General features: G+C 36.0%; 4 protein-coding genes across 6 annotated transcripts; 1 reads left to right on the top strand and 3 right to left on the bottom strand.

Annotated features, from left to right (window-relative positions):
• Positions 1–44,805: 44,805 nt before the first annotated feature.
• Positions 44,806–46,385, bottom strand: LOC142334573 (elongation factor 1-alpha-like). The gene has a single exon (XM_075382704.1). The coding sequence runs from the start codon at positions 46,321–46,323 to the stop codon at positions 44,917–44,919; it is 1,407 nt and encodes a 468-aa protein (XP_075238819.1). The 5' UTR covers positions 46,324–46,385; the 3' UTR covers positions 44,806–44,916.
• Positions 46,386–46,677: 292 nt separating this feature from the next.
• Positions 46,678–50,830, bottom strand: LOC142334574 (serine/arginine-rich splicing factor 2-like). 2 transcript variants are annotated; one of them, XM_075382705.1, is made up of 4 exons: positions 50,531–50,829; positions 48,378–48,557; positions 47,691–47,838; positions 46,678–46,811 (listed from the first exon to the last, which is right to left on the bottom strand). In XM_075382705.1, exons 1-3 carry the CDS (start codon positions 50,728–50,730, stop codon positions 47,700–47,702), a joined length of 519 nt encoding a protein of 172 aa, XP_075238820.1. In that variant the 5' UTR covers positions 50,731–50,829; the 3' UTR covers positions 46,678–46,811; positions 47,691–47,699. The 2 variants fall into 2 exon arrangements, 1 of the variants encoding a protein (XP_075238820.1); XR_012758836.1 differs by having other exon boundaries at positions 46,727–46,811; positions 47,513–47,838; positions 50,531–50,830.
• Positions 50,831–51,169: 339 nt separating this feature from the next.
• Positions 51,170–110,940, top strand: LOC142334571 (uncharacterized). 2 transcript variants are annotated; one of them, XM_075382703.1, is made up of 15 exons: positions 51,170–51,619; positions 67,069–67,092; positions 67,283–67,400; positions 69,364–69,512; positions 69,662–70,114; positions 70,578–70,748; positions 71,000–71,124; positions 73,959–74,037; positions 74,601–74,887; positions 76,291–76,536; positions 78,804–79,072; positions 92,743–92,883; positions 102,931–103,034; positions 103,225–103,427; positions 110,427–110,940. In XM_075382703.1, the coding sequence occupies exons 2-15, from the start codon at positions 67,075–67,077 to the stop codon at positions 110,605–110,607; spliced, it is 2,544 nt and encodes an 847-aa protein (XP_075238818.1). In that variant the 5' UTR covers positions 51,170–51,619; positions 67,069–67,074; the 3' UTR covers positions 110,608–110,940. The 2 variants fall into 2 exon arrangements, with proteins under 2 accessions (XP_075238818.1, XP_075238817.1); XM_075382702.1 differs by having other exon boundaries at positions 110,424–110,940.
• A 614-nt stretch (positions 110,941–111,554) lies between these two features.
• On the bottom strand, positions 111,555–115,274 carry LOC142334952 (uncharacterized). The gene is made up of 4 exons (XM_075383281.1): positions 115,176–115,274; positions 114,317–114,575; positions 113,532–113,924; positions 111,555–112,885 (listed from the first exon to the last, which is right to left on the bottom strand). Exons 2-4 carry the CDS (start codon positions 114,507–114,509, stop codon positions 111,555–111,557), a joined length of 1,917 nt encoding a protein of 638 aa, XP_075239396.1. The 5' UTR covers positions 114,510–114,575; positions 115,176–115,274.
• Positions 115,275–144,179: the final 28,905 nt, after the last annotated feature.

Raw genomic sequence — 144,179 nt, 5'->3', positions numbered from 1 at the left:
ACGTTTCAATTTAGGTTCACCACTGGCTGCCTTTTCCTTTTGAAGGGAATGACCGTTGATTATGGCAAAGGGGAGCCAGGCATCGGCATATTTTACCCTCCAATAAAAAAGACCTCAGAACAGATGAAGTTTTCGCAAATGAAGAGTCATAACTGTCTTGTAATTAATTCGGCTTAAAAAATCATGATAAGTCCAGTTTTAGTTTTTTAATGGTTTAACACTGATAGGAGAATGCTGAATTTATTTAAATAAAAGATACGTTTACATTTTTTGCTTATGATTCGAGAACAATTAAATACTAAGTTATTATTGATACTTAAGCTTTCAAAAACATTACATAGATCAAGACTAGCGCTCCAGCTTTACCTGTAAAAACTTAATTTTTGAAAAGGGTACTTCACTGACACCACGGTTTATCAAACATTTGTTGTAATTTTCCAGAAATTAAAAGTTGCCTTTTCGTTGACATGCAACTGCACTAGATAAAACTGCTATTGCGTTAGAAAAATTCTGCTAGTAGCCAGCTTCTATAATCTGAATCTAAGACCAAAACAAAGGACCATATTTGAGACGAGAAAAAGGCTCTTGTTTTTTATTTTTTGTTGATAATTCCAGACGCATCAAACGTTTCAATTTAGGTTCACCACTGGCTGCCTTTTCCTTTTGAAGGGAATGACCGTTGATTATGGCAAAGGGGAGCCAGGCATCGGCATATTTTACCCTCCAAGAAAAAAACCTCAGAACAGATGAAGTTTTCGCAAATGAGGAGTCATAATTGTCTTGTAATTAATTCGGCTGAAAAAATGATGATAAGTCCAGTTTTGGTTTTTTAATGGTTTTACACTGATAGGAGAATGCTGAATTTATTTAAATAAAAGATACGTTTACATTTTTTGCTTATGATTCGAGAACAAATAAATACTAAGTTATTATTGTTACTTAAATTTTCAAAAACACTACACAGATCAAGACTAGCGCTCCAGCTTTACCTGTAAAAACTAATTTTTTGAAAAGGGTACTTCACTGACTCCACGTTTCATCAAACAGTTGTTGTAATTTTCCAGACATTTTACCCATCAATGAAAAATTAACCTCAGAACAGATAAGGTTTTCGCAAATGAGGAGTCATATATTTCTGGTAAATATTTCCAGTAAAAAATTTATGATAAACTCTTACTTTGGGAATTACTGGTTTCACACTTACAACAGAATGCCCAAATGATTCTACATGTGTCAATCCAAACCATAAAATGACAATTTAACGAAATGACAGAATTTTTCAGCTTTTTGAGTTTTAAAATCTTAATATTAGTATATGCTTGAGCGATGCATCTGATCTTGCTTTGAATAGGCGTTCCATTCCAGGCAAAATCTATGCAAAATATGTCAAGGTTATGAGTCCAACTAATAAAACCAATTAGAAAAACGTTTGCTTTTGTTTTCACGACCTATGATGGGTCGCCTTACTTTCGAAGGGTAGCAATTAACTTAACACATAGATCTCATGAAAACTCATAACAGAAAACTTTGTAACATCAGAGTACCATTAGTAAAGAGACGCAAAAAAAAATTTTTTACAACACTTCTGTTCTCAAATGACATTTGGTGGACTTTTACTAAATTTGCTTATAGTGCACTCAAAATTGATTGAACAGTGAAGTCAAAACATAGTAGAACCCAATAGCGAGCGTTCTTTGAGGTACATTAAGGTATTTTTTGGTTAGAAAAAACCTACAATATTTCAAATACAAGAGTTTGCATATCTGGGGCAAAAGCAAAAAAGTAATTCGAGTTTAACTGCTGTTTGAAACAAATTTTCAACAGATTGTTGATTTTTCATGATTGTTATATACATGAACAGTAATTTAATTACGAGGAAAAAAAGATAATTTGATTTATAATTTGATTTTTCGAAACTATTTCTTTTGGTTTTAGGTTACAAAATCGCTATTTTAAAAATCTAGTTTGCAGTGAAAATCTGTTTTCTAGTACAAACTAATCGAAAAGGAACGAGCGCTTTTGTTCCGATGTTTTATCAACATGAAAGATATATGATGCAATGATTTTCGTCTTCGGTTCAATTTTTTCGTATCGTAAGTGGAAAAAATAAAGGTGTCAAATTGTTGTTCTCGGCTAATAGTTATGTACTTAAAAATTTATAGAAAAAACTGTCGTTTTAGAAATTTGAAATAATAATTTAGTGCAATTTCAAAGGATCCATGCGAAAGAAAAAAAGTCTGTTAGGGAGGGTGGAAACGAAAGAAAATTTGTAAATTAGTAGTCAATCGTCACTTAAAATGCGATTTTGATTGCCATCAGTAACGTTTCACAGTCTCCAGGCTAAAAGCCATTTTTATTTCTTTCTGTTTTCTACTGATTAAACAGCCATGTCTAAACTAATGATTTTTGATAAATAATTTTAGCAGAAACAGACGAATTCAGGGTACTTTGAAAAAACCCGACAGGGTACTTCAACAAATTTTGAAAAGATAAATGCTGAAAAAAATGGTTTCATTAAGTTAGGTTACACTTATCTTTCTCCAATACATAAAAAACTAGTCCTTTAACTGCCAAGTCAGCGTCATTTAGTACCACCTACAAGCTACCTCTGACTTTGTTGACATCAGCTGTTGAGATTCGTTGCATCACAGCCATTAGAGTCATCAAAGACAAGGATATATCTATATCTTACCTCAACTCCTTGCTGCATTCAGCAATTCAAGCTATGCCGTTGTTGCTCAGCTGATTCTATCTGCAGCAATATATTCCATCATAACTTGCACACCACACTTCGATCCAGCTATGAAGCTTCAATCCTACATGCCTTATCCTAACCAGTATCTATTCAGTTACCATTTTGTTGGGCTGCAAGTGCAGTCAATAAACAAACCGGCAAACGTAAAAAAAACCCTCGAATGATAAGGGCTGAATTTCAATTCAGGGACTGTAGCTTTACTGTTTTACGAAAAGCGCAAAACAATTGACCAAAAATTTTTTTTATTTTAAATATACGTTTACAGTAATTGCTTCTGATTCGAGAACAATTATATAATAAGTTATAATCGTTACTTGAACTTTCAAAAATACTACAAAGATCAAAACTAGCACTCCAGCTTTAAATAATTAATTTTTGAAAAGCGTACTTCAGACTCCACAGTTTATCAAACATTTGTTGTAATTTTCCAGAAATTAAAAGTTGCCTTTTCGTTGACATGCAACTGCACTAGATAAAACTGCTATTGCGTTAGAAAAGTTCTGCTCGTAGTCAGCTTCTATAATCTGAACCTAGGACCAAAACAACACAGGACCATATTTGAGAGGAAAAAAGGCTGTTGATTTATTATTTTTTGTTTATAGTTCCAGACGCTTCAAACGTTTCAATTTAGTTTCACCATTGGCTCAATTTTGCAGGGTATGACCGTTGATCATGGCACAGAGGAGTCAGGCATTGGTATATTTTACCCTCCGAAACCTCAGAACAGAAACCTTTGTAACATCAGAGTACAATTAGTAAAGAGACGGAAAAAATTAATTTTTCCAACACTTCTGTTCTCAAATGCTGCTTGGTCGACTACTCAGCTAATTTGCATATGGTGCACTCACAATTGATCGAGCAGTGAAATCAAAAACATTGCAGAACAGAATAGTTTCTGTTCATTGAAGTACATTAAGGTATTTTTTGGTTAGATAAAACTAACTCAACTTCAAATGCAAAAGTGTGGAAATATGTACAAAAAGCTGTCGTTTTAAATTTTTGAAGTAATAATTTTGTGATTTTTCAAAGGGACCATTCGAAATGAAGCAAATCAATTGACGGAAGATGGAAAGGAAAAAAATTGTAAACTAGTAGTCAATCTTCACTTAAAATGCTGTTATGATTGTCATATGTAAGATTTCACAGTCTCAAGGCTAAAAATAATTTTTAGTTCTTTCTGTTTTCTGCAGATTAGAAACATATGTCCGAGTAAACGTTTTCTGTACCGAAAACTTTATCAAAAACGGACGAGTTCAGGGTACTTTGAAACATCTCAAAGGGCCATTCAACCAACTTTGAAAAAGTAAATGTTAAAACAGTTGTTTCATAGTGAGCACAAATTTTAACCCAACTTAAACCCAACTCCTTGCGCAACTCCTTGCTGCCTTTGGCAATTCGAGCTATGCCATCGTTGCTGAGCTAATTGCATTTGACGAAATATATTCTATCATAGTGTGCACACTACGATCCAGTTATGTAGCTTCAACCCTACGTGCCTTGTCCTAACCAGTATCTATTCAGTTACCAATTTGTCCAGCTGCAACAGCAGTCAAAAACAAACCAACAAACATCAGAAAATGCCCTCGAATGACGGGCGTAGCTTTACTGCTTTACGAAAAGTGCAAAGTTGAGCGAATTTTTTTGAATAAAAGATATGTTTACATTATTTGCTCTGATTCGAGAACAATTAAATACTAAGTTTCTATTGTTAATTAAACTTTCAAAAACACTACATAGATCAAGACTAGCGCTCCAGCTTTACCTGTAAAAACTTAATTTTTGAAAAGAGTACTTCACTGACTCCACGTTTCATCAAACAGTTGTTGTAATTTTCCAGACATTTTACGCACCAATGAAAAATTAACCTCAGAACAGATAAGGTTTTCGCAAATGAGGAGTCATATATTTCTGGTAAATATTTCCAGTAAAAAAGTTATGATAAACTTTTACTTTGGGAATTACTGGTTTCACACTTACAACAGAATGCCCAAATGATTCTACATGTGTCAATCCAAACCATAAAATTAAAAAATTTAATCCTTTACGAAACAACAAAACTTTTCAGCTTTTTTGAGTTTTAAAATTTCAATTTTTGTGTATGCTTGAGCGATGCATCTGATTTTGCTTTGAATAGGCGTTCCATTCCAGGCAAAATCTATGCAAAATATGTCAAGGTTATGAGTCCAACTAATAAAACCAATTAGAAAAACGTTTGCTTTGGTTTTCACGACCTATGATGGGTCGCCTTACTTTCGAAGGGTAGCAATTAACTTAACACATAGATCTCATGAAAACTCATAACAGAAAACCTTGTAACATCAGAGTACCATTAGTAAAGAGACGCAAAAAAAAAATTTTTTTACAACACTTCTGTTCTCAAATGATATTTGGTGGACTTTTACTAAATTTGCTTATAGTGCACTCAAAATTGATTGAGCAGTGAAGTCAAAACATAGTAGAACCCAATAGTGAGCGTTCTTTGTGGTGCATTATGATATTTTTCGGTTAAAAAAACTTACAATATTTCAAATACATGAGTTTGCAAATATGGGGCAAAAGAAAGTGATTCGAATTTAACTGCTGTTTTGAAACAATTTTTCAACAGTAAGATACGTTTACAGTAATTGCTTCTGATTCGAGAACAATTAAATAATAAGTTATAATTGTTACTTAAACTTTCAAAGATACTACATAGATCAAAACTAGCACTCCAGCTTTAAATAATTAATTTTTGAAAAGCGTACTTCAGACTCCACGATTTATCAAACATTTGTTGTAATTTTCCAGAAATTAAAAGTTGCCTTTTCCTTGACATGCAACTGCACTAGATAAAATTGCTATTGCGTTAGAAAAATTCTGCTCGTAGTCAGCTTCTATAATCTAAACCTAGGACCAAAACAACACAGGACCATATTTGAGAGGAAAAAAGGCTGTTGATTTATTATTTTTTTGTTTATTGTTCCAGATGCTTCAAACGTTTCAATTTAGTTTCAACATTGGCTCCCTTTTGCAGGGTATGACCGGTGATCATGGCACAGAGGAGTCAGGCATCGGTATATTTTACCATCCAACAAAATAAAAACCTCAGAACAGAAACCTTCGTAACATCAATTAGTAAAGAGACGGAAAAAATAGTTTTTCCAACATTTCTGTTCTCAAATGCTGCTTGGTCGACTACTCAGCTAACTTGCTTACTGTGCACTCAAAATTGACGAGTTCAGTTATCAAAAACGGACGAGTTCAGGGTACTTTGAAACCTCTCAAAGGGCCATTCAACCAACTTTGAAAAAGTAAATGTTAAAACAGTTGTTTCATAGTGAGCACAAATTTTAACCCAACTTAAACCCAACTCCTTGCGCAACTCCTTGCTGCCTTTGGCAATTCGAGCTATGCCATCGTTGCTGAGCTAATTGCATTTGACGAAATATATTCTATCATAGTGTGCACACTACGATCCAGTTATGTAGCTTCAACCCTACGTGCCTTGTCCTAACCAGTATCTATTCAGTTAACAATTTGTCCAGCTGCAACAGCAGTCAAAAACAAACCAACAAACATCAGAAAATGCCCTCGAATGACGGGCGTAGCTTTACTGCTTTACGAAAAGTGCAAAGTTGAGCGAATTTTTTTTGAATAAAAGATATGTTTACATTATTTGCTCTGATTCGAGAACAATTAAATACTAAGTTTCTATTGTTAATTAAACTTTCAAAAACACTACACAGATCAAGACTAGCGCTCCAGCTTTACCTGTGAAAACTAATTTTTTGAAAAGGGTACTTCACTGACTCCACGTTTCATCAAACAGTTGTTGTAATTTTCCAGACATTTTACGCACCAATGAAAAATTAACCTCAGAACAGATAAGGTTTTCGCAAATGAGGAGTCATATATTTCTGGTAAATATTTCCAGTAAAAAATTTATGATAAACTTTTACTTTGGGAATTACTGGTTTCACACTTACAACAGAATGCCCAAATGATTCTACATGTGTCAATCCAAACCATAAAATTAAAAAATTTAATCCTTTACGAAACAACAAAACTTTTCAGTTTTTTTGAGTTTTAAAATTTCAATGTTTGTGTATGCTTGAGCGATGCATCTGATTTCGCTTTGAATAGGCGTTCCATTCCAGGCAAAATCTATGCAAAATATGTCAAGGTTATGAGTCCAACTAATAAAACCAATTAGAAAAACGTTTGCTTTTGTTTTCACGACCTATGATGGGTCGCCTTACTTTTGAAGGGTAGCAATTAATTTAACACATAGATCTCATGAAAACTCATAACAGAAAACCTTGTAACATCAGAGTACCATTAGTAAAGAGACGCAAAAAAAATTTTTTTACAACACTTCTGTTCTCAAATGATATTTGGTGGACTTTTACTAAATTTGCTTATAGTGCACTCAAAATTGATTGAGCAGTGAAGTCAAAACATAGTAGAACCCAATAGTGAGCGTTCTTTGTGGTGCATTATGATATTTTTCGGTTAAAAAAACTTACAATATTTCAAATACATGAGTTTGCAAATATGGGGCAAAAGAAAGTGATTCGAATTTAACTGCTGTTTTGAAACAATTTTTCAACAGTAAGATACGTTTACAGTAATTGCTTCTGATTCGAGAACAATTAAATAATAAGTTATAATTGTTACTTAAACTTTCAAAGATACTACATAGATCAAAACTAGCACTCCAGCTTTAAATAAATAATTTTTGAAAAGCGTACTTCAGACTCCACGGTTTATCAAACATTTGTTGTAATTTTCCAGAAATTAAAAGTTGCCTTTTGCTTGACATGCAACTGCACTAGATAAAATTGCTATTGCGTTAGAAAAATTCTGCTCGTAGTCAGCTTCTATAATCTGAACCTAGGACCAAAACAACACAGGACCATATTTGAGAGGAAAAAAGGCTGTTGATTTATTATTTTTTTGTTTATTGTTCCAGATGCTTCAAACGTTTCAATTTAGTTTCAACATTGGCTCCCTTTTGCAGGGTATGACCGTTGATCATGGCACAGAGGAGTCAGGCATCGGTATATTTTACCATCCAACAAAATAAAAACCTCAGAACAGAAACCTTCGTAACATCAATTAGTAAAGAGACGGAAAAAATAGTTTTTCCAACATTTCTGTTCTCAAATGCTGCTTGGTCGACTACTCAGCTAACTTGCTTACAGTGCACTCAAAATTGACGAGTTCAGTTATCAAAAACGGACGAGTTCAGGGTACTTTGAAACCTCTCAAAGAGCCATTCAACCAACTTTGAAAAAGTAAATGTTAAAACAGTTGTTTCATAGTGAGCACAAATTTTAACCCAACTTAAACCCAACTCCTTGCGCGACTCCTTGCTGCCTTTGGTAATTCGAGCTATGCCATCGTTGCTGAGCTACTTGCATTTGCAGAAATATATTCTATCATAGTGTGCACACTACGATCCAGTTATGTAGCTTCAATCCTACGTGCCTTGTCCTAACCAGTATCTATTCAGTTACCGATTTCTTGAGCTGCAAGTGTAGTCAATAAACAAAACAAAAAACGTCAGAAAAATGCCCTCGAAAGACAAGCGGCGTATTCCAATTCAGGGGCTGTAGCTTTGTCGTTTTACCAAAAATGCAAAGTTGAGCGAATTTTTTTAAAATAAAAGATACTTTTACAATAATTGCTTCTGATTCGAGCAGAATTGAATACAAATATAAACCTAGATTTCTGATTTGATTTTTTGAAACTATTTTTTTTTGGTTTTAAGTTACAAAATCGCTATTTTAAAAATCTAGAATGCAGTGAAAATCTGTTTTCTAGTACAAACTAATCGAAAAGGAACAAGCGCTCTTGTTCCAATGTTTTATCGACATGAAAGATATTTGATGAAATGATTTTCCTTTTCGGTTCAATTTTTTTGTCTCATAAGTAGAAAAAAAAGGTGTCAATTTGTTGTTCTCGGGTAATAGTTATGTACTTATAAATTTATAGAAAACGCTGTCGTTTTAGAACTTTGAAATAATAATTTAGTGCTATTTCAAAGGATCCATGCGAAAGAAAAAAAGTCTGTTGGCGAGGGTGGAAAGGAAAGAAAATTCGTAAATTAGTAGTCAATCGTCTATTAACAAGCGGTTTTGGTTGACATCAGTAATATTTCACAGTCTCAAGGCTAAAAATCATTTTTCTTTCTGTTTTCTGCGGATTAAAAACATATGTCGTAACTAATGATTTTTGATGAAAATTTTTCAGCAAAAAAAGACAATTTCAGAGTACTTTGAAAAAACCCGAAACGGTAATTCAACCAACTTTAAAAAATTAAAAGCTAAAAAAAAATTTTAATGTATAGCAGTAGTTTAAAAAACGGTTTCATTAAGTTAAATTACATTTATCATTCTCGGATATGTAAAAAAGTAGACTTTTAACTGCGAAGTCAGCATCATTTAGTACCGCTTACAGGCTACCTTTTACCTTGTTGACATCAGCTTTTGAGACTCGTTGCCGCACAGTCATTAGAGTCATCAAAGACGAGGAGATATCTGGATCTTACCTTCAACTCCTTGCAGCCTTCGACAATTCCAGCTATGCCAACGTTGCTCTGCTAATTGCATCTGCAGCAATTTATCCCATCATAACTTGCACACTATGATCCAGCTATGCAGCTTCAATCTTACATGCCTTATACTAACCACTATCTATTCAGTTACCAATTTGTCGAGCTGCAAGTGCAGTCAATAACAAAACCGACAAACTTCAGAAAAAGCCCTCGAACGACAAGCGGCGCACTTCAATCCAGGGGCTGTAGCTTAAATGTTTACGAAAAGCGCAAAACGACTGAGCGAAAGTTTTTTTTTTAAAAAAGTTGGTTCACAATAATTGCTTATGATTCATGAACAATTAAATACTATGTTATTACTGTTCCTTAAACTGTCAAAAACACTAAATAGATCAAAACTAGCACTCCAGCTTTACCTGTAAAAACTTAATTTTTGAAAAGCGTACTTCACTGACTCCACGGTTTATCAAACACTTGTTGTAATTTTCCAAAAATAAAAGTTGCCTTTTCGTTGATATGCAACTGCACTAGATAAAACTGCTATTGCGTTAGAACAATTCTGCTAGTAGTCAGCTTCTATAATCTGAACCTAAGGCCAAAACCAAGGACCATATTTAAGATGAAAAAAAAGCTCTTGATTTGTTATTATTTTTTGATAAATCCAGACGCATCAAACGTTTCAATTTAGGTTCACCACTGGCTGCCTTTTCCTTTTGAAGGGAATGACCGTTGATTATGGCTTTGGGGAGCCTGGCATCGGTATATTTTACCCTCCAATAAAACAAACCTCAGAACAGATGAAATTTTCGCAAATGAGTAGTCATAATTTTCTTGTAATTAATTCGGCTGAAAAAAAATCATGGTAATTTTAGTTTTGGTTTTTTAATGACTTTACACTGATAGGAGAATGCCAAATTGAGTCTTCATGTGTCAATCGAAACCATAAAAATGAAAAATTCAACCTTTAACGAAATAAAAAATTTTTCAGCTTCTGAGTTTGAAAGTTTTAATTTAAGTGTACGCTTGATCAATGCTTCTGATCTTACTTTGATCAATTCTAGGCCAAACTCATGGGAAACCTTGTAGTCAGCCTCTAAGATCTGAACTTGAGACGAAAACAACAAAGCACCATATTTTAGAGAAAAAGAAAAGGCTGTCTTCCTATTCTTTTTTGTTGATAGTTCCAGACGCATCAAACGTTTCGAATGAGTTCCACCAATGGCTACCTGTTGAAATGAATGAATGTTGCATCGTGGCAGTAGGGAGCCAGGCATTAGTATATTTTACCCTCCCATGAATAATTAATCTCAGAGGAGATAGAGTTTTCGCAAATGAGAAGGTATAATTTTCTTGTAAATAGTTCCGCTAAAAAATCATGATAAGCCCAGTTTGGGATTTACGGTTTTTACACTGACAACAGAATGCCAAATTGGTTCTACATGTGCCAGTCCAAACCATAAAAATGAAAAATTTACTCTTTAACGAAACAACAAAATTTTTCAGCTTTTTTGATTTTTTAAATTTTAATTCTCGTGTATGCTTGAGCGATGCATCTGATCTCGCTTTAAATAGGCATTCCATTCCAGGCAAAATCTATGAAAAATCTGTCAAGGTTTTGAGTCCAACTGGTGAAACCTACTAGAGAAATATTTGCCTCCGTTTTATGACCAAAGACGGATCGCCCTACTTTTGAAGGGTAGCAATTAACTTAACACATAGATCTCATGAAAACTCATAACAGAAAAACTTTATAACATCAAAGTGCGAATAGTGAAGAGACGGGAAAAAACAATTTTTTCAACACTTCTGTTCTCAAATGCTGCTTGGTCGACTACTAAGCAAATTTGCTTATAGTGCACTCAAAATTGATTGAGCATTGAAGTCAAAACATTGCAGAACAGACTAGCTTGCGTTCATTGAAGTACATTAAGGTATTTTTTGGTTAGAGAAAACTAACTCAACTTCAAATGCAAAAGTGTGGAAATATGTACAAAAAGCCGTCGTTTTAGAATTATGAAGTGATGAATTAGTGCTACTTCAATGGAACCATTGGAAATGAAAAAAGTCAGTTGAGGGAAGGAGAAAAGGAAAAAAAATTGTAAACTAGTAGTCAATCTGCACTTAAAATGCAGTTTTGATTGCCATCATTAAGATTTTACAGTCTCAAGGCTAAAAATCATTTTTATTTCTTTCTCTTTTCTGCTTATTACAAAGATATGTCTGAACTAATGATTTTTTTCAATGAAAATTTTTAGCGAAAACAGATTTTTTCAGGGTACTTCAAAACCCGAAAGGGAATTTCAACCAACCTTGCAAAATCAAAAAAACTAGAAAAAATTGTTTAATGGATAACAGTAATTTAAAAAACGGATTAACTTAGACACTTATTTTTCTCGAATATGTAAAAACAACTAGTTTTTAATTGCGAAGTCAGCATCATTTAGTACCACTTACAAGCTACCTCTGACTTTGTTGACATCAGCTGTTGATACTCGTTGCCTCACAGCCATTAGAAGCATCAAAGACAAGGAGATATCTGGATCTTACCTCCAACTCCTTGCTGCCTTCGGCAATTCGAGCTATGCCATCGTTGCTCAGCTAATTAATATTGCAGAATTTTATTCCATCATAACTTTCACACTATGATCCAGCTTTGAAGCTTCAATCCTACATGCCTTGTCCTAACCAGTATCTATTTAGTTACCGATTTCTTGAGCTGCAAGTGCAGTCAATAAACAAACCAAAAAACGTCAGAAAAATTCCCTCGAAAGACAAGCGGCGTATTCCAATTGAGGGGCTGTAGCTTTATCGTTTTACCAAAAATGCAAAGTTGAGCAAATTTTTTTAAAATAAAAGATACCTTTACAATAATTGCTTCTGATTCGAGAAGAATTGAATACAAATATAAACCTAGATTTCTGATTTGGTTTTTTGAAACTATTTCTTTTGGTTTTAGGTTACAATATTGCTATTTTAAAAATCTATGTTGCAGTGAAAATCTGTTTTCTAGTACAAGCTAATCGAAAAGGAATGAGCGCTTTTGTTCCGATGTTTTGTCAACATGAAGGATATATAATGAAATGATTTTCCTCTTCGGTTCAATTTTTTTGTCTCGTAAGTCGAAAAAATAAAGGTGTCGAATTGTTGTTCTCGGCTAATAGTTATGTAGTTATAAATTTATAGAAAAAGCTAACGTTTTAGAACTTTGAAATGATAATTTAGTGCAATTTCAAAGGATCCATGCGAATGAAAAAATGTCTGTTAGGGAGGGTGGAAAGGAAAGAAAATTTGTAAATTAGTAGTCAATCGTCACTTAAAATGCGATTTTGATTGCCATCAGTAACGTTTCACAGTCTCCAGTTTAAAAGCCTTTTTTATTTCTTTCTGTTTTCTACTGATTAAACAGCCATGTCTGAACTAATGATTTTTGATAAATAATTTTAGCAGAAACAGACGATTTCAGGGTACTTTGAAGAAACCCGACAGGGTACTTCAACCAATTTTGAAAAGATAAATGCTGAAAAAAATGGTTTCTTTAAGTTAGGTTACACTTATCTTTCTCCAATACATAAAAAACTAGTCCTTTAACTGCCAAGTCAGCATCATTTAGTACCACTTACAAGCTACCTCTGACTTTGTTGACATCAGCTGCCGAGATTCGTTGCCTCAGAGCCATTAGAGTCATCAAAGACAAGGAGATCTCTGAATCTTACCTCCAACTCCTTACTGCATTCAGCAATTCCAGCTATGCCATTGTAGCTCAGCTAATTGCATCTGCAGCATTATATTCCATGATAACTTGCACACTTCGATCCGGCTATGAAGCTTCAATCCTACATGCCTTATCCTAACCAGTATGTATTCAGTTACCATTTTGTCGAGCTGCAAGTGCAGTCAATAAACAAACCAACAAACGTCAGAAAAAAAGCCCCCGAATGACAAGGGTTGCATTTCAGTTCAGGGGCTGTAGCTTTACTGTTTTACGAAAAGCGCAAAACAGTTGACCAAAAATTTTTTTATTTAAAAGATACGTTCACAGTAATTGCTCCTGATTCGTGAACAATTAATTACTAAGTAATAATTGTTACTTAAGCTTTCAAAAACACTAGATAGATCAAAACCAGCACTCCAGCTTTATTTGTAAAAAATTAATTTTTGAAAAGTGCACTTCACTGACACCACGGTTTATCAAACATTTGTTGTAATTTTTCTGAAATTAAAAGTTGCCTTTTCGTTGACATGCAACTGCACTAGGTAAAACTGCTATTGCGTTAGAAAAGTTCTGCTCGTAGTCAGCTTCTATAATCTGAACCTAGGACCAAAACAACAAAGGACCTTATTTGAGATGAAAAGAAAAGGCTGTTGATTTACTAATTTTTGTTGATAGTCCCAGACGCTTCAAACGTTTCAAATGAGTTTCAGCAGTGGCTACCTGTTGAAAAGAATGGCTGTTGTATCATGACAAAAGGGAGCCAGGCATCAGTATATTTTACCCTCCAATGAATAATTAACCTCAGAGGAAAAAAAAGTTTTCGCAAATGAGGAGTTATAATTTTCTTGTAAATAATTCCGCTAAAAAAATCATGATAAGCCTAGTTTGGGATTTACTGTTTTAAACTGACAACAGAATGCCGAAAAGATTCTACATGTGTCAATCCAAACCAAAAAAATCAAAGATTTACTCCTTAACGAAACAAAACTTTTCAGCTTTTTTGAGTTTTAAAATTTTAATTTTCGTGTATGCATCAGCGGTGCATCTGATCTCGCTTTGAATAAGCGTTCCATTCCAGACGAAATCTATGGAAAATATGTCAAGGTTTTGAGTTGAAACCTTTGTAGCATCAGAGTACAATTAGTAAAGAGACGGAAATTTTTTTTTCAACACTTCTGTTCTCAAATGTTGCTTGGTCGAGTACTAAGCAAATTTGTTTGTAGTGCACTCAAAATTGATTGAGCAGTGAAGTCAGAAAATAGCAGAACACACTAGCTTGCGTTCATTGAGTACATTAAGGTATTTTTTGGTTAGATAGAACTAACTAAACTTCAAATGCAAAAGTGTGCAAATATGTACAAAAAGCTGTCGTTTTAGAACTTTGAAAAAATAATTTAGTGCTATTTGAAAGCAACCATTCGAAATGAAAAAAGTCAGTTAGGGGAAGGTGGAAAGGAAAAAAACATTGTAAAACAAGTGAAAAAACTATTGGTCAATCTTCACTTAAAGTGCGGTTTTGGTTGCCATCAGTAATATTTTACCGTCTCAAGGCTAAAAATCATTTTAATTTCTTTCTGTTTTCTGCTGATTGAAAACATAGGTCTGAGCTAATGATTTTTTCAATAAAAAATTTGAGCGAAAACAGACGATTTCAGGGTACTTTGAAAAATCCGAAAGGGTAATTCAACCAACTTTGAAAAGTTAAAAGCTAGAAAAAATTGTTCAATGGATAGCAGTAATTTAAACCGCGGAGATTAAAATACGGTTTCATGAAATTAGACTACACTTATCTTTTTCGAATAGGTAAAAAATCAGTCTTTTAATTGCGAAGTCAGCATCATATAGTACCAATAACAAAATGCCCCTGACCTTGTTGACATCAGCTGTTGAGACTCGTTGCGTCACATCCATTAGAGTCATCAAAGACGAGGAGATATCTGGATCTTACCTCCAACTCCTTGCTGCTGTCGGCAATTCGAGCTATGCCATCGTTGCTCAACTGATTGCATCTGCAGCAATATATTCCATCTTAACTTGAACACTTTGACCCAGCTATGCAGCTTCAATCCAAGATGCCTTATCCTAACCAGTATCTATTCAGGATACTGGTGAAACCTACTAGAAAAATTTTTGCCTCCGTTTTATGACCAAAGACGGATCGCCCTACTTTTGAAGGGTAGCAATTAACTTAACACATAGATCTCATGAAAACTCATAACAGAAAAACTTTATAACATCAAAGTGCGAATAGTGAAGAGACGGGAAAAAACAATTTTTTCAACACTTCTGTTCTCAAATGCTGCTTGGTCGACTACTAAGCAAATTTGCTTATAGTGCACTCAAAATTGATTGAGCATTGAAGTCAAAACATTGCAGAACAGACTAGCTTGCGTTCATTGAAGTACATTAAGGTATTTTTTGGTTAGAGAAAACTAACTCAACTTCAAATGCAAAAGTGTGGAAATATGTACAAAAAGCCGTCGTTTTAGAATTATGAAGTGATGAATTAGTGCTACTTCAATGGAACCATTGGAAATGAAAAAAGTCAGTTGAGGGAAGGAGAAAAGGAAGAAAAATTGTAAACTAGTAGTCAATCTGCACTTAAAATGCAGTTTTGATTGCCATCATTAAGATTTTACAGTCTCAAGGCTAAAAATCATTTTTATTTCTTTCTCTTTTCTGCTTATTACAAAGATATGTCTGAACTAATGATTTTTTCAATGAAAATTTTTAGCGAAAACAGACTTTTTCAGGGTACTTCAAAACCCGAAAGGGAATTTCAACCAACCTTGCAAAATCAAAAAAACTAGAAAAAATTGTTTAATGGATAACAGTAATTTAAAAAACGGATTAACTTAGACACTTATTTTTTTCGAATATGTAAAAACAACTAGTTTTTAATTGCGAAGTCAGCATAATTTAGTACCACTTACAAGCTACCTCTGACTTTGTTGACATCAGCTGTTGAGACTCGTTGTCTCACAGCCATTAGAAGCATCAAAGACAAGGAGATATCTGGATCTTACCTCCAACTCCTTGCTGCCTTCGGCAATTCGAGCGATGCCATCGTTGCTCAGCTAATTAATTTTGCAGAATTTTATTCCATCATAACTTTCACACTATGATCCAGCTTTGAAGCTTCAATCGTACATGCCTTGTCCTAACCAGTATCTATTTAGTTACCGATTTCTTGAGCTGCAAGTGCAGTCAATAAACAAACCAAAAAACGTCAGAAAAATTCCCTCGAAAGACAAGCGGCGTATTCCAATTGAGGGGCTGTAGCTTTATCGTTTTACCAAAAATGCAAAGTTGAGCAAATTTTTTTAAAATAAAAGATACCTTTACAATAATTGCTTCTGATTCGAGAAGAATTGAATACAAATATAAACCTAGATTTCTGATTTGATTTTTTGAAACTATTTCTTTTGGTTTTAGGTTACAATATTGCTATTTTAAAAATCTATGTTGCAGTGAAAATCTGTTTTCTAGTACAAGCTAATCGAAAAGGAATGAGCGCTTTTGTTCCGATGTTTTGTCAACATGAAGGATATATAATGAAATGATTTTCCTCTTCGGTTCAATTTTTTTGTCTCGTAAGTCGAAAAAATAAAGGTGTCGAATTGTTGTTCTCGGCTAATAGTTATGTAGTTATAAATTTATAGAAAAAGCTAACGTTTTAAAACTTTGAAATGATAATTTAGTGCAATTTCAAAGGATCCATGCGAATGAAAAAATGTCTGTTAGGGAGGGTGGAAAGGAAAGAAAATTTGTAAATTAGTAGTCAATCGTCACTTAAAATGCGATTTTGATTGCCATCAGTAACGTTTCACAGTCTCCAGGCTAAAAGCCTTTTTTATTTCTTTCTGTTTTCTACTGATTAAACAGCCATGTCTGAACTAATGATTTTTGATAAATAATTTTAGCAGAAACAGACGATTTCAGGGTACTTTGAAAAAACCCGACAGGGTACTTCAACCAATTTTGAAAAGATAAATGCTGAAAAAAATGGTTTCTTTAAGTTAGGTTACACTTATCTTTCTCCAATACATAAAAAACTAGTCCTTTAACTGCCAAGTCAGCATCAGTTAGTACCACTTACAAGCTACCTCTGACTTTGTTGACATCAGCTGCTGAGATTCGTTGCCTCAGAGCCATTAGAGTCATCAAAGACAAGGAGATCTCTGAATCTTACCTCCAACTCCTTACTGCATTCAGCAATTCCAGCTATGCCATTGTTGCTCAGCTAATTGCATCTGCAGCATTATATTCCATGATAACTTGCACACTTCGATCCGGCTATGAAGCTTCAATCCTACATGCCTTATCCTAACCAGTATGTATTCAGTTACCATTTTGTCGAGCTGTAAGTGCAGTCAATAAACAAACCGACAAACGTCAGAAAAAAAAGCCCCCGAATGACAAGGGTCGCATTTCAGTTCAGGGGCTGTAGATTTACTGTTTTACGAAAAGCGCAAAACAGTTGACCAAAAATTTTTTTATTTAAAAGATACGTTCACAGTAATTGCTCCTGATTCGTGAACAATTAATTACTGAGTAATAATTGTTACTTAAGCTTTCAAAAACACTAGATAGATCAAAACCAGCACTCCAGCTTTATTTGTAAAAAATTAATTTTTGAAAAGTGCACTTCACTGACACCACGGTTTATCAAACATTTGTTGTAATTTTTCTGAAATTAAAAGTTGCCTTTTCGTTGACATGCAACTGCACTAGATAAAACTGAAATTGCGTTAGAAAAATGCTGCTAGAAGTCAGCTTCTATAATCTGAACCTAAGACCAAAACAACAAAGGACCTTATTTGAGATGAAAAGAAAAGGCTGTTGATTTACTAATTTTTGTTGATAGTCCCAGACGCTTCAAACGTTTCAAATGAGTTTCAGCAGTGGCTACCTGTTGAAAAGAATGGCTGTTGTATCATGACAAAAGGGAGCCAGGCATCAGTATATTTTACCCTCCAATGAATAATTAACCTCAGAGGAAAAAAAAGTTTTCGCAAATGAGGAGTTATAATTTTCTTGTAAATAATTCCGCTAAAAAAATCATGATAAGCCTAGTTTGGGATTTACTGTTTTAAACTGACAACAGAATGCCGAAAAGATTCTACATGTGTCAATCCAAACCAAAAAAATCAAAGATTTACTCCTTAACGAAACAAAACTTTTCAGCTTTTTTGAGTTTTAAAATTTTAATTTTCGTGTATGCATCAGCGGTGCATCTGATCTCGCTTTGAATAAGCGTTCCATTCCAGACGAAATCTATGGAAAATATGTCAAGGTTTTGAGTTGAAACCTTTGTAGCATCAGAGTACAATTAGTAAAGAGACGGAAATTTTTTTTTCAACACTTCTGTTCTCAAATGTTGCTTGGTCGAGTACTAAGCAAATTTGCTTGTAGTGCACTCAAAATTGATTGAGCAGTGAAGTCAGAAAATAGAACACACTAGCTTGCGTTCATTGAGTACATTAAGGTATTTTTTGGTTAGATAGAACTAACTAAACTTCAAATGCAAAAGTGTGCAAATATGTACAAAAAGCTGTCGTTTTAGAACTTTGAAAAAATAATTTAGTGCTATTTGAAAGCAACCATTCGAAATGAAAAAAGTCAGTTAGGGGAAGGTGGAAAGGAAAAAAACATTGTAAAACAAGTGAAAAAACTATTGGTCAATCTTCACTTAAAGTGCGGTTTTGGTTGCCATCAGTAATATTTTACCGTCTCAAGGCTAAAAATCATTTTAATTTCTTTCTGTTTTCTGCTGATTGAAAACATAGGTCTGAACTAATGATTTTTTCAATAAAAAATTTGAGCGAAAACAGACGATTTCAGGGTACTTTGAAAAATCCGAAAGGGTAATTCAACCAACTTTGAAAAGTTAAAAGCTAGAAAAAATTGTTCAATGGATAGCAGTAATTTAAACCGCGGAGATTAAAATACGGTTTCATGAAATTAGACTACACTTATCTTTTTCGAATAGGTAAAAAATCAGTCTTTTAATTGCGAAGTCAGCATCATATAGTACCAATAACAAAATGCCCCTGACCTTGTTGACATCAGCTGTTGAGACTCGTTGCGTCACATCCATTAGAGTCATCAAAGACGAGGAGATATCTGGATCTTACCTCCAACTCCTTGCTGCTGTCGGCAATTCGAGCTATGCCATCGTTGCTCAACTGATTGCATCTGCAGCAATATATTCCATCTTAACTTGAACACTTTGACCCAGCTATGCAGCTTCAATCCAAGATGCCTTATCCTAACCAGTATCTTTTCAGATACCAATTTGACGATCTGCAAGTGCGGTCAATAAACAAACCGACAAACGTCAGAAAAAATGCCCTCTAATGCTAATGACAAGGGGGCTGTAGCTTCAATTCAGGTGCTGTAGCTTTACTGTTTTAAGAAAAACGCAAAACGGTTGACCAGAATCTATTTTTATTTAAAAGATACGTGTACAATAATTGCTTCTGATTCGAGAACAATTAAATACTAAGTTATAATTGTTAATTAAACTTTCAAAAAAACTACATAGATCAAAACAAGCACTCCAGCTTTAAAAAGTTAATTTTTGAAAAACGTACTTCACTGATTCCAAGGTTTATCAAACACTTGTTGTAATTTTTCTGAAATTAAAAGTTGCCTTTTCGTTGACATGCAACTGCACTAGATAAAACTGAAATTGCGTTAGAAAAATTCTGCTAGAAGTCAGCTTCTATAATCTGAACCTAAAACCAAAACAACAAAGGATTTGAGATGAAAAGAAAAGGCTGTTGATTTATTAATTTTTGTTGATAGTCCCAGACGCTTCAAACGTTTCAAATGAGTTTCAGCAGTGGCTACCTGTTGAAAAGAATGACTGTTGTATCATGACAAAAGGGAGCCAGGCATCAGTATATTTTACCCTCCAATGAATACATAGATCAAGACTAGCGCTCCAGCTTTACCTGTAAAAACTTAATTTTTGAAAAGTGTACTTCACTGACACAACGGTTTATCAAATATTTGTTGTGATTTTCCAGAAATTAAGAGTTGCCTTTTCGTTGACATGCAATTGCACTAGATAAAACTGCTATTGCGTTAGAACAATTCTACTAGTAGTCAGCTTCTATAATCTGAACCTAAGACCAAAAGCAAGGACCATATTTAAGACGAAAAAAAAGCTCTTGATTTTTTATTTTTGTTGATAATTCCAGACGCATCAAACGTTTCAATTTAGGTTCACCACTGGCTGCCTTTTCCTTTTGAAGGGAATGACCGTTTATTATGGCAAAGGGGAGTCAGGCATCGGTATAATATACCCTTTAAAAATTAAAACCTCAGGACAGATGAAGTTTTCGCAAATGAGCAGTCCCTATTTTCTTGTAATTAATTCGGCTGAAAAAATTGTGGTACGTCCTGTTTTGGTTTTTTACTGGCTTTACATTGATAGAAGAAGGCTGAATTGATTCTTCATGTGTCCATCGAAACATAAAAATGAAAAATTTAATCTTTAACGAAATAACAAAATTTTTCAGCTTCTGAGTTTGAAAATTTTAGTTTAAATGTACGCTTGATCAATGCATCTGGTCTTGCTTTGAAAAGCCGCTCCATTCTAGGCTAAACCCATGGGAAACCTTGTAGTCAGCTTCTAAAATCTGAAATTGTGACGAAAACAACAAAGCACCATCCATATTTGAGAGAAAAAGGAACGGCTGTTTTCCTATTCTTTTTTTGTTGATAGTTCCAGACGCATCAAACGTTTAAATGAGTTTCACCAATGGCCAGCTGTTGAAACGAATGACTGTTGCATCATGGCACAAGGGAGCCAGGCATTAGTATATTTTACCCTCCCATGAATAATTAATCTCAGAAGAGAAAGTTTTCGCAAATGAGGAGGTATAATTTTCTTGTAAATAGTTCCGCTAAAAAAATCATGATAAGCCCAGTTTGGGATTTTCTGTTTTTACACTCACAACAGAATGCCGAAATGATTTTACATGTCCCAATCCAAACCATAAAAATGAAAAATTTACTCTTTAACGAAACAACAAAACTTTTCAGCTTTTTTGAGTTTTAGAATTTTAATTTTCGTGTATGCTTGAGCGATGCATCTGATCTCGCTTTAAATAGGCATTCCATTCCAGGCAAAATAAAAAAACCTTTTTTTTATTAGAGATTAATTTTTTTGAAACTGTTTTTTTGGGTTGTAGGTTACCATATCGCTATTTTAAAGTTCTAGGTTGCAGTGAAAGTCTGTTCTATAGTACAAACTAATCGAAACGGAAAGACCACTCTGGTTCCGATTTTCTTTGTCGACTTGAGAGATATAAGATGAAATGATTCTTTTCTTCGGTTCAATTTTTTCGTATCGTAAGTGGAAAATATAAGGTATCATTTTTTTGTTCTCGGCAAATAATTGTGATCTATAAATTTATGTAAAAAGCTGTCGCTTTAGAACTTTGAAATAATCATTTAGTGCTATTTCAAGGGAACTATTAGAAATGAAAACCGTCCGTTGGGGAGGTGGAAACGAAAAAATAATTTTAAAATAGTAGTCAATCTTCACTTAAAATGCAATCTTTACAGTCTCAAGAACAAAAATCATTTTTATTTTTTTTTTCATGCTGATTAAAAACATACGTCCGAACTAATGATTTTTGTATTGAAAATTTTTGCAAAAACAGAGGATTTAAGGGCACTTCAAAAAATTGCAAATATTACTTCAATCAATTTTGAGAAGATGAATGCTGAAACAATCGTTTCATTGATAGCCGTAGCAGTAATTTAATCCGCCGAGAATAAAAAGAGTTTAATTGAAAGTAGACTGACTGCACTTATCTTTCTCGAATGAGTCGAAAGATTATTCTTACGAATGCGAAGTCAGTATCATTGATTTCCACTTACAAGATTCTTTCCTAATCTCCGTTTCTGTGAATTTGATTCGTTGGCCAAAATTGAGAGATATCCTGTTTTTAAATTTTACAAACTAAGATAGTACTAAAACTATTTGATCTCATTTCAGTAGTTCCAAAATTCAGCATTTCTCCATTTGTCCCTCTCACTTTGTAGACTTCAGTTTTTCGTTGCCACACAGCCAATGGAGTCAACGAAGACGAGACATCTTGATCTTACCTCTAACTCTTTGCTGCCTTAGGCAATTGAAGCCATGCCATCGTCGCTCATCTAATTGCACTTGCGGAACTATATTCCATTATCACTTCCGCACTCCTGACAAGCTTCACAGCAATGCATGAGTTCAGCTTCAACCCTACGTGCCTTATCGTAACCAGTATCAATTCAGTTACCAATTTGTTGAGCCGCAAGTGCAGTCAACAAACAAACAGACGAACGTCGGAAAAAATGCTATCAAATGACAGGCAGCGCAATTAAATTCAGGGGCTGTAGCTTAGAAAAAGTTTTTCTTTGCCGGTGCAAAAACATCAGCGGAAGGAAGGGTTCCAATGCCGACGTCCTGAGTCCGGTTCCGTCATCTCCACAGAGATATTAACCTCCCGGCTATCAAGGCCTTATCATCGGGTGTAACAATTGGTTCTGTTTGAACAACAAATATTTCAAATGTTTTTCGGAGTGAATGCGATTGAATCCACTCAAAAATCAAGAAGTCTGTGAAAAAGTAACCTGAGAAGTCTAGATAATTGCAAGCAAAAAGATTTAATGAAAACAACTTTACAAAATTTTCTTCCCATTCAACAGCAATTGAACACTTGTCTATAAAACATTTAAAATACTGTATATAGATCAAAATTGGCACTCCAATTTTATCTGTAGAATCCGAAAGTTTCTAAAGGGTAGATCACTCACTCCACGGTTTAGCAAACAGTTGTTATATTTTTCAAGACATTGCGAGATAGTTTTTCGTTGAAATGCAATCGCACAAGATAAAACTGATCGCCCTACTTTTCAAGGGTCGCATTTAACTTAACGCATGAATCTCATAAAAACTCATAACGGAGAATTTTGTAACATCAGAGTAGGAGTTGTAAAAAGACGAAGAAGATCTTTTAAACACTTCCGTTCTCAAATGATGCTTGGTCGACATTTAAGCAAATTTGATTATAGTGCACCTAAAATTGGTTGAGCAGTGAAGTCAAAACATAGCAGAACCCACTAAAGTGCGTTCATTCAGGTACATTAAGGTATTTTTTGGTTACATAAAACTTAAAATAATTCAAATACATGAGTTTGCAAACATGGGGCAGATGCAAGAAAAGTAATTCGAATTTAACTGCGGTTTTCTAAGAATCTTTCAACCGGAATTTGATTTTATATGTTTGTTATAAACATGAACAGTAATTTATTTACGAGGAAAATAAATAAAATTAATTTTAAAATGATTTAGTTTTTTGAAACTATTTCTTTTGGCTTTAGGTTACAATATCGTTTTTTTAAAATTCTTAATTTTAGCGAAAATCTGTTCTCTAGTACAAATAAATCGAAAAGGAACGAGCGCTCTTGTTCCGATGTTTTATCGGCAGGACGGATATATGATGAAATGATTTTCCTCTTCGGTTCAATTTTTTTGTCTCGTAAGTGGAAAAAATAGAGGTGTCAATTTGTTGTTCTCGGCTAATAGTTATGTACTTATAAATTTGTTTAGAAAGCTGTCGTTTTAGAAATTTGAAATGAGAATTTAGTGCTATTTCAAAGGAACCATTCGAAATGAAAAGTCTGTTGGGGAGGGTGGAAACGAAATAAAGTGTTAAAACCAGTAGTCAATCTTCACTTAAAAAGCATTTTTTCATTGCCATAAGTAAGATTTTAAAGTCTCAAGGCCGCAAATTCTTTGTATTTCTTTTTCTCCTGCTAATTGAAATTATATGTCCGAACTATGATGATTTTTTGTATCGTAAATTCTAGCAAAAAAAGAGGATTTAAGAGCACTTCAAAAAATTGCAAAGATTACTTCAATCAACTTTGAAAAGGTAATGCTGGAGCAATCGTTTCTTGGATAGCCGTAGCAGTAATTTAATCCGCGAAGATTAAAAAACTTTTAATGTTGAAACAATGAAACTAGACTACGATTATCTTTTTCGAAGGTGTCGAAAAATTAGTCTTTTGATTGCGAAGTCAGCATGAATGATTTCCAACTACAAGTTTATTTCTGAGACTCCATTTCTGAGAATTTGATTGGTTGGGCAAAATTGAGAGCCATCCTGCTTTTTAATTTTACAAACTAGGTTAGAAGCAGAACTATTTGAACTAATTTATGTAGTCACAGCTGTTGAGATTCGTTGCCTCACAGCCAATCGAGTCAACAAAGACAATGAAATATCTTGATCTTACCTCCAACCCTTTGCTGCCTTTGGCAATTCCAGCTATGCCATCGTTGCTCAGCTAATTGCATCTGCAGCAATATATTCCATCACAACTTGCACACTTTGATCCAGATATGCAGATTCAATCTTACATGCCTTATCCTAACCAGTATCTATTCAGTTACCAATTTGTCGAGCCGCAAGTGCGGTCAACAAACAAACAGACGAACGTCGGAAAAATGCTATCAAATGACAGGCGGCGCAATTAAATTCAGAGGCTGTAGCTTAGAAGTTTATCTTTACCGGTGCACAAATATCAGCGGGAGGAAGGCTTCGAATCCCGACATCCTGAGTCCGGTTTTGTCACCTCCACGGAGGTATTAACATCCCGGCTATCAAGGCCTTACCATCGGGTAACAATTAGTTATGTTGGAACAAAATATATTTCAAGTATTATTCGGAGTGAGTGCGAGTGAATCCACTCTAAAATCAAGAAGTGTGCGAAAAAGTAATTTGAGAAGTCTAGATAATTGCAAGCAAACGGACCCCATAAAAAAGACACGTTTAGAAGAATTGCTTCCCATTCGAGAGCAATTAAACACTTGTTTATTAAAAATTGAACCCACTGTGTATAGATCAAAACTAGTGTGATATCCAAGGATATCATTCTTTGTTATTTATTTGATGCAGTAAATTTTATACGGTGCCTTTAAATTAGTTCGATTCATTTGCCCTTGATCATTCACTTCATATTTGTTCATTTAGTATCTTATGATCTGTTCAATACTTCCTTCCTTGTTCTTGGTTTCCCGCTTCGTGATCAGACATGTCTGATCACGCATTCAAGATTTGATTACAATTGAACAATTCTCTTTGTAATTCCCGCTCCGCAAGTAAGCGTAAAGTATTCAAGTCAAGATCTCGCTCCGCGAATCGTCGTTTAACTAAAGTTAAGCGCACCCGCATCGCGAACAGCTACTCTATTTAAAAAGAGTACGACATGGCGCAGTCAGCAACTAAACGTACACCTCTCGGAATAGACGCCTTCTGGGATAAATCTACACCCGACCCTCATCTTCTCTGGGAGAAACGGAGAGTGCAATATAAATTGGCACTGTTGGCGAAAGAAACCATCATTCTTGATACACCACTCGGACCTACACCCGAGATGGTGGAACTTCCACTCGAACCAATTTACGAAGAAACTATAGTTGGCGCTTCGGCACAATCGGAGAGAGAGAGAGAGAGAAATGCCCGCAATGCACAACAGAATATGAATTGGTAAAACAAATGCCAACGGCTGATTGAAGTCGGTATAATGTGTGGCGACAAACCGTGGCCACTGGCGGATCGCAAAACCGTGTCTCTACACTATCAAAGCATCGGAGTAGAAGGAAGTCGCATTCTCAACTGCAAAAGCCGCACATCATGATCGATACGCTCACTACCGTAGACTTCTGGAAGATTGTGGAAGAGACATTCTTCCGCCCACACAACATAACTTTCGACCGTCATGTTTTCTTGATTACAAAACAGCTACGGGGAGAAACAGTAGAACACTTCTATGGTAAACTAAATGAACTGGCAGAGATCTGCGACTTCGAAATAAGGAAGAGACCTTGATACGCGATGTCTTCATTACTAACCTGTTGGACTCTGAAATTCAAAAGTAACTGCACAAACTAACAGTTGAGCCTCGTCAGGCATTAGAACTAGGTATTAACATGGAACTTGGTATGCGAAATCAGCATCAAATTCAGCAGCATAACAAGATTGTCATCATTGCTAACGTCAACGCAGTACAATTCTCTAAAAGCTCTCGAACCCCGAATTGGCAAAATTCGAACAATGGTCCAAGACAAAACAACCACTCCAGACTACTGTTCAAACTTTGGAGGAATTCGGCTTCCGAATCATCGTGGTAAATGTATCGCAAAAGGTAAAACTTGCAACAATTGTGGACTCCTAAACCATTTTGCGAAAGTCTGCAGAAAACAAAAGAGAGTTAAACCACAAAACTCTAAGAAAAATATGGTGGGCGTCGTGGAAGAGAAACCGCATCCCGAGGATTCGGTGAATTTCTTACAACCAGCTAAGCTCTATGAATCGGGCTATAGTAGGGGTGTGTATGTATAGACGAAAAAAACGCTATACCTAATGCCGTGCGAGCGGCATTAATTGAGGACATACATTCAAGCCATCCGGGCACATGGGGTATGATATGCATGGCCACGCATTGCTGGTGGCCATAAATGCACCTCTCGGAATAGACGCCTTCTGGGATAAATCTACACCCGACCCTCATCTTCTCTGGGAGAAACGGAGAGTGCAATATAAATTGGCACTGTTGGCGAAAGAAACCATCATTCTTGATACACCACTCGGACCTACACCCGAGATGGTGGAACTTCCACTCGAACCAATTTACGAAGAAACTATAGTTGGCGCTTCGGCACAATCGGAGAGAGAGAGAGAGAAATGCCCGCAATGCACAACAGAATATGAATTGGTAAAACAAATGCCAACGGCTGATTGAAGTCGGTATAATGTGTGGCGACAAACCGTGGCCACTGGGGGATCGCAAAACCGTGTCTCTACACTATCAAAGCATCGGAGTAGAAGGAAGTCGCATTCTCAACTGCAGGAACCCGCACATCATGATCGATATCCTCACGACCGTAGACTTCTGAAAGATTGTGGAAGAGGCATTCTTCCGTCCACGCAACATAACTTTCGACCGTCATGATTTCTTGATTACGAAACAGCTTTGGGGAGAAACAGTAGAGCACTTCTATGGTAAACTAAATGAACTGGCAGAGATCTGCGACTTCGAAATAAGGAAGAGACCTTGATACGCGATGTCTTCATTACTAACCTGTTGGACTCTGAAATTCAAAAGTAACTGCACAAACTAACAGTTGAGCCTCGTCAGGCATTAGAACTAGGTATTAACATGGAACTTGGTATGCGAAATCAGCATCAAATTCAGCAGCATAACAAGATTGTCATCATTGCTAACGTCAACGCAGTACAATTCTCTAAAAGCTCTCGAACCCCGAATTGGCAAAATTCGAACAATGGTCCAAGACAAAACAACCACTCCAGACTACTGTTCAAACTTTGGAGGAATTCGGCTTCCGAATCATCGTGGTAAATGTATCGCAAAAGGTAAAACTTGCAACAATTGTGGACTCCTAAACCATTTTGCGAAAGTCTGCAGAAAACAAAAGAGAGTTAAACCACAAAACTCTAAGAAAAATATGGTGGGCGTCGTGGAAGAGAAACCGCATCCCGAGGATTCGGTGAATTTCTTACAACCAGCTAAGCTCTATGAATCGGGCTATAGTAGGGGTGTGTATGTATAGACGAAAAAAACGCTATACCTAATGCCGTGCGAGCGGCATTAATTGAGGACATACATTCAAGCCATCCGGGCACATGGGGTATGATATGCATGGCCACGCATTGCTGGTGGCCATAAATGCACCTCTCGGAATAGACGCCTTCTGGGATAAACCTACACCCGACCCTCATCTTCGCTGGGGGAAATGGAGAGTGCAATATAAATTGGCACTGTTGGCGAAAGAAAACATCATTCTTGATACACTACTCGGACCCGAAACCGAGATGGTGGAACTTCCGCTCGAACCAATTTATCAAGAAACTATAGTTGGCGTTTCGGCACAATCGGAGAGAGAGAGAGAGAAATGCCCGCAATGCACAACAGAATATGAATTGGTAAAACAAATGCCAACGGCTGATTGAAGTCGGTATAATGTGTGGCGACAAACCGTGGCCACTGGAGGATCGCAAAACCGTGTCTCTACACTATCTAAGCATCGGAGTAGAAGGAAGTCGCATTCTCAACTGCAGGAACCCGCACATCATGATCGATATCCTCACGACCGTAGACTTCTGAAAGATTGTGGAAGAGGCATTCTTCCGTCCACGCAACATAACTTTCGACCGTCATGATTTCTTGATTACGAAACAGCTTTGGGGAGAAACAGTAGAGCACTTCTATGGTAAACTAAATGAACTGGCAGAGAACTGCGACTTCGAAATAAGGAAGAGACCTTGATACGCGATGTCTTCATTACTAACCTGTTGGACTCTGAAATTAAAAAAGAACTGCTCAAACAAACAGTTGAGCCGCGTCAGGCATTAGAACTAGCAATTATCATGGAACTTAGGATGCGAAATCAGCATCAAATTCAGCAGCATAACGAGATTGTCATCATTGCTAACGTCAACGCAGTACAATTCTCTAGTAGCTCTCGAACCCCGAATTGGCAGAATTTGAACAATGCTCCAAGACAAAACAACCACTCCACACTACTGTTCAAACTGCGGAGGAATTTGGCTTCCGAATCATCGTGATAAAGGTATCGCAAAAGGTAAAACTTGCAATAATTGTGGACTCCTAAACCATTTTGCGAAAGTCTGCAGAAAACAAAAGAGAGTTAAACCACAAAACTCTAAGAAAAATATGGTGAGCGTCGTGGAAGAGAAACCGCATCCCGAGGATTCGGTGAATTTCTTAAAACCAGCTAAGCTCTACGAATCGGGCTATAGTAGGGGTGTGTATGTATAGACGAAAAAAACTCTATACCTAATGCCGTGCGAGCGGCATTAATTGAGGACATACATTCAAGCCATCCGGGCACATGGGGTATGATATGCATGGCCACGCATTGCTGGTGGCCATAAATGCACCTCTCGGAGTAGACGCCTTCTGGGATAAACCTACACCCCACCCTCATCTTCGCTGGGGGAAATGGAGAGTGCAATATAAATTGGCACTGTTGGCGAAAGAAAACATCATTCTTGATAAACTACTCGGACCCGAAGCCGAGATGGTGGAACTTCCACTCGAACCAATTTATCAAGAAACTATAGTTGGCGTTTCGGCACAATCGGAGAGAGAGAGAGAGAGAGAGAGAGAGAGAGAAATGTCCGCAATGCACAACAGAATATGAATTGGTAAAACAAATGCCAACGGCTGATTCAAGTCGGTATAATGTGTGGCGACAAACCGTGGCCACTGGCGGATCGCAAAACCGTGTCTCTACACTATCTAAGCATCGGAGTAGAAGGAAGTCGCATTCTCAACTGCAGGAACCCGCACATCATGATCGATATCCTCACTACCGTAGACTTCTGAAAGATTGTGGAAGAGGCATTCTTCCGTCCACGCAACATAACTTTCGACCGTCTTGATTTCTTGATTACGAAACAGCTTCGGGGAGAAACAGTAGAGCACTTCTATGGTAAACTAAATGAACTGGCAGAGAACTGCGACTTCGAAATAAGGAAGAGACCTTGATACGCGATGTCTTCATTACTAACCTGTTGGACTCTGAAATTAAAAAGGAACTGCTCAAACAAACAGTTGAGCCGCGTCAGGCATTAGAACTAGCAATTAACATGGAACTTGGGATGCGAAATCAGCATCAAATTCAGCAGCATAACGAGATTGTCATCATTGCTAACGTCAACGCAGTACAATTCTCTAGTAGCTCTCGAACCCCGAATTGGCAGAATTTGAACAATGCTCCAAGACAAAACAACCGCTCCACACTACTGTTCAGACTGCGGAGGAATTTGGCTTCCGAATCATCGTGATAAAGGTATCGCAAAAGGTAAAACTTGCAACAATTGTGAACTCCTAAACCATTTTGCGAAAGTCTGCAGAAAACAAAAGAGAGTTAAACCACAAAACTCTAAGAAAAAGATGGTGAGCGTCGTGGAAGAAAAACCGCATCCCGAGGATTCGGTGAATTTCTTACAACCAGCTAAGCTCTGCGAATCGGGCTATAGTAGGGGTGTGTATGTGTAGACGAAAAAATCGCTATACCTAATGTCGTGCGAGCGGCATTAATTGAGGACATACATTGAAGCCATCCGGGCACATGGGGTATGATATGCATGGCCACGCATTGCTGGTGGCCATAAATGCACCTCTCGGAATAGACGCCTTCTGGGATAAACCTACACCCGACCCTCATCTTCGCTGGGGGAAATGGAGAGTGCAATAGAAATCGGCACTGTTGGCGAAAGAAAACATCATTCTTGATACACTACTCGGACCCGAAGCCGAGATGGTGGAACTTCCACTCAAACCAATTTATCAAGAAACTATAGTTGGCGTTTCGGCACAATCGGAGAGAGAGAGAGAGAAATGCCCGCAATGCACAACAGAACATGAATTGGTAAAACAAATGCCAACGGCTGATTGAAGTGGGTATAATGTGTGGCGACAAACCGTGGCCACTGGCGGATCGCAAAACCGTGTCTCTACACTATCTAAGCATCGGAGTAGAAGGAAGTCGCATTCTCAACTGCAGGAACCCGCACATCATGATCGATATCCTCACTACCGTAGACTTCTGGAAGATTGTGGAAGAGACATTCTTCCGCCCACACAACATAACTTTCGACCGTCATGTTTTCTTGATTACAAAACAGCTACGGGGAGAAACAGTAGAACACTTCTATGGTAAACTAAATGAACTGGCAGAGATCTGCGACTTCGAAATAAGGAAGAGACCTTGATACGCGATGTCTTCATTACTAACCTGTTGGACTCTGAAATTCAAAAGGAACTGCTCAAACAAACAGTTGAGCCGCGTCAGGCATTAGAACTAGCAATTAACATGGAACTTGGGATGCGAAATCAGCATCAAATTCAGCAGCATAACGAAATTGTCATCATTGCTAACGTCAACGCAGTACAATTCTCTAGTAGCTCTCGAACCCCGAATTGGCAGAATTTGAACAATGCTCCAAGACAAAACAACTGCTCAACACTACTGTTCAAACTGCGGAGGAATTTGGCTTCCGAATCATCGTGATAAAGGTATCGCAAAAGGTAAAACTTGCAACAATTGTGGACTCTTAAACCATTTTGCGAAAGTCTGTAGAAAACAAAAGAGAGTTAAACCACAAAACTCTAAGAAAAAGATGGTGAGCGTCGCGGAAGAAAAACCGCATCCCGAGGATTCGGTGAATTTCTTACAACCAGCTAAGCTCTGCGAATCGGGCTATAGTAGGGGTGTATATGTGTAGACGAAAAAATCGCTATACCTAATGTCTTGCGAGCGGCATTAATTGAGGACATACATTCAAGCCATCCGGGCACATGGGGTATGATATGCATGGCCACGCATTGCTGGTGGCCATACATGCACCTCTCGGAATAGACACCTTCTGGGATAAACTACACCCGACCCTCCTCTTCGCTGGGAGAAATGGAGAGTGCAATATAAATTGGCACTGTTGGCGAAAGAAAACATCATTCTTGATACACTACTCGGACCCAAACCCGAGATGGTGGAACTTCCACTCGAACCAATTTACGAAGAAACTAAAGTTGGCGCTTCCACACAATCGGAGAGAGAGAGAAATGCCCGCAATGCACATCAGAAGATGAATTGGTAAAACAAATGCCAACGGCTGATTGAAGTCGGTATAACGTGTGGCGACAAACCGTGACCACTGGCGGATCGCAAAACCGTGTCTCTCCATTATCTAAGCATCGGGGTAGAAGAAAGTCGCATTCTCAACTGCAAGAACCCGCACATCATGATCGATACCCTCACTACCGTAGACTTCTGGAAGATTTTGGAAGAGGCATTCTTCCGTCCACGCAACACAACTTTTGACCGTCATATTTTCTTGATTACAAAACAGCTTTGGGGAGAAAGAGTAGAACACTTCTATGGTAAACTAAATGAACTGGCAGAGAACTGCGACTTCGAAATAAGGAAGAGACCTTGATACGCGATGTCTTCATTACAAACCTGTTGGACTCTGAAATTCAAAAGAAACTGCTCAATTAAACAGTTGAGCCGCGTCAGGCATTAGAACTAGCAATTAACATGGAACTTGGGATGCGAAATCAACATCAAATTCAGCAGCATAACAAGATTGTCATCATTGCTAACGTCAACGCAGTACAATTCTCTACAGATCTCGAACCCCGAATTGGCAAAATTCGAACAATGCTCCAAGACAAAACAACCGCTCCACACTACTGTTCATACTGTTGAGGAATTTGGCTTCCGAATCATCGTGATAAATGTATCGCAAAAGGTAAAACTTGCAATAATTGTGGACTCCTAAACCATTTTGCGAAAGTCTGCAGAAAACAAAAGAGAGTTAAACCACAAAACTCTAAGAAAAAGATGGTGAGCGTCGTGGAAGAAAAACCGCATCCCGACGGATCGGTGAATTTCTTACAACCAGCTAAGCTCTGCGAGTCGAGCTATAGTAGGGGTGTGTATGTGCAGACGAAAAAATCGCTATGCCTAATGTCTTGCGAGCGGCATTAATTGAAGACATACATTCAAGCCATCCGGGCACATGGGGTATGATATGCATGGCCACGCATTGCTGGTGGCCATACATGCACCTCGAGCTCATCGTAAAATCTACAGAATGCAAACCCTGCATTGTGATTGGTAAGAACCTTAAATCTGTTATTCCCTACATTCACCGTTGTAGCTGACAGACTAAAATCCCCAATTGGCCGTGACTTGTTTGATCAACTAGGACTAGCAGTGACTCAATCCTCAATCTACATCTCAAAAAGGTAATCGTGTCAACAACATTTCTTCTCCAGAATTCAAAGAACAAATCGCAAAAACTTCCTGAACTGATATCGCGCATCGGATTATCAAAAAACCATTTGGTAAAATCTAAGTTTCACAAAGGCTTTCAACCTAGACATCAAAAAGGTAGATGTATTCCCATTAACTTACAAAAGTCAATAACGAAGTTAAGAAATTGTTAGACGAACAACATATCGTAAAACTCTCAAGTTGTCCTTCTAAAAATTTTATATCACCAGTAGTGGTCACCATAAAGCAAGATCAAACGATAAAGCTTGCATTTGATTCAAAGTACTAAACAAAGCCATTCACAAGAATAAATATCAGATGCCGAATATTGATACGCTTATCGAATCCACTTCTCAACAAATTAGTGCCCCTGCGTCGCAAAACACAACATACATTACTACACCAGAAGTGAAGTATGCATATAGTCAATTAAATTTGGATACCAACACGGCAAATCATTGTAACTTTAGCATTATTAGTGGTGATATGAACGGCACTTAAAGATTTCAAACAGGATTTTACGGGCTAACAAATATGCCAGCAGAATTTCAAAAAGCAATGAAATATACCTTAATCGGCCTAAAAAATAAGTATTGCTTTTAGACGACATTTTGATCGTGAGCAAGGGATCTCTGGAAGAACATAAAAGTTATGTCATGAATTGTCTTAAACGATTAGATGATGAAAACCTTAGGATAAATCTGCCTAAATGTCACTTTGGAAAGTTAGATATTGATTGGCTAGGATAACCTATTTCTCAATCGGGTATCTCGCCACTTGAAAGTAAAACAGCTGCGATTTTAGCACTTGAAGCTCCGAAAACTCTGAAGAAACTCCGTTCTTTTCTGGGGTCGGTTCATTACATTGGAAAAATTATTCCAAACCTTGCTCAAATTAGTCATCTCCTCCCCCTTTACTGAAAAAGACATCAAAATTCATTTGGACAGAGGAACATGAGAACTGTTTTCATGAAATAAAAAATCAGCATCGCGAACGCAACCACAAATAGTCACTATAACCCGCAACTCAAAACACGCGTAGTGTGATGCGTCACGTTCCGGTCTCGGAGCAGCATTTGAACAGCTAAGAGTTGATGGGTGGAAGCCAATAGCATTTGCGTCTCGTTTTTTAAATTCTTGCGAAGAACGCTATAGCGTAAACAAACTTGAGCTACTGGGAGTAGTTTGGCCGATTGAATATTTTAAAAATTTTCTGTACCGAAAAAAATTTACAGTTATTACGGATTATCTATCATAAAAGAAAATCGATCGAAAAAATCACACAACAGTAGATTAACTCGCTGGATCGTTAACGCCCATTTCAATTTGATATTGAACATCTTCCTGGGGCGAAAATGGGATTAGTTGACTACATTTCTAGACACCCGTTTTAAAAAGCTAAAAAAGTCTCCACTTACGACGAGGAATTTATTGTAGCAAATTTAAAGTTAATTTCTGCATCTATTAATTCATTGGAATTAAATAATACAAAACCTGCACCTCATTTATACCAATTATTAAAAGCATACAACCCTGCATCGCAAATCGCACCTAAAATTGAGGCCAACAATAGGGCGATAAACTTAATTATCACACATGCAGCACGAGTATACAAATTATTATAATTCCCCCGCTCCGCGAAAGTTAGCCTCAAATACCTATTGTAATTCAAACAATTTAAAATATGCAGATCCCGCGTCACAAATACCATTTCACACTTCTCTCGCTAAGCGAAATACAAACAATCGTAAACAATTATTCCAAAATCGGAGAGAATTAACTCTCGCGCCGCGCGAGACTCAAATTATTCATTCTAAAATCCCCACATTAGGAGACATTCCTTAAATATTTCTAAAAGTCACCACCCACAAATAAAATCAGTGCTTTTTGCCTAAAACCATTTTACAATTCAGTCGTGCATTTCTAATTCAAAACATTCATGGTCATCTAACTCTTCTTCGGACATAAAATATATAAGCAAAACCAATAACAATATGCCTTCTAAGAAGCGCATCACTCGCGTTCGTTTCAACAACGCATCCCGCTGAGCAAATCCGCAATCCAAGTCAAAATACGACTCGCCACGCAAGTCAGCGTTCTAATTCGCCAGGCAATACCCGCACCGCAAGTCAGCAATCAAACTTGCTGGACAATACCCGCATCGCAAGTCAACGACCAAATTTGCTAAACAATACCCGCGAGTCTCCTACAAATAACAATGCCAACATCTCCGACTCATTCTTCTAATGCTAATACCCCTCTTAACCCCAGCCTACATGTACCAACATTCGACTACATTGTGTCAAAGATTTTCAATAAATTCCTAATTGCGTTGCTAACAAGCAAGGACGCAGTGTTAAAAGAGGTACGGGACTGCATACTAACCAATAACGAAAGCCGTCTCAAAGCTCTGAACCCGTAAATACATTCATATTGGAAAAACCTTCATGTACGTTCCGGGTGTGTATGTATAGACGAAAAAGTCGCTATACCTAATGTCTTGCGAGAGGCATTAATTGAGGACATACATTCAAGCCATCCGGGCACATGGGGTATGATATGCATGGCCACGCATTGCTGGTGGCCATACATGCACCTCGAGCTCGTCGTAAAATCTACAGAATGCAAGCCCTGCACTGTGATTGGTAAGAACCTTGAATCTGTTATTCACGCTAAGAATTTTCATCCTCATGTACCGTGTGTTGAACCAAACCAAGAAATCCAAATTGATTTTGCATGTCCAAATTTTGATGAGAAGGGTAACGAAATTTACTCATTAGCTGCTATTGATCGTTTTTCTAAATAGCCTACTGCATGTAAATATGACAAAGCAAACGGACCAAATGTTCTGAAATGTTTAGACATGTATATTGAAAATCACGGAATTCCACGATCTATTCGACCGGATAAGGCAAAATGTTTGTTTGGCAATCAAGTAAAGACCTTCTGTAACAAAAACAATATGGATATAATTGAAGCTCCAGTAAACGATCATCGCGCTATTGGATTGGTAGAAAGACTCATTCAAACGATTAAAAATAGACTTGCGTGTATCAAAGAGGAAAAATCGTCTACTAATGCCTTTCATGTAAAGCATGCATTAAAGATAATAATACACCAATTACGAATATGTAAACAAAAAACAACAAAGACCTCGCCCTGCGAAGCACACTTTGGAAGAAAACCTAATACCCCGCTGAGCGTGATCTTGATCACGCTTAAATGGTCCAATCTCACATATGAAAGCATTGTAAACTACTATTTAGATGAAGCAACAGTGATGCCAGAAGAAGTACTCCCAGATAACAAATGGGTGAATGGCTAACGCAGTGACATCGAGGTCGAGGTAGGAATGTCACGAGCTACGCAAGCTGCGAAAATCAGAGAAAGGGCAAGTACGGGTGGCAAATCTCGCTTCCTGCGGACGAAGGCCAATCGACCAATTCCTCTAAAAGAGCGATCGGTTGAATTGAATTTAGCCAGAAAAATTCATGGGAAACGACGTTCTAAGAAGAACCTAGAGGGATTATATGATGTAGTTGCTCCTGGCTCGCATATACTCAAAGTTAGCCCGACGACATCCACATTTAAAGAACTCGGAAAACCCGTAGTGACAGTCAAGAATAGCGAGACAGAACTGGAGCGGCAAACTCCGTTAAAAGCATACGCGGACCGCAGGGGACCAAGATCAGGGGAAAAATTGGTGGAGGAGTTGATCCAAAGCCATGTTAAAGAGTTCACGAGGAAACAGAAGGGAGATAAGAAAATGAAGCACCGCAAGCGTGATCCGGGCAGCGGGGTCTCTTCGAAGTCAAACATTTCACGCGTGATGCGAGGACGAGTACCAAAGATCCCCAATTTTCTTGCTATTCGAAACCAGCAGCCAGAAACTAGTACCGTTTCGCATAGCGAGCAACCCACAACTTCGTCCGCAACTAAAACTGCCGCAAAACAACCGCAAAGATCGTCGGATAGAAATCGCCGCAGCCCTTCTTATTACGGCTTCGAAAGTCCATCTCCCGTTTCAACAATCGCACCACCACCTAAGCGAACACGACGAGCGGTTGATGTTGAGAACTACCAGCCCTCACCCGAATCAATTGTTGAATCGGCGCAACACAACAGCCGACCGAGATCGATATCTTTCCAAGAATAGGAGAAGTTTTTTCACCCGCCCCGCGAGATCCACCACTTTTGGATATCGACACCCCAACGCTAGTACACTCAATGACAGTGTTTGAGGCTGAAGGTCATGATTTCGTTGAGTGAATAATTAGAAACTGAACTCTCATACAAACTGATCTAACTAAAAACTTTCTAATTTATTAGTATATTTTTTTAGCTATGATAACCAGTGCATATATTGTTGCTAATTATTTAACCGGGGACCAAGTATTAATTTATAAATATTGTTATTATTTTATACATTCAAAAAATTGTTATTGTAACAATTTTTTTTTGTTGATGCAAGTGGTATGTGATACCCAAGGATATCATCCTTTGTTAATTATTTGATGCAGTAAATTTTATAGGTGCCTTTAAATTAGTTCAATTCATTTGCCCTTGATCATTTAGTTCACATTTGTTCATTTAGAATCTTATGATCTGTTCAATACTTCCTTTCTTGGTTTCCCGCTTCGTGATCAGACATGTCTGATCACGCATTCAAGATATGCTTACAAGCACTTCAGATCATTCTCTTAGTTTTGCAATTCAAGTTCAGTTGAACAATTCTCTTTGTAATTCCCGCTCCGCAAGTTAGCGTAAAGTATTCAAGTCAGGATCTCGCTCCGCGAATCGTCGTTTAAGTAAAATTAAGCGCACCCGCATCGCGAATAGCTACTCTAGTTAAAAAATAGTACGACAACTAGCACTCTAATTTTATCTGTAATTTTCTAGATTTTGAAAAGCGTACATCACTGACTCCACGGTTTAGCAAACAATTGTTATATTTTTCAACACATTGCGAGATTTTTTGTCGTTGAAGTGCAATCGCACTAGATAAAACTGCTAATGCCTTAGAAAAATACTGTTTGCAGTCATTTTCATTATTCTGCAACGTTTTTAATCTCAATCTCACCCAATGTTGAATTTCTACTTCTACATAGAGACAGTTTGAAATTGCAGGTGTCAAACTTCAAAATTAGCTGTATTAGATTGCATAAAAATATATCACACCGAACTCGGTGCAGCATAAAGATTTCACATAATTTGCAGAAGCATTAGATTAAATTACCCTGCAGCGGTTTTTTATCAAATTGCAATGAATACGTTACCGTAAAAACAAAATGTTTTGTTAGTTAATCTTCTGCTCTCATTACCCGTTTCAACACGTTTAAAAGGACTGTGCCAATTCCCCTTATTTTAAACGCATACTGAACGCATTGGTATAATCGTCGGACTGGAAGAAGGAAGCATGTTATCCAAGGCTTCTGGCAATGTCTTCCCATCGGTCGTCTCAGACTTTTATCAACAGTTCTCTCACAAGTCCATCCTTAGTATTCCAACAACTTATAGTTCCTTTGAAAATTGATGTCAGTGGCGTTTCGCAGAATTGACCAAAAACTCTTAACTTTAGACAAAAACAACAAAAATATGCCTGATTAGAAAAAAATGTTTTTTTTTCATTTTCCATTGATTTCTTAAGACGCTCCAAACTTTTCATTGTTGAATGGAGTGGCTATTGCAGTAATGGCAGGGGAAATGCAGGCGTCTTTATATTTTACCTTTGACAATATAACCTCAGAACAGATAAAATTTTCGCAACTGCAAAGTCCTCTTTTTCTTGTAAAAATCTCGGCTAAATAAGAAAATTCATGATAAGCCCAATATTTGATTGTTTTGTTTTTGTGTTGACAAAAATGCTGAATTGATTCTTCACGTGTCAATCAATCCTTTAAAAAGGTCAAATAAATTTATGAAGAAATAAGCGTTTTTTCTTTTTATTTTGAAGATTTCAAATTGACGCTTGAGATATGCATCTCGTCTCACTTTGGATCGCTGCTCCATTTTAGGCAAAATCCTTTGGGGTTCATTCAATGTTTCGGCTTCAAGTAATATATAAATAATTTTTAGCCAGATAGAAAACTTTTGCCTTTTTTCGACCAAAGCTGAAGGCTAGCAATGAGTCACAAAAAACTCATAACAGAAATTTGCAACTTCAAAAGAGTATTTGTAACAGAAAAAATATTTCAACAGTCCCGTTCTCAAAATGATGTTTCGTCGAATTTTGAGCAAATTTTCGTACAATGCATCCAAAAATGATTTCTGTGATGTCAAAACATAGCAGAACACGCTAGCGTGCGTGCGTTCATTGAGGTATAGTAGGGTACTTTTGGTTGAAAAGCCAATAATACTTCTTCTGCAAAGGCAAGTGCAAATATGAGGCAAATGATAATTAAACTTCGAATTTAACGTCTATTTTTTTTTAAAAAAAAAGAACATTTTCTTCAACCTTATGTTGACTCCGTTTGATTGCTACATACTTCAACACTAATTTAAACATGGGAATATTAGATTTTTTTTTGTTTTACTTAAATTATCAGGTTTGCGGCTACCATATCCGTTTAAAAAAATAAGCTGCAGTAAACATCTGTTCTATTGTACCAATTAATCAAAAAGAAACGGGCGCTCTTGTTCCGAAATTTCATCGACATAATTAATATAGGAAAATATATGAATTTTACAAAAGCAGACTTCATTTAAACAGATTTTGTTCCAGAACTTTGTAATGGTAAATTAGTGCTATTTCGACCAAATCATTGGAAAATAAAATCTCTAAGGTGGCACGGAAAAATTTGAAGTGGTCTTCACTTAAAATGCAGTTTCGGTCTTAAAAACTTGCTTTTTCTGCTTATTACACACTTAAGTACGAACCAAAGTTTTTCTATATCGCAGTTTATCCAAAACGTAGAACTTCAGGGTACTTGAAACAACTCCGAAGTCAATCAACTTTAAAAAGGTAAATACCAAAAAATGAATTTAGACTGCACAATTCGAGCTATGCCGTCCTCGCTAAGCTAATCGCATTTGCAAAACTTTATTTCATTGTCACCTGTGCACTTCAGACACGCTTCACAGCAATGCATGAGTCCAGCTTCAATCCTACATGCCTTATCTTAACCGGTATCTGCTCAGCGTCCAATTTGTTGAAATGCAAGTGTTAAGCTTCCAATTTGTTCCTACTGATTATGACTCCATATGATTGCTATATATATTTCAACACTAGTTTAAACATGACATGGAGAATATTAGAAATTTTTATTTCAATTAAATTATCAGGTTTGCGGCTACCGGTGACGTCTTAACGAATAGACGTACCAAAATATAGAATTTACAACGGATGTGATTGGTTGACAAATTTAAAACACTATACCTTTATGCGTTCAATTAGCCAAAGATGGACATAGCCTAATTCTAGATGATATCTTTTACCGCATCTGGCCATGCCTCGCGGGCCATGTCCATGCCTCAGTGGCCCGTGGGACTTGATATGAAACTATCACAACCGAACTTGAGACCAGTTTCTCCCGAAATTATTTTTTGCCTTTCGGCTTATCGCGATTTCTGAGCAACTTTACGTTAACATTCATATCCTATTTTAAGACTTGGAGAATTTGTTGAGCAATCAGCCAATCAGAAAACAATACTCCAATTTTCTCAATTGTGATTGGCCGGCCAGCAATAGAATTTCTATATTTGAGTACGTCTGCCAATTTCACTAGCGCCGCGGCTACCATATCCCTTTAAAAATTTAGGTTGCAGTGAAAATCTGTTCTATTGTACGAAATAATCGAAAAAGGGGGCGCTCGTGTTCCGACATTCCATCGACGTAATTAATGAAATATAAGAATTTTACAAAAGCAGATTTCATATGAAGACTTTATTTAAACATATTGTGTTCCAGAACTTTGTAATGGTAAAGTAGTGCTATTTCGACCGAATCATTGGAAAATAAAAACCTCTATCTAAGGGGGATAAGGAAAATTTGTTATTTGGTAGTCAGTCTTCACTTAAAATGCAGTTTCGGTCTTAAAAACTTGCTTTTTTTCTGCTGATTACAAACTTATGTACGAACCAAGGTTTTTCTGTATCGCAGTTTATCAAAAACATAGGATTTCAGGGTAGTTGAAACATCCCCGAAGTCTACTTCAATCAACTTTAAAAAAGTGAATACCAAAATTGAATTTGGACTGCACTTAGCTTAGAAAGCAATTCAATTAGACTTGTTTTTCTCGAATGTGTAGAAAAATTAGCCTACTGACTGCTCAGTCGGCATGATTTAGTACCACTTACAAGTTGTTTTCACAAACTCTATTTCGGTCCAATTTGATTGTTTGGTCAAAATTGAGAGCATCCTGTTATTTTTGTTTACGAAGTTAGAATTGGAATTACTTCAACTCAGTGATGTAGTCCCAAAATTCAGCAATACTCCATTTATTCCTCTGACTTTGTAGACATAAGCTTTTGAGATTTGTTGCCTCACAACCAAAACTCATCCAAGACGAGATATCTCGATCTTGCCTCCAACTCCTTTCTGCTTTCGGCAATTCGAGTTATGCAATCGTCGCTGAGTTAATTGCATTTGCAGAACTACATTATTACTGCACACTCCAGACGCGCACTCCAATATCACCTGCGCACTCCAGACACGCTTCACAGCAATGCATGAGTCCAGCTTCAATCCTACATGGCTTCCTCTAACCAGTATCTGTTCAGCTTCCAATTTGTTGAACTGCAAGTGCAGTCAAAAAACAAACCTACGAACATCGGAAAAAATGCTCTCGAATCACAGGCTGCAATTCAGTTCAGAAGCTGCAGCTTACCAAAAATTTTTCTTTACGGGTGCAAAAACAAGAGTGGGAGGTACGTTCAAACCCTGACCTCCTGAGTCCGATTCCGTCACCTCCACGGAGGTATTATTCTCTCGACTATCAAGGCCTTAAAACCGAGTCCAACAACCTTTTTTGTTGGAACAACAAACAATTTGGGAGTGAGGTCGACTGCAAGCACTCAAAAAACAAGAAATGTAAAATTCTCTTAAGAAGTCTAGAAAATTTTAAGCAAAAGCATTCCATAAAAAAGCTAATGCTGCTAATCCCTCAGGACAATTCTGTTGACTATCAACTTCATTAATCTGCAATGTTCTTATTCTCAATCTCACCCAATAATAACTTACTACTTCTACATAGATACATAGCTGTTACCTACGTTCAAACGTTACCCAATTCCCCATTTTTAAACGCATCCTGACGCGACAACTGACCAAAAACTATAACTTAGACCAAACAGCAATAAAAAATATTTTGTAAGAAGAAAAAGATGTTTGTCATTTTTGTTGATTCCTCCAGACGCTCCGAACATTTCAATTTAAGTTCACCGATGGCTCCGTGTTGAATGGAATGACTATTGCAGTCATGGCAGAGGACACAGGCATCATTCTGGTTTTACCTTTCATTAAGAATTAATCTCAGAACAGATAAAATTTTCTTGTACACATCTCGGCGAAATACAAAAATTCATGATAAGAACAATTTTTGATTTTTTTATTGCGTTTATGTTGACAAAAATGCTGAATTGATTCTTCACGTATCAATCAAAACTTTAAACAGGGAAATTAACTTTTTAAAGAACCAATGGATTTTTTTAACTTATTTGATTTTCAAACTTCTTGAAATTTTAAATTGACGCTTAAGATATGCACCTGATCTCAGTTTGGATAGCTGCTCCATTTTAGGCAAAATCGTTTGGGATTCATTCAATGTTTTGGCTTCAAGTAATATGCAAATAATTTTTAGCCAGACAGAAAACCTTTGCCTTTTTCGACCAAAGCTGGGTCGCTTCAGTTTTGAAGGCTAGCATTAAGTCACATAAAAACTCATAACAAAGAAGTTTTTAAAATCAAAGCAGAGTTTGTAACAGAACATTTTTTCAACAGTCCACTTCTCCAAGTGATGCTGGGTCGACGTTCATTGACACACTTAGATATTTTGGGTTGGTGGAACCAACTTTACTCCCCCTTCAAATACAAAAAAGGGCAAATGATATTAAAGTAACTTGAATTTAATTTTTTTTGAAAAACGCAATTTTTTACCCGGATGTTAATTTCGTATGATTGTTATACACTTGAATAGTAGTTTAGACGGAATTATTAAAAATTTATTTTAAATTTAAAATTTTTGAACTATTTTTTCATAGGTGACATAGGTTACCACATCGCTGTTTTAAAATTCTAGGTAGAATTGATTCTTTTTATTCGCTGTTTTCTGCTGATAAAAATCATATGTCCGAACTAATGATTTTTTCCATAGTCGCATAAAAACTCATAACATAGGTTAGTAACATAGTAAATTTGTATAAAAATTTGCTTTTTACACTCTTCGGTTTTCAAAATGCTGTTTAGTCAGTCCACTTTCAAGCAAATTTTTTAAGGCACCCTAAACTGATTGCGCAGTGAAGAAAAAACATAGAACACACTAGCGTGCGTTCATTGGGGCACTTTATTTCGTCTCCAAATGCATAAATATGCAAATATGGCTTTAAAAATTTAGGTTGCTATGAAAATCTGTTCTACTGTACACAATAATCGAAAAGAAACGAGCCCTCGTGTTCCGACATTTCATCGACATTATGGATTTTCCAAAGCAGATTGATGATGGATTAAAAAAACAGCTAGCGTACTATAACTTTGTAATTCGAGCTATTTCGACCGAACCATTGGAAAATAACCCAATGACGCGTGGGTGGAGCAATGAAAATTTGTTAATTGGTAGTCAGTCTTCAGTGATTGCGGTTTCGTCTTAACGAAGTTAGAATTCGCGCTATTTGAGCTCAATTGTGTAGTTCCAAACTCATAATACGCTATTGATCCCTCTGACTTTGAAGACTTCCGCTGTTGAGAGTCGGTGCCTCACATCCAATAACCATCGCAGACAATGAGATCTTGATCTTACCTCCAAATCTTTCCTGCCTTTGGCAATTCGAGCCATGCCATCGTCGCTCAGCTAATTGCATCTGCAGCAATATATTCCTTCATAACTTGCACACTTTGATACAGCTATGCAGATTCAATCCTACATTCCTTATCCTCACCAGTATCTATTCAGTTACCAAATTTTTGAGCTGCAATTGCATTAAAAAACAAACCGTCGAAAATGCCCTCGAATGACAGGCGGCGCGTTTCAATTCCGGGGCTGTAGCTTTACCGATTTACGAAAAGCGCAAAACGATCAAGCAAAAATGTTCCATAAAAGACACGTTTACAAAAAGCGCTTTTCATTCGACAGCAATTAAACAGCTTTTCATTCGACAGCAAGTAAACGCTAAGTTGTGAAAACCCTTAATAGTTCAAAACTAGCACTCCAGCTTAACCTGCAAAAAATCTTTTTGAAAAGCGTACTTCACTGACTCAACGGTTTAGAAAACCGCCGAAAATCTTCAAGAGTACTTTTCGTTGAACAGCTACTGCGTTAGGACAGTTCTGCTTGTAGTCAGCGACGTTCTCATTCTCAATCTCACCCAATGCTGACCTACTACCACGTAGATAGAGATTGAGGTTCTAGTTCACTGTTTAAATATTTACTGAAAAGCCGACTACGTCGGAAGAATTGCTCTCGAAACGAAAAACTTGACCACACCGAAATTCGAACCTCCTGATTCCTAACCAGCACTGCCCACTCATCAGGCCCTTATAGTTGCTATATTAACACGCTTTTCTTCGGAGTAAGAAGAGCAACCGATATCACAAAAATTAAGACCGAAAGCGTGAAGTCTCTTGAGATCAGAGCATTTTTAGAAACCGAGCATAAAAAACCGATCTTTTCCGTTTGAAGACGGTACCGGATAAACATATTTTCTGGGTTAATTTTCTGCTCTCATTACCGCTTAATTCCAGCTCTCAGCAAGAAAAACTTACCCTGAGCATCGTCAATTTCAAAAAGAAATCAAATAAATTTAAACAGGGCATTATTTTGAGCACCGGTACACGACTCAGAAACACAAATCATTGAGTTCATCATTAAATCATTTTTTAGAGGCTTTCTGTGCGCTCTTGGTTGCTTTACCTGCAGCCTCGGATTTCTCGACATCTTTGATAATTCCCACGGCAACTGTTTGTTTCATGTCACGCACCGCGAATCTTCCCAAGGGGGCATATTCTGAGAATTTTTCCACACACATTGGCTTTGATGGTGTCAGTGTGATCATACCTGCGTCTCCACTCTTGATCATTTTCGGGTTCTCCTCGAGCACTTTACCAGATCGTCGATCAATTTTCTGTTTCAATTCGCTAAATTTGCATGCGATGTGAGCAGTATGACAATCCAGTACCGGTTGGTAGCCAGCGTGTATCTCACCGGGATGATTCATGACAATAACTTGCGCCAAGAAATTCTTAGTCTCTTTGGGTGGATCATTCTTGCTGTCGCCAGCAACCATTCCTCGTTTGATGTCCTTCACGGAAACGTTCTTGACGTTGAATCCCACGTTATCACCGGGCACAGCCTCAGTCAGCGCCTCGTGGTGCATCTCGACAGACTTCACCTCAGTGCTGACATTAGCAGGGGCAAAAGTAACGACCATGGCTGGTTTTAGCAAACCAGTTTCAACGCGACCTACAGGGACTGTTCCAATTCCACCGATTTTATACACATCCTGAAGCGGCAATCGCAGTGGTAGATTTGTCGGCCTGGAAGGAGGAAGTATGTTATCCAATGCTTCTAGCAATGTCTTTCCGTCGGTCTTGTCAGGCTTTTTATCAACAGTTCTCTCACAAGTCCATCCTTTGTACCACGACTTCATGTTGTCTGACACATCAAGCATATTGTCTCCGTGCCAACCAGAAATTGGCACAAAAGGTACGCTAACAGGATTGTAGCCAACCTTCTTGATATAACCCGATACTTCTTTTTTGATTTCTTCGAATCTCTTTTCGCTGTAAGGTGGCTCAGTGCTGTCCATTTTGTTGCAACATATTATCATCTGTTTGACACCCAGAGTGTAGGCCAAAAGAGCATGCTCTCTAGTCTGCCCGTTTTTGGAAATACCAGCTTCGAATTCTCCAACACCGGAGGCAACAATCAAAATAGCACAGTCAGCCTGTGACGTACCAGTAATCATGTTTTTGATGAAATCACGGTGACCTGGGGCATCGATAACCGTAACATCGTATTTCGGTGTCTGGAATTTCCACAAGGCAATATCGATTGTGATACCTCGTTCTCGTTCTGCCTTAAGTTTGTCCAAAACCCAGGCGTACTTGAAAGAACCCTTGCCAATGTCTTGCGCTTCTTTTTCGAACTTTTCAATTGTCCTCTTATCGATTCCACCACACTTGTAGATCAGATGGCCAGTTGTTGTAGACTTGCCGCTGTCTACGTGACCGATGACAACAATGCTGATGTGAGTCTTTTCTTTTTCTTTAGGAGCCATTGTTTTCGAAAAGCGCAAATTGCCAAGTTATCTGAAAATTATTGAACGGTTACGGTGACTTCAGTTGAACACAAATGTTAAACCATTTCAGAACATCAAAACATCCAACTAAAGTCTCAGGAATTGCTTTAGAACACATAGGAGCTGAAATATATTGCAGGTTGCTCCAGTCCGGAGGGCGGGGTGGAATAAATACACTGAAGTGGGCTTCAACTGACGTTATCACATCATATACCATTCTCATAACCACAAAACTCCATTACATTAAAACCACTAAAATCTTTAAAAAGTCATCACTTTCAGCGTACTTTTCTTTTAGAAACCGGCGTAGAAGTCAAAACGGTCAAGGAAAAATTTTGCATAAGACCAATACGTTTACTCATTCGAGAAATTACCATTAAAACAGAATTTGAAAAGTTTGAATTTAAATATATATTCGAAGTCTCTACAACTGTTCCTCGTCTCTTCCTGCCATCTCATCTTCAGCCCTAAACAAATGCCAGTTTATATTCAACGTAGTGGTTAGGACGTGGAGTTAAATGGATAGATTTTTCTTTAGCTTTGCGGCGCGGGTCAAATCCAGTTGCACTAAGGTGCCTTTGATTAGAGCACTGAAATTTAGGGTAGTCATTCTTTTCTGGAAGCATTGCCTACTACTTTAATTACCAGCAATTAAGTTGTTGCTGGATCAAATTTCAAATTCAGATCACGCAAAAACGTTTAATTTTAGTCAACGCAAAAGCCTTCCGTTTTATACCAATCGAAGCGATCATCAGAAGTTCAATATATTTACTGGCAAGCCTACTTACGAGGAATTTACGATAGAAGTTGCCGGGGCAGTTTTCAATAAGCTGCTGTATTTTTTAATCCCACGTGTTATCGGTTCAAAGTTTTACCCCTACCCAACTCGTTATTCAAATTCATAATCTTCGCTTATGGAGCAAGGTTTATCGAGCACACCTGCTTATAGAAAACTGCACTTCGATCTTAAGTTGAATTTTATTCGTTTCTTTTTGTCAGCGATTTACAGATTTTTTGTTTGGCATCTGTCGACAATTTTGTTGTTCAACCTTTTTCTTCACCAATGTTCTTGTGTACTGCAATAAGACTGCAATACTGCTTTGCAGTTACTGGAATAAGACTTTGCAGTTAATGTTTTTCAACGCATCAAATGATTTTCATCGCTTACGATATTTGATCAGCCTCCTCGCAGCCAAGTTAACACCAACATTCACCAAATGTTCACCTAACTCTGCATACTACTCCACAAAATCAGCAACGAGATCTGCATTTTCTTTTAGAAAAACAGCGATTCCAGATTTCGGTAGTGATACTTAATCGTCCCCAAACATTGGAAAACACCTTACTGAATTCATTCAGTTTCCAGATCCACCAGATCGTGATCTTGATTTAGATCGTGAGCGAGATCTTGATCGCGACTTGCTCTTCGACTGTGAGTGGGATCTTGAAGAGCTTCGCTTTCTCCTGTCTCGGCTTCTGCTCCTGGATCTTGACCTAAATAACATTTATAGTTAGATGCCAACGGTCCAGCCAACCCAAATTCGACACCCATATGCTCGATAACATGTTCAAGGCCTTCATCAACTACTCTCCCCAAACCTCGGCATAAATTTATGGGCCTTTCCTATTTTCCCCACCCTAGCTTTAAAGGTCCAACTCCACCTCTCGAGGTATGGTCAAATTTCCACATTACCACTACTGCTGCTCTTAAAACACTCACGTGCACATTTTAAAATGCCAGAAGTCAAAATACCAGAAGTTGCTACTTAGCCAGAAGTTGAATTTCGTTTACTTTTGTCATTTTAAACGTGCGCGTTTCGTGTTTTAAGCATGGTTGAGTGACTCTGCAGACGTCACCTCGAAATTCTGACTTAATATCTAGAACCGCTTCGCAGTTCTCGGTAAACACCAGAAGTTCAGTGACTTCAAGCCTAGACACTTCATCACGTACGATTTATTTACGGCCCTTTAGGATATTTTCCCGCCATATGGTCATTTCATTTCACTCGGTAGTGAAAAACGGCAAGTTTTACCTTCGTCTACTCCGACTCCTACTCCGTCGCCTCGGATAGTTTCCATACCTTCTTCTTGCCTCAGCCCGTGGGTTATCTGGTCTATCGTATCGTGCCATAGCTACCCTTAAAGGGCGCCCATCGTAGTGCTGTCCGTCAAGGCCATCGATTGCAGCTTTAGCAGCCCTCTTCTCGTAATATCTGAAATAAAGCATACTAGGCGGATTGATTGAATAGGCGACCTAAATTATGCTACCACAAAATTGATTCCAAGCAAAAGCAAAACCTGGACAATTGAACGAAACTAAATTATTTAGGTTACGTAAGTTGTAGGTTACGTAAGTTGCGATAGAATCTTAACCAAGTCGCACGAGCCTCTAAGGCATGTCTACTTTTGAGGCTAGGAAGATGTGGCGACTCACAAATGAGCACTTAATTTTCAATCAATTTTACCAAATTTGGTCCTTTCGCTCTACTAGTTGACAAAAATTAATCTTAACTGAGCTGAGCGGTGATGGTTTACGTCCAAGTATACGTTTGTTTCAATCAACGCATGATCAGAAGTTACAGCTGTCTATTTTTTGGAGAAGCTAATAAAGAGATCAAATTTAGGGCGCTAGTGAACATTGCAGACGCACCAAAATGTAGAAATTTTGGTGGCCGCCGTATTGGCCGACAGGGCGTTTAGCCGACAAACAAAAAATGAGAAATTTAGCCGACAATTTGAGCAATAAAACTTATTCTGCAGCTGTGATTGGCCAATTTAAAACACTATTTCGTAAGCGGACAAATACACCAGTTTTTTCGTCGACTAGTGTAACGAAGGTCTATCAACTGGCGTAACAAAGGTATTTTACCGCATCTGGCCATTCACAATTCAGACAGTTATTTTCCGAGTGGTTGATAGATAGCAACAAATTCTCCTTGTTTTAAAATAGGATATGCGTTACCGAAATCGCAATAACACGAAATAGATTGTAATTTTTTATGCGTTGATTATAATCTAGCAGTAGGCTTTGTACAATTCATGCTAATTGAACGCATTAAGCTAGTGTTAAACAATGCATTCGTTGAAATTTTAACATTTTGCTGCGTCTATTTGTTGAGACATCAAAATCTAGATAGAAGTTGGCCAGTTCTCCATAAACTGTTGTATTTCAAGTGCCACATTAAATCTGTTAACTTGATCATGACTTATTATTTTAAGACTGAAGCTTCGAAGTGGGATTCGAAACACAGCTGAGCTGCTTGTGGAAAAATGACAAACTATTAATTGGAAGTACGGCCAAATTGATGGCTTCTAAAACAGGATGTGACTAAATCGTCTTTACAAACAAAGTGCATTTGTGGGTTTACTTTTAAACTAATGTACTTCTCTTACTGAAAATTTAAGAAATCAATTTTCACCAAAACGAAATGATATCAATTTGAAATTTTTCATTGTGAACAAGAACTGAGCAAATGTGCGTCAAAAATTAGATCCTTAGACAGAACTTGCTTGGCTTAGATCTGTGGGCATCAGAAGGCATCAAAACTAAACATAGCTGGCAGATTGCCAGAAAATAGCCGCAATTGATTCGTAGATCGGCAGTTTTAAAAAAACAGTAAAAAAAGACAGACCAAAAAAATTCGTCTTTTCATTGAAGGCTGATCTGTTATATTTTGATTAAAAATATGTATAAGTTATTGCTGCCTCTATTAGCTGATCTGAAATAACCTTCATTTAGAGTGACACACACCCATTTGACCTTATCTCTTTGAATTAAAGTAAATAAAAGTCAATTTCAAATTGAGGAAGTCATTTTTGAGAGTGAGGTAAGTCAAGTGACCAAAAATTTAATCACGCGCATGAACAAAAAAACTCGCTCCACTAAGAGCGAAAAATGACGTCACACATGCAATTCAGTTGAAATTGCATGAACGAATGAACAAAAAGTGGCTGTGACGTCATATGGTCGTAACAAAAATCATGACGACGAAATAAAAAAAAACCAAGAGAAGGCCAATAATAGCCCCAGCTATCGCTGTGCGGCTATTAATCAATTTTCAGATCTACAATTGCACCCGTCTTCCATTTGACTTCCAATTACAACCAATTGTTCGAAAACACAATTCAGCTAAGTTACGCAAAAACGGGCCCATAATAATTCACATCTTTAGCAGCATTAACAAACCTTATGAAAGCAAAACCACGGCTCTCTCGCTTGACAGGATCCCGGGGAATGTAGATATCTCCAACATCGCCAAATTTAGAAAAAGTTCGCTTCAACTCTTCCACTGAAGTTCTGTAGGTAAGATTGTCAACTTTCAAAGAATACATTCTTGATATATCAGGAGGCGGTCCTCCTCGAAAACGATCTCTTTCACGGCTCATTTTACCTGAAATTAATAATGCGACAAAAATAAATATTCAAATATATTGAGCAAGGGTTAGCTTTGCGACCACGTACAACAGGCAATCAAAGATTCTACGTAAAAGGATAAAAATGTTTATAAATGCACCAATGTATTAATATACACCAAAGAACTTTACCATAAAAGGAAAAATTAGCTATCACGGTTTGTATTGAGTAACGTGTCTTTATCAAAGAGCGATTGAGTAATATTTCAAATTCAGAACGAAAATTTGAAATGTTCAATATCTAATTTGAATGTATAATCCTTGTTGAAAATAATTAAATATGGAATGCACACAAAAATATTTTGTTGGAACTTCTGAACTTAGAACCATTTAATAAGATATATTCATTTTCTTGGAAAATTTATAACGATTAATACTTGATAAAATTTTCAAAGATGTCACATGATGATGTAAAAAAGGAATGGCGGAGAAAAATTGAAAATTCTCTCTCTCTCTCTCTCTCATTCTCGAATTGAGTAGATAATCGCTGAGACATCCTTATGAAGAGAGATGAGCTACTATGAGATAGTTGAAATAGAATGGGAACTATGTTTTTCTGCAATGACGAAATCATTCGCTGACCAAAGACAGAGAGAGCAAAATTATGTTTCGGACAGAAGCGAAAACGAAGTATATACACTCAGCCGTAGTCTACCCAAGTTGCGAAAAGACGTCTTACTTTTATATTTTACCAGTTTACCACAGAAACCCCGAAAAGATGTACGTTTGGCTAGTTCTAAATGAAAGAGTAGGATAACTTGCAAGTCATCCCACTACGACATCAACTCAGACTACCAGGAGACTTGGGAAAACTAAAATACGCAGGAGACTTTATGAGACAGCTTTTTTCGCCAGACCGGGGGTAAAATAGATCTCATTTTTTTAAAAATTTTTATTTGTTAGTTTAACACTAATTTGCATGCCTGATTACTTGAAATCAGAACGAGTTTCTTATTTCTAAACTACTTAATACCAGCGAAGAACGCTTCTCAATGTTCATGCCATTAGAGAAGAGGTTACCCTTGTCATTGTTTAGGTTTTCTAATTGACTGGTCAAACAACAGCTGTGCCTCGATCCGTGGCTAATTAAAGGGCCATTTATAAAAACATAAGTTAAAGTTAAATAAAGAGAATCTAATACATCCCCAAACTAACTGTTGTTCTCCCTATTTTGCACCACTATCGTCAACAATCTGATATTTTTGAAAATGACTACACAAAATTGATTGAATTTTTTTCCACGAAAATGAGAAATGCAAGCACACCGAAATGTAATTTTGGCTTCGAACCTTTATTTTAATATTTATTGTAAAGTAGATTACTATAATCTTTTTTGTGTCGTATAGTTTTTCTCAAATTTTCTGCTGGCGCGTACAGCTTAAATGCATAATTGGCGTGTTCAAAAACCAAACTACCGACTGACCAGCAAATCGTTTTCCTTTAAGGAAGAAATCATTTTTTTAATAACATTTGCTCACATCCTTCCCTAAATATACATGAGTTGACTTGATGCCCCCGAAATGACCGACTACTACTTTAGTGGAGGGCATTTTTTTAAATTGACCTCTCTTTTTTTGCTTTACATTCAACAGTAGCTACAAATATTATCATCTTTCTTTATATGACTATGTGATTGCCGTAGTTCGAAATTTCGAAACTTTTTTATTTCAAATTTTACGATACCTCTTTATCTCGTACAAAAATATCATGTGCAGATATGAGAACTGATTTATATTTTCAACAAACGTTTGAGTTAGCTGAAGACTAATGTTTTAATAATCCACCTGAGTGTCGATTGTAAATTTCCATTTTATCTTTCCGTTTTCTATGTGTTATTTTTTTCAATTAATGATATATGGTTTTTGCGCACGTTTTTTTTGACAGAACAGTTCGCCGAGGGTTTGATTTCATTTGTCTGTGAATTTATAATCTATAGAGGTGGGCAAAAGATATTATTCTGCAAATTAAGTTTTGAAAGATAAAGATCCTCAATTTTAATGCGTGATAATATTTGATAGAACCAACAGACTTTTCGATAATTTTCCATTGTTTATATATTTTTAAAGACAAGGAGGATCGGTAGTGTGCGTTTGCACATGTTCAACCCATCAAATAAAAAATTAATATTTGCAAAAATAATATTCGAAGAAACCCGTAACGGTTTTTGCACCCAATGTAAATACGCCAATACATAGTGAAAAAGCTGGTCATGATGTCAGAAAATCTAGCTTTCTTCCTAAAAACGAGAGTCGAAAAAGGTTCCGAAATGAAATTTGTTATTTTTTTGCATATAATTTCTTCCATTCGTTATTGTCCAGATTTCATTATTGAGCACTGATACTTTATCAACAGATTCGAACAACACTGAAATAGATCCCATTTTATAAAAAACATTTATTTGTTAGTTTAGCACTAATTCGCATGCCTGATTACTTGAAATCAGAACGAGTTTCTTATTTCTAAACTACTTAATACCAGCGAAGAACGCTTCTCAATGTTCATGCCATTAGAGAAGAGATTACCCTTGTCATTGTTTAGCTTTTCTAATTGACTGGTCAAACAACAGCTGTGCCTCGATCCGTGGCTAATTATAGGGCCATTTATAAAACCATAAGTTAAAATTAAATAAAAAAGAATCTAATACATCCCCAAACTAACTGTTGTTCTCCCTATTTTGCACCACTATCGTCAAAAATCCGATATTTTTGAAAATGACTACACAAAATTGATTGAATTTTCTTAAATACGATTCAAACCACATTAAGCATTTCCCCCTGATACCATATCTTTCAAGTTTTTTTTAGCAGTTGTTTGTGATTTATAGTATCGAAAGCTTTCTTCAAGTCTAAAAAGAACGAATTGATAGCGTTCTCTTTTCCAAAATGACGAATTTTTTCGGTAAGTTCTACGAGTGCATCAATGGTGCTATGCTTGTCTCGAAAACCGAATTGATACTTTGAGAGAATTCCTAGTTTTTCGAAATAGCCGTATACTCTATTAACAACTACTTTCTCAAAAATTTTGCTCCAAATTATGGGTAGTGAAATTGGACGACAGTTATTTTCCTACAATTTTGAGCCATCTTTAAATAAAGGAACGATCTTGGCTGTTTTCAGGCTATCTGGAAAAAGGCCTTCGTTGAGTGACCGGTTAATCAAATTTGTAATTACATTTAAGGTGGCTGGCATTGAGGCTTTTACAATACTGTTACTTATTAGGTGATCTCCCGAGGACGACTTATTTTGTAAACTTCGGTAAACGGATTCAACCTCACGCTTTGCTGTTGGGAAAAAGAACATGGAGTGAACGCAATTTGGGATATCAACATCATGTGCGGCAATTAAATGATCGCTAAGTCTTTCACCAACGTTCGCAAAGAAATTATTAAAGACATCTTCGTGGTTTTTAATTGTTGGGAGCTGATAATTTTGTCTACAAGTGTTCAAAAGCGGGGGATCATTAAACGTTTTGGATTTTCCGTTGATGTCATTCAGAGGTTTGTACGTTCTCCTCGAGTCTGTTTGGCAAGCTTGAAACTTTTTTTTGATAGTATTGCGTTTTTGATTTTTTGTATTCTTTTTCAAAAGTCAGACGCCACTTTTTAAATTCTTGAAGCTTGGCTTGGTTTTGGCAGTCTTTCTTCCACTTTCTATATGCTTGGTTCCGTTTTGACCGGATTTTAAGCAAAGTCGGTTTATTTTTTTAATATGTAATTCTCTGAAACTTTGTTGTCATGAGATGTCTCTAAATTAAAATTTTTCTAAGCCGATATGAAATGCTATAACCAGTACCAGCAAAAATTAGGAAAATGTGTTCATAGGGTATAAATCAAATTACGCGGTCTGATGGCTAAAGTTTGAGAAACTTTAGGTCTTTTGCTCTAGAAATCAAAAATATGAAAGTGTCCTTTCTGCAATTGGTTGTTCTGTTGAGAGGTTTAAAATGTCGTACCTTCTGTAACATCTTCTCTGTCACCTCAAAAAATATTAATTCGCCGAAATTAATTTTACAAAAATGCGAAGATCGTATAAAGGTACCAACCCTTCTTAATGAATGGTTAAGAACAGCAATAATTTTAGTTGGACAAAAGCTGTCTATTACATACTTTCTTTTAAATCAAAACGATTTGATATTCGGCATCTCTTGTAGGATACACGCCTTGCAAAAGCAATGGTTGCATAAGTTATTATTGAATTTTTTCGGAACAATTATTATCATTTTTATTAGATATTTTTGTTCCGACCCACTTTAGTTGGGAAGGAACTCTATACTCAAATGGGTTTTTTTGTTCAGTAAATTTTCGCCGATCGCTATAGTCATCGTACACGATTGTGAGTAGTATAATTAGAAAGCTTGTCAAGCGTATAATATTAAATTAAAAAGTTTTTTTTGAGTTTCGCTTTCTCCGAAGAGTTACCGAGGCTTAAAGAAATGTGAACGTGGGCCTAACTTCCGTCATTTTGTTCACGTTATCGTAATTTTTGCTGTAATTTTGCTCATTTTCTGCTAAAATATGATGAAATTGTTAACGATAGTCTCAATGGTTTAACGTTTAAAGAGTTGATGATTAGTTTGAACCAACTGTTTTGGCGAAAATTTTCTGTTAAATTTTTTCAAAAATTCAGCATTTTCCCTTTTTAAATGAGAATTGGCATAAAATATGCCTACTTGTTCCAATTTCTCCAGCTTGACCGGTTCTGCAGACATGAAAACTGCTAGCACAATCTTTCTTTAATCAGATATGAGCTAATTGTAACTTGGGTTCCTCAGAGAGTTTTCTGTAAAAAACGTTTTTGCGGTCTTTCGGTAATTTAAACCGACACTTTTCTTAAAATGTGTAGTTTATTTTTGATATTTTGAAATCGTATTCCAAAAAAAAGCCTTTAAGCGTTGGCCTCATTGTTGATTTTGCAATAAAAAAGGATTCTGATATTATTGTGGGTCTGTTATTTTGAAATAGCTTGCTTTTTTATCCCAATTAGAAGAAAATCCTTTTTCATTTACAGGTTCAAATAATAGGAAATCCCTTTTTGTTCCAATAAGGTCCAATGAAACAATATTGTGTTTTACGTGTACAGCAAATGGTTTTCATGGCTGCCAAAAATTGTTTTCGTAAATTTTTAACTAATTCTTGGGCTTTGCCAGTATTTGTTATTTTTGTAGTCTTATAACTAAGTCTAATCAATCTAATGTCTAATTTTTTATCGAGCGATCCATGAAAAAAAAATCCTTTTCTTTCAGTTGATACATAATGGTTTTTTGTTATAACTCAATGAGTATACAATATTCATCATTTTTAAAAATTTTTTTGACTTTTTGTGACAAATTGGTCATTCCATTAAATTTGGAATACTTTTTATTGTTATTGAGAAGCAGCAGGAGCTAGAGCAGCTTAGGTCTAGTTATGGAATTTTTTATCTAAAATTTTAACCGGATTGTAATGGAGCGGTATATGTTTTTGCCTTTTTGTAGGTTAGTCACTGACCAGAATGATTTCAAATCAAACCGCATTTATTGGCAGGGGTAATGTACGTACAAAGGGAGCCCATTGAGCTTGAGGAATATTTCCATCGCAAAGCATATTGTTTTTTGGGTTCAACGCCGTTTGCATAAAATTGTTTGTGAATTGTTTATGTGTAGTCTATGACTTAGTGTCCCTTGTGAATTGTACAATTGTCTTCCTAAGGTGTAAAAAGTTCAACGAACTTTCATTTTTGGTTGGAAAGTTTACAATTCTTATGCCTTACGCTTTTTACAAACAAATTGTTTTTCAAAAATAAGTATTGCAATTGGAGTTTTGCAAGTTTTAATCTTATTTCTGCAACTATTAAGCGTAGTCTCAAAGAAAGAGGTCGCATTTCTTTCGAGTCAGTTATAATGCAGTCTTTATTGCTGTTGTTTTAAACAATTGCAAGAGTTTTCGAAAATTTTCTTTGGCCTTTTCCATTTTTTGAGGTTCTCTTTTGCTGTCTTGTCCAGTTATCACATTAATGGCACATTAATAACAAAATGCATTTCGAACTAATGGACCTGAAATAAGGTTCAATTGATTGCATTCAATTTTCTTAGTGAATAGATTTTCATTTTATAGGTTCCTACACCGTGTCCTTGCAAAATTGAAGTCAATTGTTGAATTTGGCCTTTATCTCCACTTTTTGTAGTAGTATGACATTGTGAATGATAACAGGTCTCAATGGTTTTCTTTGAAGGTATAAACGAAGCCAATGAATATTTTAAGATGATTGACGATTTCTTTCTTGACTTTGAATATAATTGTTTTCAGAAAGTGCAGACGTGTTTTCTATTTTTCCCCTTTTTGTTTTCTGACTACTTGTTATTTTTGTCCCAATAAAGACAGGTCTCATATCTTTTCTGGTGAAATGGTGGTCATTTGCTTTGGTTTACTTTTCATCTGATGCTATTTGATTTTTCTTTAAGTTTTTTCAGAAAAAATGGATTGAAATTTGGTCGCAAGTAATACTTGTTGTTTTTACTTGATCTGTTGTTTTTCTTGTTTTTTACTCTCCTAAATGGCACCTATCATCGGCCTTCTAATGAGTTAATTTTTCCTTGTACGTCAGAGCTTAAAGCGATTTTTTAAATGGATACACCAATTATTTTCGAACAATAAGTGATTTTTTGAAAGTCTGGATTTTTGGTTGAGCGGGGTTGGAACATTATGTGCGAACGGAAATTAGCGATCTGCCTTGTTTAGTTACCGAATCTGTTGTATTTGGTCGTAGCTGCTTTGTATCTAGTTTTTGCGTATGTATTAGAGGTCTGTAATTGAATTCCGTTAGTCTATATTAGTTGCACTATGCTTTAAGTGTTTGTTGTATCTGAGAAAAATATCTCCGATTGAGGTTTTCATCTTAACAATCGATTGAGTTTTTCAAGGGCTTTCCAACGATACCACATATGTATCTCTTGAAATAATATTGATCTGCCGAATTCGGTTTATTAAAAAGGTGGTGGAGGGTTATAACAAAAGTTATGAAATTGTTTTGAAATTTAAGACCAAAGCAAACTATCATTAATATGATCAAATATTCTTCTAAATTTCGCATTATATTCAGACTCCAGTTTTCAACTATTTTGTTGACCTTTAGAGCAAAGATCAATCATTCGATGTTGATAATTGCTTTTCAAAATCTGGTACCAACTTAACTGATGTTTCTGAAACCACTCCTTCTTGTTTGTTTTGTTTTTATGAATGCTTAGTTGATAACGATCTGTATGAAACATAGTGATCACATCATTATCTGTATGAATCATACTTGTCATATAATTTTCGATGTTTCGGACGAAAAGATTTGTCATTTTCTGAGGAAAAACCTTTTTTGTCATCTTGGCATGTTGAGGATCAAATGTTTTTTTAAAAAGTGTTTGCCATGTGCCTATGATGAGATCTCTTTTCATAATGACTGTTTGTGCCCTCGATACATCTCTTTTCTCTTGCCATGTCAAATCTACCAGCTGATTTATTAATGTTGGAAACTTTCGAGTAAGCGTAGTCCCAACTCTGACCACTTCCTATTGTTTCAAAGGGGATTTCGTTGTCTTCACTGCTCTGTTAACCAGAGAAGCGATGTCCCCTTTCCTTTCCTTATTTTGCGTAAAGGAACTATTATCGCCATTTTTATATTTAAAAAATGATGGTAGTCGTTGGTACAAGTACCGTGTCATCAGCGGTACAGGTTTCTTGTCATTAATATATATATTCTGTCAATGGACCAGTTCTTTAGACTACCTATCACGTATAAGCACTTCACGCCTGTTAATTATGTTTTCATAATAATTTTTGTGCAAACAGTGTTTGTCAAATATATAGCAAATGCTCAATGGTAACAATATGTATTTCACATTTATCGGAGATTGATCTCATGTTAAACCATTTTAGTATAAGGTGCAAGTCAAGAGCTTTATGAGCTTTTCGTGCGAACTTTGATATTTTACATTAAAAATTTATCAAAAATGTTGCTTTTGAAGAAAAGCGCCCCAACCCACCAATGCTTCTCTCGTTTCGTTGACATATAGAAGGAAATTCAATTATTTACTCGTTGCACTACATTTTCACGGAAATCATATTCAGTGAAGCTTAGAGGGAAATATCTGCAATGTCAAGAAGTGTTTTTGCTCCGCACCCACAAAATTAGTGCATAAGAACTTTGGTCTATCCTGGCCTTCCAGTTTAGTCAATTTTTGGCCGACCGATATCTGTTTACTACTTATTCACAAGAGATCTCCAGATTACAATGAATTGCTAGGTTGCAAAAGTGGGTAAAACATAAAACCCGCAAATTTTACAAACCAAAATGAATCACAAGTCACCAATCAATCAAAACAAAAAAAGATCAAGCTATATCAAGCTTGTGCTTGAACACTCCGGGCCGCGTGCATGAGGGTAAAACTGATACTCTTGTTGTATTTTACAATTTAAGATTTCGACAATCAAGTTTACTATATTCTTCTATTGCTGAGCCGTAATTTCAAGATTGTTTTGTAATGTGGAAGCTGAAAAGACCATCTGTTGTCATAATTGAGGCTTCCTGTTTTCTTGTTTGTGTGTGTGTGTGTGTGTGTGTGTGTGTCTGTGTGTGTGTGTAAATTTGTTGTGACCGGGGCGACATATACACTGGCTATACAGGTGAAAATTATTGATCATACCTTTGCATCGAAGTTTTTCAATTGATGCGTTGTAATTGGAATACTGTGTTGTTGAATGACAAGAATGTGTGAACGTAGTTATTAGGCTTCATGGTTGCTGTGAAAGTTGACGTTAATACTGTTGGCCGCATATACTGTAAACTCTGTTGGCCTGAAGGCGGTCGATGAAACTATGTGGACTGGAATCCAGAGACTTTAGCTATTGTGAAACAGACGAATAGCAAAAAATAGTGAAAACCTGATGATGAATGTTATCGTTGAGGGTAAAGAAACACGTAGTTTTAGGGAAGTTAAGGATATAGGGAAGTTAAAATTCTCTTTTCGTTTCGCAGTTTCACCACGTTGTTGACTTCTTCATGTGCTCGATTGTTTCAAATTGTGTAGAATTGAACATTTGATGCGCTGACTTTGGACATGATGATAATGGAACTTTAAAGCCAATATGTTGTTTGAAATTTAAACTTTAATGGTTTCCAGTATTGTGTAAAACTTTAGCTAATTTAACTGCTGGTCTGTTCAGCACTCCAGTTGATGTCTTGAGTTCGAAGGATCGTGCTCGTCCGTCCATTCCATTGTGGCATTTCGCAATTCGACCCATTGGCCAAATACCTCTCGGAGTGAACCCATGCAATAACCAGACTAAATCGCCTTCTTTCAATACCTCTGATTCTGTTCTCCACTTTGGGCGGCTGATAAGATCTGATGTGTACTCCTTTTGCAAACGTTTCCAAAAATGAACCAGTAATGTTTGTGTGTAAGAGAACTCCTTTTTACTAAATGTTCGGCTGGTTGTTGTCAGCGGTGCAAAAGGGCTGTAAGGGCATCTTAATAAAAAACGATTAGGTGTTAATGCTTCTTCGTCGTTTGTGTCTGAGGAGGCGTATGTATTTGGCCTGGAGTTGACAAATCCTTCAGTCTCGGCTACAATTGTCTGAAAAATTTCGGCCTTCAATTGTGGGCCGCCTAAAATTATGAGCAAAGTGCGTTTACCAGACTGAATTAGCCTTTCCCATTTCCCACCAAAGTGAGGGGCTAGAGGTGGATTGAATTTCCATGTAATATTTTGCTGCTGTAAATGGGACTTGATGTAGTTGTTGTCAACACTGATTTTATTCAGATCCAACATCTTTTTTTTGCAAATGTGAAGTTTGATCCATTGTCAGAAATGATTAATTCGTTATATCCTCGTCGCAATACAAATCTTCTGATTGCTAGTAGGCAACTATCTGTGTCCAATGTCTGACAAATCTCCAGATGCACAGCTCTAGTGACAAGACTGGTGAAAAGACATGCATATTGTTTTTCTAATTTGCGATTTCGGTGCTCTATGTAAAAGGGTCCGAAAAAGGCTAATCCAACATTTAGAAAATGATATTGCGAACCGAAAACTGGGGAGGTCGGCCATTAAGGGGGTAACATTTTGTGCTCTCTATCGTCGGCAAACGAAGCATGTTTGCTTAGTTGTTTCAAAAGTCGTCTCAGTCCTATAATGATTAAATCTTGCTGCAGGTGTGCTCGGACAAACTCTGTTCCAAGATGTCTACAGTTGTTGTGGCCATGCTCAATTATTAGTTTTGTAATATAATTCTTACTATCAAGAATAATTGGCTGTTTCTGGCTGTAGGTTGTTTTAGCGTGCCTTAATCTGCCTCTTGCTGGTATTAAACCATCTTTGTCCAGGAAGTGAGTGAACTGTAATAACTTGTCCTTTTTGTCTCACTCATTTTTTCCGTTCAAGGTTTCTTATGCTTTCAGAAAAGGTTTTATGCTGTGATTGTCTCAATAGATGGTGTCGTGCGTCTTGATAACTGTTTGTGACTGGTCGATTTCGGAAGATATTGACTGCTTTCATCATTGTTTCGGTTCATCGCATAAGTTTATTCCAACTGGAGAAATTGTTAATGTCAATAACTGTATCTGCAATTTCTGCACGTAAAATGTTCGTCGCTGTAAATTGCTGATCTCTTTGTCGCTGGAAATTTTGGCGCTGACAGCCATTTTCTTTCAAGTCTGTTAAGAACAGTCCTCCTGTTCCGTGATCTGCAAAATTGATTTAACCAGGTACAAATTTCCATTGTTCTGACTGAGAGTTTGCTAGAAGTTTTGCAATTTTATTTGCTACAAAAACTTTTTGGTAACTTGTGGATTTAATCCAACCTAAATTGGCCATACTGTCTGTCCAGAAATGAATTTTTGTCAAATTGTATTGTCATTTCGCTTCGAACAGAGGAAGCAAGTTCTGCTCCCATAGCTGATGCTTCAAGTTCTAACTTCGGGATGGTGGTTGTTTTAATGGGTGCAACTCTTGCTTTGCTAACAACATATTGAGTTTTTATTTCTTCTGCGCTGCTTGATCTGATGTATATTGTCGCTGCTATTGCTGTGCTTGATGCATCGAAAAATATGTGAAGTTCATGCTTAGCATCTGGGTTGGGGATCAGACATCTGCTTATAGAAATTTCTAGCATCCGCTCATATTCGTCGACCCATTGCTGAAAGTGGTGTTGGAACGCTCTTAGAATCTGATTATTCCAATTGTTACATTGTTTAACTATTGATTGAAGAATGCATCGTATTCTAATGGAAAAAGGCATGATGATTCCAATGGGATCGAACAATGATGCGGCGAGTGAAAGCAATTGACGTTATTGCATGCTTTTGACATCCAGTTTTAAGTGTGGTCTTTTGAAGATGAAAATATCTTCCTTTGCATTCAACATTTGTCCTAAAATACGCTGTTTTGTTATCTTCTGCACATCTGTGGAGTATGTATATTGCTAATGAAGGTGAAAGAGTTGCACCAAATAATAGTCTCTTGTACCTGAAAATTTTTTTTTCTCCATCTTTGTTCCACAGAAATTGTTGTTCCACAGGTGGTATGGCAACTTGCATTAACATGGCTTCAATATCACCGGTAACTGCAATTTTGTACTGTCGAAATCTCAGAAAAAGTCCAACAAGGCTGCATAGTAGATCTGGTCCGGTCACAAGAGCTTTGTTAAGTGATTGTCCTTTGTATACTGAAGCTGCATTTGTGACTCGTCTTACTTTCTGCTTCATTTTATGTTCAACGGGGTGGTGTGGGAGATACCAAAGTTGAGAATTCATGAAACTGGGTTGACGCTGTGTCTCTTCAACAAATCTTTTCTCGATGTCCGCTTCGATTAATTGGTTGTATAAAAAATATAGGTCTGGTTCCTGTTGAAGTCGGTTTTCAAGTGACTGTAATTGTACTTTGGCAAGAAAGTAGTTCTTCGGTAGTTTATTGTCATCTTTCCAAGCTAGTCCGATCTCATAACGAGAACCGTTGCGGCATGTCGTCCTTTTTAGTGTTTCAAGAGCTGTCCTGCCATCTGCTGTCAACGTCTTTTTTCCGCTCACTAAATTGTTTCCCTCCATTGTCCAGAACATTTCAAGCATGTCGTTCTGGGTTTTTTATTCTGTTGTAAAGCGCGATGTTGTAATTGATTTCCTGTTTATTACTGGTTGACTTTTATTTCTGTGGTATTGGTCCTGTAACGGTCCATCCAAGCTGTGTCAAGACTCCGTATGGTGTTCCTGGTGGTCCTGTTGTTAATTTGAGTAGTACTGTTGCTATGAAGGCATCCGTTCCGATTAAAACCCCTATTCTGTTATCTCGTATATGGGGAAAGGTGATGTTATTAAGATGATCGTGTTCGGCGCAGATAGAGTTCAACATCTCAACGGGTAAATTCGGCATTTGAAAATCAGACGCTGAAGTGGCGTACACCGGTAGGTTGAAAAGAGGTCGTGTGCTGTTGAGTGATTGAATTCCCAGGACTTCGGTTGATGTTATGATATGTTCTCCGTAAAGTGAAGAAATTGGTACTGCAATGTGATCTGTTTTTTGTTCCGAGTGCTTTTGCCATTGATTTTGTTATTTTTGTGTTGTCGCTCCCACTATCCAAAAGAGCATATGTTTCTATCGATACGTCTTCTGTGATCCACAGACTGATTTGGTTGTTGCTGCATGTGTGATTTTGTGGTCGTGGGTTGCTGTTGTTGTTAAAGTTTTGTTGTCTTTGGCGTTTATTTTGTGTGTCTGTGTGATTATGAGAATGTCCGGTGTTCTGTTGTCGTGAATTTGTATTTAGCATGAAGTTTTTCTGGTTGTTGTAGTTTTTATTGAAGGTGCTTCGCTTGTTGTTGTTGAGATTGTAATTCTGATTGAAACGGTTAGTGTTATTGTTTTGATTACAGGCGCTACGTGTGTTGTTGTTATGATTGTAACCAAACACTCTTCCATAGTCGAACCCATGTGGTTGAAACTGTGATCTGGTTGCGGTTATCTGTGTTTGGTGTCCGATGTTGTGTTGACCACGATTGTTGTGATAATTTTTTGCAGAATGGTTTTGAACCTTGTTGTTTGTTTGTTGTTGATGTTGTTGCTGTTGGTTCCTTTGCTGTTGGTGAGTTGGTGAAAATGTCTGTGAACTATTGAAGTTGTTTCTGTGAATTGTTGATTATGAAATCCGTTGCAGTTTTCGATGCGACATTGGTAATGACTGTTACACTGTCCTTTTGTGTGTTTGGTGAGGCAAATTGGGCAAATTTTCAGTTGCCTTACTGTTTGTTGTCTTTCGTTTGATCTTCTAGACGAACTGTTTTCTTGATTGGTTGGTCTTTGTGATGTTGACAATTTTTCGCAAACTTCTGCGTAATTTTCGATCCATTCCTTAAAGTGTATTAAATTAGGTTGATCAATAGCTTGCCTAAGGACATATTCGTTCCATCTGATTATCATTGTTGGCGCAAGTTTATCCTTAGCAATCTTAAGGACAGCCGAGGATTGAAGATCGGATGTGAAATTGTGAGGTATGAAAGTTTGAACCATTTGTCTAAAAAACGCTGCAGACGATACGAAAGTTTTGGGGTTTTTAATGGTCGGTCTGGGCCATTGTTCCAACTTATCAAGATAAGCTGCTTTAACATGTTGAGGTTTTCCAAATTTTTTTGTGTTTCTTGCATTGCTTCGTTGTAAAACTTTCCGTTGTATGAGTATCCGATGATGCTATCTTTGGTTTTGTCTGTGAGGGCGTTTTGAAGATATGTCATCCGTTGGGCATCTGTCAGTGTTGCATTGTCATGTATTTTGGCTTTGAAAAAACTAAACCAGTCGTGCCATCTCAATGGATCTCCGCTGAAGGATTTGAGTTGAGTTTTTGGAAGATTAATGCTGGATATGACAGGTTGTTGTTGTGCTTGTCGTGGCAAAAAAGTGTTTTCTTTTGTCTGTGTATGTTGAAACTGTCTGTCTGGTTGTTGGTCAGCTCTTTTGATGAAATTTTGTAATCTTTGTTCTTGTGCATTGAGATTAAAATTGCAAAGATTGTTGTTCGTTTCTGGAATTAGATTGCTGACGGTTTTTCTGCTCAATTCTCAGTCATTTGATTGGTTATATCTAATGATGTTGTTTGCATCTTGATGGAAATTGGTGCTTTGAAGACATTGATGTTCTTGATTTTGAATATGTTCGTGAATGTTTGAAGTACCTTGACCTCGAGTCTCCTGATGTTGGGTATTTGTTGAGGTGAGGTTCACATCACGTCGGGGTCACCAATGTTTACTACTTATTCACAAGAGATTTCCAGATTACAATGAGTTGCTAGGTGGCAAAAGTGGGTAAAACATAAAACCCGCAAATTTTACAAATCAAAATAAATCCAAAGTCATCAATCAATCAAAACAAAATAAGATCAAGCTAAATCAAGCTTGTGCTTGGACAATATCTTTTACAGAGAGATACAAGAGGGGTACCGTTGACAGGCTCTGAAAAATTTTGAATCTTTTTCATACAGTCTTTTTTCATTGAGATTCATTTTTTAAAAAGTTTCTTGGACTTTTCAGGCCCCTGTACTGCTTATATTTTAAATTATTTTGGCTGTTAGCTGTTTTGTTTTTCTTTTCTAGATGAAGTTAATTGGACTCTGGATCATTGTACGTGGTTTTGAAGAAAGCATTAAAAATTACTAATCCCCTTTCCAAAGTTTGGAAGAAATTTCCTGCTGCGAGCAAATTTTTGTTGCTGAAACTTTCCGATTATATTTTTACCATACGGGTTTGAAATCAAATAAGGATTCGGTTAAAAGATAATAAATTGAAAAACGTCCGTTCAACTCTGTATCGAAAGTATGTTCATCAATTATTTTTCAACGTTTACTTATATATTGAGATTTTTTAATTTAGTTTTGTTTCATATTTCAGTACTATTTGCTTCAATTATAAAAGTAGTGGTAATTTATCATCACTTGCAGTTGATCCTCGTCCATTCAAAGCACAAAAGATATCTGCAGCCACAAAACGGTGCATTTTTCTGCGAATTAGAAATCAAATTTTGTTGCGCTATTCTTAAACCCAGGAACTGGAAACTCCACCTTAGAAAAAATTTGAGGTGATTGAAAGAAAAGAATTCGTAGTAGTTGTTTTGATCATTTACAAATTGGTGCAAATCTGATTGTTATTATGGTGCAATATTTTTTTGCCTACTTTGTCCTCAAGTTTTAAAGAGAAATGATTCATTGAGTAGTTTCTTTTTCTGTTTGATAACTTTTTTTGTGATTTTACATTACATCTTTTACAAATGTGTTCTAACGTCTGCAGCTGATGATAACAAATTTATTGATGTTCATTGAAAAATTGAGTTTTGAAGAAAATTTGAGTTATTTTCATTGATTTTTCTCTTGAATGAAATTTTAAAAAAGACTACGATTCTTTAAGAGAAAATCTAGGGTGTTCTCAGTAAAAAATTCAAAGATACTTGGAGGAACTTTATCATCTCAGTTTTCATTTTGTCAAATCTGACTATTGAAAGATTGAAATTTTTGATTGAGTTTTTCATTCAAAGTAGACCTCTTCGAAGTGTCATATTCTGTTTGTGGTATTTTGCTCAAAAGTGGTTGATCCTAACTTTTGCAGAAATTTAGCGAGTAATTCTTAGTTGGAGGTTAAAAGAAACCTTGCTTTCGAAAAAATTAATTGTGAAATTTAAAAAATGAATGTTTTTTTCGAGCAAATAGATGTACATTTTCTAAGTGATTGAAACCGGATATGTACGTTTTGTTTTTATTGTTTGATATAAAGCTTTGGCTTGATTGAAATATAACATAAGCAGCGTTGGAACTATTTGTGCTGACACACATTAATAATCCTTCTTGATGTTTTTTAAAGTTAAATAACTCCAATTTCTTTAATCAATTTTTTTTGTCTTAATGAGAATAATTCAAAAACATGTGCGCTTTTGTCGAGTGGCACTATTCATTACTAAGTGGCACTATTGAAGGAAGAAGTTCGTATTTTTGCGCCATACAGAGAGTTGTACGTGCCTTCTTGTTGAGCCTCTAGGTAGACTTGTTGGGTCGTTTAGTTTTTTCTGAATATTTACTTAACTTTCACGTCATTGATATAGAGTGATATAATTAAATAAGTTTGCTCATACCATTAACAGAAACAGATGCGGCTGTCATCATTAGGAGCTGAGCTCAACTTTCATTTGAGGTGCTTAAAATGAAGCACTGCAAGTAAAGAATATTTCTTTCACTCCGCAGATAAAGTGACAACACATCATCTAATTTTTGATATTTTTGCTACTGTAACACAACTACTGTAAAGCTATGTTTATTTCAGACACGAATGGGCGTGAAGTTTAAGGTGAGTGCCAGTTCTTTTGAGTTTTTAAATTGGTGGTTCTTCATTGCAGCCTTTTTTGAAAATAGGTCATTAGACTTCTGCAAAACAAATAATTATAAATTTCGACTGATTGAAACAAACAAGTGGCAAAAAATTCAGAGCAGATGATCAGTTGATTGATAGTTTGTGTATCTGTGAGTGTAATTCTCAGGGTCATTCGGAGTACCAAAGTACATACAAGTGGAAAGACTCTCTCAAGTCAGCATCCTACCAGCCTCCAGAAGAAGTATTGGCCCAAGAGGCCGGAAAGCCAACTTATCATTTGGCATGTTAGTCATATTAAAATGAATTTTTTTTTCAAATAGAATACTATTTTTTTTCGAATTGTTTGTTTTTAATAGCCGCCTCAGCTTCTCAGCCGGCTATTATAGCGTTCCTAATTTTTTTACAATTCAAAGAATTTGAATTGAATTGGGGTTCTGTCTTTTGTTACGACTCGAAGAGGAGTATTGGAGAAGTCCTTTTTATCAATTTTATTGGAGTGATTTTTGAAGCGGGAAATGAAACGCGTGAAAAAATTTGGAGTGATTTTGGTGCTGAACAGAAGTGAAGAGTGGAGCGAACAAAGAGTGGTTTTTGTTCATACCGCTGTTTTTGAGAGAGCGAGAAATTAATGTGTGAAAAAATTTTCTCTAAGCTAGCGAAATTTTTTTGTTCACGTGCGGCTTTTAAAAGCAGTTCTTTGCAACTTTTGATGGTTATGAGGTTTGATTATGATATTGTATTAGTTTTAGGCTTCTTTCGATAGGAATTGAAGGCTTCAAGCAGTTAATTTGAGTTTAATGCTGATTTGGAGGTTTTTTTTATCAGTTTTGCTGATTTTTAGACGAAATTTTATGATTTTTTGCCTGTTTTTTTGTTTTAATGCTTTGAGTGGGATTTGAATCGAAGTTTTTTACTTAAAGAATATTCAGATATCAATTGGCTAAAGTTTTCTTGGTATATATCATTTTTTCTTAGAAAAATTAACAGAAAAATTGAGAAATTTTAAACCATTTTACTTTTTTTGCAGTTTTTTTTATCTTAGACAAGTTTCTTAGCCTATTATGACTTGCCCATTTTTTTGCGAGTTTTTCATTGCTCTAACTGCAAGGTAACTTTATTCGGCTTTATGTTTCCTTGTACTATGAAAAAAGTCATTAGGTTTTTCTAGTTTTCTTTTCAATTTGTTTTTGGTTTTTGAATGCCGTTTCTATTCTTCCTCAAGTATTTTACAGCATCTGTGGAGGTTCAAGATTCACAATAGTTGTTGGAGTTGTTTAGTCATAAGTGTGGGCAATTTTCTCCTTCAAGTCGTTTCCGGAATTCTTCCGGCTATGTTTTTAAGATCTGTTCGCACACTTTCATGAATTTTGAAGTCAAATTGGAGGAGTGATTTTGATCACACCGAAACAGGAAGTTCAGCGAAAAAGTGAGTGGCTTTGCGCCGTGAAATTTTTTTGCTCTTTTTTTAAGTAGAGTGAGAAAACGGTGTTTGAACAAAAATTTGCTTTCTCGCTAGTTGTTTTTGTTCTCATGCGGCAATTTCTCTTTGATTTTTACTGTTTTTTTTTGCGATATTATGGATTGAATCTTTTTATAAACGGTTTTTCCAATCCATTCATAGTCCGCTCTAGGTCTATTTTTCTGTTTAGTCAATGAAAATTCTTTGAATTGTACGTCAGGACTTGTCCTGCTATGTTTTTTTTACTTCGTCGAATAAAAAATTTTCACTTTACCTTAGTTCACAGCTTGTTCAATATTTTGCGTGAAATCTTTTTGACTTCTCTAGGCTAGTTTCACTCTTCTCTCAGTCTACTAAAAATATTTTTAGACAGCAGTTGCTCAACAAAGCAATTTAAAGGGAACAGAGCCGGTATAAAAAAAAACGAAATCAGAAACAGAAACGGGATAAACCCATAAAGCCCAATTTTAGATGCCCGTTACTCGAACGTTTGTTCTTAGTTACCATCTCTAATGCTTATTGGTATTGATACGAGCCCCTGTGTGATCTCACTACGAAACAGGAGTACGTTCATTTCCAAAGTGACATCAAAATAGTTTGCACTTTAAAATTGTTTGTACAAAAATCATTTTTTCACTAGTTTTATTTCTTCTTTGAATCCCAAGCATGGTTATGGGAATCAATGGCGGTTTTTTTCCGGCAATCTGCCGGGTATGCTAAACTTTTGGATACAAATGCGCACTTGGAATATAGTCAGTGCCTAATGTTGCTTCTATCTATTTGTGTAGACACATTGAATGAGCCCCCTTTGCAACACAAGCGCAGGATAGCCGATCCATACGTCACAGATCAGTTGTTAGAAACCACCAATCCAAGAGAAATTGCGGAGCTGCTCCAGCAATCCCCTACTGATGCTGACAACAAAGCCAAGGCGAAGGTTAACATTTTAAATCTATCTACGTTGGTTCTTTTTATTCATTTTGAATTCAAATACTTTACTAAACTGCCAAAATAAATAATATATGTTTACATTCGTTAATTGTTACTTTTTTCTCGTCAATTTCTCCTGTTTTCTCTTCTGCACAGATGGCTTCAAAGATTCAGCAGCCGGCAGGTTCCAAAACGAAATTTGCCAGCCCAAATACTCACACGAAGGCTGGTCAAAATTTATCCAAAACATACCAAGTCAAATCGCATCCAAGACGAGAGGAGCAAAAATTGAGCACCAAGTCCTACTCGAAGACAGAGAAAACCTTTTCTCCTCCAAAAGCGCCTCGATTTGAGAAAGATTCAATTCCTGTGGTCGAGTACCCCCACCCCAATCCTGATCCCTATTCAGACGAGAGACTGCCGGAGCAATTAAAACTTGGCTTGACGGATGGGTTGATTCAAAATCAATCGAAGCAACCGGAACAAGAGAAGAGGTTTCTTGCGTCAGCTATGGTGCCAAAATTGCGACCCAGAGTATCCGAATATAAGCGACAATTCCCGAAGTGGGAGAATTTTCCTCGACCTAAACCGACTCTAGATGATTCAGAAGTTTGTGCTTAATCTGCAGCAATACAATTGAGTCCTGTCGGTCTTTTTATTCGATTCTTCTCTCAATCGGTTTTCCACTGACCATTTGACTTTTAAACTGACTTTTCCATGTTTGTGGGTGATATAAATCGAACTCTCAATCACAATTGTAGACGGCTGAGCTCAATTGGCGGCATTTTACTACTAAAAGTTAAATCAAAAGTGCGCCAGAATTATTTTCATTTTGTACTTTAAGTTTTACTAGTGGTCTATACTCGTTGACAAAAGAAAAAGCCAAAATAAATCTTCAAAAATAAAATGCGTCGCATATGCTCCTGATGACCAGCTGTTCGTAATTTTTCACCAACTGATATCAGATTAGTGTCGAAATAGATCGGTATACCCGTAAAAAATGTTATGCAAAAATAATATCAATAAGATCGGTTGTGTCAATTTTTTGTACATTTTGATCTTGTTATTTTAGATTGTTTTCAAATCACATAGTGGTATTCCCCCATACGCGACAGACTACATTAGAAGGTCCAGTGAGTACCAGAAAGAATTCAAGGACTGGAGTGCCTCGCTAGCCAAGGGGCGCAACTTGGCTGCCAGGCCAAAGAGAGGAACCACCATGAAGGCCATTGACGATATTGGGGTGAGTTTTTTCTGCATCAATGTTAGTTTTGTGCTTGACATTTACTGTGCTTCCTTATAGAGATCGCTCTCACAAACTGTTTTGCAAGAGTTCCAATGCATATTGTCTGAAATACGCGCGAATGTAAACTATACCAACCGGCTAATTCAATTTTATATTAAAATAATTCTGGACTTAGATTTGGCATTTGGACTACCAAATTTGAATAAGTGATAGTTAAGACTGCTTTCTTTTGCTTCTTGTGAGTGCAGGTTGGTGTGAAATCTAAAGGAGGCAGAAGACACGGAGAAGGAGAGGAGGGACAGTTTGTTGACACGAGACTTACTCAGCCCTCTATGGAAAAGATCCCCCCTCAGGTCCCTCACTTCCCAATGAGGTAGCTACACTATATATGCTATGTCACCCTACCACTCACTATCTTGGCTGGATGAACGGTGCTCATATGTATACTTTATGACTAAGTTGTAAAAAATTTGATAGAAGCTGGAAAGTAGATAATTTATGCCCTATACAATTCCTGTAGGTTCAATTTTTCAGTGATCACAAGCAATCCGAATGTAAGCATGGTAAAAACTGTCTACGATAATTGTTCTCATCTTATCTTGTCTGTTAAATTAATAGTTAATTACTGGTTTTATTGTGGTTTTTTTTACCTCGAAGACGAGCTACTTTTGGTTCAGGTGGCGTTTCGACCGAAAGTGCGCAAAATCGCTGTGTGAACTAATTTGCAACAAGGATCAGATGAAAATTTAGTGTTTTTTTTGCAAACGGCTTTTGTTTTTGTCATGTGATTACGTTCGTTCTAATAATGGAGAGAAATTGACTTTAACTCGAAGATCGTTACTGAGCGAGCGACAAAAATAATTAATAGCTTCCTTGAATTGAAAATTTTATCAGCTGTTGATCGATTGTATTTTCTTATATTAAAACAGGTTTTAACTGCGCAATTTAATTGTTATATCAATGTTGCGATTAAATTGTTTGGCAACCCCATTAAAATTGGAGTGTAAATGTTAACGTGAATTATTACAATTGCGTCGAGTAGTATATTTTTTCTCATCTGGCATGCTTTTACTTAGTGTGTTCAAAACTTGTATTCCTCAGTCTAGTCTCTGAACTATGTTTTTCAGTTCTTTGTCAAATTTTAGTTTGCTATCAAAAACTACGCCAAGATACTTCACAACTGCGGATTCCACTATTTTTGTTGTCAACATTCCAAACGACATTTGTCAAACTTTTTGTTAATTTGGCGAAAAAAATATGCTCTTTTTTGTTTATGCACTATTAACTGGAACTTTTTAAAGAAATCGGTAGTTTTTATAGGTTCAAGTTTTTTTGACGAAATGTATTCAATGTTTGATGTAAAGAGAAAATTGTTTTATGCAAGCTTGACAACCGTATAATCTTCTTCAACATTCTTTGCTATATCTTCCAGATAACTGTTATATAACAGAGCAGCTAAAATAATACACTCTGGAACATCTTTTGCTAAATCTATCCAATTTTAATGAATTCTATTTTTGTCAACTATTTGCGTTCTTCTTCTCATTCTCTAAAATTATTTCTCCGTTAAATTGACCTGTTGTTCGTCAAAATCTATGTTTGCAGGTTTCTCTGAATGGTTTGAAACTGCATCTGTCACTGTTTTTTCTCAGTTCTAATCTTATTTGTTCTATAAATTTGAGATATCATCAATTATTGATTTTTTTCGATAAGCAAACTAACTGCAGAGATTTATTGCTCCTGTTCTAAGGACTCAGCTATTTTCGAGCTGGGTCTGTATGTAATTGGGTGTTCGGGATTTCTTTTTTGAAAAGAGGAGATACAGTTTTTCAGATTTCAGCGATGAACTGATTCACGAGAAAAGAAAGGGCATCAACTAGCTCTTCTCTTGCATCTTTTATTTCCAATGCAGGTTTTTGTGGAACGCAGTGGTTTGCTTTTATTTAATGGTTCTCTGAACATATTGGTTTACTTGGTGACTATACACCGGAAATAACAACATTCTTCTTTTTCGGCGCATTTATAGAAAATTTGTTGCTGTATGGTTGCAGGTAAATAAAATCTTCTTCAGTTGAAAATCAGTAATTGAGTTGATTTGAAATTTCCATAGGCCTTATCATCTGATCACCAAAACTGTTTAGCAGAGATTCGTTACTCGTTTGAACGTTTTCTTGATTCTGGCTTTTCAATATTTGTTAAAACTTTTAATATTTTTTAATACAATTTTTACATCTGAATATTTAGGAAAGTTGTTCTTTCTTTCTATCTTTTTTCAATATTACATCCATAAGAATGGTAGTTTTGTCAAATGTTAGTGACTGAATAGTTATTATTCTAGTTCAATAGTTTTTTATCCAAAAGATCACAGACTTAAGAATGGTAAATATTGCCAAATGGATCTGCTACTGTGCTTGTTTGATATTTGCCTGTTATGATGTAATTATGTAGAGCTGAAGAAGAGGTAGTCTTTTTTGTAGCAGTATCAATATTCGATGGTTTAAGACATGCGGAGGAATCATAGATTGAAGGAGACTTTTGTCGCGTTTTGTAAAATAGTCTAGATTGTGGTCTTAGACTGTAAGTATGACTGAATTTCCTTCGGTTTTCATTATCTATTTGCCAAAACTCTACTAGATCTATTAGTTAATTTTTCAACAGCCATTTCGCACTAAAAGCATTTATGCTATCTTTACCAATGTTTTGAATGATTTGTTTCGATAGAAGATAATGTCCTGCTGGCATTTCTGGCTTTGTGAGTTTGGATAAGAGAGATCTTCCTGTCCTGATGTTCAATTCTCTTCAATTCAAAAGTATTCGCCATTTTCGCTGTGGGTAAGAAAAAGAGGTGATGTGTAGTGTCTTTCGTAATGCATAGCTTAAGATGAAAAAAAGGGTGGCTATGTAATTCTGTTGAGAATGATTCGACGGGACTTATTCAATTTCTTTAAGGATCTATTACCTGAATGATCATGAGTGTTTCGAATTTGATTTAAAAATAAGTAAATTTAAAATCAGAATTTCACTTTTCCTAGTATCCCTTCTTGTTTTTGGTCACATTGGCTGTTTTTGGTATTATAGGAATCGTCTTTCTATTTCGTGGCTATTATCTGGCAATCTGCTGGCTATGTTCTTATGTTTTGCTGATAGAATTGTTCTCTAATATTTGGAACTGTTAATCATTCTCATTGTTAAATTTTGCTTTTGCAGAAAGCACAGGTCGGAGTATTCTGCAAGCTTCAAAGATGCTTCAAGAGACGACCAATACACGAAGACCCAAACCATATCGGTGAGCTATCTACAAGCCATAGTGTAATTTCTCTTTTTATGTTTGCTCCTTGCGAGTTTGTCGAAGTACAGCGAAGGAAACGCGAATTAAACAGTTTAAAAAAACACTCAAGGAGATGTTTGCAAGCTCACATAGTGAGCTTAAATGTATTTACATCAGATGCCACATAAACTTGTGGCTATTTAAATTGTCTTGAGCAATATAATATTTTTTCTTTATCTCTTCAAATCAGTCTAAGCATTCAACCCTGGTATTACTTGATCTGCTCCTTTTAGTTCTCGTCAGGAGATATCAAAACTACGTTGAATATCAATGAGTTCTAATTTAATAAATTCATAATCTACCAATACTTGATTAGTCATTATAGTCGCTTTTTTGTGATAAAGATTGGTCAGGTTTCGGCCTGGTTTTTTTGAAGCTATGGTCAAGTTAGAGTTCCTCCTCAAAGAAACCGCCTCACAGAGCTGTCAATATATCAATCATTCTTAGTCATGTTCACTCCTTATGTGGAAATTTCCCTATACGCCAAGAAAATTTCATGCTTTCGACTGTTGTTTTTACAGAGATCCTTAGATGAAGAAAAGGCTGCCGTGGCTGGCTCAACAAGTTTTACCAATGAAGTCGGTGACTTGCGCCAGAAAGCAGCATACTACGGCGCCAGACACCTTGGAACCCACATATCCAGGGACCATCTTGGTCAGCTGGTGGCTAGGAATGCGGACAGATGGGACGATCCCGGTAGTCCAAACTCAGACCTCAGAGCTGAAGATGGAAGGGGTTTAGCTAGTGCCCTGGATTTGGCCAAGGCAAGAGGTGGAAAGAGAGTGGGTGTTGCTCCGAAAAATAAAACGTATGCATTTTGTTTCTCAATGTTCCTACAGTTCTCGTACTCTAAGATGAAAAATTGCGGTAGGTTAGTTGTAACCAAGAACAATTAAATTTTATTAAGCTACTTCAACCATTCAAAAGCGCATTCAACAGTTTTACATTTTTTGTATCCAAAATTTTCATTGAAATGTCTCTCAGCTCCTTGAGATAAGTGGTTTCGTAATGCTGTTTCTACAGAAAAACGTTGCAACTACTAATAGATACATCTCCAGCACATTTGGAGATTCTCCAAAACAGTTTTATTCATCATAATGATATCGATGATATCAGCAAAACTCACTCTGCTAACACTCTTTAACTAATTCAGGAAATTTTAACTGATTCAAGGCAGTGTTTGCTGATGCCCATTGAAAAAGATGATCTTATATTATTTCAGGCAATTTTCTGCTTACAAATTAGTGTTCTTTTTGAAGATCTCATATAACTAATGAACTATACTATAGATCTCTTCTAAAAGGTTAATTTTGTTCGTTATGTAGCGATGAATAATAAAATCGATATCTCATTAATAATTAGCATGCTTCTGCTCGTAAATAGATAGATATGTGCACGCCATTTATTGAAACATGCAAGCTGTATTCAATTTGCCATTTGTAGTAAATTATTTACTTGCGTATTAAAATTTTTATTACTGGTATGTTTTCGATCTAATTTGCATACATAAATGCGAGAATAAAAAGCTGCACGTTTCTGCAAGACTGCATTAAAGCTATATAACATGTTTCAGCGAGAAGTTCAATTATGGTAGGCAATTGAACCATCTAATTGTTCAAAAGTCACTGGTTATGGTACTGCGCAGTTTCAAGTAATTTGAGAAAAGAACAGAAGAATAGTTTTTGTATACGTATAAATTAATTAGATAATCTATTGTAAAAATTGTTCAAACTTAAAAAAACAGGAGGTGGACGCGCCTGTTTAAAAATCGTTCTCAAAAGACAGCACGCATTTTAAAGTTGTGAAATGATGGGAGGTTGGAAAGCAAAAAAGGGGAGAAAAGCGGGACACTATTTGAAAGGTTGGCTAAGTTCCCGGCCCTGAGTAAGGGGCGTTGAGTTGCAATCCATTGTTAACTTATATAGACATTGTTGGAAAATAAATATGCCTCCCTTGTAAACCAAATTGAAAAGTCTAAAGTTAGATGTAATAATTACTGGTGACTTTTTTCACAAGCGTCCAAGTTCTGGTTTCTGTCTTTATTGGATAAGTGTCACTTTAGGCCATTCTCCTTTTCACCGGAATTAATTAATCACAGTGCTATAACGGAGCCATCCGTGAGTGTTCTGAAATCGCAAGTTGGCAATTAAAATGTATTTTTATTCATAACTAGAATGCGACCATGATTTTATCTGAATGTTCAAATTTTAGAGCCTACAGTGTGTCTGATCGCCCAGCAGGACTCCCTAGCAAGCTTCAGTTTTGGGACTTCGATCCATCTAGAAGTGGCATCATACCTGCGAAAACGTACACTGTTGATAAGGAGCCAGAAGAGACCGAACCAGTAGTCCTGGAGGAAGAGTATGAGGATTATGGAGCGGGAAAACAAGACCATATCATACAAGAGCCTGAAAAAGTTCAAGTCTTTGACCTGGAAGATGACACATCTTTGAAAAGGCAAGAGTTTTTTATGTCTGTAAAGTTTTTATTTGAGCACTGCTATATTGCGGTTGTCTAGTTTCCGGTTTTGTTTCGTCATGTTACTATATTGCGTCATGTTGAATTTGTTTTGCCATGCTGTTAATTTTCATTATTTCACGTCAGAAAGCTCGGGAGATCAATTTTGAGAGTTTTACAAGATATCATTTGTTGCACTCGTTAGCAGAGATTTTCAGTTTTTTTAAATAAAGCAGCGAAATCAGTTTTTTAAAATAAAAGATGTACCCCCTCACACTCTAAATGGCTCATTTACCTCAAAATTAACGCCATTTGAGAGATAACTGTAAATTGCCGATGAAAGATTAAAACGGAAATTACTACAACGTCGATGATTTCTTGAGTGAAATGAGTGAGGCAACTTGGATTTTTTATCATATTAATTTTATCATTCAGATCGATTTCATTTGCAGCTGTTCAAATCTATACGCTACGGGAAGCCATTGATAGTTGAGATAGCAAATTTTGGCTCAAGGTATTTGATTTTAACTTCTAATCAGTTTTTTTGGGATATTTTAGCTTCATTTTTCGTACATTTTTATTTGATGCCAGCGTTAATGTAAAATATTTATTAAATTTATATCTGCCAATGTTTTAATAGCTGTCATGGATAAATTATTGTAATGTATCCTTGAAGATATGATTGATATGAGGGATATGAAATGTACTAGATTGTTATTGGTTAATTTTTAACGTAGTAACTTACTGAAAAAAATAGAACGGTTGTTTGTTCAATTACATCGAGTAGTTGTGTTGAAACAGTTGGAACATTGTGAAATAGTTGGTTCATTTGAATTGATGAATAGAATATTGAATTTGATCAAAACTGCATCTGAGCTTCTCTATAGCATGTAAGCCTCTTTGTTAGTGGATAATTTTTTTGAAGAGTGTTTGAATCTTGTTGGAATTTTATGTCACCATTGGAGAACTTTTCTGAATGAAATAGTTCTTCTGCTCGATATAGATTTATTGGCAGAGAGGGTTCTGAAAGGGTTCCGCTTGCTGAAAGGGTTCTGCTCGCTTTAGATTGGGCAGGCGTTTTGTATGTGTTTTTCTCGAAAGAGAGTCAGCGTTGTGATAAAATGTTTCTTTTATACTGTGATAATGGTACAGCATTTTTCTATCAGGTTTGAGCGATATGGTCTATTTGCGAATGTTTTGCGAATTACATGTTTTATACAATTTTGGTGTTAAGACGCTTTTAGTTTGTTTTTGAAAGATGGGTTTGGTGGGCAAACGAGATTTAGTAGCGAGCATTTTTTTCTGCTGTTTTTGGCGCAGATGGATTTTCTTTTAATTAATTTTTCAAGTCTAATTACAGTAAATTATTGAAAATCTGTGAAAAGTGGAATTTAGAGTTTTCCTATTTTATATTTTCTTCAAATTTACTATTGCAATGGTCTTTGTTCATAAATGACATTAGTTGCTGATTTTTTTTGCCTATGAAAAAGATTTTATCCTCTAAAATAAATAATCAAAGATGTAAATAATTATTTTTCTTGTTAATAAGTTGCAGCTTTCATTCTGTCTTTTGTTGTTGTTGTGATTATTTCTGATTTTAGAATTTCTAGTTTCTGAATTGCGGAAGTCGTGCCTTTTTTTCCCAAAATTTGTGCGAAGAATTTCTCTCACATACAGACATCTATGTTTTATTTTCAGTCCGAAGCGTTAATTGTTATGGGTGCTTGCCTATTTTGAGTTGTTTTTGGAAATTTGTCGGTTTGGAAAATGTTCTTATTACGATTTGTTCACACGTTTTGAAATCAGGTCAAATTTGGGAGGTGATTCCAGTGGTGTTGTTCAGATTTTCTGAAAATGGTTTCCAAAGAGAATTTTGGCATTATTGTCTATTTTTTAATTTCTGGTGAAATTTTTTTGATTGTCAGTTTTTGGTTCATTTTTTGAAATTAAGTTATAGGTGCTAGTGTTATCTCAGGGTGTTTCACTTTTTCGAAGGTTATTTGAGTGCAGTTTCTAGAAGCAATTCACTATTGGACATTTCTATGGAGTTAAATCCACAAAACCATTCCTAAACTGATATGTTTCCTCTTTATTTAGCTTTTTTTATTGGTAGCATTAGAACACGTATGCAAATCAATCACAGCCATTTTCTAGCAATCAGCCAGCTACCTTTGTGTTTTTCTCGTGTGGTGCGTATTAGTAAAATGGCTCCGATTCAAGTTTCAGAGTTTGAAGATAGCTGACCTCAGTGAGTTGATCCATTTTAGGCAGGAACCACTTGCCGTTACGCGGAAGCCTCCCCTCCCTACAAGCAGCGTCGTGAAAACTGTGCCGAAACCTAAAGAAGAGAAGGACTTAATTCCAAGTAGTTCTCGTAGCTCTCATGAGAAGAGTCCGTCCCAGAGGTTTGGGTTACGCAACACACTTGAGCTCGGTCGTGTGCCCACTCCCGAGATGGGCGAAACCGTTAACAAGGCCTCATCTTTCTATCCCAAAAGTAGACATCATTTGGATCGGACTACTGTAATAAAACCAGGTGAGCAAAGAGTTCACAGCAGAAGTAGGAATCCGTGGAAAACTTTCACACACAAATATATGAAATTACATGCGCAAAATATTTGAATAACGCTTAAAATAGTTGAAAAAAATTATGAAAGAAACCATCTACAAAATCAAGCACATTTTTGAACGAACCTTCTAAAATCAAAGCGGAACGCCACACACAACCTGCTGGTTTTTTCAATTGTATCAAAACTATTCCAAAAGCTCTTAAGTTTGAAGATACTTGCTTCAAATTATCTTGTGCTTAAATCGATTTAAAAAATGATTAATGTACTCGTGGATTTTTCAAATGCAAGCTATACTTCTGGCAATTATTATGTCACTATTAACTGTATTTTCAAAATGCCTCTGCACTGAAGATACCTGTGAGAAATTAGATCATTGATTTACCCTTTAATTGTTTACACTTTCAAGTCGGTGCCAGTGACGTAAATTGGTTCACCCATTAGTCTAAGTTTTGTATGAGATATGTGCTTATAATGCCGTATAAATGACTTCATTCACTAATGCGCCCAATAGTTACTTTATTGTCATAAAAATCATTCTCTATCGTGGTTTCATGAAATATAACTACGCTAAATATAAACGCCTAGCAGGATTGCTACTTCAGGACGTGAGGGACATTCAGATGACACTAACGGAAAAAAATATTCAATTTTTTATTTCATTTATAGCCGCGATAGCTGAAGCTATTATTTATAGCAGCGATAGCTGAAGCTATTATTGGCCTTCTCTTGGTTTTTTACGACTCGAAGAGAAGTATTGGTTTTCTTAAGGTTTTTTTTACCGGAAGTACTATTCGTTCAGTCGATGTTTTGACCTAAAAGCGACAGTAAGTAAAATTGCCGTGTGAACAAATTTTTTCTGAGCGAGAGAAGTTTTTTGATCATGCGCTGCGTTTATTGAATGACTTTTTTACTTTGAAAAGTAGTTTTTGACTGAATGGCACATATAGATAACCGTTTTTAGCCATTTTTTCGTCCAAGTAGCCAAGTTTTTTGCTTGTAATTTGGTTTTTGTAGAAATAATTTTTACTTGATGCTATATTGAGTTTTAAACCTCGGAAATTGATACCACAGTGTTTGCAGAGCCTGAAAATGCGTTCGAAGTTCAAAATTGGCACATATTTCTTGATTTTTGGCTTTTTCTGGTATTTGCTCCTTTTTGGATCTTTCAGCCGTCTTTTTTGTCAAAAATTGGTTAACATAGTGTACTCGTGTACTCAACGCTTCTTTCTCCCTCGATGTATTTTTTTAAATAAAATTGAACACATGCTAATCCGATTTTGGTAAATTTTTTCCAATATGTTTTATTTTGGTTTTGATTACTAATAGTCCTCTTGTGCAACATGAGGGACTTTGGTTTCGTTTTAATCAAAGTTCAATCTTTTTTAGCGTTAAGTATTTGAAAAAACAGTTAAAATTTTTTTTCATAAAAGCAGTCTCAACATTTTATTGATCATTTCGTTGCAAAATGTTTGAATGTTTCGTATGTTCTGCTCATTTTGGTTCTGTTCAGTTGGAAGGATCTTTGTGTCCGATGACTCGTTGTCTCTTCTGTGTCTTGAATGCTGAACAATGAAATGTATTCGTTTTTCTTGATTTTTAATTTGCTTATTAACTTTCAAAGACAAGAATGTCTTTTGTTACTGTGTTCTTAAAATTTTGTTCATATTCTTCAGATTTTAGTTTTTATCATTCTACTTTCGTCCTGGCACCTACATTTATATTCGTTTTTTTGATTTTTTCAGTTGTTAAAAAATTGAATGATTTCAGCTTTTTCTTAAATTTTTGTCATTTCTTTGGTTTGCAATTGATTTCATTCAACATAAGGCAGTACTGAGAGTTTCCTAGAAAATTTTTTACCAATATCACCACTTGTTGCTGTTTATTGCAATTTTCTTCAGGACTTGGTATTGTTATTAAACGATTTTTTGCCTTTGAATATTATTCTGTTGCTTATGTCTTCTATGATTAATTTAATTTCTGAGTCAGTATGAAATCATGTGCTCTGGAATATATACATAAAGGAAGAAGTATGTGTTGTTTGTGTCCTGATTGCAGTGATTAGAGTTTTTACTGTAGTTGTTTTCTAGTTCTTAAATTTGAGCATTCCTTTTAAAAAAGTTTAACTTAGTTTCTAAGATTTTTATATTCCGTTTGCTTTCGTGATTTTTTGAGGCTAGAATCATGAATTATTTGAGGAGAATTGAGAGCCCTGTCAGTTTTTTTATGCTATCAGTGCTTTGACCATAAATAATTTGGACTTTTTTAACGTTACCAAACGATTTCAATAACATAAGTTTTTGCTGCATTTTGTTTCTCTTGATGACAGTAGTTTAATTTTCACAAACTTTTACTTCAGACCTGGGAGTTAATTTTTTAATGGTTTAATACAAAAGGTAATGGCTTCAGCTCCAATTACAGTTCGTTTGTGAAGTTATGATGCTTCGAGTTGCTTCCGGAATTCTTCTGGCTATGTTTTTTTTATTTCGTCACGATTTTTGTTCAGACTATATGACGTCACAATCACTTCAAATCTGCCTTTTGTTCATTCTTTCATGCAATTTCAACTGAATTGCGTGCGCGACGTCATTTCTCACTCTTAGGGGAGCGAGTTTTGTTCAATCGTGTGATTAACTTTTTGGTCACACGTGACTTACCTCACTCTCAAAAATGTATTCCTGACTCTGGAATTGACTTTTTCTTTACTTTTTTCAACGAGATAATGTGAAGTGAGTGTATATCACTTTAATTGAAGGTTATTTAAGAGCAGCTAATAGAAGAAGCAATAAGTTATACTGATTCTCAATCAAAATTTCAAAATCTATCTTAACGAAAAGACTAGTTTTTTAGTCTGTCTTTTTAAATCTTTTAGACTGCAGATCTACAAAGCTATTGCGGCTAATTTTTGGCAATCTGCCAGCTGAGTTTTTCCTTAATTATCGATGATCAACCATTTTGTCTGACAAAAATTTTGCCAAGTCTGTTTTGCAACAGATTGCGAACAAGTAATATGTCGATTATTCAGATGATTTTGATTTAGCGTATCTCAACAGCAATCCAAGCGCATATCTTTTTCGGATTGGCACGACTGAGTATTGGATGAGTTGTTTTTGTATGATTTTCTGCTTTTTTTAGTTTATTGACATCTGTTTTTCTTTAAAATTCATCGAAAAAACAACTAAGATCTTTTATTTCAAACTGCTTCCTGGCAACCCGTTCAAGTTTTCTGTACTTCTAATCTATCGACCTGTTTCAAAGCGAATTGACGTTTACTGACTTGAACTCAACTATTCCAAATCAGTTTTTAAAAACTGAATTAAGGTTTATCAATCTGAAATGCTTCTGTTAAAGTTATTCAAAGACTAGGTTCTAAAGTTTTCTGGTTTTCGCATACGGCGGTGTTCATTTTTTTGTTTTGACAAAATAAATGAAGGAAGCATTAAAAAGAAGTAGAATGATATGCAAAGTTTTTAAGATCTATCACGTCAATTATTACTGTAAAAATTATCCATAGCGTTTTTAAAAGTTTCTTTGTGTTGTTAGAGCCTAATTGTTGTGATAAACTTATTAAATAGTTTCAGAGATGAGCCAGCGAGGCATGAAAATAAACATCTAAAGTCTTTATGGTTCTCATTGTTGGAGCGAGCTGTTTGTATAAAGCCATCAATTTTTTACCGAGTTGGCAGAGGAAATCTTTAGAAGGAAACATATTCGCGCGACCCGGATTGAGCTTCAACAATTGCATTTCTAAATTGAAAAACCTGCAACATCTTCTGAGTCATGGAAGCCTAAATGGAAGAACAGATCTGATTATTTGGCACGATATCTTGAGTAACTCAATCACCCCACACAGAACCAACAACAACACCCCACAGAGCACTGATGAGCTGATAGCAACATTAAAGATTTTCCGACAAAACATTAAAGCCATACTATACAATAGACGTTTCGGCACGCCCCAATTATTCGATAAGCTCTGTGAACACAGGGTTTCTCTTGTTATTTCAGTTCAGAAACATCTTTTGTCAAGGAGAAAACAGAAATCTCCGTGGTTTGTCCAAGAAATTCAAAAAGTCCACCCTGACGTAAATATTGAAATCAATTTTGTAAATATCATCTTGGCACACGAGAGTAACCTTAGGAAACTAACTCTGAAGAAGCGATCTAAGGCCAGAAAAAGAAAGTCAGAGAGCATCAAACAGAAACAGAAGTTACGAAAACTGGCTCAGCAACCGCGGGACCAATCAGAAAAGGCAGATGATCTGTAAATAAAGTGGCAGTTGCAAGTGTTGTATATTGTTTGTGCATTCAAGGTGCTTTTTCCTTTACCTTTTTGTAAGCAGTCTTCCCGGTAGCTTTTGAGTTTTTCTTTACTTGGAGCGATCTGGGAGTTTGTTTGCAAAGAGGATTCCACTTTAATTTATTTCATATTACTTTATAGCATTTTGTCATTAATCTTTATATACTGTAGCACTGTAGCCATTATCTGCGCATCTTCATATCAATAGTCCTTCACGCAGTCAAAAATGCAAGAAAATAATGAGACAGTTGACAATTCAGAGGAGTGTTTTACCATTACAGAAGAATGTGATAATACTGAGTTCCCCCAACTAAAATTTAGAGGCCAGACACCTCTTATTAAAGGAAACAACAAACGCTGCCGTGTGTCCCTGAGTCCCGAAGAACTGTCGAATGAAAACCGTGTAAATAGTTCAATAGAAGCTGGCATCCAGAAAGCATTAGAAGACCTGATACCGACCATTGTCCAAAAATTGAAAAAAGAATTAAGTGAAACCATCAATGCTATTGTCGAAGATAAGTTCAAAACCCTCAGAGCAGAGCTAGAAGATCACAGCAACTTCGAGCGACGGAAAATAGAACTAAAAGCACTATCTGAGACAGAGTTCCTCCAAACGTATAACCGACGAGACAACATTAAGATACTCGGGCTTCCAGAGCAATCCGCAGGGAAGGAAACATACGAGGAGACCAGCAAAGCGGTGGTCAACTTAGCATCTGAAATTGGAGTCAAGTTGGAGGAAGCAGATATTTCAATAGCACATAGACTGCCATCGAAAGGTCATATCAAGCCCGTCATTGTTAAATTTATTCGTAGGTCAACTAAAATTGCTATGCTCAAAAAGAAGAAGATCATTCCATCCAACCTGAGTGCCAAAATCTACGAAGATATTAGCAGAGAACGATTGGTTTTTGTCAATTTGATGCGAAGTGATATTCGAATCAACGCAACTTGGACCAGAGAGGGTGCAATTTTTTACGAATGGAAACCAGATGGCCTTGTATATAAAATAAACGGATTATACGAAGGGGGTGTAGATCTCAGTTACAACCTTGAAGATGTAATGCGTTGTTTCAAAAGAACGCCTTTTTCGGGACGGCAAGCCAATAACCAAAGTCAAATGAATCAGCCCTTTCGGATCGATGTTGGGTTCTGACTATGACAAACTAAATAAACAAACTGTAAATTTAGTAGATGTGGATGAGCAGTTTGATGCAACAATTCTTCATTTGAACGTGAGATCCATTAGGAAACACTATGCGGAACTAGAATCACTTGTTTTTAGTTTGGATGCTCAGCCTCATATCCTGTGTCTAAGTGAAACCTGGTTGTCAAATGATGACAACATAAATAGTTACTCGATAAATGGTTACACCCAGATAGCGGTTAAAAATAGAAATGCGGTTAAAGGTGGAGGTGTCATGATTCAACTAAGAAACTCTTGTAATTTAGTCAAAGTTTGTGAAAGTCCATTCGAAGAGTCCATTTTTGCTGAAATTAGAATACATAACAGAAAAGTTAATCTGATTGTTATTTATAATAAACCTAGAGCTAATAAGAAAGACTTTTTATCTAAACTCGAAAAGTTCCTTGAAACACAGTGCTACTCTGCATGTCCAACGGTTATATGTGGTGACATAAACATAAATACGCTGGAAAATAACCAGTTGACCAGAGATTACAAAAATCTAATAACCGCAAACGGATTCGAACTAGCTCCAGAAAGACCAACACGTGTTGTGGGAGACTCATCCACCTGTCTTGATCATTTCATTTATCATAATGTCAAACAACCAAATTGGGATGTACTGGAGCTGCAAAATTTTTCTGACCACTACCCGATTATTTTAAAATGGAAAATTTATGGTGAAAAAACTGCAGACCTTGTCAGTTTTAGAGATACGAGATTTCTGAAAAATAAAAATCTGAGGGAGATTTTTCAGGTTGACTTGAAAACGGAATTATCCAAGGTAGAAACGGATATAGTTTTAGCCCCTGATGCGTCGATAGCTTTTGATGTCTTCAATAAGGTTTTCTTGTCGGTTGTAAATGTTTACGCGCCATTGACACAATCAACAAATAAATACAAAAACCTGCCCAATTGGTTCAATAATAAACTTAAAAATTTACGGACGAAAAGGAACAAAGCACATGAAGACTGGATGAAAGATAAGTCAAACTTTAGTGCTAAAGAAAAATTCAAAGACGCGAGATTGCAATTTGAAAAGAATTTTAGACTAACAAAAGCCATGTACTACAAGAATAAGTTCACACCTTTTAAAAGGGATAAACGACAAATATACAATATGCTAAATGAGCTCACTGGTAAAAAAAATGAAAGCAAAAAAATACCAATACTCGAGTCATGCAGGAATAACGTTGAAAATCCTTCATTGCGGGATAATGCTGCGGTCTTTAATAAATTCTTTGCCAATATTGGTTCTGAGATAAGTAAACATCTCAATGGAGATTTTGTATGTCTGGTCCCCAAAGCGCAACAATCTATGTTCCTCTTTCAAGCAAAAGAGCGTGAAGTTTCTGAAATAATCAATAATCTGGAAAATAAGTTCTCAAGCGGTGATGACGATATAAGTAATGTCCTAGTCAAAGTCTCGGCACCTGTGACAGCTAGGTATCTGATTTTTCTAATAAATTTGTCGATGAACAAAGGTGAGTTTCCGATAGAACTGAAAAAAGGAAAAGTTATACCAATGCATAAAAGCGGGTCTAAACTTGACGAAAATAACTACCGACCAATATCATTACTAAATGTGTGGAGCAAAATTTATGAAAAAGTTGTTTACAAGCGCGTTTATTCCTACCTAGAAAAATTTTCGTTACTATACTGTAAGCAATTCGGATTTCGGACTAAACACAGCACGGTTGATGCTCTAGTTGAGTTCACTGAGAAGGTAAGATTCAACAGAACCACAAACGAAGTAAGAACTTTTTTTCTTGATCTTAGTAAGGCTTTTGACACGATTGATCATAACCTACTCATCCGTAAATTGGAAAACTATGGAATAAGAGGTAACTCTCTTAATTGGTTCGAATCTTATTTAAAAGGCCGAATACAGCGAGTAAAGTTAAATAATGTGTCATCTGGATGGGAAGAAATTGTTTGCGGTGTTCCACAAGGCTCAATATTAGGTCCTCTACTGTTTATTATATATGTAAACGACATGCCTCTAGTTTGCAGACACTTAGAAGCTATACTTTTTGCAGATGATACAAACCTTTCTGCAATTGGACTACACTGCGTGGATATCGAGGAAGATATTAAAAAAGTTAACGATTGGCTAAATTCCAATAAATTAGTAATGAATGTATCAAAAACAATTCAAATGAATATACGAACTAATAAAAAGACAAGCGATTCGGAGCAAAGATTCTCTCTAAACTCTGCTTTCATTGAAAATAAACCAGTATGTAAATATCTAGGTGTTACCATTGACTCGAAATTATCCTTCCTTAGTCATATACAATCCGTAAGAGAAAAATTAAGCAAACAGTCCGGTCTTGTGTCGAAACTGAGACATTTTGTTCCTAGGGCTCAATTAATTGATTACTACAAAACGTGCATCAATCCCGTTATTCAATACGGTGTCCTTGTTTATGCATGTTGCAGTTATACATCACTGCTACCTATCTTCACTTTGCAAAAAAAGATCTTGAAGTTCATCTACTTCAGAAGGAAAAGCGATACATGTGAAGATATTTTCGTCAATAACTCAATTCTTTCAGTTTACGAATTGCACCTTTATGAGTTACTAAAATTTGTTTTAAGAGCTTTGAATGGACTTCACAGTGAATCTTTTTGTAAGGACATGTTTTCCTATAACTATTCAAAAGTCACAACGAGATTGTCAAAATCAAATCTAATAGCTCAACCAAAGTGTCGAAACAAACTTGAGCGCTTCTCAATAAAATTACGGGCCTCTAAATTGTACAATAAGTTAAAAACAATAGGCATAATTCCATCTGATCTTGATCTAAATTCTGTCCAGAAAGTAACAGACTTCTGTCATCACCTCAAAAATTCGTGCCTCGTCTGTAACAATGAACTATCTAAATTCGTATTTAGTTTGTAGTGTGACTTAGCAGGAGCTCTTCTCGGAGATCAACAGGCATCGGACCAGTTAATTACTTAAGTATTGATCGCTTTTTTGGGACACGAAGTAGTTGATCACTGCCTGGGGCCCAAAGCAGCTCATAGAGATGTCTTCCCGGCACAGTGGTTTCTACTTCTGGTCCCAAATTCACCCAAAGCGCCAAATGTTTTGTTTTTATTGGCGCGAAAGACTAGTTCCCCTGCTGTGACGTGGTTTCAAGAGCTTTTATCTGGGTATTGTGCTGCCCGTTTTAAATTTTAATTCAATTTTTTTTTGTTTATAATAGATTTAGTAAGGTAAATTACACCAATCTTTTGGTTTATCCCTTCCTCTTTTAACCTTTGGATACTAAGCATGTAAAGGTTTTAAGAATGCTGACGATGCATTTGCTAGACGTTTTAGGAATGCTGACGATGTCGTTATGCTGGGGGTCATGTTGCGCATTTTAACTTATGACTCAAATGGTTTTAAAAGATCAAGGAAGTCAATCTACTCTAATCATTAAGTTTATCCTTTCGTTACTTACCATTTTGATACTAACAATGTAAAGGTGTTAAAATTGCTGCTGAGCTTGATTCAATGATTCTAGCATTATACCAGGTTGCTGCTAATTTAGTAATATTTGTTGTTAATTAATAATTTTCCGTCTGTACTATTTACGCTGTGTAAAATTTACTTCTTGAATTCTTGATCTATCGCCTGGGCAAACTGAAAAGAAGTTCACAGTGACTCGTTGTTTGTCCCTTCCATCTGTAAATATTGTTGATTTTACTAGTGTATTGTTAATACGTATGAGATGGATAAATAAATCTTCTTCTTCTTCTTCTTCTTCTTCTTCTTCTTAATTGTTTCGAATTGGGAAAAAGTAGTATTGGAGGTTGTTTTGGTAAGATTGTCTAAATTTTTAATCAATTTACTACTGTTTGTCTTCAAAAGCTATCGAAAAAACATTTGTGGGTCATTTATTTTAAATTTCGTTCTCGCCCCACGTTAAAGTTATCTGTACTAGTCTACTGAACAGTTGCAAAGCGAATTGCCGTTTCCTCTGCAAAGCACAGCAGTTTTTCCAAATGAGATGTTTTCCCGAGATTATAGTAGACCAAGACTCAAAATGGCATACATATTATGAAATTACAAAGTTACGCTATGGTGTGTGTGTGCGTGTGCGCGTGATCTGAAGTGTTTGCATGTGTGTGTGCTGATTAGAATAAAAAATTGACTTCATTCAGTAATGCGCCCAATAGTTACTTTATTGCCGCAAAATATATTCACTGGCGTGGGTTGGTGAAATAGAACTACACTAAATATAAACGCTTAGCAGGGTTCTGCTACTTCAGGACGTGAGGGAGATTTCGATGACACTAACGGAAAAAACAATTGTTCTATTTTTTTATTTCATTTATTTTCCTTATCTATCGATGTTCAGCCATTTCGTCCGATAAAAACTTTGAACAGAATGCTAATAGGCGATTTGTAGATTATTCAAGTAATTTCGATTTAGTTGCAAAGCGAATTGCCGTTTCCTCTGCAAAGCACAGCAGTTTTCCAAACGAGATATTTTCCCCGAGATTATAGCAGACCTAGACTCAAAATGGCGTACCTGTTATGAAATTATCAAGTTACAATGTTGTGTGTGTGTGTGTGTGTGTGTGTGTGTGTGTGTGTGTGTGTGTGTGTGCGTGTGTGTGTGTGTGTGTGTGTGTGCGTGTGCGTGTGTGTGTGTGTGCGTGTCTGTGTGTGAGAGAGAGAGAGAGAGAGAGTGCGTGTGTGCATTCGTAATCTGTGTATATGGGTTTGCATGCGTGTTTTTTTGCTCGTGAGATTGCTATCTCGTTCGTGTAATCTTGCACACGCACAGTTGCTTATTTTCAAAGTAATCACTGATGCACATAAATGTACACGCGTGATATCACACATGCACGCAATCCTATGCATTCTCAAAAGACATGGTGAAAATGGCAGACGAAATATAAGTTATCGTTTTCGGACTAGCGAATCAGATATGAGAAATATAAAGCTCTTGTTTCTCATTGGCTATGCGTTGAGAAATAAGCTAATCGGCTACCATGTTTTAAGTGACGATTTGCAGGCTAAGGTAAACTTTTCATAGAAAACACGCCACGCCAAAAATACCAATGTATTTTTGTTCGTGTTAATCCCACGATCGGTTGTGACAGATTCATATCAGGTCACACAGATCATCGAGACATGGTCGTGACTCGCAAGGCATTAAATTTTCTTTCAACAGACAAGGCAATGTTAATTTTCAGCTAAATGAGTGAATAATATTATAAAACTGGTAAGTTTTCAAACAATCCGATTGGTTTAAAGCGTCTATAATTTGACACTTTTGTTGGTTGACACGATGAGCAGTCGCATCGCCGATATGTACACCTTCATATACACACGTACATGTGTGCCGGTAATGCCATCTCGTGCACGTGTCCTTGAGCAGTTGTCGTTTCAACAAACAGAAGTGCCAAAATACTAGCTTTTCAACCCATCTGATTGGTTGAGAACTTACCAGCTTTATAATATTTTCCGCCCAATCATAAACACTCGCCAATACATGTCAATCAATTTGGCACCCTCCAACTTAGTTCAGACACACATGTTAGAACTTGAAAACGTGCAAAAGCGGGCGACAAAATGAAAGCTTCCTCTGCTCAAATGAAAGCTACAGAGATAGATTGATCAACCTTAAACTTCTACCCCTGTGTTTTTATGCTGAACTATACGACCTACTATCTCTTGGCAATCACGAGGGGAGAGTATGACACTACCTTAGATCTACAAGAAAAGCTCCCTGAAGCCACTCGACAAGATACAAGAGGCGAATTCGAAATTCCGAAAAGTCGCTCACAAAAAACCGACAACTTTTTCCATAGAACTAAGTCTCTCTACAACCTAGTTATTAGAGTATACAAAGACTACGGGCAATACCTAAACAAGCAATCGTAGCTGAGGATTTACTACAAGTTCTTCGAAAAACCCTTCACCGAAAACATTAAATGCACATGGAGAATACTCTGCAGATGTGGACATTGCAATCCCTGAACAAAATAAAACTGAACCATATAAACTGAATTTGAAACACGGGTGAAAACCCCTGAGCAAATACTCTAAAACTTTATCTACTATTACTACTACACATGTGTTCCCACCGTCGATTCTATAGAGACACATGCACGGACACGCCATACATAATTTAATGTATTAATGGAATAAATTTTATTTTCCAAGCAAAAGTGATTTTAAAAAATATGGAAAACTGCTCTCCCTTTCTTGGAAGTAAGGGGAAGTAAGTACTTGGAAGTAGGTAAAAATTGGAAGTAACTGTGAATACAGCTACAGAAATTTACAAGCACGAACCATTGTTATCTTTTATGACGATGCAGTAATATTTTGATATAAATACGTAAATTCAATTGTTTTAACCATTACAAAAAGTCTGCTCAAACTTTTACACTTTCAGAACTACGTTGTAGATATGTGAATAAACGGGTCCCTTTTTACTAGTGAAATTAAGTTCTGAAACTTTGTTTTGATCTTTCGTTTTAAGAACACTCCTGTAATTCGATCATTTTGCTATTTACTTTCTTCTTAAATTTAGTTTGTTTTTTCTTTCGAGATTTCCATTGTAAGTTTTTCCATTTTCTCGAGAAATTTTTGATTAGTGATCGGTCATTCCATTTAGTTTGGCAACTGTTTTTGTTTAAAAACACTGGAAATTATCGGAATTTTCTCATCTCAGATTCCTTATTTAGTACATTGCTTTTTAGTTTTTCCAGGAAGTTGTTAATATACAGTATGAAAATCAGGGACCCGACGACTGCTCCATGAGGCACTCAACGCTAAGTTTACACCAAATCTGAATGTTTGAATCTGTGTCCAACGCATTCCTTTTTCTTTTAAATAGATATGATTGTTGCAGAGTTTTAGATCCCGTGGAAAATCCGAACTTTAAATTTCTTGAGAAAATGAGGTGAACGCTTTCGCTAAATCTGTAAACACTATTTATTTCACAAAAACAAACTGGTTTTTATTGATTAGCTTTTAAATACTTTAGCAAGAGTGTTTGTCTCAGAAATTGATCGGTATTTTTGTGATTTAAGTGTATCACCATTTTTCTAAATTGGAATTACATATGCCTGTCTTAGCATATCTAGAAAAACACTGTTGGAATTACAATTGTTCATTGCAAGCTGTAAGTATGTTCCATTTGATTTTGATACATTTGAAGACCAAGCGGGAAGAAATCCAGGACCTGATGTTTTCTTTGTTTGCTTGTCAGTTATTTCATATAATTCTTTCTGATTATAAATTTGAACGAAGCATATTTTTGTTTGATGCGAATGTCGGAAATTCAAAACGTTTGCTATTGTGGTAAACATAAACTGAAAAACTTTCTTTTTTTCTTAGTGACTTTTTTTTAATCAAGTGTCTTTTGATAATAACGTTTATTTTTCCGAGTTTTGGGATTTTCGTTTTTTCACATTTTGTTGATGTTTTGTGTTTATAAATTCTTATTGCCTGTTTTCAGTCAGGAAAGTCGCTAACATCTGGGTTCTCTCATTAGTTGTTTTTTGTTTTTTCAATTGCCGGTTAGAGAAGCGTTTCTTATTATTTTGTATGAAACATATATACAAATATATACTGTTTTTCCTCCAAATATCTAAAAGTCTACTTTTTAATGTTTACTTTTAAGTTTAAAGTCCACTTTAAAGTTTACTTTAATGTTTAAAGTCTACTTTTTTAGTAATTCTTTAGAGATCAACTTCTTTTTGCTTGGACTCATCCTTAACTCTCCGATTTTTAACTATTCGAATCATTTTTTCGTTATCTATTTCCAAAGATGATAAAACTCCTTGTGAAAAATTTTTGTTTTAATATTATTGTATCAAAAATCCTTTCTTTGTGATTGAGCAGCGATGAATTAGTGTTTCTTGTTTTTTCCTTTTGTCCGTTTTGTGTAATTTTCTTTTTCTATCTCCTAAGATATCTCCTAAGTTTTTATTCGATCAGAAAACATTTATTGGAAGTTTGGATGCTTCTTGTATCTCAACCCGTAATTATTCTGAGAAGTTTCTATTAGTTGAATTTATAACTCTCCTGATTTTGTATTTAAAAGTTTTTGTTTTACACATTCCTACTGTACCCCCGACCTGACAACTGCGTCAACTTTGACCCGTTTTGATTTATAAAATCTGGACTTGTTTTTGTGTAGATTCCGCTCGCTTGGAGAAGAAAGCCTCGCTTACACAATCTAAAGCAAGACCTCGGCCGAACAGTGCACGGCCAGTTGTGAAATCGTCTGAGGAGCACTTCGGAAATAGTCAGCAGATGCCATCGCGCAAAATGGTTCAAGGCTAGTTGCTTTAAAATGGTAAAAGTGTTCACTTCTCGATTTCTATACGTTTTATTCTCTAGGTTGTTTTAACGTTTACAATACAAGAATTGGATTGTAATGGTGCTCACTTTTTTACGACTCGAAGAGGAGTATTGGAGAAGTCCTTTTTTAATCAATCTTATTGGAGTGATTTTTGAAGCGGGAAATGAAACGCGTGAAAAAATTTGGAGTAATTTTGGTGCTTAACAAAAGTGAAGAGTGGAGCGAACAAAGAATGGTTTTTGTTCATACCGCTGTTTTTGAGAGAGCGAGAAATTGATGTGTGAAAAAATTTTCTCTAAGCGAGCGAATTTTTTTTGTTCACGTGCGGCTTTTAAAAGCAGTTTATTGGCAACTTTTGATGGTTATGAGGTTTGATTATGATATTGTGTTACTTTTATGCTTGTTTTGATAAGAATCGAAGGTTTCAAGCAGTTAATTTGAGTTTAATGCTAATTTGGAGTTTTTTATCAGTTTTGCTGATTTTTAGACATAATTTAATGATTTTTTGCCCCTTTTTTGTTTTACTGCTTTAAGTGGGATTTAAATAGAAAATTGTTACTTAAGGAATTTTCAGATACCAGTTGATTAAAGTTTTGTTGGTATAAAATGTTTTTTCTTAGGAAAAATTACAGAAAAATTGAAAAATTTTAAAGCATTTTTCTTAATTTTTTGCAGTTTTTTTTTCATCTTAGACCAGTTTCTTAGACTATTTTGACTTGCCCATTTTTGCAAGCTTCATTGCTCTAATTGCAAAAGATTTTTTTGGCTTTATGTTTCCTTGTACTATTAAAAAAAACTCATTTAGTTTTTCTAGTGTTTTTGTTCAAAATGTTTTTGAATGCCGTTTTTATTCTTCCTTAAATTTTTTGTGGAATTTGTGGAGCTTCAGGGTTCAAACTAGTTGTTTTAGTTGTTTAGATATTAGTATGGGCAATTTTCTCCTTCGAGTCGTTTCCGGAATTCTTCCGGCTATGTTTTTTATTTTTGTAAGTTGTTTTTACACATTTTTTTCATGGTTTTGAGCTTTCAAAACGGAATAAAACGGTAAAGCTCAGCGGGCATCAAGTTTCATTTGAGGACCTCAGCCGCGATTAGTAGGTCTCCAAGTGCTCAGAGTCGTGAGGAGAAGGCCAACTGGGAAGGCCGTATTTCAAAGTTGAAAGGTCATTTTTAGGTCAATTAAGGTCATTCTTTCAAATTTTAAAAAATTTATTGTCGACATCTAAGTTTTCCGAGCTCCAGGAGCCAGGAAATCTCTTATAGAGTTTGATAATAGGGTGATAAAAGTTCTTATTGGCCATGGGGTAGTTTTTATCATTTTATTATCACAAATTTTTTTCACAATATTTGATGTTTGATAATTAATATCACAATAATTTGATAAAATTTGCATTTTTTTCAAGTTTTTATTTTAAATCTTTTGTCAATTTTTAGGTTTTTCCAAACTCAAGGGCCAACGAACCTCCTCAGGGGTTTGATAATAGGTTACTGCATTGATTCTAGTAGTAATGGCACAGGTTTTCTTTTTTTAATATCACGAATTCTGGCAGTTTTTTTCAACAGCGTGTTTTCCGTACCATCGGCACAAAAATCTCGTTGGTTTGATATTAATTTCATGCATAGTTGTTAGAGAAAATGGGCTGGCCATCAATTTTTTAATAACACGAGTTAAAGCAATTTTTTTGATAAAATTTAAATTTTTTTATTTAAATTTTTAAAATTTTAAAGTTATCAATTTCCAAATTTATTTATCTTTCTGAGCCAGTGAAACTCTTTGAGGTTTGAAAAAGAGATACTAGATGTCCTCTGAAGACAATGAAATGGTACGGAAATTGTTGGTATCGCGAATTTCAGCAAGATTTTGTTAAAATTGTCGTTTTTTTTAAAATTGTTTTTAATTTTCTTTGTTTAACGATCTTTACACCCCATCGAAACTTTTTGAGGTCATTCAGATGGCTCACATGGCAGCACGCTACTGACCAAAACTTAGTTTCGAGGTTTTTTCTGCAAAATTAAGAGTCATTTTGCAAAATTTTGCCCTTGTTTTTTTTTGGAGCATTTGTCATATTTCTCGAGTTTATCTGCCTTTAATGAATAATAAGTCTCTTTCAAGTCTTCTGAGTGAGTTCATGGGTATCGTTAATTGTATCTTGTTTGGACTTCAGGGTAAAAGCTTCCAGCGTTTTAGCAATGAAAGTTTTGTTTAATTTGTTTGATTATTTTATTTTTCAACTTTTGAGATTGTCTTTTTGGCTGGGATTGTTCAATTGATCTGCTGGTCAAGTACATTAGTTCTCAGTTTTTCAGTGTTTTTCTTCATTTGTCCGGCCATGTTTTTATATTTTTTTAAGATTATGTTTTTCAACTTTTTAATATTGCTTATATTTGCAATATTTGATAAAATTTGAAATTTTGAAAATGTTTGTCATTTTTTAGGTCTCTCGAGCTTCAAGGACCAAGGAATCTCCTTCAGGTTTTAATTATAGGTTACTGCCTAGTTCCTGGTAGCAACGAAGTAGATTTAAACATTTTACCGTCACCAATGCAACTTTTTTATGGTTTTGGTAGTATGTTACTGCAAAGTTGCTAGGGGCAATGGAATGGTTTTCAACTTTTAGATATCTCAAATTTTTTCAATATTTAAAAATTTTATCAAATTTTATCAAAATTTGATTTTCAAATTTTCTTAAATCTACTATCTTGTTCCAATTTTATCGATCTTTATGAGCCAGTGAAACTATTTAACGCTTGAAATAGGGATACTGGATAGTCTATGGAGAAAATGAAATGGTTCTGAAGATATGAATATTTCGAATTTTAGCAAGATTTTGTTAAAATTTGGATTTCTTTATAAATTTTTTGGAAATCTTTTGTCGTTTTTCTAAGTTTAACAATCGTTACTGGCAAAAGAATCTGAACTTAAGTTTTGCAGATGGGTTACTTGACAAAACTACAGGAGAAAAAAGTTGTTTTTAACATTTTCTGCGAAGTTGAGAAATTTTACACTTCTGTTTTTTTGAAGCGGTTGTCATATTTCTCGAGTTTACCTACTTTTAGTGGCAAATAGTTCTTTCATGGCCTTTGCGTGAGTAATTGAGTAAATTGAATTGTATCATATATAGCATGCAGTGTAAAAGCTTCAGGAGTTTGTATTATGATTCTTTTAGCAACGTTTTATTTTTTTAATGTTTGATTATTTTAGTTTCTCAACTACTATTTTGTCTTTTTGGCTGGGATTGTTCCATTGATCTTTTGGTCAGGTACATTAGTTCTCACTTTATCATACAATTCTTTGAATTTTTTTCTCAGGACTTGTCCCGCTATGTTCTTTTTGTAAGATGTCTTCTCACCTTTTTTCATGACTTTGAGCTTTCAAAACTGGATAAACCGGTAAAGCTCAGCGGGTATCAAGTTTCATTAGAAGCCCTTAGCGCCGCGTTTAGTAGTCCGTAATGTGCTTAGAGTGGTGAAGCAACTGGGAAGGCCGTATTACAAGGTTAAAAGGTCATTTTTAGGAGTTTTTGAGCTCAAAATGTTGCAATTTCTTGCGTTTTTTTTTGTCTTTTTGCGAATATTTTGTTCGACCAGTCTAAAATAGGCTTTTACGAAAATTGATAAAGGTCTTTTGCAACAAATAATTACTTATTATGATTATTATTATTATTACATTAGGTCTCACTTTTTCCTTAAGTTCGTTGAATTGCTTTTCAGGACTTGTCCTGCTTTGTTTTTTTATTTTTGTATGATGTTTTCACACCTTTTTTTCATGACTTTGAGCTTTCAAAACGCAATGAACCGGTGAAGCTCAGCGTGCATCAAGTTTCATTGGAAGCCCTTAGCCGCGTTTGGTAGTCCGTCAAGTGCTTAGAGTCGTGAAGCAACTGGAAAGACCGTATTTCAAGGTTAAAATATCATTTAGGGGTTTCTGAGCTCAAAATGTTGCAATTTTTTGTCTTTTTCCGAGTTTTTTGTTTGACCAGTCTAAAATAGAGGTTTGCAAAAATTGATAAAGGTCTTCTGCATTAAATGATTATTTTTTATTAGCCCATTTTAATTACCAGTTTAAGAGCTATATCATTTGGTACTCGAAACGTAAACACGCAAATTTTACAATTTTGCTCAAGTTTTTTGAAAACTTTTGTCATTTTTTGAGTTTTTCAGCCCTGAATGTCAAGCAAAGTCCTCAAGGGTTTGATAATAGGAGTTTTGTTTTTAAATAACTTCAATTTTTTCAAGATTTTTTGAAAATTCTTCACCAGCCCTAGGTGTAAAGGAACCTCCTCTAGGGTATAACAATAGGTTACCGCATAGTTTCTAGTAGTAATGAAATAGTTTTTTATCATTTTAACATCACAAATTTAACCATTTTTTAAAAAAGACTTTCATTTTTTCGCTTTTTTGTTATTTATCACGATTATTTAAGTTTTTGGAGAACCAGGGCCGAGAAGACAACTCTAGGGTTTGCTAATTGGTTACTGAGGAATCTTTTAGTGCCCATGTAATGGTTTTCAATTTTTTAATATTGCATATTTTTACAATTTTTGATAAAATTTGAAATTTTGAAAATGTTTGTCGTTTTTTAGGTCTCTCGAGCTTCAAGGACCAAGGAATCTCCTTCAGGTTCTAATTATAAGTTACTGCCTAGTTTCTGGTAGCAATGGAGTAGATTTTAACATTTTACCGTCATGAATGCAACATTTTAAAGGTTTTGGTAGTTTGTTAGTGCAAAGTTGCTTGGGGCAATGGAATGGTTTTCAACTTTTAGATATCACGAATTTTTTCATTATTTAAAAATTTTATCAAATTTTATCAAAATTTGATTTTCAAAATTTCTGAAATTTATTATCTTGTTCCAAATTTATTGATCTTTATGAGCCAGTGAAACTATTTAACGCTTGAAATAGGGATACTGGATAGTCTATGGAGAAAATGAAATGGTTCTGAAGATATGAATATTACGAATTTGAGCAAGATTTTGTTCAAATTTGGATTTCTTTAAATTTTTTGTCGTTTTCTAAGTTTAACAATCGTTGCTGGCGAACGAATCTAAACTTAAGTTTTGCAGATGGGTTACTTGACAAAACTGCAGGACAAAAAAGTTGTTTTTAACATTTTCTGCGAATTTTAGAAATTTTACACTTCTTTTTTTTTTGAAGCGGTTGTCATATTTCTCGAGTTTACCTACTTTTAGTGGCAAATAGATCTTTCTTGGCCTTTGCGTGAGTATTTGAGTAAATGGAATTGTATCATATGTGGCCTGCATTGTAAAAGCTTCAGGAGTTTGTTTTATGATTCTTTTAGCAATGTTTTTTTTTATTGTTTGATTATTTTAGTTTCTCAACTACTATTTTGTCTTTTTAGCTGGCATTGTTCCATTGATCTTTTGGTCAGGTACATTAGTTCTCACTTTTTCCTTCAATTCGTTGAATTGCTTTTCAGGACTTGTCCTGCTTTGTTTTTTTATTTTTATACGATGTTTTCACCCCTATTTTTCTTGACTTTGAGCTTTCAAAACGGAATAAACCGGTAAAGCTCAGCGGTCATCAAGTTTCATTGGAAGTCTTTAGCCGCGTTTAGTAGTCCGTAAAGTGCTTAGAGTGGTGAAGCAACTGGCAAGGCCGTATGACAAGGTTAAAAGGTCATTTTTAGGAGTTTTTGAGCTCAAAATGTTGCAATTTTTCACGTTTTTTTGTCTTTTTTCGAATTTGTTGTTCGGCCAGTCTAAAATAGAGTTCTGCAAAATTGATAAAGGTCTTTTTAAGCAATAATAACTTTTTATGACCATTTTAAGAGCTATATCATTTGGTACTCGAAACGTAAACACGCAAATTTATACAAATTTTACAATTTTGTTCAAGTTTTTTGAAAACTTTTGTCATTTTTTGAGTTTTTCAGCCCTAGATGTCAAGCAACGTCAAGGGTTTTATAATATGTTAATGCATAGTTTCTAGTGGTAATAGAATGATTTTCAACATTTTAACATCACGAATTTTAGCAATTTTTTAATGAACCTTGAATTTTCAAATTTTTAAAAATTTGTTTTCATTATTTAAGTTTTCCGAGCCCCGGAAGCCAGGAAATCTCCTATAGCGTTTGATAATTGGGTACTAAACATTTTTGCTGGCCAGGGACTGGTTTTCATGATTTTATAATCAAAACTTTTTCCAATGTTTTGATAGAACTTGCAATTTTTTAGAATTTTTGATATTTGATAATATATATCACAATAATTTGATAAAAAATTTTTCAAGTAGTTTTTTTGAATTTTTTGTCAATTTTTAGGTTTTTTCCACATCAAGGGCCAACGAACTTCCTCCGGATTTTGATAATAGGTTACTGCTTAGCTTCTAGTGGCAATTACAAAGGTTTTCACTTTTAAATATCACAATTTTTAGCAGTTTTGTTTAAATAAAACTTGAAATTTTTCGAGATTTTGAAAAAAGTTTTTACCGACGAGTTTTCTGGCACCATGAGCAAAGGAATTTTCTCTACGGTTTGATAATAAGCTACTGCATAGTTGCTAGAGGGAATGGATTGCTTACCAATATTTTAATATTACAAGTTTTCACAAGTTTTTGGTTAAATTTAAATATTTTTCGCAAATTCTGGAAATTATTATCGTGTTCCAGGTTTATTCATCTTTATGAGCCAAAGAATTTCTTTGAAATTAGAAATAAATATACTGGATAGTTTGTTAGATTTGTTTGAATGTTTTAGTTTTTCAAATTTTGAAATTGTCTTTTTGGCTGGGATTGTTCAAATGTTCTGCTTGTCAAGTACATTAGTTCTCAGTTTTTCTTTCAATTCTGTGGACTGTTTTTCAGGACGTGTCCTGCTGTTTTTTTCATTTTTCTGAAATGTTTTACCACCTTTTTTCGTGACCTTGGGCTTTCAAAATAGGATGAACAGGTAATGCTCTAGTTGTATCAAGTTTCATTAGAGGCCTCGTTTGGTAGTCCGTGAAATACTGAGAGTGGTGAAGCTACTGGGAAGGCCGTAATTTAAGGATAAAAGGTCATTTTTAGGAGTTTTTGAGGTCTTCTGTTATGTAATGGTTTTCAACTTTTTAATTTTGCTTATATTTGCAATATTTGATAAAATTTGAAATTTTGAAAATGTTTGTCGTTTTTTAGGTCTCCGGACCTTCAAGGACCAAGGAATCTCCTCTAGGTTTTGATTATAGATTACTGCCTAGTTTCTGGTAGCAATGAAAAAGATTTTACCGTCACGAATTTTTGCATTTTTTTGATAAAATTTGCAATTTTCAAGTTTTTCTAAAATTCTTGTCGTTTTTCCAGATTTTTTTCGTTTTCAGCCTAAGCGGCCGGGCAAATTTTTTATGGTTTGGTAGTATGTTACTGCAAAGTTGCTCGGGGCAATGGAATGGTTTTCAACTTTTAGAAACCACAAATTTTTTCAATACTTAAAAGTTTTATCAAATTTTATCAAAATTTGATTTTCAAATTTTCTGAAATTTATTATCTTGTTCTAAATTTATCGATCTCTATGTTCCGGTGAAACTATTTAAAGCTTGAAATAGGGATACTGAATAGTTTTTTGGAGAAAATGAAGTGGTTCGGAAGATATGCATATTACGAATTTTAGCAAGATTTTGTTAAAATTTGGATTTCTTTATAAATTTTTTGGAAATCTTTTGTCGTTTTACTAAGTTTAACAATCGTTGCTGGCGAACGATTCTGAACTTAAGTTTTGCCGATGGGTTACTTGACAAAACTGCAGGACAAAAAAGTTGTCCTAAGATTTTCTGCGAAGTTTAGAAATTTGACACTTCTGTTTTTTTTGAAGCGTTTGTCATAGTTCTCGAGTTTACCCAGCTTTAGTGGCAAATAGATCTTTCTTGGCCTTTGCGTGAGTAATTGAGTAAATTGAATTGTATCATATGTGGCCTGCATTGTAAAAGCTTCAGGAGTTTGTATTATGATTCTTTTAGCAATGTTTTTTTTTAATGTTTGATTATTTTAGTTTCTCAACTACTATTTTGTCTTTTTGGCTGGGATTGTTCCATTGATCTTTTGGTCAGGTACATTAGTTCTCACTTTATCATACAATTCTTTGAATTTTTTTCTCAGGACTTGTCCCGCTATGTTCTTTTTGTAAGATGTCTTCTCACCTTTTTTCATGACTTTGAGCTTTCAAAACTGGATAAACCGGTAAAGCTCAGCGGGTATCAAGTTTCATTAGAAGCCCTTAGCGCCGCGTTTAGTAGTCCGTAATGTGCTTAGAGTGGTGAAGCAACTGGGAAGGCCGTATTACAAGGTTAAAAGGTCATTTTTAGGAGTTTTTGAGCTCAAAATGTTGCAATTTCTTGCGTTTTTTTTTGTCTTTTTGCGAATATTTTGTTCGACCAGTCTAAAATAGGCTTTTACGAAAATTGATAAAGGTCTTTTGCAACAAATAATTACTTATTATGACCAATTAAAGAGCTATATCATTTGGTACTCGAAACGTAAACACGCAAATATATACAATTTTTACAGTTTTTTTTTTCAAGTTTTTTGAAAACTTTTGTCATTTTTTGAGTTGTTCAGCCCTAGATGTCAAGCAACGTCCTGAAGGGTTTGATTATGTTATTGCATAGATTCTAGTGGTAATAGAGTGATTTTCAACATTTTAACATCACGAATTTTAGCAAATTTTTATGAAACTTGAGTTTTTTTTCAAATTTTTAAAAATTTGTTTTCATTGTCTAAGCTTTCCGAGCCCCGGGAGCCAGGAAATCTCCTATAGCGTTTGATAATTGGGTACTAAAAAAACTTTTTGGTGGCCATGGACTGGTTTTGATTGTTTTGATATCAAAAATTGTACTAATTCTTTAATAAAAACTTTCAATTTTTCACAATATTTGATAACATATATCACACTAATTTGATAAAATTTGCAATTATTTCAAGTAGTTTTGTTTTTAATTTTTTTGTCAATTTTTAGGTTTTACCCACCTCAGGGGCCACTGAACCTCCTCCACGGTTTGATAATAGGTTACTGCATAGATTTAGTGGCAATGATACACATTTTCATTTTTTAATATCACGAATTTTAGCAGTTTTGTTTTAATGAAACTTGAAATTTTGAAAGATTTTTTGAAAATTTTCACCAGCGAGTTTTCTTGCACCATGATTACAGGAATTTTGATAATAAGGTACTGCATAGTTGCTAGAAGAAATGGATTGGTTACCAATGTTTTAATATTACGAGTTTTTTTACAAATTTTTGATAAAATTTAATTTTTTTTTATTATTTTTTAAAATTATTAGCATGTTCCAAATTGATTCATCTTTATGAGCCAGTGAAGTTCATTGAAATTAGAAATAGAGATACACGATAGTCTCTGGAGACAAAGAAATGGTACTGAAGTTTTTGATATCACGAAAATTACCAATAATTCGTTAAAATGAGCCTTTGTTTTTCAATTTTTTGAAGTTTTTTTTTGTTTTGCTGAGTCCAACGATCTTTATAGGTCAACGAAATTGTTTTTTAGGTCTTGCAGATAGATCACATAATGGCAGCATTCCACGGGCCAAAGAATGCTTTTAAACATTTCATTTCCGCAAAATTTAAAAACATGAGTTTTGTACTTGTCAGTTTTTGGAGCATATCTCATATTTCTCGAGTTTATCTGCCTTTAGTGGATAATAAATCTCTTTCAAGTCTTGTGCGTGAGTTAATGAGTATACTGAATTGTATCATATTTGGCCTTCAGGGTAAAAGCTTCAAGAGTTTTAGCAATGAATTTTTTGTTTAGTTTGTTTGATTATTTTAGTTTCTCAACTTTTGAGATTGTCTTTTTGGCTGGGATTGTTCATTTGATCTGCTGATCAGGTACATTTGTTCTCAGTTATTCGTTCAATTGTTTGGATTGTATTTCAGGACTTGTCCTGCTATTTTTTTTTTTTTCATTTGAAATCTATTGCGCTAACATTAATTACAGACTGAAATCTCAATAGGATTCGTGAGCTTTTTAATTGTGATTCAGCAGTGTTTCCGAAACATTTCTTCTTTTTCCAGCGGAGTTCCAGCGGAAAAAGGACAAATCAGGCAAATCTGTTTACCCTGTGGCGAAAATTGATTCATGGATTGTCAGGTCTCCCAGGGACGCCAACACACAATATGTATGTTGTAATGGTTATTCGTAACTTATAAAAATTTTGCTTAATTTATTGGATCTTGAGCTTGTCGGTTTTTTTATGTTTGAATGTAGGTAGAGGAGTAAAAGTGAGAAACAGTAGAAGTTTTGCCTGTATGCAATAACAGTCACGTTTTGTTCTCAATGGATTAACTTCGCTTCTATTTGTTGAACAGACGCGCTCACCTATCAAGTCGTTCGGGCGTCCGACAGGAGACACCCATGAACTAATCCTGAATTCCTCTTCTGGTAACCAGTCACCCGTTGTGAGAGAGTCGCCACAGCCTTTCACCACTACTGTCCTGGAGAAGCAACTGAGTGAACAAGCGAATAAAGTAAAAGACGCAAGAGATTATCAAGATGCCGCTTTTGATGCCAGGTTAGCATATCATTTTCAGCTGGCAACATTATCATTGAAAAATGACTTAGATTGCGTAATTAAGGGACTTCGTAAATGATTTCAACGTCTATTTCCAACGTTTGTTCAATCATTAAAAGCAGAAACAGTTGCCTATGAGTTCAGCAATTCATTCAAGTTGTCGAGTAGTTGAGATTTTTTCTTTTTGAATGTTCTCTTGGTACACACTTAACCAAATCGCGTTGTCATATGATCAGAAAAGGTCACTTTCAAACGTAATTTCATTCAAGTTTTAGCTTCGTTTTTGTTTCTTACAGAAAATACCGTTTTGTTATTTTTAGATAGGCCCAACGTTTTCCTCAAAAAATGATGTATCTGTTGCTATCTATTTATTATAGGAAGGCAGTCTATTTCGCAACAATGTTTGGCAATCTGTCAGTTATTTTCTAAAATAATGCCTTCATTACGTTGTTTTTGATCGTTAAAGTGTTCTGAGCTGGTAAGAAATTCTGCGTGCTCATAAATCAGGCGTGAGCGTAATTTTTGAGTCCTTTATATTCCCCTAATTTCTGACGATATACATGATTGCTCTATTTGTTCAGCTTATAGAAGAAACTTTGCTCCTAAAACGGTACTTAAGCAGTTTAGTTTCTCCGACTAATAATTGTAATGTTTTGTTTTTCCAACAGATGCAAAATATAAATAAAATTCAGCAAAGTAAATGTCTCTGGCGATTAGGTTTTTGTCAAGTGTTCTCTTTTTTGTTTTTCGTTTTCGAAATGGTTTTTGAAGTTTTATGTAAACGAAGAATTCTATGAATGGTATACGATGAATTCAAAATTTTAACCGTGTCGTGTTCTCGAGCACGAGTGACAAGATTTATAGTATTATAATAGTTGAATTACATTCGCCTCATTGTACAAAAATTCACATTTTGTCCGTATCAGTATAAAATTGTACAGATCCGTCTCGAGATAGATTACCTGATATGGGTTAATTTTCATCTTAAGTATGAACAAGTTTTCCGCTTGCCGTATATGGCAATTACTAGTGCAGTTTTGCACGTAGCACATTGTTCTCCCAACATGAGAACGTGTCTTTGGTTTCTACAGGGACGATTTTCGAGTTGTTTTATGATCATCAACAATTGTGGAAGGTATTTATCTCTCAAATTTACGGTTTATTTACGCTGACAGTTTTTGGTAAGTTTACGCTGACGAATTTAAACCAACGACTCGGTTCAATTGATAAGCCCTTATCCAATAATACGACTTCGCCAACATCAGGTAAGAAAGTTTTCTTTATATATCGAAGTTTCGACTTGAACTACAAAGTTCTCTACTTCAAGATATATCACATATCGGTTTTTCATATAAGATCGGTGGCGTGAGCCCTCTTAATGGGGGCGATTTTTCTGTTTTCATCTGTTTGTCTCCCAGGTTGCAAACAACGCTAACTCGCGACTGCTTTATTTTTCTTTTCTAATCTTTCTTTCGAGCATTGTTTCTGTTTAGCTGATAGGATTTTGCCCCTTTGCTATGATTTCTTCGATTTGTCGATTTTGAACGCCTCATTTTCAATGATCGTGCTTTGATATACTTGTTCCTATATCTTGAGGAAAAAGCATTAGCTTTATTCAATGTTGCTGAACTAGATTTTTCAAATTTGAACTCCCAAGTTCTGTACTTCGTTAGATATCACATCCTGCCTCCTTTTTATGAAAGATCTTGGGGAGAGCTTCTCCAACTTGTTCTGGCTGTTTCTGTTGTCTGCTCGAAGTTTTCGAGGCTCCTGAAGATTGTTGCGCTTCAGTTACTCAAGTTGCTTCTGTGTATTTAGGTATTGCCGAGTCACTGGTTGTGACTAATCAGCACTATCTCGTTGCATTTAGCCGGATTAATGAAGTGTTCATTCTGCAGATTATCAAGGTGGCTGCTGGAACCTTTTGTCAACTGTTCGTCCGGAGGACTTGTTCATACAGATCAAAGTCGGTGACCTTATTTGTTGCATGATGGACAGTCACTACAGTAGTTTCAGTACTGCTGGGACTTTCCCTCTCAAAAGAAGTTCCATATGAGTTTCGCTTCTCGTTTTGGAAGTGTTCCTATGTGTCATCAAAGCTCGTTGTACTAAAGAGCCAAATGACACATTCTGATTTGGACTCCGATCTTGAATAGCCCGTTTTTGTTCGGATCGCTCGCTCAGCAAGTCCGTGTTCTCTTTGATGGTCGATAGGCGACTCCATCTGTTCAATCTTCCGTGATTCCCAGCACTGTTTTTGGTCACTGCTAACAAACTTGGGACCGTTGTCTGACAAAAGCGTTTTTGGTATCCCAAATCATGCCCAAGATTTGATTCAGGAAAACTTTCATTGTTTGTGAAGTTCTGTTTCCCGCAGAAAAGCTTCTATCCAGCCTGATCCCGCGTCCACTATTGCTAAAGTTTTACCCTGCTCCTTAACATAACCCCAGTGCTCATGGCGTCTTTCCCAAACATCTGCTTCTGGCCAAGTAGATACTGTTTTACCCAGGCTAGGCCTGTATTTCGGCATTTGTACACTTACTGACGTATCGAAGAACATCTTGGCCGATTCGGGGCCACCAGGCTTTCATTTGAACTGTTTTTGTTGCATTTTTTCCGGGATGGGTCTCATGAGCTTTAGCATCACCACAGGTTATAGTTTGGATGAGATGAAAGGTAAGGAAGCACGAATGAATATACCGTTGTGGGTGGTCAGAGCATCTGTTGTTTCAATCAGTTTTCTGCTTTCGAGTATTGTTTCCAGTTGCCAATTTTTATTTTTACGACATCTTTGATTAATCGATTCGATTGCAGCTCAGTTCTGATGTCTGATTGGGTTACAGGTCGGATTGTATACAACAGATACTGCTCAAGATAAATCAGACTCTATCAATGTCGTCGTCAAAGTATAGTCTGCTCAAACATCAGCTTTGCGACATTGCTATTGCCCATCTCGTCATTCTTGCTGATGCTGTCTATGGCATTTCTTTGTCTGGTGCCAACAAATTTATGAGAGGTTTGTGGTCAGTCTGTAGAGTGAACTTCCTTCTGGGCAATTTTTTCAATTTTGTGACAACAAAGACAAGTGCAGATTACTCTCGCTCAATTTTGGAGTAGCTGTTTGGCTTGTGACTGTTTCCTGGAGACGTAGATCACAGAATATCCTTCTTGTGAGAAGACCCGCCTATTGTTGTGTTCGAGACGTCTGTTTTCACGGTTCCTTCTTTTGTCAAAATGTAAGGCTTTTTGCTCTTCGTTTTCCCAACTAAAGTAGTCTTTTGGACTTTCGTTCAAACGTATCATCTTTGTAGCAACGTCTGTTATTATTTGACCATATACAATTTTGCGGAGCCGACAATAACTTTAGTTCTCACATGTTTGATAGTGGTTTCGCATTTTTTTTTCTAACTATGCTTAGGGTTGGGTGCTGTTCTTTCTTTAGAAACAGAGTCACCATGAAAATTAATGCTTGAAACTGGCTATGAGTAGGATTTTTTTTCGTTGATGGTGGATTTTTTTTGACAAATTTGACTTTTGACTGCAAGCATTTGCTTTATGTATTGTTCCTTTGTTTTTCCATAAAACAGTAGATCTTCTTGAAAGGTGACCACAACCTTAATTCCTTTAACAGTTGACTTGATGCAATTCTTGACGATTGACGACGAGTTCTTTCAGCCGTGAAAACGCCTGCACATCTTGAACAGTCTTTGAGATATGTTGATTGTGCATTTTTTCCATGCTCGTCTAGTTGAGGTTGATAGAATCCGTCTGATAGATTGATTTTGCCAAAGTATTAGGGCCCTTGGAGATTAGGGTAAATGGTCTGGGATTGAATAATCCTCGTCCATAACTTTGACATTAATGTGAACCGTCAAGTCCACGCTCAAATCTTAGAGCTCCATTTTCCTTCCGCTGCCACACTTCTGGTAAAGCATTGTAATCTCTCATCACACACTGTGTTCAAGCTTTATTGGGGTATTGTTTCTCCCAATTATTGCAAATTCTTTGTCGGACTGTACAACTACTAATTGTTGTTGCTTCTACTTACTTCCGTTCCACTCAACGTCACATGTTAGTGATCCAAGGAGCGTCAATTGATGACCTTCATAGGCCTCGAGACGTCTGTTTTTTCCATCTGACAGGTTTATTATGCTGAGTCTAGATGAATGATGATATCGCGGTACTATTAGCACCGGTATCAGCTTGCATTTTTTGTGTCCTTTTACTGTAATGCACTACATTGTCACTGACCTGTTAAACGTTTTCCTTTTTGCGGTACATTCCCTTTTCTGTTTTGGATATGGTTTGACCACCTAGCATACATTCTTCCTCCCAGAACTTGTTGTATTGGTCAAACTTAATTGACTTAGGCTGGGATTTACTTCTGCACATTTTAGCAGAGTGCTCCAGCTTTTCACAGGTGTTACTTGTTCAAAGTCGGAGAGGGCTTGTTGCTGTGTGGTTTACCTCCACAACTGAACTTTAGGCTTGACTACTGAACTGTAAGTTTTCTGTTTTTTCAGAGATTACTTTTATTCCTATACATGCTTCTTTATGACGCGCTAGGAAATTGTCATCAGACTCTCTTACGCCTTGGATAAAGGACAGAAGTTTAGACCTTTCTGCCATTATAACTCTCTCTCTCTCTCTCTCTTTCTCGAGGAGAAATGTAGTTTTGAATTGCTATTCTGATCTCTAATAGCTTATTAGGGCTCATAAGGCTCATAAGTTTCAGAAGTGCGTCTTAGCTGCACGTACTAGGAAAAGATTTGTTACCTGTAGGCTCACGATGGTATCGTCTGTGTTGACGTTGTCCTCTGCGCCCCCTTTCGCCGCAAATGACATGATCCAACCAATAAAGGATTCAGCATTCGGCAGATCCAAGTTTTGTCGGTCAGTCAGTGGCGTGGACACCATTTTCGTTGTCTAGAGCACGAGTAACAAGACATTCGATTTTATTACAATTAAGTTTAAAACAGTCTCATTGTAAAAAATTCACAATTTTTTTGTCCGTATCAGTATAAAATGTACAGATCCGTCTCGAGATAGATTACCTGATATGGGTTAATTTTCATCTTAAGTATGAACAAGTTTTCCGCTTGCCGGATATGGCAATTACTAGTGCAGTTTTGCACGTAGCACATTGTTCTCCCAACATGAGAACGTGTCTTTGGTTTCTACAGGGACGATTTTCGAGTTGTTTTATGATCATCAATAATTGTGGAAGGGCGAATTTATCTCTCAAATTTACGGTTTATTTTTGCTGACAGTTTTTGGTTTGAACAAATTTAAACCAACGACTCGGTTCAATTGATAAGCCCTTATCCAATAATACGACTTCGCCAACATCAGGTAAGAAAGTTTTCTTTATATATCGAAGTTTCGACTTGAACTACAAAGTTCTCTACTTCAAGATATATCACATATCGGTTTTTCATATAAGATCGGTGGCGTGAGCGCTCTTAATGGGGACGATTTTTCTATTTTCATCTGTTTGTCTCCTAGGTTGCAAACAACGCTAACTCGCGACTGCTTGATTTTTCTTTTCTAATCTTACTTTCGGGCATTGTTTCTGTTTAGCTGATAGGATTTTGCATTTTTTTAAATCTAGTTGGCTGAGTATAACGAGTCGTTTTAGTAAATAACTTTTATATAGTTTCTAACAAATGGAATATTTTTCAGGACATTTCAGGACTTATCCTTTTTATAAGGACTTTCTCCCGTAACTGTTTTTTGCATGTAAAAATTTCTGATTTGATTATATTTTTAACTTAAATGTCATTTGTTTAATCAAATAGATCTAAAGGTTTTAGTGTTTAAACGTTGTGAAGATTTGTGTAATTTTTGTTTTGACTCATCTTTTATTTTAGTTTTACTCAATAGTACCCGACTTAAAACTTCTTGTTTGCGTACAAATTTGGCGATTTTCGAAGTAGCATATTCATGCATGTTTTTGGAATTGGCAATTGAGTTCTTGTTGACACTCAATTGTATTCTAAAATATTAGTTTCTCTCGCACGATGTTTGAATTAATTCTTGTGCTCCTGTATGTTTTTTATGCAACTTTTCTGCTGCAACTTTTTGACATTGCGAGTGAATTTTACGTGCTTGAATTTTTCTGAAGTTTTGGGTGATCTAAATTGTTATCTCATTCTCAATTTTTAGCAGCTTAACTCATTTTCATCTGAAATTTAGTTGACAACTAAAATTCAGATAAAAGTGCGATGCAGTTGCTGTCATTTTTACTTGTATACGCTAATAGTGGTTTATAATTACCTCCAATGACGTCTTTGAAGTCATTTATTGAACTTATCGCCCTTCCCACCCCACAATCTACCTCCGCGGACAAAATATTGATATTATTCTTGAAAGATATTTTGATAGCAAATTTTTGTAAGTGATCTATTTTCTATGAAAAAAAGTTTATAATTTTAATATTATTTAAAAGATCATATGTTGTTTTTGCCAGGCTTGAGAATTGTGTTGGATCGTTCTATGCCGCGCCCCTACTCGAACAAGCTCTCTTATTGAAAAGCGTAAACTTTAAAAAAAAAGTTTGAGAGCTTTACTATTTTACTGCAATTTTCATTTGGTATCCAAAGTTTTCCCCCTCTTTTTTCATGAAGCACTAGTTCAGTTTGTCTTATTTGTTTACTGTATACTTTGCTGCATCGAAGTGTAATTGCTTCATCTTTGTTATGTAGCTTCTTTGAATTGAAACGATTATACTCTATTCGATCATTCTATGTTGCTTTATCAGTTTATCCGAATGAAAAGAAAAGATACGAATTGATTAGAGATAGCTACCAAATTATCTGATTCACGAATGCAGTTTTGTAGTGAATTGTTTGATGGCAGTTCCGGATAGCATGGCAGCTGTCTTTTACAGGATTTGTGTTCTTGTATACCTTATTTATCAAGCAATCGTCCACTCACCTTACTTCAGCTTAGTTTGAATGTCAAACTTGCTCAAGTCTTAAATTTTTCCTGTTTTAGTAGATTCCACTCCGAAAATGACGAGTCTGTGCTTCGGTTGCCCCTCGATTCTCTCAAACAGAACAATGTCTATGATGACGACCTTGAGAAAGTATCACTGACGTCACTCGCATCTTCAAGATCCATGGCTTCTGAAATCCTGGATAGAGCCAGAAACCGGAGAGATAGACTCAGATTGAAATAGTTGATCACAAAGACTAACACTGATAAACACAACGTATCCTTTTCGTTAAAACCTCAAGCTTATTTTGTGACCACTTTACAAGCCACAGTTGCAAATGCTATATTCACCAGTCAATTCTTTAACATACTTGGTTTGTTTAACATACTTGGGCGTTATAAGCGGAAAAGATGAACAAACTCTTCAATGAAATCATGGATAATTTTTGAATTCTGTCGTCAATTCACCCGCCAGACTTCTTTTCTATTCACTTAATCGTTTTTTAAATTGTGTACAGTTTCAATTTGCAATTGTTTCTATCCTGTTTTCCAATTAATTCACTTATTACCAACTTTTTTCCGACATGTAACAGCAAAATAGCCAAAATTTGCCCAACATTTTACGCATTTTTGAAATTATAAGGAAGACTAATTTGGCACTGGGTAGTAAGTCAACCTTTCTTTGAGTAGTAGCTATGCGAGTTGTTCTCTCCCGAGTGTTGGAATTCTCCCGGATGGATAGCTATTTTGAGCAGACCTATTTCCAATGCGGATTTTTTTTTTCTGTGATTGACGTTTTTTTTCTGTGATTGACGTTTAGGCAACAATTTATTTTGAATTTTCTCAAATTAACGAGTCAAATAAAACTGCATGATTATTTCATCAAGCATGTGCACATTGCACTCTTGTTATAATTTCGTATTATTTTTTATATTATATAACCCTAATTGTTAGCAAAAGGATGATAATTTTAATTTCTGAGAAGTCAATTGGTTTCCGGTTAATTTTTTTTTAATTATACTAGACTAGTCTGAATTTATTTTAAAAATTTATTGTCATGGTTTTTCTGTAGAAGTTTATTTCTCCAATCTTATTTTGAATTATTGTTCGGGGGGAAGAAAAAAAGATTACGCAAACTAACTTTATTTTTCGTCAAGAACTAACTTTCAATAAATAAATATATTCACAAGTTTATAAGAGATATTGGAGATAAATTGAGTTTACGTGAACTTTTATCACAGCTTCTAACTCATTCAGAACTTTAATTAATTGCACTAGTGGTTCTTTCTTCAGCAGGTGTTGCAATTTCTCCGGGAACACCGACGCCTCCGACTGTAAATGAATCAACTTCCTAGAAAATTTTTTGGAGTAATCTAACAAATCGGAGATAGAATTGGTATTGTCCAAATTTTCCACGTTATTTTGAGATCGTGATAAGTTGTTTGATAACTTTCGGTTCCTGCGAGTTATTTTGACTGAAACCGACTGTGAGCTGGTGGAAGTAAAAGAAGTGTCGCAATTTTGCAGGGTGGTGTTGATATTAAGCGCTCCGTTTGAACGGGAGTTTTGTTTACTCCGCCTGATCTGTTGTCGGAATGAGGAAATGAAATCTGCCTTCACCCTTTCAAGTGTCGCCTTTGAAATGTCAACCGATAACTCTCTAGGCGCGTAACTCCCTGCTGGTTTATTTTGTTCGTATTGCTGATAAGAATTTCCCGACTCCTGTTCAACGTATGTCCTGTTCACTCTTCCAATTTCTTTCGAGCTGCTTTCATGTGAATTATCGGCTTCAGAAAAAGTTTCATTTAAAATGATTTCATTCGAAGTCAAATTTAACTTCTCCAAAGCTTTCTCCGTCTCGTCTTCAAAAAATGGGGCTATATTTTGTTCACAAGGGACAGTTTTGTTCATATCTAAGGGCTCCTCGTTGGCATTGCGACCGTAACAGGGGAAATTTTGACAAGCTGAAGTGCTATTTGATCTGTTTTGCAAAACTTCGGATATAAAATCTAAATTTTCGTAGATTGAAGAGCAATCGTCTTCTTCTAGCTCTTGTTTGGGTGAACGTTTGAGCTTTTTGACAGATTTTGATTTGGTCTCTGTTTCGAAGCGCGCTTCTGTCTCTTTAAGAAGTTGCTCAATATTTGATATAGATTCGTTTAAGCACTGACTGTTGCGCTGTTTAAGAATCTGCGGAGAGGAAAGTTTGGCTAGGGGCTTCAGTTGTAGTTGTTTGTTGATAGGAACACTTGGTGTTGTTGAGGATGATGATGACGATTCCTGCTGTTGACTCATATGCTCGTGGCTAGTACTTGTTGGGATATTGACGTGTGATAAAGTCTTCTGTCCAATAGAGCTATTGAAGAGAAGGGTGATTAAGTGTGGAATGTGATTTGAGCACCTGTATACGATCTCAGTAGTCAATTGTAGTTCCCGGAAAAGTGTCTCAATGTCGTTCCTCAATTTGCGGTTCTCTTCAAATAGTTTTTCAGACTCCTTCTTCAAGCGCTGGCAGTGCATGGCTGAAAATAAAAACTGTTCAGATAATTAGAAGTGATCAATAAAAATAAAATTGGAAAAAAACTAAATTTCCCGTTTATGAAAGGAAAGAATTATTTTGTCTACAAAAAATGATGGGACGAAATCTGTACATTGATCCAATGAGGTCTGGATATAGCCTTCTTGATGTTGATAGGCGAAAGAATAAAAACTGATCAAGATCATTAGTAGCTTGTGATAATTAAGCCAGCGGATATTGCTGATAATTAAGCCAGTTAAGATATTGCTGTATTTTTGAAGTTTATTCTGTACCAGTCGTGTCAAATAATTTTCTCACTAGAATTATCAGCATACACAGCTTTGGACAAAAAACTACCCAATTTGAGGTTGGAACCCCCCCCCCCCCCCCCCCCAAATAAAATATCCCCACTGAAATAAAACCCCACTTGACTGTTATCTCCGTGGGGGGTTTATTTACTATTGGAATCAGACTGTGGGGGGTTTATTTCCTATACAGTCTATGAAACGGTGTCAGGACAATTTACCCAATTCCATTTTACCCAATGCCATTATAAATGGAATTGGGTAAAATGGAATTGGGTAAATTGTCATGTAACCCTGTGAAACAGCAAACTAGCAGCGGTCGAAGTTTAAAAAATATACGCTTACCTAAATTCCGATGTCCATTGTCGTAACAAACTCCCCCGTTCACACTACCATACATAGAGCAGTTCCCCCTCAACGAATTGCCTTGACATAAAACACTCATATTGTGGATACTACCAAATGCTCTTGGGTCCAGCGACTGGTTCAGCCTGTCTCGGGCTACTGTTGTCTGACTGTAGATGTGGTTCGCATATGGATCTCCTGAGATCACAGGGTTAAGTGTGGGTGCTGTGGTAGGGTAACGATTCTCGGCTGCCGTGAGTTGATGATGAGTATTGAATGTAGACCTGATCTTCCGCACTCTCCTTCGTTCGGACGGGAGTATTTGCTCCTCTGGGTCACTCTCAGAACTGCTACTTGTGGAGTAATGCATGTCCGGCCGCATCATTAGATTAGCTAAACATATGTTTGATTGGGGAAAATTAGGAATGAGCTTAAATATAAATGTGGCTACATCCACTCCTATTTGTTCTGAGCTCAACTCAAAATTTAAGAACAACCTTTATCAATCTTCGAAAAGCCGTACTGTATATTCTGCTCTTGAAGGATCAATATAATTATTATAATAAATCATTCTTGATGATCGGTCATTTGATGAGTGATTCTTATTTTAACTGTTTCCTTAAGAGGCCATTATTGTGCTTCATTTTCCTAACGCATTAACAATCAGAGATGGCCACTCAGTTGCTCAATAAATTTGCCATTTAACAGCTAAAAAATGACATTGTATTTGGTTTTGGAAGAACCACCGAAATATAGCTGAGTCCAGATTTTACATTGGTACTCACAGGTGTTGAGTCGGTGATTGGAAAGAGGTACTGATGATGATGCTGATGTCGATGAAGATACAGTCGTCTTTTTAGGACCACGCCTGTCTTTTCCACCGTTGCCTGCACCTACACCTGCGAAGACTTTTCTTGATTTGCTTCCATTTGTCTGTTTGTTGTTAGAATTGGGTTTGAGGAAGGAAAAGCCACCCATCGTAGTAGTTGAGGTGGAGTAGGTTCCACTCCAATTGCTTGAAGGCTTCAATATCTAATCAACTGTCTACAACAGATTTTATTATTATATAACTGCAATCACAAAAGTGTAGGTAATTTTTGTGTACGAGTGTTTTCGTAAAACTTTATATTTCAGAAAAGCATAAATTTTCGTAAGATGAAGAGAACTTTAAAATATTTCAATTGAGATCATTAAATAGTTAAAGTGAAGAAGCAATCGAAATAAATAGAATTCATTTTATTAAATAAATAGAATTAGGCAGAATGTTTACTGACGTTTCACGACCCCAATTTGAACGCTTTTGTTAGAAAATGAAAAGAGAGACGCTTCAAAAGTAGACGCGTTTGGCGAAAACCCGCCTAAGTCAATATAAAAGTGACCGCTTCACTTTAATAAATTTCAAAGGGGGCAAGTACTAGCTATTTAAAAGAGACCACTAATCCCTAAATTTGATCCAATTACCAACAGCCCACTAGGGTGCGACAGAGTTATGTCCAAATCCCTCAACCAGCCGAGGAATTAGCCCCCTTTATTAATTAGATCACGCGCTTAATCAGCTTCAAATTAACAATATACACAAACTAAAACGTGCGTTTTGTGGAACAAACTCTAAGTGAGCATTAGTGTAATTGGTTTAATACGTACCAAAATTCATTCACACAAACGGAAGATGTGCAATTTGTCACCCCCGTCTGAAACAATAATCCTTTTTATCTCCTTGGGTGTAAAAATGATAAGAAAAGCAACAACAGCCCTATTATTTTGAAAGACAGGATTGTGCCATAAATATTTCAGATGACCAGACGCATTATCGAGGGACCTTAAAAACAAGTAAATAGAATTTTATGTAAAACGTTTTTCCTGTTTTTCCAAGATAAGAAATGCGCCGTGATTTGAAAAAAATACTGAAGAAATCACTTTGTTCTTTTGTTAGTCAATGGTCGAAATCATTTGCGTAAAAGGTTAGCTTTGAAGAATTTTCCTACGCGTTCAGTTTTCTCCGTTTTCAATTTTACAATTTGCCGTAATAATGAATAAAAATCACAATTATTTCTTGTTTCGCGATTAGTTATTTGGTGAGAAAAACGAGGGAAAATGGTTAATTTTGTTTTGATAACGTGTAATATTGTAATAAGCAGTTTGAATGGTAATACCCTCTGCCAAGTAATCTCATGTTAAAACAACAAAAATCCAAAGCAAGAGAATTAAGAGTGGTGGAAATATTCCCACAGATTATGAACCCTCTTTTGAAAAATGAGGAATAAAAGGAAACAGTGAGAACTTTGGTCCTCTCACTAACACTTAATTGTACTTCATTTATTGTGTTTAAACGGGAAATCGAATAGAAAAGTATTCTGAGTGACAAATTTTCTAAATTTATTTCTGCTTTCCAATAATTATTTATCAATTATTCAATCAGTTATGTCATCAATTATCATCAGCTAAAACCACACATTGACCCATCTCTAATTTTATCCACTATAAAATTAGAATAATTTAAGAATAGAAATCCTAACTGACCAAAGTAAAAATAAATATTTATTGTATAATCTAAGTAAACCACATAATTACCAATAGATTCAATTGTATTTAGAGATGTTGGTACATACAGAGAGAAGAGATTCTTGAATTAGTTTGGTAATGGTCTCGAAGCAGTGATCACATCGCCTCATCTCACCAGTCACAGCCGGTCGCATTTATGTATGTCTTGATAACCGAATGCCAATCTACATGTCAAGGTACACATCTAGTAAAACTAATTAACAGCACGCTGCAAGCTATATCAACATTTACAGAACTTTTAGCTTCGACGCATTTTTTTTAGAACAAATTCTAAAGCTGGAAAGTTGTCTGGGAATGCAGCAGCTGTAGGGTCATTGAGATCAAATTGTGAACCAACGAATTGGGAATCAATCCCTGCAGCTATTTGCTGAAAATTGGGAACAATAAAGCACCAACAATGTGTTTGGTAAAAAAATATTGAATGGCACAATTAAATTCAATTAGTTCAACACAATTACTTCAATTAAACCAAATTAAACCAAAATATACATCAAATCAATTTTCTCATCAATTGTAGGCGGAAACTATTGCTCATTTTATGTTATATGCTAATCATAAAAATTCACGGAGAAATGCTTTTCTGCCATATGACTAAAAATATCACAGAAAGTAAGAGACGCTCAAAAACTGAAGCTTTGTGACTTCTAAATTTGTTTTATTTATTTCACTTATTTTAATCATTTTACTTTATTCTAATCATTAGGAATAGCTGTGGTTTAAAACTGATCCATCATTTCAAAATCAAATTGATGGAAAACAAATTATATGTAGGCAATTTAGTGACCTTACGATAATTACATTTAAAAAATTAACGTAATTACAAAAGTAAATGGCGTCAGAACAAATCTGAAATTAACAAATTAACCTGTACTTCATTAAAAAAGATATGAGAACTGTCAATAATGTGAATCGATAACAGGTCAACAAACAGAAGCAAAAAGTCAACGTTGAAAAATACGCATATACTTTTGAAGACAATCAATTTCAAATTGATTAAAGCCAATGCATATCAACTCAGTTTAAAAAGAAGGCTAATTTATACCTGATAGGAAGCAATTAAAACCTCTCATTATCCATAATTTGTCAGACGACTATAATAAATCACAGATGTGAAAAACGAAAAAAAATCATTAAATTTAACAAGAAAGCGGTATCGGAACCGTTAAAACACTTGGCTATTCATGAAAAAACATCAGAATTCTTAATTTTCGAATTTTTCAGCTACATTTTGGCCACCGCACTTTTGTTATAATATGGCACAAAAAAACAAAATAACACAGAATTGAGGAGATAACCAAAAATTACATGTTTCACATGAATATGCGTAGTACCAAAGCCAAGAGACCATTATTTAAAATTGAAACCATTATAAAGACTTCGCCTTCGTTCAGTAGATAAATGATGCAACCTGTCGTTTAAAAGATAATGCTACAGAATTGACAATTAAGATCAAAGTGACAAAAATTAGAAAACCACTAATTTTTCCAAGACAAATTTCAAGAATTCATACAAACCACATGCTTTCAACTAAAACAAAAACAAATTAAATTGCAGCTATTATGTTAAATTGAAACTATTAGCCTCTATATAAAATAGGCGTTTTTTGTAACCGTTCTTTGCAGAAAAGAGAACAAAAATAATCGCACGTCCTGACCAGTATCGAAAACTCACGAAGTTCTTATGAAAACACGTTTTTGAACTCTAGAAACTTCAAGCAAAACAAAACCAAAAGCAAAAACTTTGTTTGCTGCTGAAAAAAAATTGATAGACTCTATCAATAAAGAACTACGATACTCGTTGACCACAATGAAGAAAAAATCGAAAGTACAATAAAATTCATTTAAGAATAATACTTCAAGTACTAATTAAAATCATTAAAACTGATGGATACATTTTATAATTCAAAAACAGATTTATTCAGGTATACTTAAAAACAATTAGGGCAGTTAGGGCTTTTGATTGTTAAAAATATGCTATAGAACAAATAAAATGAACAAGAAATAAAATCCCAAACAAAAAATTCTTTTATTTTTACAAGTGAACTGTTTCACAGCCATTAAAACTATAATCTGTTTATTGAAATCTGTAAAAAATGTTCTTGGTTGCAGTTTTTCAATAGAAATTGAGGCTATCCTTAGAAATATTATTTGAAAAAGGAAGCAAACAACAACCTAAAATATAGGCAAATGTTGAAAATTCACATAACTTTCTTGCAATTGCGTTGTAAGAAAGCCAAGAAACGAATATTTAGAAGTAAAACCATTAAAAGAATATTTTTGCACTCTAATTGGTCATTTGTTTTGCCTTGTAGATCTTGAATTTAAGCAACTACTTGACAGAAGAAAAAAATTGACAATTTTCTCAACTTCTCGAACTTTTTCATAAAACAATTATATTCAAAGTCATCAGAGGTTTCAGATAACAAATGAAAGCATTGAATAGTTTCACCTATAGCTCTAAAACAACTCATTTGGACTTTGTTTAGAGAGAAGAAATGAAGAAACTGCAAAAGAATGACAAACGCAGGCAAAGCAAAAGAGATCAATTAATGTTTCGAAAACACATCGTCAAAGCCATAAAAAATATTAGCTTTTCTCAGACGACATTATATATCTTGATTGGTCTTCATTTTGATGTTATTAAAATCGGTCAAAAATTGGGCCTTGATTTGGCCAGTAATCAATATAAAAATAACAAAAGTGCAAAAATGTTTCGAAAAAGACCGCGCCCCGACATAATCCGAAAAATTATTGAGTTTAAGAATCCAAGATGCGACTAGATCTATCCCTGATTTTCCATATGTTTGCAAAATTAGCAAAGCAAATAATGCAATATATCAATAATAAATGATGCTTTTAATATAACTACTGACTTAATATTTCAAAATCCGACAAAGTTTTAACTCCAGAATAGTCCTATAGGAAACGAAAGTACAACTAGTCTTTCTGCGAGTTTTCGAAGATTATGAGTTGATTTTAGTTCTCAACTTCCGGCGTGTTTACACAAAGTGAAATAAAAATAAACGTATTCTGTGCCATTGTTGATTAAGCCACTCAGAAGTTCAAAAATTTACGTCAAAAATACGGAAAATGTGAATAAAAACAACGGAATTCCGTCTACTATTCACAAAATTTCTAACCTCGATATTTCGCTGTACTGAACAAAAATGAACAATATCTTTTGAATTCCACATTTTATGCTTGACGGGCTTTCTAATGATGCCCGTCTCAACTCTCTACGATGAATATATCGATCGGCGAAAATTGACTGAACAAAAAACTGACTGACCGTTTGAGCATATAGTTCCTCCCCGACAAATGGTTCGCGACAGCAATACATGACGACATCTGTGCTAAAAAGTTTGGATACCCTGTGCTGTCAGTACTAAGAAGTGAACAATTCAGAGAACGGTTAGATGCAAGCAAGAAAGACCAAAGATTATAAAAAACAATTGTTGGTGTATGACTAATTATAATTTCCGCAACAACCCAATGAGAATTGCTCTATGTTTGTTTTAAATTGCTTCTGAAACTGTTTAGTATTGTTTTAACGACTCCCCAAAAGCAAAAAATCCTGAAAAGTGAAGCCAATCATGCTGTAAATTTTCAATAAAGCCAGCCAGCTGATCAAACTATGAAACAAGTCAACCTGTATGGTGCACACAAACGAATTTTATTTGATGAATCTACAAAAAGACCCGTGTCGAGGTGTCACTGCTAAAAATTGCTAAAAAATGTAAGATTTGCGGTGAGTTTGAGTAAAAATGTAAGATTTGCGCTCAATGCGACAAATGCGATGAGAAAAAATATTTAAGCGGTGAAAATTTTTTTTTCACTGCTACCAGCAGAATGCAGTAAAAAAAAATTTTCAGCGCTATCAGCAGAATGCGATAAAAAATAATTTTTCACTGCTACCAGCAGAATGCGGTGAAAAAAAATTCACCGCTAAAATCGCAAACCTTACAAATATTCACCGCTAATATCAACCTTAGCGCAGCAAATACTTGTTTTATCACTTTGACCCACCTAAGCCAAATAGTTAAGAAATTAGAAAAACAATTACAAAAAACGGACGAATTTTCAGTGTTTCCGAACTTCACATTTCTAATGTACCACTTTTTGAAGTATTGACTTGAAAGCAAAATTTTTTTCGTTTAGAACCATTCTTATAGATAGGAGAAACTACAAAAAGAGAATGGGCGACATGCAACGAGCCAAAGTCTGGATCATGAACTTGATTAGTCTGTCAGACTCATTTCATAAATTTAACGAGCCAAAGTCCGTGTCATATCGCATTTTCGTCTGGATGGGTCTTTTCATAAGCGTTTTTGAACGAGAACAAAAACGCACCAAATATTTTAATGAGGCAATGTCTGGATCATAAGCGTTTTGGTCTGTCTGGGTATTTTCTTAGGCGAAAATTTTTCAGATGGGTATTTTCATAAGGAGTTTTGAACGAGGAAATCAAAATAGGAATGGAATGGCAAAAAAAGGTGGTAGTGATCAATTTCCCGTTACCTCGTCTGCAGGTAAATTCGAGATTCGAGGTTCGTCTTTTGTTCTTATGGAATAATTTCAAAAATCTTTTCTACAGCAATTTAGTGTTTTAAAAATTGCACGCAAAAAAGTTTTCCAAAACAAAAAAGGAACCTCGATGCTTTATATCTGCCTTCAATTTTTCGAAAAATTACTCCTCAATTTATAAGATTTCTCGAAAACAATTTAGATTTTTGTTGTTCGAACAACCTTGTAATTAAGGCAGACCCTGTATGGGCTCCTTTTACAGCCTTAAGGTATAAAGAGTTAGCGCTATGAGAGAATAGTGTCTTATCGGTCTCTGATTGGTTGCAGGTGTCCATCCAGTACTTATACTGCTACATTCAATCTGGGTTAAGCGTTTTGATCCAAATTTGTTATTTGTAGCAGAAATATGCTGGATGTGCCGTCCTTGTTTTGTGCTGGAGTCGGTGACTTAAGACCGTCGTCTGAAGTCCATGTCAGTGAAGTTTTGACTAGTGCTGTCAGTGATTAGACTACATCTTATTACAATGTGGAGCCAGTTGGGGTCCTAGTTACACTGTATATTTGCCAGCAATGTCGGTCCTGTTAGATTACCCAACTATCTCTCACTGTCTTGTATTGAGGACTTGTTCCCAGTTGGAAGATAGCTTGTAGTAGTCTCTGTCAGCTTGTTCAAAGAGATTTCTATTTATCTCCATCTGATGCAGGGTTTGTTCCGATCGGGTTTACCAATTGAGCTTGTGATGGAAATCCATTTTTCGCCTAATGTGTGAGCTATTTAATTCCTTAAACCTTTGTCAAGTTTTGATGCCTTCTGAGTAGGCTGGCAACCAGGGAAAAGAAAAAAACAACTAAATCTAATAGTCAATTGTGGTAGAGAAGAGAAGAACATATATATAAGAAAGAAGATGATTATATAAAAATAGAAATAGAAATAGAAATAGAAGAATAGACAAAAGTGAGTTTTTGATTTTTGAAGAACAATGTGTCTTCTAATTGGTGGCTCAGTGGCCCAATTTGATAGGACAGTGGCCTATGTTCCAAAATCGAATTCAAAACCAAGGCTCTGATTGTCAAGGTTCTTGAAAAACTCTAAGAATTCCTTATCCGCTAGGCAGGCAGCGGGAGCTCGGACCTACAAATCAGTGTTGTACTGTGGCTACATCGTCAAGAGATGGTTGAGGATTTTGGTTTTCTCTGGTGTCGGCTAGCAATATGCGAACTTGTACACTATCCAGTCTCTGTAAAGGAGTTTGAATGTGCGCCCAGAGGTAAACTTTGTGGCGCGTCCGTCTGCGCACTGGAGATATTCAATAGGGACAAGTTTGGGGCGATGTGTTTTTGCGTAGAGCGGCGGAAACAGGCAATAGTTTTTGATGGCGCCAAAGTTGCGTTGGGTGCCCTCCCAGTATTTGGGGTTGATGACATAACTGTAATTCAGATAGTAGGGCGAAAAGAGCTTTGTGTTAGTATATTGCAGACGTGAGGTTATATGCATCAAGGGGTTTGTCCTAGAAAAGTGATTCTGAACAAAAGGGAAGTTTCTGATCGTTTGAAACATCTTAGACTGATTGACTTTGCGAGTTTGGTTATTCACATCCATTTGTGTTGGATGCAAAAACCCAATTGAAGTCAAAAGGGATCGTTTTTTGGTAAATACGATATTGGAAGACATCTTACGTAAACATCGTGTTCAAAGAGTCGTTCTGTCGGTCAGCCAGAGCAAAGAAGTATTTGGATGAGTGCCAAAATTTTTCTCTGAAATGGGGGTTGATGGTGTAGTGGAGACATTTTAGAGGGAGGGCTTTATAACGTCCTTCTTCCACATATACGTTCTCCGATCATCCAGTAGAGCACGAGCTGGCTGTTGCTTTTAAGTGTGGTGAGGTGGCGTTGAAACGTAGTTAATCTTCTCTGGGACACCGTGTTCAGTGTTAATGCCCACGGGATTCATGAATAAAGGAAATTTGAAAATCGGGAGAGGTGCTCTGTGGAAAGTGCTTTTTGTGGGAGTAAATGGGTTTACTCGTTGTTTGGATGACGAGGACTGCGGACTTCTTGGTGGGCTGGCTGTATACCGAGCAGGTGAATGTGAGGCCTGAATTGGTGGTGAACGCACGGTCGATATTTGACGGAGTGGTGGGTCGGGGGCGTCTTCTTGGGGAAGGGTCCGAGCAGGGGTATTTGTCGGTCTAAGTTTGCCGGTCGTATGGAAAGGGGCTGAAGGAAAGACGACTGAAGTCGAGGTGGAGGCACTGTGGGCGTTCTGTACTTCGATTGGTGGATGGTTTTGGGCTGTGAAAACGGTGTGGCATCACAGGCTGGATGTAGACGAGAGGTCGTGAACTGTAATGGGACCACAGATTCTCGCAGAATAGGCCCAGTTTTGGACAACCGTCTCGGGTGTTGAGCGGCTCGACTCCCAGCTGTTCCACTGCTTTAACTTCGTCGGCCCAGGAGGAACTGTGCGGTGTTGGTGGCTGTTGCACCGAGGGCTGTAACGATTGTGGCTGCTGTGGCACCAGTTGTAGCCCCTTAAGAAGCAGTTCTTAAGACGAACTGACCAGTCCGATAGTATTAGTCGGTGAGTTTTTGTCGCTTCTGTAAACAAGGCAGTTCACCTGATGATGAGGGAGAAGTGGATGAATCCACACACTCTGGCTGCGAAGAGGCCTGAGCAATCTTGAAGAGGTCCGGAGTTTGCATCTTGCAAACTGTTTCGGGAATTGGAGGGGGCAGTTTCAATAGTACCAACGGCGAGGAGAGAAGGTCGTCGACATCCCGCATGGTGAGATTGTATGCCGTTGGGTCGACATTTGGAGAAATCGGTCAGTCTTCATCGTGGGAGCTGGGTTGGACAGCTGTGGTCTCGCTGAAACAAAACAAGTGTCGTATTCGAGTGCTAGGTAAATTTAAAACCAGTTCCTCCGCAATTTCCTTTTATTCAGGATCATCCTCCGACAGAATCTTTAGAGGGAGAGACAGCTCATGACCGCATACGCTCGCTAGGATGAAAGGTGTGTAAGTGTACTGATCTAAAATCAGGTTTTTTCATGCTTTTATGGGTAATTCATAACATTGAAAAGATGATGTGGGGAGAGTTGAGGTTCAATGTCTGTTAGAGTTATTATGTACAGGGGAGAAAATGTATTTATAGAAAATTGCAAATTTCTTGTGTAAAAGATGCAATTGATTCTGACAATATGGAGTGCTACTATTGACAAAAGGTTTTCGTTTTTTCTTTGGTGACGACGGTTTATATTGAGAGGAAACTGTCTGTAAGACGTAAAACAGCACCTTGTGAAAATTCACCAAAAAACCCAAAGGTTATAATCTTAGCTAATGTGATATTAGGTCCTTAAAGTGATCTAAGATTGTATGCATGAAAAGCGCAACAGAATAATGAAAAACGAAATTTTAATAAAAACCCTGTCCAAATTATGGCTTTTTTAAAATACATACCATTGGTATCCCAAGATTGCAAAAAGGGATACTTTTAAATAGTTGCCGTTGATAAGGTCACGCCAATTGAGACGGCGAAATATAAATTCTTTCCCGTTAATAAACAGTTTATTGAAATATTATGTGCCAATTCAAATTTCTCTGCGGCTTCATCTACTAATTGATTAAATTTCATTTTATCTATTGAGTTAGTCCAATCTCTTTGACTATAGGCCAAGTTGTTAAGCAGTGCAATTGGCTTGGGTGAAGCGTTCTTCATTTTCATGGGACTTGAATTTTTTAACGCGGTTTTGCGCTTTAATTGGATAAGGCGTTCAGCCGTATGAGTCACCGCCATCCGCGTCTAATGTAACTTGCTGATCAAATTTGTCAGTTTACATGGTGCTTTAACAAACCGAGGGAATCTTTGTCGTGTTTATGAATCTACAAATTGGAGTTTGTTCTGATAGTATATAGTTATACGTTCTCTAGTACATAAAGTGTTGAGGAAACGGTTTTGTATTGGAATAGTGAAACAAAATGTGAACTTTTCAGTGTTGCGAATGTGTTTTGCTGAACTGTGACTATAATTCCAAGAAGTGGAATTTTTTGGGTTAATAAATAGAGGCGGTTGGTTTTAAATCGGGGTCAAGATCGCAGATGTTTTTTAATGGAAAGACTCGTGTGTTCCATTTCTAAGAAAACGCGACTAATCTTGTAATCAAATTTGGCATCGATTTGTGCCTTAATTTGCATGAAGCGGCGTTCAATTTCATCGGATGAGAATGTTTTTACGGTATTTTGAGCTTTCCTTGGGTAAGGCGTTATGCGGCATTACTCATCGCCATCCGCGTCTTATTTGACTTGTAGGTCAAAATTATCATCTTTACATGGTGCTTTAAAAGGCAAATTTTGTTTGCGAAAAAATTTTATACTCTTCCGTATTTTTATAGACCTGTGATCTTGGGCTACAACGTAACCATTGCTAACGTTTTGATTTAGTATTATATGTAACGGAGGGTGCCTTGTTAGAGATTATCATATGGACGTCCTTAAAATACTCCAAGGTTTTGCCTGTGACGACGTTAAAATCTTCTTTATTTTGTATGAAAATATGTTGATATTGTGTGGCGTAATAAGAGCGATCCTCATTACACTTGTATAGACCCTTTGTTGTTACTTCAAAGCGAGAAAGTGCGGACCCACCATAAAGATGGTTTTGAAAGCGGTCTATGTACATGTGCGTCAGTGTAGTGTTTCTAGATAATAGCGTTTATGAAATTTTTCCATTCGTTCGTTTGAATTATCATCGTCGAAAATTCGGCAGTGATCTTTTGGTTCCCAAAAGACTGTTGCGTTAATAGCGTGATTGAGAAGATAATATTCTGTTTCAATATTGTATTTTATGCGTGTTTTGTCATAGTAAATACTTTCAGGTTTAGTATCAAACTAAGCGTGATGTTAGTAAAATGGAATGACCATCCTAGAGTATAGATGACATCAAATTCGTGTTTTGGTTTTTGTCCTAGGGAGTTAGCCCAGGGATTATCAGTGGCATTTATGATTCAATCATGGTGCCGTGATTTATATACGAGATTTTCGTATTGAAAGGCAAAGGGTTGGTAGCGTTCCAATTGGAAGAAGCGGCCTTGTTTGGCTGCAATGTAAGCTTGTCAATGTGGGTCATTAAGTAAATCAAATTGTATCAAGTGTGAGTGACTGTGTTGTTTGTTTATGAGAACAATGCGTGCAAGTTCTCTACGAGCTTCAATTTTTGCGGGAAAGAAAAGGCCTTTCCGTATTGTTAACGTACCAATTATCGTGATCAAATCTAGAGACTCTTTAAGGGGGGGTTTGTGGCAAAAGTTTTTTTTGTCGCTGAGTTTTGCATGCGCTGAGTATGCGCGTACCTGAAGTGATCAAATTTGTGCAAATATAGAATTTTAGACGGGTCAGATTTGAAAAACTGTTGGTTTGATCTTATATTCGCAAATTTTATTGAGCTTGTGATACTGCATATTTTTGATATGTTGCGGAGAGCAGTCATAGTAGGTTACAATTAAATCTTGTACTGTTGATCTGGGAGTGGAGATGTTAGTTTTATCAAATGTGATCGGTTGTTTTAGAGGTAGTGGGGAGGAAAAGAATATTTTGATCAAGAGTAGGACTAAATTTGTTTTGGACATGTGTAGGATAATCCGGAGTGTGGATTATAAAAAACAAAGTCTCCTGCAGTTGTTTTTGAATATCTAGTACTTTATAAATGTATTTCTTCGCAATTAAGTATAAGGGGTTTGTTTTTACTCCAAAATATATGCCGAGAGGCGGCTTGTGGAAGAAAAATTAATTTGTCTCTTTCAAATACAATTTCTATTGAAAAAGTGATTTTTGATTGTTTAAGTAAATCATGTGCTCTCTCTGTATTGAAATGATCTTGTAGGATTTAATTATACTTTGTTTAGCCCAATTATGTAGTTGTTGGCCGTTATCATTATCTGCAAACAGAGCGGAAGATGGAACTACAGATTTTGAGTCAAATTTTAATGGTAAATTAAATGGTGTTCATGTAGTGTCTGGTTGTTTTCCAATACAATGGTGAGAGAGTGGTGAGAGATTGGACCTACGAGTTTACAATAGGCGGAGAGCCTTGAAAACTAAATGACAGTGAACTTTCAAATGACGTTGCTGAATTGACTACGATTAGGTGAGTGCTTCAAATGCCATTATTAAATGAGTGCTTCCAATGTGCTTTTGACAGTAGACATTTAATGTTTGTGACTGGTCTTTGCGGTGGATTAAATGGGCTACTGGCAATTTGTGATGGAGTGGGCGAGGAGAATTGGGAGCTTAGTGGCTCCTAATTAGAGCTGTCTGAGATGAGACTAATATCCGGTATTTCGTTTATAATCGATTCAGTCTGTATAGGTTGCGGTAGTTCTTAGCTTTGAGTTTTGTTTGTGCCAGAGGAATTAAGTGGTTGGGTGGAATTTTGTGATGTGTTAGAATAGTTCTTCAGTTTTGGTTGTAGGTGCTTGTGGTGGAATAAGTATAGGAGGTGTTTGTTGTATATTTGCGTTTGCAATAAAGCCTGAGTACAACAAAAATATTTGAGTAGTTTTTTGTTGTTGTTCTTGCGTTTGGTGTATTTGCGCTTGACTTTGATAGGTGGAGATGGGATTACTGATTGTGGGATAAAGGGAGGAGTGTCCAGTAGGACGAGGTCTATCTGCAGATTTGGCAGTAGTAATGACTGAGTATGGGTGCGCCTCGGTTTCCTGAGCTTGTGGTTTTTTATTGAGGAGCTTCAATGATGATTATTTGGGGCTGGGCTGTTTGATAATGTCGCTTTAGGTACAATTTGGTGATTTTGAGACCGGGGAAACACTAGGGTTAGTATTGGATTGTTGATTAGATGTTGCATGTGTGACTTTGCCCGTTGGCCTGAAATGGCAGGCTGATCGCGATAAAAAGCTTTATAGTGCTTTGAGGATTGAACGACAATTATAAGTAATTGTAGTGAGGTCTTCTAACTCGTATTGTTGCGAAGTGTGAATTCTGGTAAGAGGACATTATGCTGGTAGATGAGATCTAAAAAATCAGCAGAGAAACTTTTTAATTTTCTTTTTGGATTTTGTAGTCTTTCCGTTCAAAACAAAAAATTATAGAAGGATCTATAACACTGTTTTGTTGTTGTTGTCCATCAAAAAACTGCTGTTGTTGTCCATCAAATTTAGGGAGGTATGTGATATACTTTATATCGAAAGAGCCTGGAATAGCGTCTAAATTAATTGTGTATACGTTATCAGTTTAAAAGAGCTCAGATTTTTTTGGTGTTGCTTGTGGTAGACAGATTGGAAGATAAACGACGGCAATGTGTTCGCTGTTATAATCTCTTATTTCAAAAATTCGTTCAAAACAAGTGTAGTGGATCAGAATGTTTGTAGACAGCGAGAAGGCGGCTATGTGCTGAACGACTTCGTTACTGTGAGTTGATTTGAAAGTTCCCTTTGAGTGATAGAAAAGAACTGTACTGTGAGACAGCTCTTCTAAGTGATCAAGAGAGAATGAGAGAATTTTATTTAAAACGTTATATTTTTTTTCTAAGTAAAGAAAAAAAGAAGTGAGAGAGATAAATTTAAGTAAGAGAGGTTGAGAGTTGGAGGAGTGAGATAGAGTTGAGTCAGAGGTTAAGTTAGAGTTTTGATCAAAGAAAGAGAAACAACTGAGTTGCAAGTGAGATAGACTGTGATGTGATTTAAGACGATGCAGTTTGGCACGACCACGACATTTCTTGGAGGAGAAAAAGATTTACCGAGTCATATCTCGTTAAATTAATTGAACTGGGGAGTTATTCCCCAACCGATCTGTGGGCTGGCTGCTAACTTAATATTTGGTTAATTTACAACCTTTGTGGTGGTGATGAATGGCCTGTTTTTCCATATGTTTCATTTTCTGATGAATAGGTTTTTGTGGTTCTGCTAGTGTATCAGGTGGAAAGATAGCTTGCATGCTTTGTTTGTTTAGAGATTGAGTTCTGTTTACTTTCCCAGTGAAAGTTATTTTATTAGGGGGGATTGGGGTAAAAAAAACTATCCGAATTAACACCCTTATGTAGAAAAACTTCGTTTTTGTATTTTTACGGGATCACTATTTGTGGAAAAAGTTAGGTATTATGCTAAGTTGTGTTCGGCTAACTAAAGCGAAGAATGAAATAATGTATGTTGTTGCGTTAGCATTAGTGTGCATCTTGCAAACTGTTTCGGGCATTGGAGGGGGCAGTTTCAATGGTATCAACGGCAAGGAGAGAAGGTCATCGACATCCAGCATGGTGAGATTGTATGCCGCTGGGTCGACATTTGGAGAAATCGGTCAGTCTTCATCCTGGGAGCTTGGTTGGACAGCTGTGGTCTCGTTGAAACAAAACAAGTGTCGTATTCGAGTACTAGGTAAATTTAAAGCCAGTTCCTCCGCAATTTCCTGCTAGTCAGGATCATCCTCCGACAGAATCTTTAGAGAGAGAGATAGCTCATGAGCGCATACCCTCGCTAGGATGAAAGGTGTGTAAGTGTACTGATCTAAAATTAGGTTTTTTCATGCTTTCATGGTTGATTCATAACATTCAAAAAATGATGTGGGGAGAGTTGAGGCTCTATGTCTGTTAGAGTTATTATTTACGGGGGAGAAAATGTGTTTAAAGAAAATTGCAATTTTCTTGTGTAAAAGATGCAATTGATTGTGACAATATGGAGTGCTACTATCGACAAAATGTTTTCGTTTTTTCTTTGGTGACGATGGTTTGTATTGAGAGGAAACTGTCTGTAAGACGTAAAACAGCACCTTGTGAAAATTCACCAAAAACCCAAAGGTTATAATCTTAGCTAATGTGATATTAGGTCCTTAAAGTGATTTAGGATTGTATGCATGAAAAGCGCAACAGAATAAAGAAAAACGAAATTGTAATAAAAACCCTGTCCAAATTATGGCTTTTTTTTAAATACATACCATTGGTATCCCAAGATTGCAAAAAGGGATACTTTTAAATAGATGCCGTTGATGAGGTCACGTCAATTGAGACGGCGAAGTATAAATTCTTTTCCGTTAATAAAGAGTTTATTGAAATATTATGTGCCAATTCAAATTTCTCTGCGGCTTCATTTACTAATTGATTAAATTTCACTTTATCTATTGAGTTAGTCCAATCTCTTTGGCTATATGCCAAGTTGTTAAGCAGTGAAATTGGCATAGGTGAAGCGTTCTTCACTTTCATGGGACTTGAATTTTTTAACGCGGTTTTGCGCTTTAATTGGATAAGGCGTTCAGCCGTATGAGTCACCGCCATCCGCGTCTAATGTAACTTGCTGATCAAATTTGTCAGTTTACATGGTGCTTTAACAAACCGAGGGAATCTTTGTCGTGTTTATGAATCTACAAATTGGAGTTTGTTCTGATAGTATATAGTTATACGTTGTCTAGTACATAAAGTGCTGAGGAAATGGTTTTATATTGGAATAGTGGAACAAAATGTGAACTTTTCAGTGTTGCGAATGTGTTTTGGTGGACTGTGACTATATATCCAACAATTGGAAATTTTCGGGTTAATAAATAGAGGTGGCCGGTTTTAAATCGCCATGAAGATCGCAGATGTTTTTTAATAGCTCGTGTGTTCCATTTCTAAAAAACGCGACTAATCTTGTAATCGAATTTGGCATCGATTTGTACCATAATTTGCATGAAGCGGCGTTCAATTTCATCGGATAAGAATGTGTTTACGGAATTTTGAGCTTTCCTTGGGTAAGGCGTTACGCAGCATTACTCATCGCCATCCGCGTCTTATTCGATTTGTAGGTCAAAATTATAATCTTTACATGGTGCTTTAAAAGGCCAGGGAAAAATTTTACGTGGTACCTGGTCTAAATATTGAAGTTTTTTCTGATACTAAATGGGTATTTTTGGAGCATTATTTGGAGTACATAGAGAGTTGATGAGACAGTTTTGCATTGAACGAGAAAACTCGCACTTTAACTTTCAAGTATGGCAAATGTATTTCTTTGATCTGTGATTATATATCCGGCAAGAGGAAACTTGTGTGTTAACAGAACAAAGGGTGTTTTTTAGTCAACATCAAGATCACAAAGTTCTTTTAAAAAGGATAGACTCGTGTGGTCCAGTTCCAACATGACTCGACTAATCAAGTAATTGAGTTTTGCGTCTTTTTGTATATTTGAGTGTTGTGCGCCAAACAAATTTTGTTTGCGAAAAAATTTTATACTCTTCCGTATTTTTATAGACCTGTGATCTTGAGCTACAACGTAACCATTGCTAATGTATGATTTAGTATTATATGTAACGGAGGGTGCATTGTTAGAGATTATCACATGGACATCCTTAAAATCCTCTAAGGTTTTGCCTGTGACGACGTTAAGATCTTATTTATATTGTATAAAAATATGTTGATGTTGTGTGGCGTAATAAGAGCGATCCTCATTGTAAAGACTTTTTGTTGGTACTTCAAAGCGACAAAGTGCGGACCCACAATAAAGATGGTTTTGAAAGCGGTCTATGTACATGTGCGTCAGTGTAGTGTTTTAGATAATAGCGTTTTTGCAATTTTTCCATTGGCTTGTTTGAATTACCATCGTCGAAAATTCGGCAGTGATCTTTTGGTGCCCAAATGACTGTTGCGTTAATAGCGTGATTGAGAAGATAATATTCTGTTCCAATATTGTATTTTATGCGTGTTTTGCCATAGTAAATACTTTCAGGTTTAGTAACAAACTAAGCGTGATGTTAGTTAAATGGAATGACCATCCTAGAGTATAGAGGACATCATATTCTTGTTTTGGTTTTGTCCTAGGGAGTTAGCCCAGGAATTATCAGTGGCACTTATGATTCAATCTTGGTGCCGTGAATTATATACGAGATTTTTGTTTTGAAAGGCAAAGGGGTGGTAGCGTTCCAATTGGAAGAAGCGGCCTTGTTTGGCTGCAATGTAAGCTTGTCAATGTGGGTCATTAAGTAAATCAAATTGTATCAAGTGTGAGTGACTGTGTTGCTTGTTTATGAGATCAATATGTGCAAGTTCTCTACGAGCTTCAATTTTTGTGGGAAAGAAAAGGTCTTTACGTATTGTTAACGTACCAATTATCCTGATCAAATCTACAGACTCTTTAAGGGGGATTTTGTGGCAAAGGTTTTTTTGCCGCTGAGTTTCGCATGCGCTGAGTATGCGCGTACTTGAAGTGATCAAATTTGTGCAAATATAGAATTTTGGACGGGTCAGATTTGAAAAACTGTTGGTTTGATCTTATATTCGCAAAATTTATTAAGCTCGTGATACTGCATTTTTTTGATATGTTGCGGAGAGCAGTCATAGTAGGTTACAATTAAATCTTGTACTGTTGATCTGGGAGTGGAGATGTTAGTTTTATCAAATGTGATCGGTTGTTTTAGAGGTAGTGGGGAGGAAAAGAATATTTTGATCAAGAGTAGGACTAAATTTGTTTTGGACATGTGTAGGATAATCCGGAGTGTGGATTATAAAAAACAAAGTCTCCTGCAGTTGTTTTTGAATATCTAGTACTTTATAAATGTATTTCTTCGCAATTAAGTATAAGGGGTTTGTTTTTACTCCAAAATATATGCCGAGAGGCGGCTTGTGGAAGAAAAATTAATTTGTCTCTTTCAAATACAATTTCTATTGAAAAAGTGATTTTTGATTGTTTAAGTAAATCATGTGCTCTCTCTGTATTGAAATGATCTTGTAGGATTTAATTATACTTTGTTTAGCCCAATTATGTAGTTGTTGGCCGTTATCATTATCTCCAAACAGAGCGGAAGATGGAACTACAGATTTTGAGTCAAATTTTAATGGTAAATTAAATGGTGTTCATGTAGTGTCTGGTTGTTTTCCAATACAATGGTGAGAGAGTGGTGAGAGATTGGACCTACGAGTTTACAATAGGCGGAGAGCCTTGAAAACTAAATGACAGTGAACTTTCAAATGACGTTGCTGAATTGACTACGATTAGGTGAGTGCTTCCAATGCCATTATTAATTGAGTGCTTCCAATGTGCTTTTGAAAGTAGACATTTAATGTTTGTGACTGGTCTTTGCGGTGGATTAAGTGGGCTACTGGCAACTTGTGACGGAGTGGGCGAGGAGAATTGGGAGCTTAGTGTCTCCTAATTAGAGCTGTCTGAGATAAGACTAATATCCGGTATTTCGTTTATAATCGATACAGTCTGTATAGGTTGCGGTAGTTCTTAGCTTTGAGTTTTGTTTGTGCCAGAGGAATTAAGTTGTTGGGTGGAATTTTGTGATGTGTTAGAATAGTTCATCAGTTTTGGTTGTAGGGGCTTGTGGTGGAATAGGTATAGGAGGTGTTGGTTGTATATTTGCGTTTGCAATAAAGCCTGAGTACAACAAAAATATTTGAGTAGTTTTTTCTGTTTGTTCTTGCGTTTGGTGTTTTTGCGCTTGACTTCGATAGGTGGAGATGGGATTACTGATTGTGGGATAAAGGGGGGAGTTCCAGTAGGACGAGGTCTATTTGCAGATTTGGCAGTAGTAATGACTGACTATGGGTGCGCCTCGGTTTCTTGTGCTTTTGGTTTTTTATTGAAGAGATTCAATGATGATTATACGGGGCTGGGCTGTTTGATAAGGTCGCTTTAGGTACAATTTGGTGATTTTGAGACCGGGGAAACACTAGGGTTAGTATTGGATTGTTGATTAGATGTTGCATGTGTGACTTTGCACGTTGGCCTGAAATGGCAGGCTGATCGCGATAAAAAGCTTTATAGTGCTTTGAGGATTGAACGACAATTATAAGTAAATGTAATGAGGTCTTCTAACTCGTATTGTTGCGAAGTGTGAATTCTGGTAAGAGGACATTATGCTGGTAGATGAGATCTAAAAAATCAGCAGAGAAAACATTTATCTTCTTTTTGGATTTTGTAGTCTTTCCGTTCAAAAGAAAAAATTATAGCAGGATATTTAACTCTGTTTTGTGAACTGCTGTTGTTGTTCATCAAGTTTAGGGAGGTATGTGATATACTTTATATCGAAAGAGCCTGGAATAGCGTCTAAATTAATTGTGTATACGATATCAGTTTAAAAGAGCTCAGACTTTTTTGGTGTTGCTTGTGGTAGACAGATTGGAAGATAAAAGACAGCAATATGTTCGCTGATATAATCTATTATTTCAAAAATTCGTTCAAAACAAGTGTGTCTAGATAGAATGTGATCGAGATTAAAAATGTCTTGGAAGCGTATTTGTGTCGTTTTAAAACTTTGAATGTATCTGAAAGTATCAGTGTTAAGAGTTCTACGAACCATCAAATCGAGTCTGTGTTTTAACGTTATTTGCATAACTGTCTGTTGTGCAGACGAGAGATTACATTTCAGTGTAGTGGATCAGAATGTTTGTAGACAGCGAGAAGGCGGCTATGTGCTGAACGATCTGTTACTGTGAGTTGATTTGAAAGTTCCCTTTGAGTGATAGAAAAGGACTGTACTGTGAGACAGCTCTTCTAAGTGATCAAGAGAGGATGAGAGAATTTTATTTAAAAATTTATATTTTTTCTAAGTAAAGATACAAGGAGTGAGAGAGATAAATTTAAGTAAGAGAGGTTGAGAGTTGGAGGAGTGAGATAGAGTTGATTCAGAGGTTTAGTTAGAGTTTTGACCAAAGAAAGAGAAACAACTGAGTTGCAAGTGAGAAATTCTGTGATGTGATTTAAGACGATGCAGTTTGGCACGACCACGACATTTCTTGGAGGAGAAAAAGAGTTACCGAGTCATATCTCGTTAAATTAATTGAACTGGGGAGTTGTTCCCCAACCGATCTGTGGGCCGGCTGCTAACTTAATATTTGGTTAATTTGCAACCTTTTTAGTTGTGATGAATGGCCTGTTTTTTCCCTATGTTTCATTTTCTGATGAATGGGTTTTTGTGGTTCTGCTAGTGTAGCAGGTGGAAAGATAGCTTGCATGCTTTGTTTGTTTAACGATTGAGTTCTGTTTACTTTCCCAGTGAAAGTTATTTTATTAGGGGGGATTGGGGTAAAAAATACTATCCGAAATAACACCCTGATGTAGAAAAACTACGCTTTTGTGTTTTTACGGGATCACTATTTGTGGAGTAAATTACGTATTATGCAAAGTTGTGTTCGGCTAACTAAAGCGGGGAATGAAATATTGTATGTTGTTGCGTTGGCATTAGTGTGCAACTTTTTCGGGCATTGGAGGGGGCAGTTTCAATGGTATCAACGGCGAGGAGAGAAGGTTGTCGACTTCCAGCATGGTGAGATTGTATGCCGCTGGGTCGACATTTGGAGAAATCGGTCAGTCTTCGTCGTGGGATCTGGGTTGGACAGCTGTGGTCTCGCTGAAACAAAACAAGTGTCGTATTCGAGTACTAGTAAATTTAAAACCAGTTCCTCCGAAATTTCCTGCCATTCAGGATCATCCTCCGACAGAATCCTAAGAGAGAAAAATAGCTCATGAGCGCATACGCTCGCTAGGATGAAAGGTGTGTAAGTGTACTTATCTAAAATCAGGTTTTTTTTATACTTTTATGGGTAATTCATAACATTCAAAAAATGATGTGGGGAGAGTTGAGGCTCTATGTCTGTTAGAGTTATTATGTACAGGGGAAAAATGTATTCATAGAAAATTGCAAATTTCTTGTGTAAAAGATTCAATTGATTCTGACAATGTGGAGTGCTACTATCAACAAAATGTTTTCGTTTTTTCTTTGGTGACGATGGTTTGTATTGAGAGGAAACTGTCTGTAAGACGTAAGAAAACACCTTGTGAAAATACACCAAAAAACCCAAAGGTTATAATCTTAGCTAATGTGATATTAGGTCCTTAAAGTGATCTAAGATTGTATGCATGAAAAGCGCAACAGAATAATGAAAAACGAAATTTTAATAAAAACCCTGTCCAAATTATGGCTTTTTTAAAATACATACCATTGGTATCCCAAGATTGCAAAAAGGGATACTTTTAAATAGATGTCGTTGATAAGGTCATGTCAATTGAGACGGCGAAGTATAAATTCTTTCCCGTTAATGAACAGTTTATTGAAAAATTATGTGCCAATTCAAGTTTCTCTGCGGCTTCATCTACTAATTGATTAAATTTCATTTTATCTATTGAGTTAATCCAATCTCTTTGGCTATATGCCAAGTTGTTAAGCAGTGAAATTGGCTTGGGTGAAGCGTTCTTCATTTTCATGGGACTTGAATATTTTAACGCGGTTTTTGCGCTTTAATTGGATAAGGCGTTCAGCCGTATGAGTCACCGCCATCCGCGTCTAATGTAACTTGCTGATCAAAGTTGTCAGTTTACATGGTGCTTTAATAAACCGAGGGAATCTTTTTCGTGTTTATGAATCTACAAATTGGAGTTTGTTCTGATAGTATATAGTTATACGTTCTCTAGTACATAAAGTGCTTAGGAAACGGAATTATATTGGAATAGTGAAACAAAATGTGAACTTTTCAGTGTTGCGAATGTGTTTTGCTGGACTGTGACTATATATCCAACAAGTGGAAATTTTTGGGTTAATAAATAGAGGTGGTCAGTTTTAAATCGCCATCAAGATCGCAGATGTTTTTTAATAGAAAGACTCGTGTGTTCCATTTCTAAAAAACGCGACTAATCTTGCAATCGAATTTGGCATCGATTTGTACCTTAATTTGCATGAAGCGACGTTCAATTTCATCGGATGAGAATGTTTATAGGGAATTTTGAGCTTTCCTTGGGTAAGGCGTTACGCGGCATTACTCATCGCAATCCGCGTCTTATTTGATTTGTAGGTCAAAATTATCATCTTTACATGGTGCTTTAAGGGAAAAATTTTACTTGTTAACTGGTCTTAATATTGAAGATTTTTCTGATACTAAATGGGTATTTTGTAGCATTATTTGGAGTACATAGAGATTTGATGAGACAGTTTTGCATTGAAAGAGAAAACTCGCACTTTAACTTTCAAGTATGGCAAATGTGTTTCTTTGATCTGTGATTATATATCCGGCAAGAAGAAACTTGTGTGTTCACAGAACAACGGGTGTTTTTTAGTCAACATCAAGATCACAATGTTCTTATAAAAAGAATACACTCGTTTGGTCCAGTTCCAACATGACTCGACTAATCAAGTAATTGAGTTTTGCGTCTTTTTGTACATTTGAGTGTGCTGCGCCAAACAAATTTTGCTTGCGAAAAAATTTTATACTCTTCCGTATTTTTATAGACCTGTGATCTTGAGCTACAACGTAACCATTGCTAATGTATGATTTAGTATTATATGTAACGGAGGGTGCATTGTTAGAGATTATCATTTGGACATCCTTAAAATCCTCCAAGTTTTTGCCTGTGACGACGTTAAAATCTTATTTATATTGTATGAAAATATGTTGATATTGTGTGGCTTAATAAGAGCGATCCTCATTACACTTGTAAAGACTTTTTGTTGGTACTTCAAAGCGAGAAAGTGCGGACCCATCATAAAGATGGTTTTGAAAGCGGTCTATGTACATGTGCGTCATTGTAGTGTTTCTAGATAATAGCGTTTTTGCAATTTTTCCATTCGTTCGTTTGAATTACCATCGTTGAAAATTCGGCCGTGATCTTTTGGTTCCCAAATGACTGTTGCGTTATTAGCGTGATTGAGAAGATAATATTCTGTTCCAATATTGTATTTTTTGCGTGTTTTGCCATAGTAAATACTTTCAGGTTTAGTATCAAACTAAGCGTGATGTTAGTTAAATGGAATGACCATCCTAGAGTATAGATGACATCAAATTCGTGTTTTGGTTTTTGTCCTAGGGAGTTAGCCCAGGGATTATCAGTGGCATTTATGATTCAATCATGGTGCCGTGATTTATATACGAGATTTTCGTATTGAAAGGCAAAGGGGTGGTAGCGTTCCAATTGGAAGAAGCGGCCTTGTTTGGCTGCAATGTAAGCTTGTCAATGTGGGTCATTAAGTAAATCAAATTGTATCAAGTGTGAGTGACTGTGTTGTTTGTTTATGAGAACAATGCGTGCAAGTTCTCTACGAGCTTCAATTTTTGTGGGAAAGAAAAGGTCTTTCCGTATTGTTAACGTACCAATTATCGTGATCAAGTCTACAGACTCTTTAAGGGGGGGTTTTGTGGCAAAAGTTTTTTGTCGCTGAGTTTTGCATGCGCTGAGTATGCGCGTACTTGAAGTGATCAAATTTGTGCAAATATAGAATTTTGGACGGGTCAGATTTGAAAAACTGTTGGTTTGGTCTTATATTCGCAAATTTTTTTGAGCTTGTGATACTGCATATTTTTGATATGTTGCGGAGAGCAGTCATAGTAGGTTACAATTAAATCTTGTACTCTTGATCTGGGAGTGGAGATGTTAGGTTTATCAAATGTGATCGGCTGTTTTAGAGGTAGTGGGGAGGAAAAGAATATTTTGATCAAGAGTAGGACTAAATTTGTTATGGACATGTGTAGGATAATCCGGAGTGTGGATTATAAAAAACAAAATCTCACGCAGTTGTTTTTGAATATCTAGTAATTTAATAGTGTATTTCTTTGCAATTAAGTATAAAGGGTTTGTTTTTACTCCTAATTATAGGCGGAGAGGCGGCTTGTGGAAGAAAAATTAATTTGTCTATTTCAACTACAATTTCTATTGAAAAAGTGATTTTTGATTGTTTAAGTAAATCATGTGCTCTCTGTGTATTGAAATGATCTTGTAGGATTTAAATATACTTTGTTTAGCCCAATTATGTAGTTTTTGGCCGTTATCATTATCTCCAAACAGAGCGGAGGATGGAACTACAGATTTTGAGTCAAGTTTTGATGGTAAATTAGGATGTTTTAATGTAGTGTCTGGTTGTTTTCCAATACAAAGGTGAGAGAGTGGGGGAATTGGACCTAAGAGTTTACAGTAGGCGGAGTGCCTTGAACACTAAATGACAGTGAATTTTCAAAAGACGTTGCTGAATTGACTACGATTATGTGAGTGCTTCCAATGCCATTATTAAATGAGTGCTTCCAATGTGCTTCTGACAGTAGATATTTAATGTTTGTGACTGGTCTTTGCGGTGGATTAAATGGGTTACTGGCAATTTGTGACGGAGTGGGCGAGGAGAATTGGGAGCTTAGTGGCTCCTAATTAGAGTTGTCTGAGATTAAACTAATATCCGGCGGTATTTCGTTTATAATCGATACAGTCTGTATAGGTTGCGGTAATTCTTAATTTTGAGTTATGTTTGTGCCAGGGGAATTCGGTGGTTGGGTGGAAAATTGTGATGTGTTAGAATAGTTCTTCAGTTTTGGTTGTAGGTGCTTGTGGTGGAATAAGTATAGGAGGTGTTTGTTGTATATTTGCGTTTGCAATAAAGCCTGAGTAAAACAAAAATATTTGAGTAGTTTTTGTTGTTGTTCCTGCGTTTGGTGTATTTGCGCTTGACTTTGATAGGTGGAGATGGGATTACTGATTGTGGGATAAAGGGAGGAGTGTCCAGTAGGACGAGGTCTATCTGCAGATTTGGCAGTAGTAATGACTGAGTATGGGTGCGCCTCGGTTTCCTGTGCTTGTGATTTTTTATTGAAGAGCTTCAATGATGATTATTTGGGGCTGGGCTGTTTGATAATGTTGCTTTAGGTACAATTTGGTGATGTTGAGACCGGGGAAACACTAGGGTTAGTATTGGATTGTTGAATAGATGTTGCATCTGTGACTTTGCACGTTGGCCTGAAATGGCAGGCTGATCGCGATAAAAAGCTTTATAGTGCTTTGAGGATTGAACGACAATTATAAGTAAATGTAATGAGGTCTTCTAACTCGTATTGTTGCGAAGTGTGAATTCTGGTAAGAGGACATTATGCTGGTAGATGAGATCTAAAAAATCAGCAGAGAAAACTTTTAATTTTCTTTTTGGATTTTGTAGTCTTTCCGTTCAAAACAAAAAATTATAGAAGGATCTATAACACTGTTTTGTGAACTGCTGTTGTTGTCCATCAACTTTAGGGAGGTATGTGATATACTTTATATCGAAAGAGCCTGGAATAGCGTCTAAATTAATCGTGTAAAGCATATCAGTGTAAAAGAGCTCAGATTTTTTTGGTGTTGCTTGTGGTAGACAGATTGGAAGATAAACGACGGCAATATGTTCGCTGTTATAATCTCTTATTTCAAAAATTCGTTCAAAACAAGTGTGTCTAGATAGAATGTGATCGAGATTAAAAAATGTCTTGGAAGCGTATTCGTCTCGTTTTAAATCTTTGAATGTATCTGAAAGTATCAGTGTTAGAAGTTTTACGAACCAAAAAATAGAGTCTGTGTTTTAATGTTATTTGCATAACTGTCTGTTATGCAGACGAGAGATTACATTTCATTGTAGTGGAGCAGAAGGTTGGTAGACTGCGAGAAGGCGGCTATGAGCTTTTTTACTGTGAGTTAATTTGCAAGTTCCCTTTGAGTGATACTGTGAGACAGCTCTTCTAAGTGATCAAGAGAGAATGAGAGAATTTTATTTAAAACTTTATAATTTTTTCTAAGTTAAGAAAAATAGGAGTGAGAGAGATAAATGTAAGAAAGAGAGGTTGAGAGTTGGAGGAGTGAGATAGAGTTGAGTCAGAGGTTTAGTTAGAGTTTTGATCAAAGAAAGAGAAACAACTGAGTTGCAAGTGAAAAAGACTGTGATGCGATTTAAGACGATGCAGTTTGGCACGACCACGACATTTCTCGGAGGAGAAAAAGAGTTAACGAGTCATATCTCGTTAAATTATTTAAATTGAGGAGTTATTCCCCAACCAATTTGTGGGCCGACTGATAACTTAATATTTGGTTAATTTACAACCTTTGTAGTTGTGACGAATGGCCTGTTTTTCCCTATTCTTCATTTTCTGATGAATGGATTTTTGTGGTTCTACTAGAGTAGCAGGTGGAAAGATAGCTTGCATTATTGTTTGTTTAGAGATTGAGTTCTGTTTACATTCCCAGTGAAAGTTATTTTATTAGGGGGGATTGGGGTAAAAAAACTATCCGAATTAACACCCTTATGTAGAAAAACTACGTTTTTGTATTTTTACGGGATCCTTATTTGTGGAGTAAGTTAGGTTTTATGCTAAGTTGTGTTCGGCTAACTAAAGCGAGGAATGAAATATTGTATGTTGTTGCGTTGACATTTGTGTGTATTAAAAGTGCGTCGTTCGTGAAGCCAAATTTTTCAAATGTGGCATAGGGAAACAATAGTCTTTTGTCGGTTGTTTTCGTAAGCGGACATTTTTAAGAATTTTGTTTTCCGAGCATATCCTGGGTAGTCTAAACTGGGTGTAAGTGTAATGGGGGGAGGTTTCATCTAAAATTGATTGTATACTGGGGGTGTGAAGACTAAACGAGACGAATTTTGACTTTGTGATGATAAGTTTTTGAGGGTGAAGCCGTATTAACGAATTATCAGAGAAATATTTTTCCATTTGCTCTTGAATGAAGAGTTCTTTGGGGTTATATGGGACAATATTACTCCAATGACTAGTTATTCGTGTACTTCAAAAATCCTGTGGTTTCTATGTTACAGTAGTGGGTGAGTCAATTTTTTATGAGGGCCAGTTTTCTCTGGCTTTATCGTATTTGAGATTCTATGTTGTTGGGCTTTTTTTAGAAATAAAACGCAAGTGTTAATTTTGAGTAATTGAGCCGTTCCTAAACGCCGGTTGATGAACGTCTGTAGTTGTTAATTTTGATTGAGTTAGTTGTGTACTTCGTTTTAAACATCTGAAGGTATTTTTACTTGTTTTAAAAACCATTGTGCAAGTGTTCCTTTTTATGAATTTTTGATTTATGGATGGTGACCAAGATAATCATTATGTGTGTTTGAGAAAAAAATGGCCTGGAGAAATTTGTGAGGGGCTACAGTTTCGAAAACTTTCTGTGGTGGAAGATATCTTAAACATGATGGGTTTTTTGGGTACAAAACCGAAAACAACGTCAATTGGGGAAGGACCCATATTTGTTCTAACTTGAGTTTTAAAACTGAAGGGAAAAGTTTTTTTTCTGTGACGACGTGTCATGCTCTATATCAAAAACTGTGCAAAGAAATGTGTTAAGTTGTCTATTGCTGTCTTCTACAAATCGGTTTGTCCAGTGATTTTTTGTGTTTTTTGGATTTTGTAGTCTTTCCGTTCAAAACAAAAAATTATAGGAGGATATATAACTCTTTTTTGTGAACTGCTGTTGTTGTTCATCAAATTCAAGGAGGTCTGTGATATATTTTATATCGAAAGAGGCTGGAATAGGGTCTAAATTAATTGTGTATACTATATCAGTGTAAAAGAGCTCAATTTTTTTGGTGTTTCTTGTGGTAGACAGATTGGAAGATAAAAGACAGCAATATGTTCGCAGTTATAATCTCTTATTTAGAAAATCCATTCACAACAAGTGTGTCTAAATAGAATGCGGTCAAGATTTAAAAAAATGTCTTGGAAGCGTATTTTTGTCGTTTTAAAACTTTGAGTGTATCGGAAAGTATCAGTGTTAGAAGTTCTACGAACCAAAAAATAGAGTCTGTGTTTTAATGTTATTTGCATAACTGTGCTATGCAGACGAGAGATTACATTTCATTGTAGTGGAGCAGAAGGTTGGTAGACTGCGAGAAGGCGGCTATGAGCTTTGTTACTGTGAGTTGATTTGCAAGTTCCCTTTGAGTGATAGAAAAGAACTGTACTGTGAGACAGCTCTTCTATGTATTCAAGAGAGAATGAGAGAATTTTATTTAAAACTTTATAATTTTTTCTAAGTTAAGAAAAATAGGAGTGAGAGAGATAAATGTAAGAAAGAGAGGTTGAGAGTTGGAGGAGTGAGATAGAGTTGAGTCAGAGAATTAGTTAGAGTTTTGATCAAAGAAAGAGAAACAACTGAGTTGCAAGTGAAAAAGACTGTGATGCGATTTAAGACGATGCAGTTTGGCACGACCACGACATTTCTCGGAAGAGAAAAAGAGTTAACGAGTCATATCTCGTTAAATTATTTAAATTGAGGAGTTATTCCCCAACCAATTTGTGGGCCGGCTGATAACTTAATATTTTGTTAATTTACAACCTTTGTAGTTGTGACGAATGGCCTGTTTTTCTCTATTCTTCATTTTCTGATGAATGGATTTTTGTGGTTCTACTAGAGTAGCAGGTGGAAAGATAGCTTGCATGCTTTGTTTGTTTAGAGATTGAGTTCTGTTTATTTTCCCAGTGAAAGTTATCTTATTAGGGGGATTGGGGTAAAAAATCTATCCGAATTAGCACCCTTAAGTAGAAAAACTACGTTTTTGTATTTTTACGGGATCTTTATTTGTGGAGTATGTTAGGTATTATGCTAAGTTGTGTTCGGCTAACTAAAGCGAGGAATGGAATATTGTATGTTGTTGCGTTTACATTTGTGTGTATTAAAAGTGCGTCGTTCGTGAAGCCAAATTTTTCAAATGTGGCATAGGGAAACAATAGTCTTTTGTCGGTTGTTTTCGTAAGCGGACATTTTTAAGAATTTTGTTTTCCGAGCATATCCTGGGTAGTCTAAACTGGGTGTAAGTGTAATGGGGGGAGGTTTCATCTAAAATTGATTGTATACTGGGGGTGTGAAGACTAAACGAGACGAATTTTGACTTTGTGATGATAAGTTTTTGAGGGTGAAGCCGTATTAACGAATTATCAGAGAAATATTTTTCCACTTGCTCTTGAATGAAGAGTTCTTTGGGGTTATATGGGACAATATTACTCCAATGACTAGTTATTCGTGTACTTCAAAAATCCTGTGGTTTCTATGTTACAATAGTGGGTGAGTCAATTTTTTATGAGGGCCAGTTTTCTCTGGCTTTATCGTATTTGAGATTCTAGGTTGTTGGGCTTTTTTAGAAATAAAACGCAAGTGTTAATTTTGAGTAATTGAGCCGTTCCTAAACGCCGGTTGATGAACGTCTGTAGTTGTTAATTTTGATTGAGTTAGTTGTGTACATCGTTTTAAACATCTGAAGGTATTTCTACTTGATTTAAAAACCATTGTGCAAAGGTTCCTTTCTATGATATTTTGATTTATGGATGGTGACCAAGATAATCATTATGTGTGTTTGAGAAAAAATTGGCCTGGAGAAATTTGTGAGGGGCTACAGTTTCGAAAACTCTCTGTGGTGAGAGATAGCTTAAACATGATGTGGTTTTTGGATACAAAACCCAAAACAACGTCAATTGGGGAAAGACCAATATTTGTTCTAACTTGTGTTTTAAAACTGAAGGGAAAAGTTTTTTTTCTGTGACGAGGTGTCATGCTGTATATCAAAAACCGTGCAAAGAAATGTGTTAAGTTGTCTATTGTTGTCTTCTACAAATCGGTTTGTCCAGTGATTTTTTGTTTTTTTTTGGATTTTGTAGTCTTTCCGTTCAAAACAAAAAACTATAGGAGGATATATAACTCCTTTTTGGTGAACTGCTGTTGTTGTTCATCAAATTCAAGGAGGTCTGTGGTATATTTTATATCGAAAGAGGCTGGAATAGCGTCTAAATTAATTGTGTATACTATATCAGTGTAAAAGAGCTCAATTTTTTTGTTGTTTCTTGTGGTAGACAGATTGGAAGATAAAAGACAGC

The sequence above is a fragment of the Convolutriloba macropyga genome, chromosome 2, assembly GCF_964194025.1.
Source record: "Convolutriloba macropyga chromosome 2, txConMacr16.3, whole genome shotgun sequence".
In the NCBI taxonomy this organism is placed as follows: domain Eukaryota; kingdom Metazoa; phylum Xenacoelomorpha; order Acoela; family Convolutidae; genus Convolutriloba; species Convolutriloba macropyga.
This window is presented reverse-complemented; position numbering and strand designations above follow the sequence as displayed.

Excerpts from the sequence above, each read along its gene's own strand:
- LOC142334573 (XM_075382704.1), bottom strand. The coding sequence starts at position 46,323 with ATGGCTCCTAAAGAAAAAGAAAAGACTCACATCAGCATTGTTGTCATC.
- LOC142334574 (XM_075382705.1), bottom strand. The coding sequence starts at position 50,730 with ATGAGCCGTGAAAGAGATCGTTTTCGAGGAGGACCGCCTCCTGATATA. Across the intron at positions 48,558-50,530 it reads CGTGGTTTTGCTTTCATAAG|ATATTACGAGAAGAGGGCTG; the intron begins GTTTGTTAATGC and ends GCTTTATTTCAG. Across the intron at positions 47,839-48,377 it reads AGGAGTCGGAGTAGACGAAG|GTCAAGATCCAGGAGCAGAA; the intron begins GTAAAACTTGCC and ends AATGTTATTTAG.
- LOC142334571 (XM_075382702.1), top strand. Across the intron at positions 71,125-73,958 it reads GTCCCTCACTTCCCAATGAG|AAAGCACAGGTCGGAGTATT; the intron begins GTAGCTACACTA and ends TTGCTTTTGCAG. Across the intron at positions 103,428-110,423 it reads GATGCCGCTTTTGATGCCAG|TAGATTCCACTCCGAAAATG; the intron begins GTTAGCATATCA and ends TTCCTGTTTTAG.
- LOC142334952 (XM_075383281.1), bottom strand. The coding sequence starts at position 114,509 with ATGGGTGGCTTTTCCTTCCTCAAACCCAATTCTAACAACAAACAGACA. Across the intron at positions 113,925-114,316 it reads CAATCACCGACTCAACACCT|CTAATCTAATGATGCGGCCG; the intron begins GTGAGTACCAAT and ends ACATATGTTTAG. Across the intron at positions 112,886-113,531 it reads CAATGGACATCGGAATTTAG|CCATGCACTGCCAGCGCTTG; the intron begins GTAAGCGTATAT and ends TTTTATTTTCAG.